Source organism: Carassius gibelio, chromosome B10 (genome assembly GCF_023724105.1).
Source record: "Carassius gibelio isolate Cgi1373 ecotype wild population from Czech Republic chromosome B10, carGib1.2-hapl.c, whole genome shotgun sequence".
NCBI classification, from domain to species: domain Eukaryota; kingdom Metazoa; phylum Chordata; class Actinopteri; order Cypriniformes; family Cyprinidae; genus Carassius; species Carassius gibelio.
Genome location: NC_068405.1, coordinates 20396916 through 20532114, shown reverse-complemented (window position 1 = coordinate 20532114; position 135199 = coordinate 20396916). Strand labels below are relative to the sequence as shown.

Genomic DNA, 135199 nt, shown 5'->3' with positions numbered 1-135199 from the left:
TTATTAAACATAATAAAATAAACAAAGCCGGTAATTTTATTTTATCCAATTTAAACTCAAGTCAAAGTCATGGTTTTTGTATTAGTTTTTGTACTTGACCTTTGAAAATCATTGTGACGAGTGGGGCGGGGCCAAGAGACGTGGGAACAGAGCGAGTTCCACGGAGGAGATGGAAGGATACAAAACTGGAGTGACGACAGTGACAGACGAGAGAGGACCAGGCCTGGGTTTTAGTTGTGTTTGGTTTTTATTTGTGCGCATCAGTCGTCTGTGAGTGGCTGGCGCTATGTTTTGTCTTTTTTTGATTATTAAAGCTTTCATTTTGATTGTCCGCCGGTTCCCACCTCCTTCTACCCGTGATCATGGAGTTTGATCGTTACAGTGGTGCCGAAACCTGGGAGAAGGAGGGACGTGCTGCTGAAGGGAGTGTGCCGCCATGGACGCTCGAGGCGGTGGGCTGGAGTGAGTTGCCGGGGACGGGCGAGCACCGTGGAGGAGATCACCCAGCTGGTGGAGGGCTGAGCAGCAGTGCGTCTGGGACCCACAATTCTTTTTCTCCTCTCTCCCCTCTCTCATCTCTGTCGCTCCTCCTTCCATCTCCTTTTCTCTCGCCTCGTCTGTCCTACCCCCAGGTTCCCGCAGGTCCCCGTGAGCGGTCCCCCCCCGGAGGGACGTGGGAACAGAGTGAGGCCGATGGAGTGATTGGAGATGAGCGACACCTGCTCGACCCACTGGTCTCGAGTCCCATGGAGGAGATGGAAGGATATAAAACTGGAGCGACGACAGTGACGGACGAGAGAGGACCAGGCCTGGGTTTTAGTTGTGTTGTTTTTTATTTGTGCGCGTCAGTCATCCATGAGGGGCTGACGCACTGTTTTGTCTTTATTTTGATTATTAAAGCTTTCATTTTGATTGTCCGCCGGTTCCCACCTCCTTCTTCCCGTGATCATGGAGTTTAATCGTTACAATCATATTTCACGTTACAAAAACATACTACTATACTGTAATGCACTATACAGTAGGTGGTTGTCCTGCATCCTCAATTAACGAGTCAGTCCAATATGCAGCTGCAGGAGTTCGTAGCAGGTCAGAAAATATAATCATATAATTTAAAATTTGTATCTGTACACTGGCTACCTACTAAGCTCTGTACGGATTACAAAATATTGCTGCTTACTTACGAGGCCCTAAATGGTTCAGCTGCTGTGTATTTATTCGATTTTTTATAATGCTAGAACCCACTATGCTCTTTAAAGTTCACAAAACATCACATGATAATGGATTACTCTGAATTGTAACATTAAAAAATCAATTTTCTACAAAGCTGCTTTGAAACAATGTAAAATGCTATATAAATAAATGTTAATTAAGAACAAATCAATCAGATGTGCTTGGAAATAGCCATCGTTACTACAGCAACATACTCTTTTGCTTTAGTAGTCATGTTTTTGCATAAAGTAGTCGTTATAAATGCACTTGGCAAAAGGAGCGACATAATTTTCTCATTATCTTCAGCTGGGTTGTTCCCATGACAACATAGCACATGTCCATCAGCAGATTCACTGATGGACACCGGCATAAAAACAATATACATTAATTTTTTTTTGTTTTTTTATATTTAATTTTTATATATTATATAGCATATTTTAAAGACTTTTTAAAATATAAAATGTATGTTTATTTGCAACAGCTTTATGGTTAGAGAACCATAGGTTAAAATAACACACACACACACACACACACACACAAAATGCTATGGCATTACATGGCATATATAAAAATGTATGTGTGGCAAAATTTTATGCAATTAGGTTAAATTAAGTATTATGCATAAGCTAACATTTTGTCACACCAGGGGCAAAGCCATCATTTCAGAAGTGACAGAAATGTAAAATACTATAATTTTATGTATGTATTATCATAATTATTATTATTATTATTTATTTATTTATTTATTTTACAAGGAATTCTCTTCTTTTTTATTTTAATTTGCTGTAAGAAATCAGATACACTGCTGTACAATAATCAATCATTTGTGATCTATAATTTGTTTCCTAATGGCAAAAACAGCAACATCTGCTAACGGACGCATGCTGCGTTGTCATGGGAAAATCCCAGCTTAAGATAATGAGGAAATTATGTCTAACGAATACATAATAGCATGCACATGCCCTGCTCACTCCAAAGTCCCCACTCCAAGGGGATAGGGATGATCACTTCCATTTGGAATTTGCCCGTGAACCATTCTCTACTGATACACAACATAAAGGTGGTATTTTAAATATGTGTTTAATGGCATCTCTTTACGAAGTAACCTATTATTAACAAAGGCCAGTATTTTTGCTACAGAATACAAAGACCAATACTGCTACGGGTGTGGTTGACTCTTAACTTTTATAAAGAATATCACTTTGAATTTGAGACTTTAGTCTTTGGAACTTTACAGATCTTCTTTATGCACCAAGAGCTTGTAACACTCCAAAGAGAAAAGAAAATTTTTAATTGCATCATATGACCGCATTAAGTACCAATGAGTGTAGCAGGGGCCTTCCATTAGGAATCTTCTGATTTCTGTCTGTCACTGGCTTTACAAGTTATAGTTCCCTTTCGATACTTCACTCATACTGCGTATGGGGAAAAGCTCCTTTTTTCCTCGATACTGAAGCCTTTTTTCAATAACGCAGTGCAACTGCACTGCTATTGGTTTAATCTGTAAACTTTTTTAAACCAATGACAGCGCTGCGTAGCTGCGCGAGCCTGTGGTGATGCAGCGGGATTACTTAACAGAGTAAAGTAATTTTCTTAACCTAACAGAGATTAAGGAGAGCGACAAAGTGGCCTTTCTCGATGCCCCAGTCTCTCCATGCGGCCTCTTCGGACCAGCGGTAGAAGGGTTTACAGAACGCTTCACTGCAGCACAGAAGTCGTCCCAAGCCATGCGACACTTCCTGCCCAAGCGCTCCACCTCTGCCCCGAGTCGCCCCAGGACTGTGCCGACTCAGCACCAGAGCAAACCTGCCCCTTCTACCCCCCAGGCGGCACCCCCTAAGGAGCAGCACCCAGCTCGCCCCACTAGGCGCGCTAAACCGCCTAGACGTCAGGGCCCCCGGCAAAGGATTGTGCTGGACCCGACGCCCTCTAAATCCTCCTGATCGTTGGGGAAGAAAGAGGAAGGGGCAAAGTCCCGCCGCGGCCGGACCACCCCAAAAGCTCTCTCGCCTGTCTGCTGTGTGACCTGGGCCCACTGTTGTTGCGTCCACGCAAAGCGCCGTTGTTATGGCGAACACAATAAATATTTCACATTTTCAAAAAGAGAGCAGTTTTCCTCTTCCACACTCGTCAGTGTTCAGGCCCCTAATCAGCGGTCTGCCATCCGACACTATCCAGCCCCTTGTCACGCGGGCCGAGGCCTGGCAGGCCATCCCCGGAGTGTCCAAGTGGGTGTTGGGGATAATAAAACACGGATACTCACTGCAGTTCGCCCGAAGACCCCCGCGTTTTCGCGGAGTGATTCCCAGCTCGGTAGAGCCGGACGACGCTCAGGTCCTCCGTACCGAAGTGATGACGCTGTTAAGGAAGGGAGCCATAGAGATAGTTCCTCCCTCAGACAGCGGGTCGGGGTTCTACAGCCGTTATTTCCTTGTCCCCAAGAAAGATGGCGGTCTCAGACCCATCTTAGACCTCAGACACCTGAACCTTTCCCTCATGAAACGGAAGTTCAAGATGTTGACACTGAAGCAGATCCTCACGCAGATTTGCCCCGAGGACTGGTTCTTCTCGCTGGACCTGAAAGATGCTTACTTTCACATCCAGATAGCCCCCCATCACAGACGATTCTTGAGATTCGCGTTCGAGGGTGTGGCTTACCAATATACAGTCCTTCCCTTTGGGCTGTCTCTAGCTCCCCGCACTTTCACGAAGTGCATGAACGAGGCGCTCTCCCCTCTGAGACAGATGGGAATTCGCATTCTGAACTATCTTGACGACTGGCTCATTCTAGCCCAGTCACGAACCGAGCTAGACCACAACAGATCCATGCTCCTGAGCCACTTACAGTGCCTAGGACTCAGGGTCAATTTCGCCAAGAGCTCACTGCTCCCCAGCCAACGTAATACGTTCCTGGGAGCAGTTTTCGACTCCGTCAATATGAGGGCGGTCATATCACCAGAGCACGCTCTGGTACTTCAGCAGCTCGTGGCCTCTGTCAAGAACAAAGCCTGTTTCCCTCTGAAGTTCTTTCAGAGGATGCTAGGGCTGATGGCTTCCGCCTCCCCAGTTTTACAGCTCGGCCTCCTACGAATGCGGCCCTTGCAGTACTGGCTGAAACTCCGGGTCCCACCTCATGCTTGGCGGCACGGCCGCTTTCGCATCAGGGTCAACCAGGCCTGTCTAACAGCCCTGGAGCCTTGGATGAACCCTGTTTGGTTCAGTCGTGGAGTACCCCTACAGGCGGTTTCCAGAAGGACGGTGCTCTCAACGGATGCGTCCAACCTGGGTTGGGGTGCTCTGTGCGAGGGCAGACCAGCCTTCGGCTCTTGGTCACACGAAGAAAGCCATCTCCATATCAACTGCCTCGAGATGCTGGCAGTAGAACGAGCCCTTCAATCCTTTCAGGCAATCTTGGAAGGGCGCCACATCCTAGTCCAGTCGGACAGCATGACAGTGGTGTCCTACATAAATCACCAAGGCGGCCTTTCGTCCAGCCGCCTCTGCGCACTGACAAAAAGCCTCTTGGAATGGGCATTACCCAGGTTGCGATCGCTCAAGGCGACACACATACCTGGCAAGACGAATCTGGGAGCAGACATGCTGTCAGGGAGCAATGTCCCCTCGGACGAGTGGATGCTCCATCCACAGACGGTTCTCAAAATCTGGGAGATTTTCGGGAAGGTAGAGGTCGACCTCTTCGCCTCAGAAAGCAACTCTCATTGCCCAACTTATTTTTCAAAGGAAACAGATGCGCTGGCCCACAACTGACCCAGCCTCCTTCTTTATGCTTTTCCCCCGATCGCTCTGATCCCTCAGGTCATCAGACGAGTCAGGGAAGACAGACACAGAGTCCTCCTAGTGGCCCCACTCTGGAGGACCCAAGTTTGGTCCTCTGAGCTTTTTTAGGCTTTCCATGAAAGCCCCATGGCCGATCCCCCTGAGGTGGGACCTCCTCTCTCAGGTGAACAGGACAATCTGGCATCCACAGCCAGAACTCTGGGCTCTGCATGTATGGTCCCTCGATGGGAGCCTCTGAGCCTCCCCGGGGACATACTACACACCATTGCTCAGGCAAGAGCCCCGTCTACAAGACGCCTCTATGCCCAAAAATGGTCAGTCTTTGTTGACTCAGGAGTTTGGGCCCAATGACTCTAAGGTCATTTTAAAACCCAGGCATGGCTACGTACCTAAAGTGCTCTCGACGCCATTCAGAGCACAGGTAATTTCCCTCTCAGCTCTGCCTCCGTTGTCAGGTGAGCGAGAGCTGGATTTACTCTGCCCAGTGAGGGCTTTGAGAATTTACATTGAGCGGTCACAGCCATTCAGGCAATCTGACCAGCTTTTTGTCTGCTTTGGTGACCGCACCAAAGGGTCTTCGGTCTCAAAGCAACGCCTCTCGCGTTGGATAGTTGAAGCTATCGCTCTATGTTACTCCTCTATGGGCCTTGAGTGCCCCATAGGAGTTAGAGCCCACTCTACTAGAGGGATGGCCTCTTCATGGGCCTGGTCTAGTGGTGTCTCTATCAAGGACATCTGTGAGGCAGCCGGCTGGTCCTCGCTGTCCACTTTTGTCAGGTTCTATAACTTGGATATCCCGACCTTGCATGCTCGGGTTCTTTCGGTTTGATACGACGGCCTTTAGCAGACTCTGTCATCATACCACCTCCGGGGAGCTAGCTCCCTCTCAGCAGTGTAGCGTCAAGGGTTCGATGGCTCCGGCCCTCTCACTTATCCTCTGGACCCCAGGGTGTTCAAGTTAAGTCTTGTCGTTCCCTACCGTGGCACGGCGCGGTTGAATTCGTTCCCCATACGCAGTATGAGTGAAGTATCGAAAGGGAACGTACTCGGTTACGAACGTAACCTTGGTTCCCTGAGATACGGTACGAGTACTGCGTTATATGCCGTGCCATGAGGCTGCGGGTTCAGTGTCGTCGCTTCAGTCGTATGACCTGATTTCCTCTGGCGATTGCCTGCTTATATAGCCATTCGCCCCGCCCATTTTGGCGGGCTTTGGCGCGCTGCATCGCCACAGGCTCGCGCAGCTACGCAGCGCTGTCATTGGTTTAAAAAAGTTTACAGATTAAACCAATGGCAGTGCAGTTGCACTGCGTTATTGAAAAAAGGCTTCAGTATCGAGGAAAAAAGGAGCTTTTCCCCATACGCAGTACTCGTTCCGTATCTCAGGGAACCGAGGTTACGTTCGTAACCGAGTACGTTTGCGTGATTACAGAAAACAATACACTTTTTGTTAATAGCTAGCAGTGTGCAGCACTTAATTAGATAGAGCCAGCACTGATGTTGCATTCCTTAATGCAAATTCACAACAAATGCAGACATTTGTTTTCTACATTCTCTGTGAACCAAACTGCTGAAAATACCACATAATGAGTTTCTTGCTTAAACTCAATGCTGTGCTTTGTTTTGGAACTCCAGCATGACAGAATAAATATATTTTTAATTAAACTGCAACGCAGAGTGTTAGTACTTTTTTGGATCATTATGAGATTGGATTTTTTTTTTCATTAGGAAACTGTGATGGAAATGACATCATTATGCAGCATCAGAGTGGGTGGTAGATGGGTTGGTCAGTCTGATTCAGACACTGTATAAATGAAAGGACATTAAGGAGAGCAGAACAAACTCCTAACAGAAGGAGCTTTAATCATGGCCAATGAGACAGAGGGTCATGAGACTCAATACTGCTTTCCTGCCATCAACTCATCATGCATAAAGGGAAAACACTCCAGTCATGAATATTATGTCATATATGTTTTTGCATCATTGCAGTCAGCATGGACTGTTTTTCTGAACCTGCTGGTGATCATCTCCATCTCTCACTTCAAGAAACTTCACAGTCCAACAAACCTGATCATTCTCTCTCTGGCTGTGGCCGACCTTCTTCTTGGACTTTTGATTCCCATAGAGGCCACTAGGCTGATTGAGATGTGTTGGTACTTTGGAGACACTTTCTGTGGACTCTATTCAATATTTATTGCGATGCTTCTCTCAGCATCTCTTAGTAATTTAGTTTTAATTGCTGTCGATCGTTATGTGGCTGTATGTGACCCATTACTGTATCCACAGAAATTAACCATGACTAAAACATTAATAAGCATCTGCCTGAGCTGGATTTGCTCTTCAACTTATAACACTGCCTTTGCAATTAATAATGGATATTTTGACATTTCACTGAGAAAAAACAAGTGTTATGGAGATTGTTCTGTTATGATGGGTTTTGCTTGGAAAATCACTGATCTTATCATGTCTTTTCTTTTTCCTTGTATGCTGATCATATCTTTTTATTTGAGGATTTTCTATGTTGTACATCAGCAAGTGAAAGTTATAAACACCCTGATGAAGGGTGGCAAAAATATAAATGAAGGTTCACTGAGGAGGAAATCTGAGAGCAAAGCTGCTCTGACATTAGGAATCATTGTAACGGTTTATCTGCTTTGCTATATTCCCTACTATATCTGTTCTATTACAGTAATCTCTTCCACAACCATAAATGTTTTGACATGGGTCATGTATAATAATTCAGGTATGAATCCTATGATCTATGCTTTGTTTTACCCATGGTTTAAAAAGTCAGTAAAACACATCTTAACTCTGAAAATATTTCAGCCAGCATCCTCTCTGGTCAACATTTTAACAGAACATCAATTGTAATTAAACTGGTAAAGACATCACTATGAAAACAATTTCACATAAACTCCAATTGTTAATAAGGTCATAAAGGTAGATAATCATAATAGTTATAATTTACACTACATGTATTTGAGTATCATTGCTGTATGATTCCTATACTATGATGTTCAAATGCAGGTTTTGTAGGTTTTCAGAATTAAACAAATAAGTAAATGTATTTTAACACAGTAAGTTTAAGTAACAAAGTGTTTGTCTGTGTTGCATTAGCTTATTAGGAAAACTGAGCAAGAATTACAAATCTTCAATGTACCGAAATAAATGATAAAGATATATATTATGTACTTTATGCTTCACTTTATGCTTCACTTTTATCAGTCATGTTGAATTTGTGTTAACATAGATTTAAAAAAAACACAATGATCAAAAAGAGGACAATTATATAGAACTGTGTAGGTATCAAATGTTTTATCACGGTGGTTTATCACAAAGTAAATGATTAAAATCTCTTACAGGAGACCTCAGAGGGTTAAAACATTTAAAACAAAGTAACTTTAGATTCACCCGCAAGAAATGTAAAGGCTGGAGCTTAACTATTCTATTGTAACTGATGTAATTGTAATTTTGAAGTAATAAGCAATTTTTTTGTCCTGTTTTTATACCCCCCCCCTCATCAGAATGCTCTGTTTGAATAGGCCTGGTGGATTGTAGACTCAAGCAAATGCCCACTGCTGTGATTGATTGATCAGAAGGAAGTAGGGGTGTAACGATACGCGTATTCGTATTGAACCGTTCGGTACGACGCTTTCGGTTCGGTACGCGGTACGCATTATGCATACCGAACGGTTCGTTGGACTAATTAATTATATTTGAAAAAAAAAAAGAGAAATATAATGATATGCGTTCAACAAGGTAGCCCAATAACCCAAACGACGTAACAGGCAACGCCCCTGACACTCCCGAAGAAGAAAAAAACACCAACTTATGTTTATGTTATGTTATGACTCAGTCAGGCGCTCGCTCACTCAGTACGCGCTGAAGGCTCGTTGCAAAATGGCCAATGCGTTTAACAGACTAGAAAAAGAAGATGACTCTCAAACATATTGTTTGAGATGCATGATTCCATCTATGAGCTGCTCGATCAGAGTGACATGAGAGCCCCTCCTTAGAACATTATTTGTAAATCCATGTTATGGTAAGTGTGCACGTGAAGTCTTTGCACACTTTCTGAAATCCACACTGTGGTAAGTTTGCACACTACACTAGTGCTCTGCATTCTTTCTAAAATCCTATATAGTGAGGGCTTCGCGCGGTTGCTTCATTGCTTTAAAAAAAAAAAAAACACCAGCGTGAATACTTGAAACATGTCAACTCATTTACGCCGACATCACCTTATTGTGTCAGTATCTGGGAAAAGACGAAAAAAAGGAGAAACATGCACGCAACAAACTATGCCTGCAGCATTTAGACACCAGTATTATAGCTTACAGGGAATCCAAAGTGCACCCACACCAGACCTGTTGGTTATTTTAGGATCTTATATTTCTGGTCTGTTAAATGCATTAGACATTTTGCAATGAGCCTTCAGCGCGTGCTGAGTGAGCGAGCGCCTTAGGGTCCGTTCACATATCGCTCCTAAAAACGCGTGGAAAACGCTAAGCGCGTCTTTCTCCTCCTTTCCAAAGCGCTCGGGCAGAAGCGCTCATGAGGCGTCTGTCTTTGCTAAGCAACAATGACGTGCTCTCTCCATGAGACGCGGAAATTTCAGCGAAGGATACATGGATTTGCAGCTCTAAAAATCGCTTGCAGTAGCTCTGCTACTAAATTTATTTCAAAATTGCAATCCATATACAACTATGATCAGCTGATCCTTCATCTTGGCTGAGCTCTCAACGTTGTTATGGGAAAGGAAGAAGCTGATTGGTTAGTTCTTGTCACATGACCCGCGGTGCGCTTGCGGCATTCTGAAAAGTTGAGATGTTTTTGCATTTTGCTATATCTAAAACGTACCGAACCGAACCGAACCGTGACATCAGTGTATCGTATCGAACCGAACCGTGAATTTTGTGAACCGTTACACCCCTAGAAGGAAGGTAATGCAAACACTGTTATTCCGCAACTTGGCACTTGTCTTGTCTTCAGAGCATCCTTATAGTTTGGTTTCAATGTAGTCCTGCACATTTGCCTCTATTATAACATGGTGACCATGATTTCACCAAGTAAAACATGTTCCTTTATCAGAATCCTTGTTGATCCTGGAGCAACATTCCAATTAGCCAATCAGAATTGAGGGATAACTTTTCTGGAAATATCTGTTTTAGGCTTATGATTAGGGTTAGGTTCTACCCCCTTGTTAATCAGCTATTATTTCACACTGATTTTAGGAATAAATTATTGGTAGAGTTAGGTTTAGGGGTCGGGATTAAGTTTAGTCCATATTTTGGACATTTACATGTATGTTGTTCCAGAATCAACAAAAGATGTTGAACATGTCTTACTTGGCGACCGTAACACTAAATGCGCAAATCAGTGGGTGGGGCTAAACAGGCAGCAATGCAGAAGCAGGCATTGATCTAAAGCTGCAGGGTTGGTGCTTATCCACACTATTACATCAGAGTAGAAAATTCCACAAACTGTTTTTAATCTAATGACAAGGTTTTGAGTTCTGAAACTTACAGGGTGTTTTATAGTACATTGACCTCTTATATGTCAAAAGATCAAGTGAATTTTGGTTTCTCAGTTCATGACCCCTTTAAGATACTGGAAAAAGCACAAATGTCAGGGCTTGTCAAAACTTCTCCAGGGCCCTGAAACCAGAGTCTCTTTAAGCCAAATCATGTCACTCGGCGGCCATCTTTGAAACGCTTCTCGGGCATGCAAGTGCAATTGAAACATTCAATTATCCCCAACTATTCACTAAGCTTACGATTAAATTTCATATCTGAAATCACCAATGAAATTTGACAACTGTGTCATAAATCTTTTTAAAACTGCATTTTTCCATCTCAAAAATATATCTAAATTATGGCCTATGTTCTCAATGTCAGATGCAGGAATGTTAATCCATGCATTTATAATCTCAAAGTTAGATTATTGTAATGCTTTATTGGGTGGTTGTTCTGCACGCTTAGTAAACAAACTACAGCTAATCCAAAATGCAGCTGCAAGAGTTCTTACTAGAACCAGGAAGCATGACCCTATTAGCCGGTCCTGTCAACACTGCACTGGCTCCCTATCAAACATTGTATAGATTTTAAAATATTGCTTATTACTTATAAAGCCAGTATTTGAATGAGCTCCTTTTACATTATAATCCTCTATGTCCGCTACGTTCTAAAAGCTCAGGCAATTTGATAATACCTAGAATATCAAAATCAACTGCAGGCGGCAGATCCTTTTCCTATTTGGCGCCTAAACTCTGGAATGACCTACCTAACATTGTTCGGGAGGCAGACACATTGTTGTAGTTTAAATCTAGATTAAAGACCCATCTCTTTAACCTGGCTTGCACATAACATACTAATATGCTTTTAATATTCAAATCCGTTAAAGGATTTTTAGGCTGCATTAATTAGGTAAACCGGAACCGGGAACACTTCCCATTCCACCTGATGTACTTGCTACATCATTAGAAGAATGGCATCTACGCTAATATTAGTCTGTTTCTCTCTTATTCCGAGGTCACCGTAACCACCAGATCCAGTCTGTATCAGATCAGAGGATCACTGCACTCACCCGTATCCAGTACACATCCAGACCAGATGGTGGATCAGCACCTAGAAAGGACTTCTACATCCCTGAAAGACAGCAGAGACCAGGACATCTAGAGCCCCAGATACAGATCCCCTGTAAAGACCTTGTCTCAGATGACCACCAGGACAAGACCACAGAAAACAGATGATTCTTCTGCACAATCTGACTTTGCTGCAGCCTGGAATTGAACTACTGGTTTCGTCTGGTCAGAGGAGAACTGGCCCCCAACTGAGCCTGGTTTCTCCCAAGGTTTTTTCTCCATTCTGTCACCGATGGAGTTTCGGTTCCTTGCCGCTGTCGCCTCTGGCTTGCTTAGTTGGGGTCACTTCATCTACAGCGATATCGTTGACTTGATTGCAAATAAATGCACAGACACTATTTAAACTGAACAGAGATGACATCACTGAATTCAGTGATGAACTGCCTTTAACTGTCATTTTGCATTATTGAGACACTGTTTTCCTAATTAATGTTGTCCAGTTGCTTTGACGCAATGTATTTTGTTTAAAGGGCTATATAAATAAAGGTGACTTGACTTGACTTGACCAAGAGCTTGTAACTCCCCAAAGAGAAAGGGAAAATTGCAATTGCATTATATGATCCCTTTAAGTACCAATGAGTGGAGCAGGGGTCTCTCCATTAGGAATTTTCTGATTTCTGTCTGTCACTGGCTTAAAAAGTTACAGTTTTCATGATTATAGAAAACAAAGTTTTAGTTATTTGCTAGCAGTGCGCAGCACTTAATTAGATAGAGCCAGCACTGATAGTTGCATTCCTAAATGCATGTTAAATTCACAACAAATGCAGACATTACGTTTGCTACATTATCTTTGAACCAAACTGCTGAAAACACCACATAATGAGCTTCGTGCTTAAAGGGGGGGGGGGGGGGGGGCTATTTCATGCATATTCATTTTCATGCTATTTCATGCATACTGAGTTTTTTACACTGTTAAAGAGTGGGACTAAACAGTGTAAACAGTTTCTAAAAATAAGTTGTACGTTTTTGTTCCAAAAATACCTCTTCTGGTTTGCAGTGTTGGGCAAGCTACTTGGAAAATGTAGTGAGCTAAGCTACCAGTTACTCTACAGTAAATGAAGCTTCACTACACTGAAGCTACCCCCCTGGGAAATGTAGCAAGCTAAGCTACATCAACAGTAGCTTGCTACATCTAAGCTACTTTTAAAATTACATGTTTTTATGTTGAACACGTTTTATTTTATTTTAGTTAAGTCAATGCTATCTCAGTGCTTAAAACTGTCAGTCAAACAGATGTACAGGTGTGATTGTTTAGTTTAATAGTTTTTTGTGTTCCTTATCAATTTAGCAACAAAAAACTATCAAAATACATGTAATTAACAATGTGCGCACAAGTAAGTGTATGCACCTGTTGCATGGGCATGCTTAATATACTGTAGGACTTTGCAGAACAAAATTCAAGACCTCCAAACAGTACAAAAAAATGGCCAGGCTGGCCCTTATGAAACAAAAATGTATTGCAGTATATTGGAAAATATCATGTACTATATTAGGCATATATTCTTATATATATTTATTTTTTCCAATATATTGCAATATATTGAAAGCGGCAATCATTTGTATATTTTGCAATATATTATATAATATATGTGTCATCAATATATTATTAAATGTATTCAAATATATAAAATATTAGAAATAAAAAGGAAAATAATATATTACAATATATCACAATATATTTTAAGAAATATATTGGTAAATATATTTTCCTTTCATAAGGGGGACCCTGATCATTTTTACAAACAGCATCTGAAAACATATTTTCTCTCTGTTATCTCGGTCAGTGTCATGTACTTGTCGAGGTACGGCCACGGCGACTCACTCCTCGGGATTAACTGTTCTCCGACCTCATCCTATGCCATCATTTCATCAAATAATTTTTTGCGTGACTGGCCAAGGAGTGGTACCATCCGGAGCAGAAGGTGGCGGTAATACATCATAAAGATGGTTGGTTGCTATCCACCGTAAACACGAACAAGATAAAGTAGCACCGTCGCGTCACTACTGATCCAGGATCAGCGATCTTAGCAGTTGTAATTCCCGATTTGAGTTTGAGCTTCAGAAATGCTTGCGAAAATGTAGCTTGTGTTGAAGCTACCACACTACTTGGTAAGAAAAAGAGCTTCGCTACTGAAAAGCTATTTGATTCAGAAAGTAGTGAAGCTACGACCAAGCTACTGAGAAATGTAGTTAAACTAGTAGCTTCGCTGCTTGTAGCGACGCTACTGCCCAACACTGCCGGTTTGTCACAAGTTTCGGAAAGTTTTTTTCGAGTATGGGTCTGTGTGACGTTAGATGGAGCGGAATTTCCTTATATGGGTCCTAAGGGCACTTTTGCCAGAAGAGCGCGCGCTCCCGTATAGCAGAGCAGGGGAGGAGAGATATTCACTGATCAGAGCGAGAGACCGAATTGTCACAAAAGAAGTGTGTTTTTGGTTGCCAGGGCAAGACAACCCTGCACAGATTACCAAAAAAAAAAAAAAAAACAGCATTAAGGGACCAGTGGATGGAGTTTATTTTTACAGAGCATCAAAGGAGTTTTTCAAGTGTTTGTGTTGTTTCGAAGATGCTTGTTTTACAAACAAGGCCCAGTTTGACGCCGGATTTGCACATCGTTTATTTCTTAAGGATAATGCAGTCCCAACGAAAAAGGTAAAACTGCTTCAAATATCTCTGTGTTGTTAACTTAGCTATCGGCGCGTAAGCACATCAAGTAAACAACATGCGATGTTGTCATCAAACTGCACTTTCCACATGTACAGCTTAAAAAAAACAAACAAAAAAAAGACGACATAAAGTGGAACTTAGTCATTTTCCAAAACCGCTAAGCAAATATATACAGGTTCAATACATACCACATAGAGACGTCGTTGCTGATGCTGCTCTTGTTAAATTTCAGCCTCTGGATCTGATTCTGGATCATAAATATAGACGGTTTTATCGGGCGCACGCGCCTGGACCTAACTTCCGGTCTGTTGGCTGCAGTGCCTTGCCTTCTACAAACGCAGTTAAAGTTAAGGTGATGAGTAAACTGAAGTTGGGCTCATGTGGTTGTACTGCAGGGTGTGTTTCCCATACATTTATTTTATTTTTGGAGGCTCGCCACAATTTTAAAACTGATCGATTTTCAAAAAGGCTTCGGGCACGTGCAGTAACGTTTGTTTATATTGTTGCCGTTAAAACTGTCTATACGGCTGAATCTGACTGTTAGCCATGGTTTGTTTTGGATGATGGTTTTTTCCTCACGGTAATGTCACAGCTTCCAAACGCTCTCAACGCAAAAGCCTACTCGCGCTCTTTATTCTTTAGCTCCGCCCACACGGAGGATCATTATGAGATTGGATTTTTGCTTCATTAGGAAACTGTGGTGGAATATATTAAACTAATGAGGGCCACCATACTCTAGATTTCTGTTTTTAACAGAAAAATTATTATCAAAAAATAAAAAATAATTACATAAAATATAGCAGGAATTGTATAGATCTTAAATGAGGTGTCTTTAGATCACATCAGTCAGAACAAGCCTGAAAGTGCTGGAAGGAAATTACATCATTATACAGCATCAGAGTGGGCGGTAGATGGGTTGGTCAGTTTGATCCAGACACTGTATAAATGAAAGGACAGTAAGGAGAGCAGAACAAACTCCTAACAGAAGGAGCTTTAATCATGGCCAATGAGACAGAGGGTCATGAGACTCAATACTGCTTTCCTGCCATCAACTCCTCATGCATCAAGGGAAAACACTCCATTCATGAATATAATATCATATATGTGTTTGTATCATTGCTGTCAGCATGGACAGTGTTTTTGAACCTTCTGGTGATCATCTCCATCTCTCACTTCAAGAAACTTCACACTCCAACCAACCTGATCATTCTCTCTCTGGCTGTGGCCGACCTTCTTCTTGGACTTTTGATTCCCATAGAGGCCACTAGGCTGATTGAGATGTGTTGGTACTTTGGAGACACTTTCTGTGGACTCTATTCAATATTTATTGCGATGCTATTCTCAGCATCTCTTAGTAATTTAGTTTTAATTGCTGTCGATCGTTATGTGGCTGTCTGTCACCCATTAATGTATCCACATAAATTAACCATGACTAAAACATTAATAAGCATCTGCCTGAGCTGGATTTGCTCTTCAACTTATAACACTGTCTTTGTAATTAATAATGGATATTTTGACATTTCACTCAGAAAAAACATGTGTTATGGAGATTGTTCTGTTATGATGGGTTTTGCTTGGAAAATCACTGATCTTATCATGTCTTTTATTTTTCCTTGTATGCTGATCATATCTTTTTATTTGAGGATTTTCTATGTTGTACATCAGCAAGTGAAAGTTATAAACACCCTGATGAAGGGTGGCAAAAATATAAATGAAGGTTCATTAAGGAGGAAATCTGAGAGCAAAGCTGCTCTGACATTAGGAATCATTGTAACGGTTTATTTGTTTTGCTATATTCCCTACTATATCTGTTCTATTACAGTAATTTCTTCCACAACCATAAACGTTTTCACATGGGTCATGTACAATAATTCAGGTATAAATCCTATGATCTATGCTTTGTTTTACCCATGGTTTAAAAAGTCAGTAAAACACATCTTAACTCTGAAAATATTTCAGCCAGCATCCTCTCTGGTCAACATTTTAACAGAACATCAATTGTAATTAAACTGGTAAAGACATCACTATGAAAACAATTTCACATAAACTAATAGTTGTTATAGTTTACACTATATGCATTTAAATATGTAGTTTGTTATACTGAGTATCATTTCTGTATGATTCCTACACACTGATGTTCAAATGCAGGTTTTGAAGGTTTTCAGAATTTAACAATTAAGTAAATGTATTCTAAGACAGTAAGTTTAAGTAAAGTGCTTGGCTGTGTTGGATTAGCTTATAAGGAAAACTGAGCAAGAATTACAAATCTTCAATGTACCAAAATAAATGGTAGATATCATGTACTTTATGCTTCACTTTTATCAGTCATGTTGAATCTGTGTTAACATAGATCAAAACACAATAATCAAAAAGAGGAGGATATAGAACTGTGTAGGGATCAAATGTTTTATCACGGTGGTTCATCACAAAGTAATGATTAAAATGTCTTACAGGAGACCTCAGAGGGTTAAAACATAAAACAAAATGTCACATGTTTTACTTGGCAAAATCATGGCAACCATAACACTATATGCGCAAATCAGTGGGTGGGGCTAAACAGGCAGCAATGCAGAAGCAGGCATTGATCTAAAGCTGCGGGGGTGGTGCTTATCCACACTATTACATCAGAGTAGAAAATTCCACAAACTGGTTTTAATCTAATGACAAAGTTTTGAGTTCTGAAACTTACAGGGTGTTTTATAGTACATTGACCTCTTATATGTCAAAAGATCAAGTGAATTTTGGTTTCTCAGTTCATGATACTGGAAAAAGTGTAACAGGTATGGAAAGTAATGTTCATTTGATATGTAGAATTACACCAAAAAAAAAACTGTTCAAGATGTATTCCTGGATATGTCCGTCCGTGTGTGCAATTTCCACTTTCCACTTTTAATTTCTGACAGCAGTATTGTTGTTAATTTCCTGTCTTTGCGCCTCCTCTTCCCTTTCTGCGCTGTCTGTGCATGGGAGAGGTGGGACATTCATTTAACAGAAAAGACGGGGGTGAAAACACACTTTAAAAGACCGTGTTATGTTTTATCAGTAAATGAAGAACTCATGCTGTCAACTGATGTCCGTCTGGTTACTAAAGAAAAAAAAAACAACGCAGATTACACCGGTCACAAAATCACAAATGTCAGGGCATGTCAAAACCACTCCAGGGCCCTGAAACCAGAGTCTCTTTAAGCCAAGTCATGTTGGGCGGCCATCTTTGAAATGCTTCTCGGCATGCAAGTGCAGTTCAAATACCCAACACTAAGCTGTTACCGCATTCTGTTATTATCATGCTGACACAAATTTCTAATAATTTCCAATGCCCTTTTTGTCGAGTCCAGTGTGGACAGACTTTAACTGTTGTGGTGTGACGTAGCCGGTGTAGAGTCGGTGTTAGATGCCAGAGGGTTAAATCACTGGACCTGCAGTAGAAATTATTAGCTGTTACATCAGTCTGTTGTGTGTGCTTGCCTGTGTTTCTTTTGCACCCTCAATGATTGATACACTTGAGAATCATCTCTACATGTGCACCTTAGGGTGCTGTTAACGCCTGTGCTACATTTCAGAAATAACAAGCCATGATGTCCATAACAGGGCTATTGGAGTTTACTGTAATGTATTTCTTGATAATACATCAAACATTTTTGTTTGAGCATGAGACATCTGTTTATTTATAAATAAATAAAAATGATAAAATCAAAAGCACTCTAGCTGTTCTATATCAATAATCTTTTAAAATGGGTTGTGCACATATTAACTCAGGTCTGAATCATCTTATATATTCTTTATTTAAGTCTTGGTTTAAAAAGACAGTTAAACGCATTTTAAATCAGCCAGCATCCTCTCTGGTAAATATTTTTACCAAACACCAACTGTAATTAAACTGGTACTAAACTAGCTAATCATACTCCACTCCAAACCAAACCAAACTAAACTAAACTAAACTAAACTAAACTAAGCTAGTTACATTGTGTGAACTTAATTTGTCGTTTATGGAACCGCTTTAGCCCCAATTGATTTGTTAGGTTATTTCAGGTCAGGTTTTGGACTTTAATCCCCGCTTTTCCTCAGGTTTCCCTGGTGTTGTTGTGATATGTCATATTGAATCACAGCGTTGATGAGATAACGCACTAAACAGTTTCCATAGGAGAAATCAATCTACATGTAAAATATTGGTCACAGATTATTGGTTACTTTCTAAACAATAAAAGTATAAATCACATCCACTAGTAAACATATATATATATATATATATATATATATATATATATATATATATATATATATCATTTTTACTGATGCATGTTAGAAACAAAGCATCACGATACAAATGCAAACTTGTATCTGATGCACTGCATCAATCGATTAAATCGATGCATTGCATCTTTCAAATTTTTTGCCAATACATTTTATGGAGGACTGTTTTCTGATCCTGGGAGAGTAGACTTCAATGCTGGCCATTCTGACTCACAGACTTTAAGTACCTTTTTAAATCTAAAGGATTTGCCACTGACGATTCAAACGCGAGATTTGAGCAGTGTAGAAAGTAGTGCTTGTCGTTTGTCATTTCTCTGATCACAAATGCAGAAATAGTTTTATGTTATAAAAGACAGTATAAGTCATTATAATAGGTAATTAAAGCTGCAAGCAGCGATGAACGGGCCCTCGCACACGGGCTCACCGGCAGCGAGTGGCTTTAGTAAATAGGTGAACGGTGAGAAACATGCATTTAAACTCATAGACTGACCACAAAAAAATACATGAATCTAAAAAAAATTCTAGGAGTAGTTTGTTGCAGCATAAAACATGTAACTTCCTGTTGCCAGCAGGGGCAAGATCGGACATTTTATTCCTGAGTTATAACATCTTTTATTCCCATGGCGAGACATCGAATTTCATCACGGCGCCATGGACACGCCTTTTAACAAAAACTCAAGATCTTCACAACTAAACATCACACAGGTCTTTAGATTAGAATGACCACAAAAAAGACATGATGTCATAAAATTTCTAGGAGTACTTTGTCGCAGTGTAACATATGTAACTTCCTGTTGCCAATAGGTGGCGCTATGACTATAACTGAATATGGGCATGTAGATCTGTTAAGGGCAGAAGTCTTATCTAACATGTGAAGTTTGGGGCCGATTGGACATTGTATGTCTGAGTTAAAGCAACTTCCTTTTTCATGGCGAAACATCAAAATTTCTCAGGCCGCCATGGACACGCCCTTTAACGAAACCTCAAAATCTTCACAATTTAACATCGCAAAGGCCTTTAGATTTAACTGACCAAGTTTGGTGTTGATCTGAATATATCTCTATGAGTAGTTTGTTCAAGTACAACCCCTGAAAATGGCAAAAACAACGCCAATTTTGCCAAGAAAATTCTAAATAACCGACTTCCTGATGGGATTCGGATTTCGTACCAGGAGACTTTTTTGTAGGTATTGGTGTGTTACATGTGTGTACCGATTTTTGTACATGTACGTGAAAAATAGCTCGAGGCGCACTCCATTGAATGTGTATATGCACTCCGTTGAAAGTTTATAGGTGGCGCTATCGAGCCATTTTGCCACACCCAATGGAATATTGGCCTTCAAATGTGTTCAGGCCAGGACTCTTATCACACATGTGAAGTTTGGGGAAGATCGGACACTTTATGCCTGAGTTATAACATCTTTTTTTCCCATGACGAGACATCGAACTTCGTCACGGCGCCATGGACATGCCTTTTAACAAAAACTCAAGATCTTCACAACTAAACATCACACAGGTCTTTAGATTAGACTGACCACAAAAAAGACATTGATGTAATAAAATTTCTAGGAGTAGTTCGTCGCAGTGTAAAATATGTCACTTCCTGTTGCCAATAGGTGGCGCTATGACTATAAATGAATATGGGCATGTAGATCTGTTCAGGTCAAGATTCACATCCAACATGTGAAGTTTGGGGCAGATTGGACATTATATGTCTGAGTTACAGCAACTTCCTTTTTCATGGCGAAACATCAAAATTTGTGAGGCCGCCATGGACACGCCCTTTAACGAAACCTCAAGTCCTTCGCAATTTAACATCGCAAATGGCTTTAGATTACACTGACCAAGTTTGGTGTTGATCTGAATAAATCTCTAGGAGGAGTTCATTAAAGTACAACCCCTGAAAATGGCAAAAACAACACCAATTTTGAAGGGACAATTCAAAATAACCGACTTCCTGTTGGGATCCGGATTTCGTACCAAGAGACTTTTTTGTAGGTATTGGTGTGTTACATGTGTGTACCAATTTTTGTACATGTACGTGAAACATAACTTGAGGCGCACTCCGTTGAAAGTGTATAGGTGGCGCTATAGAGCCATTCTGCCACACCCGGTGGAATATTGGCCTGCAGATCTGTTCAGGCCAGGCCTCTTATCACATATGTGCAGTTTGGGGAAGATCGGACATTTTTTGCCTGAGTTATAACATCTTTAATTCCCATGGCGAGACATCGAAATTCGTCGCGGCACCATGAACAAGCCTTTTAACGAAAACTCAAGATCTTCACAATTGAACATCGCACAGGCCTTTAGATTAGACTGACCACAAAAAAGACATTGATGTCATAAAATTTCTAGGAGTAGTTCGTCGCAGCGTAAAATATGTCACTTCCTGTTGCCAATAGGTGGCGCTATGACTATAACTGAATATGGGCATGTCAATCTGTTCAGGTTCGGAGTCTCATCAAACATATGAAGTTTGGGGCAGATTGGACATTGTATGTGTGAGTTATAGCAACTTCATTTTTCATGGCGAATCATCGAAATTCGCCAGGCCGCCACGGACACGCCCTTCAACAAAAACTCAAGATCTTCGCAATTTAACATCGCAAAGGCCTTTAGATTAGGCATACCAAATTTGGTGTTGATTTGAAGAAATCTCTAGGAGGAGTTCGTTAAAATACAACACATGGAAATGACCAAAATTACACGAAATATGCTCATAATATTAAAAATAACCGACTTCCTGTTGGGTTTAGAATTTCGCTCCAAGAGTCTTTTTTGTAGGTATTGGTGTGTTACATATGTGTGCCAATTTTCGTGCATGTACGTGAAACATAGCTGGAAGGCTGTTGATTTTCTTGGCATAGGTGGCGCTGTCGAGCCATTTTGCCACACCCTCTTCTGAATCCTATATCAGACGAAAATTTTCACCAGGTTTGACGCGTGTGCAAAGTTTCATGACTTTTTGAGCATGTTAAAGCCCTCAAAAATGCGATTCATTCGGGAGAAGAAGAAGAAGAATAATAATAATAAATATAGCTGCAAGCAGCGATGGCGGGCTCAAGCCGTCAGTGCAACGCCACCCCGGTGGCATCGGGAAAACTGTGCCCAGCGGGCATAAGCATTTACAGTAACCCTCTGGCAATCAAATTTTAAGGGATATGGCAGTTAAAGGGTTAATCCGACCCGTCTAGACTTTGAAATCACATACACAGAACAATATATATAACTTTAGTAACACTTTATTTTAATATATATATAAATGTATAAGGTGTACATTGTAGCTGACACCTAAATTAACACATTAAAATTGTTTTATGACTGCAAGTCTTTCTCCTCAAATGCTATTGAGCTTCAAATTTGCTTTTGAGTCCATGTGAAAAAGTAGCATAATTTACATATGACTTACAGTTTGTTTTAATAAATATCAAACATTCAATTTAATGGTGCATTATAGCTGTCACCTAGATGAACAATTACAGTTGTTTTTATGACTGTAAGTCATTCTCTTCAAATGCTACTGACGTTAGAAAATTGTATAACAATATCACATGTAACTTAAGAGACGGTCCCTAAATTTGAGACTCTCGAATGTCCAATGTCAAGCCAAATTTATGCCTGTTTTTGTTTTGTTTTTTACTTTATTTTTCTTTTCTCTGTGCCGGATTGCTGATGACTTTTACCCGGGCATAGATGTCCATCCATCAATTACGAACATTCATCCGCAAATGTCCGAGCGGTCGCGAGCGCGGATGGGAGAATGGCGCATGTTTTATTTTACTGGGATGGTGCCTCCTCTGGGAGTTGGTGCCCTACGAAGACTGCGTATTCTGCATATAGGGAGCGGCGGTACTATCTGGAAGATATATTCCTCAAACCGTCGTACAAGAGGAGGTGATGCTAGTACTTCAAGCATCTCTCAAAACCTATCTGTTCATAAAGCCTATATATAAAGTCTTAATATAGTATTCCACAATATGTTGTGCTATTCTAATATTATTGTGGTTTTTTATTGACATTGTTATTTGCTGTTATTTTTTGTTTTAATATTGTTACTGTTGTTACTTGTTGTACGGTGACCTTGAGTGGTTTGAAAGGCGCCTTAAATAAAATGCATTATTATTATTATTATTATTATTATTATTATTATTAGCTGTACACTTGATAAAAAAAATTAAATATAAACTTATGCAATTGTATATATATGTATATATAGTGTACAGTTTTCTTTTATTGCATCTTGAAATAAATGTTTCTGAGTTCTGTGTTTGTTTATTTTTTTATTTTTATTTTTTTATTTTTTTTAGGAAGATTACAGCCTTTAATCTCCTCAAAATAAATGTGCATATAAACCATGAACAATTTAATTATAGCTGTATTTATAAAATGCTTACTAATGACTATTAATTTTGGGAGATGGCTATATAAAGCAGCAACAGTTGATGTTGAGGCCTAAGATATTTCTTAAGCTGTAATGATGAAAAAACAACAACAACACAAAATTGCTTTTTTTTTCTGCTGGTGATTAAAGAGATGATTAAGTCTCCCTCCCTCTCCCACACATTCACACAAACTCAGCACACACACTTAACACACAAACACACACACACACACACACATTACCCACAGTGACAGAGGGACAGAGTGACATCAGATGTATGGTAGTTTTTTAATTTTCTATCATCCATATAGTGTTGTATAGTCATGAAACTATGCATATTTCCTCAGCATGACTTCTATGTGTACATTTTGTTGAAGTGTTTAGAAGCTGCACTTTAAAAAAATAAAAGACATTTACTGGTTACTTTTTTACTGTTATTTCAAAAAATCACCACGACAAAACCATTCAAGCTATCCAAAATTAATTTGCATCTGTTCTGTAAGATAAATTCTTTAAACAGTGGTAAAAGAGGATGTGGTGCTGATCCTTCAAGAGTCACTCAAAACGTGTCTGTCCATAAAGCCTATAAAGAATTATTCTTAATATACAGTTCACAATATTTCAGCTTGTTATTCTAATAAAGTGAGGGTCATTTTATCAGTAAATACATAAAATTCATATTATTTTTCTTTGAAAGATTTCTATAAATGATTTAAATCATACTTGTTTCTACAATAATTATTTAAAAGTAATCCTATACCTCCATCTGGTGGCCATTATTGGTACTAAGAATTGCAAGCTTCATTTATAAGTTATGATAGTTTTAATTTTATGCTGGCTCTTGAAAATGATAAAGCTATTAAACTTACTGTGCTTCCTTCAAATGATAACTTCTACGTATATAAAAAAATATGAAGAGTTTGGAATGAAAAAAATTAAAGATATAGTAAAATAACTATTGTATTTTTTTTATGTTACTTTAATAAATCGCTATGACCACACCATTTAAGCTATCCTAAACCCATTCGCAATTTAACATCTCAGTATATTGGCTTCATGTTAAAAAAAGTTTGGTGTGAACTACTTGTGTCTTCTTGGAGGAGTATGAAATCATTTACAGGCTGATTTTATCATAAATCCACAATAGAATTTCTGAGTTCTGTATCAATCAGTGTTGTTGTTTGTTTATTTTTATTTTTTTATTTTTCATAGGAAGATAACTGACCCTTTACTCTCCTTTTTAACAAATGTGCTTATAAACCAAAAACAAGCTATTTATAGCTGTATTTATAAACTGCTTACTACTGACTATTAATATTGGGACAAGGCTTTATAAAGCATGAACTGACTATTTACTTTTTGAGTTTGAAATTATTATTTGCAGCACAAATAAGGTTTTTTAGGATTTTTAAAAATCCCTAAAACTGTCAGAAAAGGATAAGGCCTATTTCTATGTGAGTGGCTACATTTATTTGTTTTTATAACTATAATGCATAAACTATGAAATTATACAAAATGTATAAAAAAAGTACAACAGTTATTGTTTTCCAATGTTTTTTATTAATTTTTTTTTTTTTTTTTTTTTTGGATTTACATTTAAAAAAATTAGCCTACTGCAATCATTCTAAACAGCTTGAATAAAACCTGTCAATATTTATTATAGACCACTGTAACTGTGTATAATCTAACAAACAAGTTTATTATGAAAATAAAAGTGTGTACACCAGAAAAATTGGACGATAAAGAAATTGCTAACAATAGTATAATAGATCATGTTTTATGTTTTTAGGCGTTTAGATGCAGAAATGGACAAATAAAATGTAAAATAAAATGTAATTGATTTAATTAAATATAGATTAATTATTGTTAGAGCAAAATAATAAATACATACGTACACACATTAAAAAAGCAGCCAAGATGAATGAGTTTCATTTTTTTTATAGATTCAAATTGAAGACAGAAGCAGCTGGTGTATGCGGTCACTTAATATTCAAATCCAGTAGATCCACTTCAGATTTATTTCTCAACAGTTTATGTTCAATTGGCTGTTTTCGTTCATATTCGCCAAGCTATTTTGAAATAATCTTGTCCGTTATGTGTTCGTTCGTACGACGAAAGGCAGAATCCTGCAGCTCGAGAGATACATGTTATTCTGCCAGTGGCGGTGTCAAATAGTCTTTCACACTTAAACGAGTCACAAACACCTGCATTTAGCTCTTGCAGTGTTACAATGGGTTTATTGTGTGCATTTGTGGTAATATTTTATTTAAAAAAGCTCTTAAACAAGAATAAATTCGTTTGTTTTGAGCTGGACACTGTAAGCGCTGATCGGAGCGGTGATTTCAGATAGGCAGCCACAAATATTTAATTTTCACACAAACAGTTCAAAAACATCTGAATTTAGCTCTTGGTGTGTTCTAATTGGTTGATTGTGTGATATCGCTGTAATAATTTATTTTTAAAAGCTTTAAAACAGGAATAAATTCGTTTTTTCTGAGCTCTTTACTCCAGACGCTCCTGATCAGAGCGGTGATTCATCTCTCCTATTTCTCACGTATCTCTGGCCAGAAATTATTTATCCATGAGCCCTGAACCGGTAATAATCAGATATGTTGGTTTAGCTTGTCAGTGTGAATTAAATCTAAGTATGTATTTGTATTTTTAACCGATTTAAAAGTGAAAGTAAAAGTCCGGTAATTGCACCTGTAGGGGCGCAATTTCTCTCAGACAATGGAAGTCTGAAGCACATATACTCAAACAGAGGGACAGAGTGAGATGAGATGTCTGACAGTTTTTTAATTTTCTGTTATCCATACAGTGTTGTAAAGTCGTGAAACTATCCATATTTACTCAGAATGACTTTTTTTCTGTATGAAAAAAGGTTTTGAAGTGTTTGGAATTTAAAAATGCAGGACAATTAATAATTCCATTTTTATTGTCATTTAAAAAAATCACCATGACAAAACCGTTCAAGCTATCCAAAATCCATTGGCAATTTAAGTTGTTTAAAATGTTTTGGCATCATGTAGACAAAGTTTGGTGTGTATAGTGTTACTCTCCTCTGAGCAGTATGCATTAATTCACAGCTAAATGTAAAAAAAAAATCCACATTCAAATCAAAATAGCTGACTTCCTGTTGATCGTAGCTGATGACTGTGAATTAGAAAGTTGTCCGTGTTGATAAGAACAATTTTTGTACCGAGTTTGGTGTCTGTAGCTAAAACTAACCCCCCCACTTTTGACAAAAGGTGGCGCTATAGAGTGCCTCTTCCACGCCCTTTTAAAAGCTTTTTCCATTGTCTAGCTATCAAGAATACTGATATGTGTTTTGAGTTTCATGTAAATCTGAGGTTGTTATCTGCCTCAAAATCACCATAACAGAATATTCAAGTTTGACACGTTGCCATGGCAACAATATATAAGATATCAATATCCCCACAACAGATTTACATCGGCCATGTTTTGTCATTATTCTGATGAAGTTTGAAGCAAATCGAGTAAAAATAAGATGCTGAATTCAAAGCATTTTGAAAATGACTCACTTCCTGCTGCCAGTTGGTGGCGCTATAACGTTGACTCTTAATAATCACATATATACGATCGGTATCATACATCGAACAAACCGATGAAGTTTGATCAAACTCAGGCAATGTATGTGGATGTTATTAGGCATTTCCTGTTTCTCACTTTTTGCCCTAATTTCAACGCCTCGCCACGGGCAAACCGTTCGAGATATAAAAAATCCCCTCGCAATTTTTCATCCCCAATGTCTTGAGATCATGTTCACCGAGTTTGGTGGCAATCATGTAAAAAACCTATGACAAGTATATCAAATTCCAGAACATGCTTTTTTTAAACAGCCATGAATAGCTGACTTCCTGTTGGGCGGAGCCTTTGACATAGAGCGCGAAAGTTGTTCAGCTCAATGAGATCTACAAGTGTACTGAGTTTCATATAAATATATGCAAGTGTGTGTGAGCTATGGTTCAAGATTTCTGACTGTGTTCCAGGGGGCGCTGTAGAGCCCCTGTGCCACGCCCGGGTCCCAGTCTCTGTGGCGTCCTGATGGCCGCAGATTCCAATGTGTGTGCCAATTTTCAAGAGTTTTTGAGCATGTTAAGGCCCCCAAAAACCCCCGGAAGGTTTAATAAAAAATAAAAAAAATAATAATAATAATAATAAGAAAAAGAATAATCCTTAGGGGAACAATAGGGCTCTTCGCCCCTTCGGGCTTGAGCCCTAATAATAATAAACAAAGCAGATACAAGAGGGTCCTCGCACCTCGGTGCTCGGGCCCTAATTATGTCCCTACTGGATACAACAAATTCCTCGTTTGTAATGGGTTTTACTGGTTTTGTCTAGTTTGCGGAAATGAATCGGATATTGCATCACTAATAGCTTAATCGCTCAAGAGCTACATTATCTTTCTCAACAAGAGACGGGTAACATCATTGTTTCTAAAGTTATTAAAGCCACAGCTTCACTGTTAATAGAGAAACAAGGCAAAACACTGGTAGCTTCTCTATTAAAGGAACACTCCGACTTTTTGGGACTTTAGCTTATTCACAGTATCCCCCAGAGTTAGATAAGTCCGTACATACCTTTTTCATTTCTGTGTGTTCTGTAAGTGTTATTTGACGCACCCACCGCTAGCCTAGCTTAGCACAAAGACTGGATGTAAATGGATAATGGTAGCATAGTAATCCCAATAAGTGACAAAATAATGCAAACATTTTCCTATGTACATGTTGTGATCTCTATAGTCACAGCGTGTACAAATAGCAACGCTATATGAGACAGAGACCATTTTAATCGTATAAATACTGGGAACTATATTCTCACTAGGCATAGGAGCACAGCTAACCTTACTTGGGTGGAGTGGCTACTTGGGCGGAATGATTAGCGCAGCACCCAAGACGCCCTGTTGATGGTTCAGTAAACAAACAAACGTGACTAACTAGCTAGATGTGACTGGTGATCATGGCTGACTTTGAGGAATTGTCAGATCAAAAAGTCGGAGTGTTCCTTTAATAGAGACACAAGGCAAAACATTGGTAATTCATAGAGTGTAAAGTTGTGTTCAAGATGCGGCAAGATTAAACCTTAGGGCCTTGGTTTGTGCATAATTGTCCCAGTAGTTCAGTACTGTACATTTAGTTATGGAACTAAAATGGTGTGAAAGGCCCTCTTGTTGTAGCCTATATATTATGCTCTATTCATATTTTTTTTAGAAACTTTAGTGCCACAATATCAATATGGAGACAGCTGTGTCAAATCTCTGTGACGATACATCATCGTATTGATGTATTAAAAACAGCACTAGTCCTGACTGTCTGTTGTAGTCTCCTAATGTTATGGATGTACACAGGACAGACTTGATTGCCGAGTAGAACTGTTTCAGGAGCTCCTGTGGCAGCTTGATTCTATGTGAATATCCCACTTCAGTTTCTAAGACATGGTGGTGCCCAGAAACTTGATTGACTCCACTGTTGTTACAGTGCTGTAGATGATGGTAAGTGGGGGAGTGCTGGGGGGTTTCTCCTGAAGTCCACTATCATCTCCAATGTTCTAAACTTGTTTAGCTCCAGGATGATGTGATTGTACCAGTCAGCCAGCTCTTTAACCTCCTGTCTTTAAGCAGACTCATCTCCATCCTTGCCTCCAACTGTGAACCTGAACAGTACTACTAACTTAAAGATTAAGAATACTGCAATTAATGTCTGTTTGATTGTTAATGCCACAACTACATTACCTGAATAAGGGATTTATGTGTATTTTTGTGTGGCTCAATATTTTTAAGTAAACCCTTGCACTTAAATTATTTTAAAGTTTACTGAGTGATGTAAAATGATGTTAAGTCATTGTAAGCATAGGCATAGCTTGACATCTGAGGTTAATTTGATTTTGTCAGTCCAAATTTTAAATGTATTCAAGCATTGCTGTAGTAAATTTTAAAATTCACACTCTATTTACCATTTAATCTGTGCAAACATAGTAAAACTGCTTAAACGGAACACAGATTGTGAAATTGTATGTTTACTACAGAAATGCAAAATGTATTTCATTTCATTTATTTATTTTAGGACAGTGCACATTAGTCAACATTACTGTAAATGTGCCAGTGTTAGCCAGCAGGCTAATTTTCAACTGTAGTCCATTGGCAAGATGTTATACTAGGCACAAGATTTAAAAGTTTGATCGACCAAATCGACTGGCTTAGTTTAATCTCTCCTTTTGGTTATTGTCCTCAAATACAGATTTGAGAGGCAAAAATTTACACATATGAGATTGGGGAAGCCAAGGGGGCACCTGAAGCTGCCACTCAAAGGAAGGGTGCTCTACAGCTGCAGATTACTGATTAAAGTAATAACCACCAGACCTGTGTTAAATTCATTTCCAACTGATAATTCAAAAAAAAAGGGGAGGGGGGGGCAAGATGAAAACAATAAACAAAAATGAAATGACTTTCTTTTTCTTTTAGTCAGTTACATCAGAGTGGGCGGTAGATGGGTTGGTCAGTTTGATCCAAACACTGTATAAATGAAAGGACAATAATGAGAGAAGAACAAACTCCTAACAGGAGGAGACTCACTGATGGCTAACGAGACTGTGTATCATGAGACTCAATACTGCTTTGATACAATCACCTCATCATGTATGAAGGCAAAACGCTCCAGTTTTGAATATAATATCATCTATATGTTTGTATTATTGCTGTCAGCCGGGACTGTGTTTCTGAACCTGCTGGTGATCATCTCCATCTCTCACTTCAAGAAGCTTCACACTCCAACAAACCTGATCATTCTCTCTCTGGCTGTGGCCGACATGCTTATTGGATTTGTGATGCCCATAGAGGCTTCCAGGCTGATTGAGATGTGTTGGTACTTTGGAGGCACTTTCTGTGCACTCTATTTAGTATTTCTGACAGTGCTTTTTTCCGCATCTCTTAGTAATATAGTTTTAATTGCTTTTGATCGTTTTGTGGCTGTGTGTCAACCATTACTGTACCCACAGAAAATAACCATGACTAAAACATTAATGAGCATCTGTCTGTGCTGGTTTTGCTCCTCAGCTTATAACACTGCCTTTGCAATTAATACTGGAAATTTGGATGCTTCAAACAGAAGAGATGTTATGACAGGATTTGTCTGGAGAGTCACAGATTTATTTGTGGCTTTTCTTTTTCCTTGTATTCTGATCATATCTTTATATATGAGGATTTTCTATGTAGTACATCGCCAAGTAAAAGTTATTAACTTACTGATGAAGGGAGGTAAAGGTTTAATAGAAGGTTCAGTGAGGAGGAAATCTGAGAGCAAAGCTGCTCTGACATTAGGGGTCATTGTAGCCGTTTATCTGCTTTGCTATATTCCTTACTATATCGGTTCTATATCAGTAGCCTCTTCCACAACCAAAAACATTCTGACATGGGTCACGTACACTAACTCAAGCCTGAATCCTCTTATCTATGCTTTATTTTACCCTTGGTTTAGAAAGTCAGTTAAACACATATTGACTCTAAAAATATTTCACCCAGCATCCTCTCTGGTAAATATTTTTACAGAACATTAGTTGTAATTAATCTGGTAAAGATGCCACTCAAAGTAGATCTAGATTTATATTTGTAATTCACACTACATGTACTTCAATAATATTTTGCTCAATTTTGAACAGTATGTTTGCTGTTTAAATCTCAAACTGCGACGTTCAACTGGAGATATCACCAGAATTTAATGGTAAATTTCATTTATCATACTGAAATGAAGTGAAATAAATTTCATGAATCATTTTGCATTGACTCCTCAAACTACTGCAATAAGTTAACGATACATTATGTTTAACTTTTTTACATCAATCACGTTTCAACTGTATTATACTGTAGATCAAAAACACAATGACGAAAAGAAGACAGTCATTTAGAGTCATGTAGAATATAAGGGTCAAATGTATTATCATGGTGGTTCATCACAAAGTGAATGATTAAAATGTCTAATAATACACCTAAGAGGGTTACAAATCTGAAACAATGCAACTTTAACTTACAATCTGTTTGTATGAATGGAACTATGCAAAAAAAGAAAGGAGAAGATGAGCAATGAAAGCTAGAAGAAGAAAAATATGAAATATCTTTATGTAACTTTTTTAATAAATTGATGTATTTGTTGTTTCATGGAAATAGATATGTAAATAAACAAACAAAATTTTACACTGCTTTTACTAAGTAACCAGTCAGCTTTGGCAGCTTTCATATGACTTTTAAAATAATTTAGTGAATAGATTAATTGCAGTATCAAAATTGACTTTATTAGCGACACACACACAAAATGTTCTTCAGGGGTTCTTTGGGGTGGTCGAGGTGCTATAAAGCACTGCTACCATATAAAAAGAACCTGTTATGCCACTGTATGGTTCTTTGGGGTGGTTAAGGTTAAACCAGCCATTTTCTTTTTTTTTTTTTTTTTTTTTTTTACTGTGTTTGCACTTGGATGGTGTAATGCAAAACACAAAAGCAGGTGCAGTTTAGCTTTGTCGTGAGAAACTCATGGTTTATACTATAAAAAGCTACATATAATATATATATATATATATATATATATATATATATATATATATATATATATATATATATATATATATATATATATATATATATATATAAAAGACTGAATCCATGAAGGGCTATTAATGACTGTAAGGCATTAATATTATCAAGTTTTGGTTCATATTCAATTATTAATAATTAATTATTATTACAGCAAAAATGTGTTTTTGTTCCATTAATAATTTTTAGGTTTAATTAAGAACCATTTAATTATCTAGCTTGACGTGTTTATGGTTCCAAAATGTTCTATATGTTTCTTAAAAATAAAATGTATTGTGTTAAGTGGATAATTTTTTTTTTTTTTTTACCCAGACATTTAAAAATAACCAATTTTAGAGCTGTAATTACTACACTGTGAAACCGTGATATTATCTAAGGTTATCATAGAGTCAGAATCTCATACCGGCCATGCCTAGTTGGCATTAGTGGAAGTGCATTAGCATGGTTCAAATCATACCTATATGACTGTCATCTGTTCGTAGCAGTAAATTAAGAGGTATCATATCGATCACAAGTGCAGTATGGAGTACTTCAAGGCTCAGTACTAGGGTCGTTAATTTTTACGCTTTACATGTTACTCTTGGGAGACATCTTCAGGAAACATGGTTTTAGCTTTCACTGTTATGCTGATGATACTCAGCTCTATATTTAATTGCAGCCCGGCTAAACATATCAATTTGGAATACAAAGTCGATATTAAAAAAAAAACTGAATGACGAGTCATTTCTTACGGTTAAATAAAAAAAAAAACTGAGTTGTTAATTATCTGACCTAAAACCCTCTGCATGTAATGGCCTAGAACACTGTCTAACACTTGATGACTTCGTCATTAGTTAGGAACCTAGGTGTGCTATTTGACAGCAATCTTTCCTTTGAAAGTCACATTTCTAAAAATTTTAAAACTGCATTTTTTCATTACAAATATATCTAAATTGCAACCTGTGCTCACAATGTCAAATGTAGAAACATGAATTAATGTGTCCAAGACCTCAGGGTTAGATGATTGTAATGCTTTATTGGGTGGTTGCTCTGCACACAAACTAATAAACTAAATAAACAAACTCCAAAATGCAGCAGCTGGAGTTCTTACTAGAACCAGGAAGTATAACCATATTAGATTGGTTCTGTCAACCAGTGTTGTAGTCGAGACCAGCTCATTCGAGTCCGAGTCCAGATCGAGTCCAGAGAGGGTCGAGTCCGAGTCAAGACCGAGTTCAGAGAGTTCAGAAAGGGTCGAGTCCGAGTCAAGACCGAGTTCAGAAAGGGTCGAGTCCGAGTCAAGACCGAGACCAGAGAGATTGGGTCTGAGACAAGACCTAAAGAAATCTTCAAGAGTATGTCAAATGTTTGGTGGAAACAATAAAGGTTAAAATGGCCACATAGTATGTGGTGTAAAGGTAATTTTATTAGTATTATGAAGTGTTACTTTTCAATATTAAGTGCTCATTTTCACATAACATCGTTGTACCACTATACACATCCATATAACCTTTCTAGTACACATAATATTACTGTACGACTCTATATTGTAATTCTACATAACACTTCTAGTACAAGTAACATTACTGTACCACTATACCTGTAAATGTTCAACTGTAACAGCTTTTACATAACTTTTAACCTTGAAGCTTAACTAATGACTGCTAATATCCTTACAATGTTTTGGATTATGTGCACTTTAGATGTTGTGAAGATTACAGATGGGCATAATTACTTTTCAAAAAAAATAAGTGAGGAGACCATCCAGCTACCCAACCAAGCACGATGTGGTCTCATGATCAATCCACCCCAACTAAAAACTCTCTCTACTGGCGCAGAGGAAGCGGGGACTGACAACAGTTACCATTTCATCACTTTCTGTAACAGCAACGGATAATCTAATGCTAATTTCCCTGGATGGTGCGTTTTAATGCAGGGTAAAATACACACTAGTCGAAGTTTTTTTTTAGTTACGGAGGCAGGAGGGTAACTTAAGGCCGGTGACACACTGGCTGCGTAGCGTCTCTACTGCGTGCCAGAAAGGTGGTGGCTGCTTCGCGTTTTCTGTGTCTTTACACACCAGAAGCGTGCCTGCACGCGGCGCTTGGCGCGCTGCAGCGGCTGTAGGTGACATAGAGGGAGGCCGCCAAAAAACCAGGCTCTTTATTTTTTTTATTACAATATCAAATTTATTTTTTTATTTTTTTACACACCTACTGATAAGACACCGTCAACAGTATTGACGGCATAGAGTATGTTTGACAGGTGCAATATTTGAAAATCGATCATTATTAATTTATTTTTAAAATTACATTTATATCTGAATTTATGTCAACCTATAGACTTTCAAATATCAAAATGTCATGAATTAATATGTATTTGTGTACAAAATGACATATAAACATATTTTCCTAGTATATTTTGCCTGGAAACGCTTCCCACATGCACGCGTGTCGCGTGAAAAATAGGCGTCGGTTCTATTTCTATCATGCGCGCGTTTTCCGCGCGGCTCGAGTCGCGCCTGGGACGCGCGTCTCACGCAGACAGTCTGCAAGATCTAACCTGTTAACATGGGTATGGAAGGCCAAGAGGGTCAAATTCACGTGAATTTTAACGCGTCAACAACACGTTAAATACGTGTATTTCACGCGTAAACAACACGTATTTAACGCGTTAAATACGTGTTGTTTACGTGTTAAAAATCAGCGCGTACTTAACGTGTATTTAACGTGTATTTAACGTGTATTTAACGTGTTAAATACACGTGAAGTACACGTGAAGTACGCGTTAAAAATCAGTTTGAACGGGTCAATGTCATTGGCTGCTGAGGACTTGGGTCAAACCACTTCTGTGAGCTTAGAGGGGTGTACCATTCACAGACAGGCAACCATCATTTAACCCTTTCGAGTCGATTAACGCATATATGCGTTTTGAGTCATTTTCACCTGATAACCCTGAAAAGAACTTAAATTACACTCTCAGTTTTAATCGTACAGATAAGAGCAATACATCTATCGAATCTGTAAAGGGTCTAGTTTTTTTGGGATACAGACATAATAACAAAAAACCTTTGTGCACTTATAAAATAAAGATAACAAACAAGGTGCGCTGTCTACAGTCTTTATCTCCGCTGATCGTCATGTACAAACATTTCATTAAAATGAACTGTAACTCCGTGAATACTCAACGAAGAGACATGAGAGATATATCTATAGAAAGCCTGGAATGTCTACTTTTAAACTAAACAAGTGCTGCCGAAAACAGATATTCTGAGATAAAGTAATCCATATGAAAACAACGCGATGTCTATTTTTCATATCTCCGCTCATTATATCTAATGTGACCACGCCCCCGCGCTTAACGCGCTATTCAGATTCAAACTGAAGCGCGCGGCTTGAATACGCCCACACAGAAGAAAAAGCAGCGAGACTATTCTTCAAGTTTTTATTTTATTTTACTGTTTGCTTCGCGATGAGAGGAATAAGACATAATTCACCCCAAAAAGATGTGATGTGGTTGAGGATTTGAGAAATGGATTTCCTCAGAAAAAAGAATGAAGCGCTTTATTCAGCAGAGATCATAAACATGAGTAAGTCTCTTTTTATTTATTTGTACTAGTGTTCACATAACGTGTAAACATTTTACTAGTTAGACTTTTTCCAAATACTTTTTCCAAACTATAATTCCTGACTAAATGTATAATCAAGTGAAACATTATGAAGTTTCAATAACAATATACAATACTATACCATTCAAAAGCTTGATGTAAATAATATAAATGTAACAAATAGAGATAACTCTAACAACTGTAAAAACAATGCAGTTCTTTCGATTTATTCCCCCTAAAAAAAACCTGAAAAATATTATCAGCTCTTTTCAACATTAATAATAATAATAATAATGATAATAAATGGGGTTTATTTGGTAGAAAATAAGATTGTTAAAAGGATTTCTGAAGGATTGTGTGACTAGAGAAAGGATGCCAAAAAATTTGCCCTCAGAGTGGCACAGTTGAATGAGAGGCTCATTATGCAGCTCATTATGCAGGCCTTTGTCTTCTCAGGTGTAAATCACAATGATATTCATGGTAGTTGACGCCTACTCGCATATGACTTTTACCAACAAAAAGTGTTTTAGAAAATTTAAATCAATATATTGTTTTCTGTGAGTGAGTAAACAAGATGATTTTCACATCATTCAGAAAGAAAAATTCTAGGCTACAAGCTCCAGTTCTCAACTTTTCCGGCAACCAATTTTATGTATGTGTTTTATTGCCTTATTCAAGTGATTTAACATTTTTAGTTTTTCACTAACCATGCATAACATTTTTTTTCTCAAAAATACAATCATGTACATGCATGCATTTCACATATTATTATAGCCCAGTTTGTGCTGATTACAGTGATATTAGACTTTACCCATTTAGATATTTATAAGAAACTGAAAAAAGCACAAATATCAGGGCATGACAAAACTTCTCAAGGCCCCAAAAATACCCTTAGACTCCAGAGGGTTAACATGCTATAGATCAGCTTATTCAGCCTTATTATGTTGTCTTTTTTTGTATAGACTATAGAGATAATATAATTTAATTGCAGTTTTATGAAATATTTATTTTTTAATAAATATTAATTAACATTTTTTGGTGATAGTATAATGTTTATAAAAGTTACAGTATTTTGTAATGAAACAGGACTTTTTGTTTAGCTCTTGACTCGCCAAAATATACTATTTAAATACTGTTGCTTTCTGAGTGCCATACACAAAAATACCAACTCATAACTCCACGAATATAGCAAGGAGAGTCAAAAGTTATAGTCTGAATCTACTGTGACGATCCAAGGGGCTGTAGTATTTTATTTTGCCCAGCAGGTGTCATGGGGTAACACTTTTTGTGTCTTTAGGTTAAGTGCTGTGATGCAGGTGTGGAAAATTGATTGTGATTAACCATGCTGCCTATAAGATGCTGGCTTTCTTACCCTCTGGAGGGAAGGAGATTGGGGCTTGGTCTTTGCTGGTCTTGCTGTTTGGTGGTCAGGCGGACTTTCTCACGCTCTCCAGTCCAAGGCTTGATGCTGTGTTTTTGTATTTTTATATTTTTTTTATGTTTTACCTCAATGTGGTTATGGCTATTTTCTGATTAAAACACATATTTGTGCAAATTTGATTATGTTGTATGGACTCTCTATTCATGTTGCTACTCCTTGATCCAAGGGTTTGTAACACTACGTTCTGTCAAATGTTTAATAGAGCTCTCCAACTGATTCATGGGTTTAGGTATTATTTACATATGAAAGATCATCATGGATTGTTTTGATTTTGGACTCATTTCAATCTGGAGAATCGGCTGTAAATAATGATATGCCATTTTTCACAATCAGAGCATGTTTCATGAAGTTATAAATGTAAAACCATGAGAATATTGTAGCATGTGTGTATTTGAAGTTTTTTTTTCTTGTTTTGTTATAATTCGATTACGAATATCTTCAAATCTGAATGACAGATTATTGTATAATTGGGCTCATTTTAATTGAGAGAATGTAACATTTTCCACGAGCTATGCATGTTTCATGAAGTTATGAATGGAAACGTAACCTATGTTATTTTCTCAGTTGAATGATTTCATGTGTGTGATAATATCATAAGTAATATATTTAGATCAAGTGTACAAATTATGATGAATTTGAGCTCCTTTTAATCTGGAGAATTTTCTAAAAAAATGACTTTTTTTGCATGATCTAATGTTTCATGGAGTTATTAATAAAAGCGCAAAGGGAAACTAAAGTTATTTGTTGCGCTGTGCCTGTTGGGTTTTATGTGTTATAGCAATATATTTGGATCTCATCCATGGATTACAGTATCTCTGGGCTCATTTTAATTGGGATAATTTTCTGAAAATAATGATCTATGCATGATTCTTGAAGCTATGAATGAAAACGAAATGTGAAGTATCGAGCTGTTTTTCTTTGCAGCCTCAGTGCGCCAGTCTGCTTTCATGTGTCACAGCTCTATGAACGAAATCTTTGGATCTGATCATAGGATCTATGCATGTTTGGTGAAGTTAAGAGGCACGGGACTGAAACCTCTGATTTTTTTTTCTAAGATATATTACCTAAGTTTTTTTCTATGTGTTATATCTTTATGAAATATATATTTAGATCTAAATTATGTTTTATGGTGAGTTTCGACTGTGTTTAATCTGCAAATAGTGACTTGTCTTTTTTATGATATAGCCTATGCTTTTTCATGAAGTTATCAGTGGAAAGCCTACATGACAGCTACCACAGATTTTTGGCTAAACTACATGCTCTCTGTGCAGTTTTATGTGCATTATAAATTTATGAGGAAAATCTTTAGATATAAATGACAGATAGTTTTGGGCTCTTTTAAAAAGGAGAATATAATCTAAATGCTGGTGCATAATTTTACACTGAAATCTTGTTTTATGAGGTTACAAGTGAAATGGTGACATCCTATTATTATTATTATATGGGTCTGGGGTTGACTTCTTTTACAAAACTCGCTCTAGTTTATTCAAAGCCTCAAACAATTTCTCAATGGTGCGACTAAAAAAAACTCTGAAGTCGCACCGGTGCAACGAGCCATTTAAGGGGAACCCCTCGAGCCGGGCTTCGATTGTTCAGATGTGGGCCGGGCCTCCAGTCTGTTTGACTTCTTCTTACTTTTATATTTTAGAACTGCTGAACAGTTCTGCGTTCAAATAATAGGCTTAAGAAGAAGATATTTTAATTTACTAATAAACTAGTGTTTTCTGAATCTGTATCACAAGAATGAAGTTGCTGTCACGGAACAGAGAGAGAGAGGGAGAGAGAGAGAACCCAGGAAGCTAATGGCAAGTTAATGCTCTTTTAGTAGAAATAAGGCAAAGCCGCAACGGCCAAAAAACAAAGGCAGAGTACAGGGATAATTCCTGGTCAAAACAATGGAGCCTAAAGTGGCTGGTCTGGGAAGCCTGTGATCAGCGAGACAGGTTACAGGTGAGGCAGGGGACCCCTCGTTACTCCTCACGGCAGATAACTGGGGGAGAACGAGACAAACAACAAACAGTCCATACAAAACTCTCCAAACGACCTGACAAGACTAGACAGGACAGGACAGGACTTGACTAGACTAGACTAATGGTCTGTAGAAAAAGCACAAAAACGTCAGAAACATCTAAAGTGGTTAGTAATAATCTAACAGGGAATGGAAAGAGACAGAGCTAGAAATAGAGAGCCTATGATAGGAGATAGAGAGCAGGTGAGCGGAAGAGAACGAGGAACAGCTGAAGATGATGAGAGTAGAGATAAGTGAGCGCAAAGGAAAAGAGGGAACCAGCAGATGGAGACCGAACTGGGATCATGACAATTGCAATCCCGACTCGTCATCTCCTCATTAGAAGCGCTTTTAGAGATAAGTACATCTTTATGGGTTATAATTATAATGAAATAGTTTTTTTTTTTTTGTTAAGTAGTTATTTAAAGCTATATTTATGTATGTATATATATATATGTATATGTTTTCACTGAGTTTCGGTTAATTTTTTTACTCCTATTAAAGACAACATGGCAGAACGAGCAACTGTTTTGTTGATATTGTGTATACAGTTACGAATAATGTATTATTTTTACCTTTTATAAGCAAAAATGATGGCATATCCAAGAAAAAAATTGCAAGTGATCATGCTGCCGTCTCCCTGTTCTGAAGCATCTCCTCACAAATGATTGGATAGCTTACATTTATCTGGGTCTAACAAACACTGTCATATGCTTCAACTGTTTTATATCTATAGATTTTATTTTAGGCAAGTCGTGATGATTTGAGAAGGCTAAATTCATCAAACATATAGGCTCACTGTCTGCCGCTGGCAGCTTGGTCGTTACTTAAAAAAACCTAAAACTTATATTTAACAAACATAAAATGCTCCAAACGCTTTTCTAACTTAACTTAATAAAATATATTATATTAACAAAATATAATCACTTTTCTATTACATATAAAACTGAACTATTTTAATAGCTGATCCAATAAGTGTAAGCTGTTTAGGGACTGTTCACCTGTTCAAATCAGACAGGTTTGTCTGATTTGTCCCATTTTTTTTTTCAGACACAGTGGAAGATCTGATAAGAATCAGTGTAGATGGCCAAGTCTGGAAGATTTTGATGCTAGAGAGAGTGTGGCCAGCTGGATTAGCCAAGGCCAAAGATCAAGAAGGCCAAACTACAGGAGTTGTCCATCTGAGGGGCATGTGACTGCAGTGGAGGATAGTCCATAAGACATTGAGCCATGATATGTTCAGTTTGAAGCCCTTAAAACCTTAATTTAGATTTTCTTTTTATTTCATATATATTGAGATGTTTTAGGTTTAAATTTCACCTCAGTGAAACACTTTAAGCACCAAAACTTTTTCAGTAAGTTACCTTTCTTGTAGAAATGTACTTCAAATACATTATGTTAACCAGATTGTTAGTTAATCTTTTAGGCTACAAGTCAATATTGTTTATATGGACAGCGATTTAAAAAAAAAAAAAAAAAAAAAAAAAAAAAAAGTGGACTTGTAAGAAAAAAGTTAGGCGCACTAGTGTAACAAGTGCAAAAAATTAGCCTAGAGCCCTGTTGTTTTATTCTACTTCATGAGACCTTTCAGATGACATATGTGTATCCAAGTTGTGTGATATTTTTATAAATATTAGAGTACATGGCAAAATGATGATTATTTTTTTTTTTTCTCAGCACTATTTTGGAGTTGATCAACATGCTATATGCATTGTAATGCTCAGACTCTAAGCTTTCAAATGATTTCTATTTTTTATTGATTTTAATTCAGCAGTTTGAAAAATATGATTAGTAATATTGATGCGTTGGGGGGGGGGGGGGGGGGTTGACGGTGGTAGCAGTAGAATACTTGTCCTGACCCTAGTACAAGTTTTCATTCTAATCCTGAAAGTCTTAAATGCTTATGTCTTATAACATCACCTGTGTCCCTAATAACTGATTGTCTGATGAGTGCATCGCTGAACAAAAAGTGCAGAATTGCTGAACAAAAAAAAGAGGTTTCAATAAATGCCACCTGCTTGGCGATAGCTGTAAATGTAAGCACAAAAGCTGTTGATTCCTGAGATAAGATGATTGTTTTCTAAAGACAGATATTGATTTCAATGGTTTGTATATCTTAAACCTGAATTGACTGCTTACCTCAATTGTAACTATTTCCCCCACACAAATGTTAATGCTCGATGCTAACTTAAGTCTTATACTATCACAAAACTTTTGAAACAGATACTTTAACTAAACTTATGTATGTCCTGAGATATTGAATATCAAATAAGATGGATATAAATAATTGATCTTGAACACTATATTTTTTCTTACATTTTGTCAGTTATTTCTCAGCAGGAGAATGTGCAAATATATATTTTTTAGTTACTGAAAGTCAGAGTTGAGCAGGAAGTAGTTACTAGTAATTTAGTTATTTTAATAATATTGGAAAATTTAAAATTCTCTCGATTAAAATGAGCCCAATTTTACAATAATCTGTCATTCAGATTTGAAGATATCAGTCATCGAATTATAACAAAACAAGAAAAAAAACTCCAAATACACACATATGGTTTTACCTTTATAACTTCATGAAACATGCTCTGATTGTGAAAATGGCATATCATTATTTACAGCCGATTCTCCAGATTGAAATGAGTCCAAAATCAAAACAATCCATGATGATCTTTCATATGTAAATAATACTTAAACCCATGAATCAGTTGGAGAGCTCTATTAAACATTTGACAGAACGTAGTGTTACAACCCCTTGGATCAAGGAGTAGCAACATGAATAGAGAGTCCATACAACATAATCAAATTTGCACAAATATGTGTTTTAATCAGAAAACAGCCATAACCACATTGAGGTAAAACATAAAAAAAATATAAAGATACAAAAACACAGCATCAAGCCTTGGACTGGAGAGCGTGAGAAAGTCCGCCTGACCACCAAACAGCAAGACCTGCAAAGACCAAGCCCCAATCTCCTTCCCTCCAGAGGGTAAGAAAGCCAGCATCTTATAGGCAGCATGGTTAATCACAATCAATTTTCCACACCTGCATCACAGCACTTAACCTAAAGACACAAAAAGTGTTACCCCATGACACCTGCTGGGCAAAATAAAATACTACAGCCCCTTGGATCGTCACAGTAGATTCAGACTATAACTTTTGACTCTCCTTGCTATATTCGTGGAGTTATGAGTTGGTATTTTTGTGTATGGCACTCAGAAAGCAACAGTATTTAAATAGTATATTTTGGCGAGTCAAGAGCTAAACAAAAAGTCCTGTTTCATTACAAAATACTGTAACTTTTATAAACATTATACTATCACCAAAAAATGTCAATTAATATTTATTAAAAAATAAATATTTCATAAAACTGCAATTAAATTATATTATTTCTATAGTCTATACAAAAAAAAGACAAAATAATAAGGCTGAATAAGCTGATCTATAGCATGTTAAATGATGGTTGCCTGTCTGTGAATGGTACACCCCTCTAAGCTCACAGAAGTGGTTTGACCCAAGTCCTCAGCAGCCAATGACATTGACCCGTTCAAACTGATTTTTAACGCGTACTTCACGTGTACTTCACGTGTATTTAACACGTGAAATACACGTTAAATACACGTTAAGTACGCGCTGATTTTTAACACGTAAACAACACGTATTTAACGCGTTAAATACGTGTTGTTTACGCGTGAAATACACGTATTTAACGTGTTGTTGACGCGTTAAAATTCACGTGAATTTGACCCTCTTGGCCTTCCATACATGGGAGCCGAATTAAAAACAGACACGCCACGCAGCTGAGGCGCTTGCGCCACGCATCCAGTGTGTTGCTGGCCTAACGTCTCACGTGAAAAGAAAATCACCAGTCATTGGATGTGTCAATCATACATCAATTTAAATAAACATTAACATACAGTAATAATCACGAAATATTTGGATTGGGACTCGAGTGGAATCGGGCATAAGTCCGATTCCTAATATGTTCGAGTCCGAGTCAATACCGAGTCAAAATGCACACGAGTCCATGACAAGACCGAGACCATTAAAATACGGTCTCGAGACCGAGTCCGAGACCGAGTCCGAGTCTCGAGTACTCAACACTGCTGTCAACACTGCACTGCCTCCCTATCAAACACTGTATAGATTTTTAAATCTTGCTAATTACTTATAAAGCCCTGAATGGTTTAGCACCTCAGCAAGCTCTTATTGCCTTATAGTTCTTCACGTCCGCTGTGTTTTCAAAACTCTGGCAATTTGATAATACCACAAAACCACTGAAAATACCATAATTCCTTGCCGCTGTCACCTCTGTCTTGCTTAGTTGGGGACACTTATTTTTCAGCAATATTGTTGACTTAATTGGACCGATACTATTTAAACTGAACTGAGCTGGATGATTAATTCATCACTGAATTACAATGATAGACTGCTTTTAACTGAAAATTTAGTGTTTATTATTGTCCTTTTGCATTATTGCCACCGTTTTCCTATTTAATACTGTAAAACTGCTTTGACAAAATCTGTATTGTTAAAAGCGCTATATAAATAAATGTTATCTGACTTGACTTGACTTGAACTAAAGCCCAAAACACACCCAAAAGCAGCGAAAGAGGAAGGAATAAGAGCTTGAGGTAAGCAGTTTTATGTTTTAGTGCCATGATCGCACTGATTTCACATTTTTATTGGTTGGTCAGTAAACGTGGATCGTAGCAGCAAACACTGTGCAATGATCATTCTGTATAATAGGCTATCTTTGGTCGCAAGACTGTGACAATGGCTGTCATTGAACCTCTCTCTCTGTATTACTTAAGAGCACCGATTAGGAGCCACAATTGTTTCATAATGCCTTCATCTAGGACATCCAAAAATCATGCAGTGTGTTCAGGGTGTGGCTGGACAGTAATTCAAAATCAATATGTATCGCGATAAAAAAAAAAAAAATCAATAAATGGTGATATTAATTTTTTTTACACATTTTTTTCAATATTCTGAAAAACATTACCAGTGTTTCCCATAAAATTATTTGGTAACACTTTAGAATAAGGTTCCATTAGTTAATGTTAGTTAACTACCTTCGTTAACATGAACTAAGCAAGAACAATCCTTCTACAACATTTATAAGTCTTAGTTCATGTTAATTTCAACATTTACTAATGCATTATTTAAACCAAAAGTTGTGCTTGTTAACATTAGTTAATGCACTGTGAATTACCATGAACTAACAATGAATAACTGTATTTTCATTAACTAACATTAACGAAGATGAATAAATACAGTAATAAATGTATTATTCATTGTTTGTTCATGTTAATTAATACATTAACTAACATTAACTAATGGAACCTTATTCTAAAGTGTTACCAATTATTTTATTAGTTAGCTCATTAGTTTTACCACTCTAAAGTGCCTTCTGCTGGCAGAGAATGAATTTGCATTTTCAATAAGTACATCTCCAGCAACATTTCCCGATTTTGTTGTTGCTGAGCACTTTTCATACCTCCCTTTTTTTTTCTGGCCGAAGCACATTTGTTTCAATCTACGAGAATAATCAGCCTACACTACTAGTAAAACGTTTTTGAACAGTACAATTTTTTATGTTTATTTTTAGGAATTTTCTTCTGCTCACCGAGTCTGCATTTATTTGATCCAAATTACAGCAAAAACAGTCAAATTTTGAAAAACATTTACCATTTAAAAAATTGCTTTCTATTTCTATTAATTTTAAAATCTAATTAATTTCTGTGATCAAAGCTGAATTTTCAGCATCATTACTCTATCAGAGTATAGTCTTCAGTGTAACGATCCTTCAGAAATCATTGTAATACAGTTTGCTGATTTGCTGATTATCAGTATTTAAAACAGTTGAGTATTTTATTTTTTCAGGATTTTTGATGAATAGAAAAATCCAAAGATCAGCATTTATCTGAAATAAAAAGCTTTTGTAACATACACTATTCCATTCAAAATCTTGTAGTAAATATATGTTTATTTGTTTGTTTGTTTTTTTGGGGGGGGGGGGTTAATAGAATATAAATTAATGATTTTATTTAACAAGGATGCTTAAAATTTGTCAAAAGTGATGATAGAGCCATTTATAATGTTAGAAAAAAGATTCCATTTCAGATAAATAGTGTTCATATCGATATTGGAATTATATTGTATCGACTGAAATTCAGAAATATATTGTGATATTAATTTTGGACATATCGTCCAGCCCAGGGCTTTGGGTCTTCAGGATTACTATAAAGTTGCAGATAGGTGAGGTGTATTGAAGATTGGAGCTAATCTCTACAGGAAAGTGGATCTTGAGGTTTAGAATTGAGGACTCCTGAATAAGTGTAATAATTATTACACTCAGAAAAACACTACTGGGTTTTTACAGCAAAACATAAACCTTATTTCTTATTTGAAAATAAGAGTTTTTTTTTTTAACAATCTAGATAAAGCATCATTCCTTCATGAAACAGCGCATCCTTATCCACACTAAACACTAGAAAAATCAAAGCTACATTGACAAGGACAAAAGCTCTTAGTCATCACTGAGTCTGTGATATCATATTTTTAAAGACCCTCTTAAACGTCCCATGAAAACAGCGCAGACTTAAAGATTGCTTCAGAAACTGACCTTTTGTTGGATGTTTCAAACTAAGTAGTCCAGTTCAGCATTCATTATGGAATACATTTCATAAATGGCATCTACAGTTGTAGTGAAGTTTATCAAGAACTGACAGATTTTTGCTAAACAGTCCTCCTCTGCAACTTCTTGATCCTTGGATAAAGCTTTGAGGAAATCCGACCGGCATGGTGCAGCGAATAGTGCAGCCTGCAGCAGAACCAAACAAAATGGGTGAGCAATCACGGTCTCAAAAAAAAAAAAAGTTAAATAAAATAAATGCTTATGAATTTATTTAAATGCTTGCAATATAATTTATACAAAGAATAGACAAAATATTAACAACATAACCTACAAAACTATTAAAGGCCTCATAACATGCAAAACAAATCGACATGCCCACAGTGTCATGCCTACAAAATCACAGGAAACACTCACCTTGAAAACCTTCTGGACAATCCAGCCGTGGTACTTCTTGAGGGCTTGGTCATAGGCTTTAGTGATATTCATGCGAATAAGATTGGGATTTTGCTCATCTCTTTCCCCATCTGCTAGACTTTGCAGTAAGATCTGAATGAACCGCAGGCCTCTACGGAAAAAAACAACATTGGTGAAAATCATAAACCATACATAATATAAAAAATATGCACAAATAACAGTTTACAATATCTGGTTCCTTAATGATGACTCATGATTACCCAATGCTTCCCTTTATATATCAATTTTCATTTGCATACTTAGCCTACTATTTGTAGTACTCTTGATTGCATTTTATAAATAAACATAAGCAACATCTAGTCATGATTTTTTTTTTTCATGATCTTTACTAAAAATGTGATTGTGCAGTTCTAGTTTCTATTAACGCCATTTGTTGTAAGCATTTTATACTATTTTAAATATATGGACATGGAGAAACATACCTATACCTAAAAACTGTGATTGTGGCTGTTATATTTTGTACAAAAGACATGTAGAAAGTGTGATTTGGTGAAGAAATTACCTCTTTAACCACATAAGTGCCAATGTGGCTCCAACTTTAGGCCACTCTGAGCCATAGGTGCTTTTCTCGATTAACAGAATCTGTTGAAGAGTCTCATACTTCACTGGATCGGAGTCATAGACAGCTTTAATTTTCTTGTGAGAATTGGGAGGAGTTCAGAAAAGGCTTCAATACATTTTCAAAGGAATTTCTTATAAGTTATATATATATATATATATATATAGCCTAATAAATGACTTAGCTCTCAGACTTACTGTGATGTTTCCATTTATGTCAGCCTTAATCGGTGCAAAAACCTTTGAACCAAGGCAATCTGAAAAAGAAATTCATGAAACATTTTTTTTAAATTAGTTTTAAAGAGTTTTACTTGAAAGAATGTATTGGAAAAGAAAAAAATCAAAACATATTTAGAAATAACTAGATCTTTAAAAAATCTTTCTAAATTATTTAGCAAAAAAATTGAAAAAAAAACTGAGTTTTAGCCATCTGGCAAACTCTTCACCCAGTAATACTAAAATTAAACTAAACTAACATTACTACACTAAAACTATAACTAGACAAGCCTTGAATAAAATACTTTGAAAGACACCAAACGTTAAATAACAATAATTAAGTAAAGCAACATTTTTGTACCCACATTTTAAATACGAACCTGGGATATTTTGCCCAGGTTAACGCACTGTGATGGCAGCGCGATGGTCTTTGGCGCCGCCGTGTGGTTCAAGGACGTATTACAAACCATCCATTAACTCCTGAGAACGGTATCCGTTCTGATCACTCAATATTTAATGACTCATTGTTGTTTATTACACAGGTTTAGATAATTAATTTTTACAGACGTCCAATATAAATGCAAAACTTGAAAGGCATGGAGAGAAACATATGCTGTACTAAACGCTTTCACTGCTGCTTCCTGTCCATTGTTTTCATTTAAAATTATTTTATTCCCAGACAGCACATGTACGTCTGGCCGACGTCGGCCCAATATCGAAACGTCGGCCTCTATACCTAAAACATCTATAAAACATCGGCCTGGCGGAGGCCGATATAATTTGGTCAGTGCTCTGTTCTCCAGCTCATCAATCGTCGGCCCTGAGTTGGTTCACGACCGCGGGCCGATGCCGCGCTTATCTGTGTGCGCGTGCGTGCCCATTATTCGTCTCTTTTAGCCACCCAGAGAGAGAGAAGAGGATAATCCCAGCGACATCTGTGGCTCTGAGGTAACGTTACGATTTCACTTCAGCTCAATTAGACAAAAAATACTACTTTGTTAATTCTGTGACACTGAAAAAGTACTAGTAAGGCACACGGTGTGTTTTATACAGTCTATGGGCAGCTGAAGAGTCTGGCTCATTTTCAAATGTTACCGTTAACTTGTTGAGCCAACGGTCACGGTAGCGATTTTTTTTAACATTAATGTTAACGCCTTAATGCGTTTTCAGAAGTTTCTCGGAGGGAAAATGTAAAAGCGGGTTATTAAAGAGAAGTCCTGACTGCTTTATCACCGTGTTTTTCACTCTTTTACATGCTTCCAGAAATAATCCGGTGAAATAATATGGTGAGCTATTGTTGCTGTTGCTTCTGAACTACAAAATGATTTTTAAATTTATTATTGAATGAGACTGCATAAATGTAATGCTTTAACTCTAGATGTTTGTTTGTGTAAATGCTGTGTGTGTGTTGAGTCCTGCGCGAGCGGGGAGCAGAGTTGCCATGGAAACGGGGCATCAACACAAAAACCGTTACTGGCAAGCAGTAATCTCCGTCTCTCGCTGCAGTTTACACTGTTTTGGGTAAGTTTAGTCGCTAAAACCACACAAATATTACATACAAATGTCCCTGACACGTTTCTTGCTTGTTATTGACATGTTTCAATTAAATTTATTTTATAGAAACGGTTTAGTGTCTTCGGAAAAGTCCGTTATCATTTTAGCAGTTTTCAGATAGGCTAACTATATAGATTGAGCTCTTGTTGATGAAACTCTGGGCTTTTAATCAAATCTTCGATTTGATTAAAACAAAATGATTTTTAAATTAATTATTGAATGAGACTGTACTTTATAAATGTAATGCTTTAACTCTAGATGTTTGTTTGTTTAAATGCTGTGTGTGCGTTGAGTCCTGTGCGAGCGGGGAGCAGAGTTGCCATGGAAACGGGGCGTCAACACAAAAACCGTTACTGGCAAGCAGTAATCTCCGTCTCTCGCTGCAGTTTACACTGTTTTGGGTAAGTTTAGTCGCTAAAATCACACAAATATTACATACAAATGTTCCTGACACGTTTCTTGCTTGTTATTGACATGTTTCAATTAAATTTATTTTATAGAAACGGTTTAGTTTCTTCGAAAAAGTCCGTTAGCATCTTAGCAGTTTTCAGGTAGGCTAACTATATAGATTGAGCTCTTGTTGATGAAACTCTGGGCTTTTAATCAAATCTTCGTGTGTGTATGAGATATTTTGATGGCACTTTGAATGTTCTGCTGGTGATTTGTCAGTATGTTATTGGAAAAGGCTGATTTACTGAATCGATGACGTCACTTACAGTGAGAGTGTAATCGGCTGAAATCAAGTTCACATTAGTTTCGATATTTCATGATAAACAGATATTAATACAAATTGTTCTGTGATTTCAGGAGGACAGAAAGAAACTCTACAGAACAGAAGTGAAGCTCCAAGATTTCAACATTTCTGAAGGGAGATTCTGACTTAGAAATACAGGTGACCTGAAGAAGCTCATGAAAAACATGAATATGCCTTTTTCAGAATACATTTCACCAATTTTAAGAAGTCCCTGACATCATAACGTAAGTCACACTCAACCTAAAACTAAAAATATAGATTGTGTTATTTTAAGATTATATTTTTAGTAGTAGAATATGTATATTACATGTTATTATAATTGTTATATATTATTCTGTCTTTTATCTCCATTTCACCTCTACTCTAGCTTGTTTCCTTCTAATGAACCTGGAACTGCAGAGTAAATATTGTTGACTCTGTGTCAGATGGCTTGTTTTGTTCCTGGATTCTTCAGTGATGATGAGCAGAGTCTGAGTGAACCTGCTGTCAGACAGTAAGTACCGTGGGGTTTCAGTCAGGGCCTTCAGTAAACAACTGTTAGATACCTGTACACATCTTACACATCTCTGTTACAGCTAACTCAGCCGTATGTGTAAAGGTGCGGTCACACTAGCCTTTGAACGTGCAAAATTATTTCGGACGCCGCTGCGAATATGGGCGGGAGCAAGATATAACGGTTTCCCCTTATCACAACATGGGTTAATCTGTGCTTTTACTGTGTCTTTGGCGATGGCGTCGAAAGCGTCTTATTATATTGCACTCTGTTATCTCTCTCTCTCTATAAATATACACACTAAACAATAAAAAAATATAGAACGTGTCCTCATTCAAATGTGCCATCTGTTCCTGTTTCCATTGACACTGCGAACCATGCAGCTTCTTTTTTAATTATCTTTTAAATATGTATTATATAAAATAGGATGCTGCGCTACGGCTAAAATTAGCACTTCATTTTTTAATTTCTGTACAGAGAGGTCACGCAGTGACATATCATTCATCTACTGGTCCCACGACTTCACGTGATGCGAATTCGCAGGTCAAAGTTCACCAAACTTGAACTTTCGAATGCAGCGAAATGCGAAAATTTTCGCATGAGCCTGGGTTTCCGGTCTGACGCATTCGCATGCGTATGAATGGAAGTCAGTGGAACGAAAAGTGCAGTGTGACCGCCCCTTAATGCACATATTATGCCCCACACAGGCTCTCAACAACAATGACGGGGCTGATCAACAACTTCAGCAGTAGGCTAGATTAGTGTGGGTTAAAGGGATAGTTCACCCCAAAATGAAAATTTGCTGTTAATTTACTTTCCCTCAGGTCTTCCAAGGTGTGGGTGACTTTTTGGTAACAATTTATAATAAAGTTCAGTTGTAAGTCACTTTTAAGTGAGTAGTTAATGATGAACTAATCATATACAAAACATTCATAAGTGCCTAATAAGTGATATACTAATAATTTGTGTACTTTTTGTAAATTCATTTTAAAAGTCATTTACAAGTAATTAGATTATGATTAACTAATTATTTACAAAACATGACTGTGTTCATAGAAATAAATGATGTTAATATTTTTATCTATGTTCTGTAGATTAAGTTATAAATAATTTACAAGTGACATGAATATACATTCACTAATGATTAAGTAATATGCTATGATTTAAACATCTTTCATAAGCAATCTTAAAAAAAATAAAATCACGAAAAAAATCAAACAGATCCTTAATTTTTAATATACTTACTAGTTAATATATTATGAATCACTTATAAATCATTGAAATGTCAACATTGTACTATTATCTCAATAAACAGTATAAATCATTTACAAAGCTTTTTGCACCCCCCCAATCTAAGATGTAAACTACTCATCAGTTGTAAATGTTTTACAAACTTTTAGGGCTGCAACTAACGATTATTTTGATAATCGATTAATCTGTCGATTATTTTTACGATTAATCGGTTTATGTACTTATATTTTAGTTTTTTCAATTTTTTCCCCAAGTAAATTATTAATAAAGGGTCTTTATCATTCAGCATAGATTTTTAAGAGATTTTAACCATTTTGCATTGTCATATCCTCATCAAAAATATACCTGGAGTTGTTTTATTATGTTAGTAATCCTTTGTATAACTCTTCTGCAATCAAAACACTGACCCATACTCTAGCAAAATTCACAAGGAGATTTCAAATATTGTTTTCACCATGGCTGTCCTTAGGGCTCCTAAAGTAGTTTAACATCCCAAACAAAGCTTAAGGAATCTTTGAGAACATATTTTCACGAAGTATAAGGATAAAACAGAATAAAATTGCAGTGCATTGTATTTTATTATTTACTGGGAAAAAGCTTTATAGCTTATGCTGTGAAATTGTAAACAGTCCTTCGAAAAAAAGTGCCAATGGCATGAAACCTGAATGGAACTCACAGTTTAAAGTAAAATCCATCAGAAAGTTGTCCAGAAAAAAAAAAATTGGGACACACACAAAAAACCTGCTGTGTGAAAAAGAGCAGAGAATACTTAGAAAATAAGGGCATTTTAAATATACTCAAACATTTACCTCTCTCATTCAGTCATAATTAGGCTGCAAGTCTGAATTATGAACTGGTAAACGACAAACTGATCACATAACATGTTTGTAAAGCTTTAAATGTTAACTGTTAAAAAGCAATGTTATCAGCTTTTACGACTAAACATTTGCAAACAACCTTGTACTGGAGAATCTGCACAAATAAAATTCTTAGGGGCCGTTCACATATCGCACCTAAAAACGCGTGGAAAACGCTAGTCGCCCCGGTTTCTCCTTCTTTCCAAAGCGCTCGGGCAGAAGCGCCCCTGTGGCGTCTGCCTTTGCTAAGCAACCATGACGTGCTCTCTCCATGACGTGCCCTCTCCATGAAGACCCAGACCGCGTGCGTGTCGCGACTGCGTCGCTTCCATTATGAGAGTGCATACTGCGCGCCTACATAGGAAATAACGAACTTGAGCACGCAAAAGACACGATATGTGACTTCAACAGTTCAGTAGTGCAGAGTTTACAGGTTACTCTTCATTTTAAAGGCTCAAAGTAAAGTACTCCCACTTTCCGCTGAATGCTCCAGAGACGCTGTTCGGGTAGCACGTGACATAAAACGAGGCCAGCTATTGGCTATTCGCTACTTCACCTGCTGTACTGGCTGAGTAAAACCTCCGGTGGCTCATTACTGCCACACTTTGGTCACCGCAGATTTGAAATATGCACGAAATGAGCCGCTTATGGCAAATAAAATTTATTTAGCGACGAATCGATTACTAAATTAGTTGACAACTATTTTAATAATCGATTTTAATCGATTAAATCGATTCGTTGTTTCAGCTCTACAAACTTTGTGGTTTTCAGTTGTGTGTGCGTATGTATATATACATATATATATATATATATATATATATATATATATATATATATATATATATATACATATACACACACACACACACACAATCAACCAACCTGTAACCGGAAAGTTTACATTTACAACTGATGAGTAGTTTACACTTTAGATTGTGAGAAAGCTTTGTAAGTTATTTATAACTTAATCTACAGAACATAGATAAAAATATTAACATCACTTATTAATCATCTATGAACACATAGTCATGTTTTGTAAATGATTAGTTTATCATTAGCTAATTACTTTTACTACATGGCTCTGTGGGTACTTGATTCTGATTGGTCAGTTGCGACATTCCGATGCATGTTATCCCTGGATAAAAACCTGTAAAATGTAATAACACATGCTCATCCGGGTAACAGTAGTTGGTGCTGTACTCTTGCTTTAACTATTTTTTTTTATTGGTGGAAGCTGTGCATTTGTTTCGCTAATAAATTATAAAAACTGTGTACAACAGTTGTGTACAATTGTTTAATTATGTCATCCTGGTTAGGGTTGGCCTGATTGATGATGCCATCGTCCATCGCCGATGGCTGATAGACATCACGATGCTGCGCCGGAAACAGCGTCATCAGCTCCAGTATCTCGCCCGTGCATCTGTTGTCATGCGACAGAGAAGACACTTTCTATAGACAGTTGTGAACGTGCTGACAGCTGGTTGCCCAGGCTATGGATTAAAGGTAATACTGTTGTAAGTAGTGTTCATTTTCTCCTAAATACCGATCATTTCGCTTCATTAGACCTCAATGTATCACCAGTAGCCACCGGTATTGATTTGGTCTTTTTTTTTCTGGACATCCACACAGCACCACAGTATTATCCACTAGAGATCAACCGATAGTGGAGCTAGTTTGGACCACACTGGCCGATACCGATTTATAAACCAATAGTTTTTAAAATGAATACTGAACAAAATGGATACTGAATGAGAGCAGCGGTCTGCGGTCGCGCTGCGGGTTCCCGGGTTTGTGTCCGTTCTCGAACCATTCCATGTATTTCAACTGTAGAAAAGGTTGTTCCGAGCCGAAACTGACTTCTTTCATATTTGTCGACCAATATACAGAAAACTACATCAGTATATCATCATAAACACAAACGTTTTTGTCTTACATGAATGTAAACAGATGAGAAAGAAAACACACACGTACAGTATTTTTGTTTAAAGAGACAACAGCCTAATAAACACGCTGTCTGTCATTAATGTTAATCAAAGAACAAAAGAAACAAAAGAAAATCATTCACTGATCTCGACTGAATATGTTTAATAACTTTAATTGATTAATCTTTATTTTATTTATAAAAAGAAAACTATGCAGTGTTTTTAAACTTTTAATTACAGTTTCTGTACCTGAAATGTTGTTTAGTTGTATTTAGGATATTGCTAATTGATTTGTTTGTTCATATCTTACTACTGACTGGTTACTTGTCTTTAACACTTTAATATTTTTATTAATTAATTGTTTTTGCTATGGCATTTTTTTTTTTTAAGCACAAGCAAAATTCCTCTTGCAGTGTTTTGTAAGCTGCTGATTTTTGCTCATGTTATTCAGCTGTAACAGAATGCTTTGTAAAAAGACAGAAACATGTTTGACATCTAAATGTTTGACTTAATTTTTTTATATTGGATTTTTTACATTATTGGAATCGAAACTAGGAATCGATAAGCAGAATCGGAATTGGAATCGATAAAATTCAAACGATACCCAAGCCTACACACCGAACGCATCACATTTTATTTGCTGCTATTTTAGAACAGTGCATGATTATCTAATCATGTGCAGCGTCTTTGAGAAGTCACAGTTATCACACACACCGGATGCGTCACATTCAATTCAAGCAGCGTTCTAAAAATGTTTATTTAATCACCAAACGGACATAAGTTTGCTTCAGGAATGAACTATGTGGCATATGTGTAGGATATTCCAGGTCAACCTCAACTAAACTAATCACAAGCAATTTGTGAACATTACACAAATGTAAATGATAACTAAATAGTCTTTAAAAGCTTTTTTCACACAATTTTGTTTTTTATAGGGCCAGCAGAGCCCTGCTCACCCTGACGGCCCACCGCTGCTGTCAGACAACATCTCCAAGATGCTATAAACTGCAGGACTAGTAAGTACAAACTTGAACATGCACAACTGTATCATAAGTTTGGGAAGGTATGTTTTTTTTTGTGTTTTTGAAAGTCTTTTATGGCAACCACAGTTTAATATATGAAATGAAAACAGTTCACTACAATTTAAAATAATAGTTTTCTATTTGAATATATTTAGAGAAGTCATTTATTCCTGTGATGGTAAAGCTGTATTTTCAGCATCATTACTCCTGTCTTCAGTGTCACATGATCTTCAGAAATCATTCTTATATTCTGATTTGCTTCTGAAGAAACATTTCTGACTATTATCAGTGTTGAAAACCGCTGTGTTCCTTCATTTTTTTCAGGATTCTTTGATGAATAAAGTTTTAAAACAGTACAGTGTTTGAAACAGAAATGTCTGTTTTAACTTTTGATAATTGATAAGACAGTGATAATAATTGAAAATGTTTATTGAGCAGCAAATCAGAATGATTTCTGAAGGATCATGTGACACTGAAGACTGGAGTAATAAAAATTAGCTTAGATCACAGAAATAAATTACATTTCACAATATATTCACGTAGAAAACTGTTGTTAAATTGTAATATTTCACAATATTACAGTTTTTTTACTTGCTTTTGATCAAATAAAGGCAGCCTTGGTGAGCAGAAGAGACTTTTCTCAAAGACGTAAAAAGAAAATCGTACTGACCCCAAACTTTCAACGGTAGTATAAATTACAAATATAATGTTCCACCTACTGAAATGTATATTCCATTCTAAAGAGATGCCTGTTCCACAAATATTACATTTACAGTGATCACGTGAAACACTTCATCAATAAACTGATTTTTGAGAGCATTAGTGGCAGTGTGTCGATTTTTGTTTATTGATTGGTGACTTGGAAGTGGATGTGCGTTTATTAAACCTACTTGTGATTAAATCAGATATATATATATATATATATATATATATGTATACAGCAAAATAAGCTCAAATTGAGGCAGCAGCATCTATGGTGCATGGCCTGTAGTGAGGTCACTTAATTCTAACACCAAGAATTTATCAAAGTCCACTAAAGGAAGCAAAACCTATTGGTATTTTACTTTGAAAATAGCCTTCCAAATAATATTTGGGGCTCGGACACACTTTTTTTTTGTTGTTTAAATTAAATTAAAATACATAGTTTAGTATTCACACAACACATCTAATAACCATGCACTCCAGTTATATGTGATTAAATAAATAATATTTTGTCTGAAATAATATGAACAGCAGCAGCTATTCTAAACTTTCTCCTTTTTATTTCCTGTTTCTATCTCAGGATGGCCATCCCAAGGTTTCTAGAGATTACAGCAGCTCCAGACTGAATCCAAACTCACTCGTGAAGACTTCAGATGACACCAACGCTCACAAAGACTACAGACGACAACTGTGCATGAACACACAAAACATTGGACACACAAAACAAATATTATCCTTATTTTGCCTATAAGGGTAAATTTGATGATTTTCAAACTGCTTTATTGTAACGTCTCTTCTATCTGTAAATGAACAATATTTACTCTCTGAGTTGTGGACCTACATGTCCCCTTTTATTTGTAAGCATCACTTTAAAAATGTTGAAAGATAATGTTAATGTTAACTGAATACAAAACTAGAGACTTGTTTAGTAAGATTTTATCAGAAAATATTTTTGAACTTTTATCATGCAATTTAAAACATTTTAATTGCTTAATTAGTATTGTTTGCCTGGTTTTATTTTGTGTTTATGTAACTCTTTTTAAAAAGTTCTTGGCATAAAGTTCGCATGCGATGCTGACAGCACTGAACACATGACTTTTTATTATGAACTAGATGGTCTTCCCAGTGAGTCTCAGTCATCTCTGGCTTTTTAAACTGTAACCTTGAAACATGCATTTCCTGTAAACCTACTTTGAAATAAGTATTGTCAAAAGGTGCTATACTCATACAACATTTAACCATGCAAGTACTGTAGTAATGGTTATTTTTGTTTTTACTATGGGTTTACTGCAAAAGCTGTAGTAAAATCATGGTGATTGTAGTAAAACTATGGTTGATTTTGTTTTTTCTATGGTTTTACTGCAAAAGCTGTAGTATAATCATGGTTAATGTTCAAAAGACTACAAATAATCCCGAATTATCCACTTTTGATCAAAGCATCTGGTAAATGTTAATGTATTTGTACATGTAATAGGAAATAAATGAAAATATTAATAAAGTTGCATCGGTTCTTGAGAGTGGTGTGTATTGTTTTATTATAAACCAGCGGCGGTAGCCGCGGGTGGTCCGTAACGATGAGCAAAACGCCGGTGAACCGCGTCCACGCAGAGCGGCCGGGATGTATCGTCTCAGCATCGGCCGGAGAGCATTTCCGATCAGAGGCCGACGTCGCCGAGACATCTTGCCTATTAGCAAACGCTCCCTGAGCGATATCGTCCCGATGGAATTTTGTACATCGGCTCGACATCGGCACAACGTATGTGTGCTGTCTGGGTTTAATCTATAGACCTTAATCAGGTCTTATGAGTTAAACCAAGCATACTTTTTGAAATCACACATAAAAGTGAACTACGACTTACCGAAAAAAGGTGGCAGATGAGAAACAGACTCTAGAAATGTTTTCGTAGCGATCTCGTTGGTGTCGGGCAGCGGCGCAAACTGCTGATCCAGCAAAAGTGCCATCATCTAAAATGCAAATGTTTGAAAACACTATGTTTTGTTTTTAATTGCACGACGCTTTGTTGGTAATTTGTCCGTAGTATCGTGAAAAACATTCAGCAGGTGTGAAGCCACTGACAAAGTGACCGACTGAAGAAAATAAGACCGAATGAGTTCATTGAGGCCACGTTAATAAATCATGCCAGCATTTTAAATAGGCTACCCTTCCTGGAAAGCTTTAGACTTTTAAACAATTACAGTTACTTACATATAACACTTGTGACAAACAGACAGCAGTTTAAGTTTGGATGTCATACCACAGTATGGAATTCGGGAAAGTTGAATTATTTAACACCAATAACAATGGACATGCATTAAACCATGACACGTTTTAACTTGAGTACAGTTAAAATTTATTATAATTAGTAACAAGACTGACATTGAAGCAGCATCAGCTGCATGATGCATATCCCACATGAAGGCCAACATGACCCTCTGAACTGAGCAGGTTAGTGTATGTGTACATATCCAGCAGATATTAGAGCAGGAAATCTGACAAACTCACACCAGATTAGTGGCATACATGACTGACAACTAGCAGCTTATATATATATATATATATAACTTGTATATAAATATAATACATGTACTGAATAATACCAGCGATACCACATTGGTGGCAGTTGAGTTATTTCTATTATTTCAGAGAAGGCAACAGATAAACATCCTTTAGACAAGCAAATTAACACAAGAGCATCTCTAAAACATCAGGTGGAGTGACTTCATAGATACAGTATTTCATTTTGCAGTTGTCTATGAATATACTCTCATTCTCTGATGAACTGGATGAATGAATACCTTCTCACACATGCCTAGGATTAAACTGCAAGGGGCACAGAAACTAAGGAGTAGTACATTTTGGACTGGATCGTGTTAGGAAACAAGTAAAACACACACACACACACACACACACACGCGTGAGGTATAACAGCTCATATACTAAAGCACTCAATAATAAAAGAGTATACACTCTGAATACTTAATACAATGGCAACACCAGGACAGGCAAGTTAGGATTTTGCAGCGAGGCTTAAGTTATTTATTGCACAAGAAATGAGGCATTGTGTGTCCTGACATCTACATCCTGGTCACATGTTGAGTGAGCTGGTTTTCAAGACAAAGAAACACTTACTGTAGCACACCAGCTGAATTTCAGCAATAACAGCGATATATGATTTACGGTTTTGTCTCACGTCAACTTTGTAAGTGGTATATTTGAAATGTGCAGGAATTAAATGAGGAAAGGCCTTGTTCTGTTTATCCACAAACAGGAGCAATACAGACGTGACATAAATCTGTGAATTAGCACCATGGGAAGCGAAACAAATATTAGTTTACATTTAAAAATGGCACCATAAAGCTAGGACAAAAAACAAGGCATTGATTATCAAGGCTTAGTGCCCCGAACGGTATGTTCGTGTATGTATGTATAAAGTAAAAAAAAAACAATTCATTATTTTAGTAATACAAAGCAAACTGTGCTGTGTTTATCATCTTTGTTAATAATACTGGACAGTATAATAGCAAATAAAAATACATGGTGAAACATCGAACAGGAAAGGCGCTCACTTGTCCTGTAACTCAGTTACTGTCTTTGGTAGTCACAGTAACTAGCTGTTTAGCCGCCTTGGCAATGTCATAAGCACACTGAATAACCTGCTGGGAGTTGTGTGGGGTGGCCTTTTGACATTCGCCCTGCAGACGGCTGGCACTGGAGGTCAACAGGCGCAAAGACCCGCGGACGGACTCAGAGGATGGCCTCTGGAATGGGAGAAAATTTCAGAACCTTATTAAGCATTTATTGCTTGCAGTGGATGCTGGAAATATTAGACATAAGCTATAAATGGAGATATTCTTCATTAAAAAAATTCTAGGTTTGACTGTGTTTATGGGGTGCAGTCTAACATGTGTTAATGCTTTCTTTAATAAAAAAAAAAACAGCCCATGGATGGAGCTGACAAGCAGGTGAGAGCAGAGCGCGTGCAGAGCATGGGGACGCGAGGAACAGCATTAAGAGCTGATGCTTTAGGACACTGGTTTGAAAACTTGTGAATCCATTAGAACCATTAGAAGACAGAATTGTGATTCATATGGATTTCTGTGAACCCCTAGTTTTAACAGCATGGCACCAACTCTTCCTCTTCTCTAAAGCAGCACAGCACAGCCTTGCACCCCTTGCTGCATGTTCCCGGGGGCGGAGTTTATGTAAATTTCAGAGTTTGTGATGTCACCAACACGGGTGTAACTGTATGGCATTAAACTGCCATAATTTTAAAAGACAATATCTCTGTTTGCATTGAACGTTCAGCATCGTAACGTTGCAGATATTGTTTATGCTCAAACAGCAACATTACACACTAACTTAAGCTTAAAAAGTGAAATCACAATCAACCAGCCCTTTAAGGCAAAGTTTCCTTGTTGGCTCAAGGCTTACCTTAGGGAATAACGTAGCCATCTCTGTTACTGCTACAAGAATTCTCTCTGAACACGGGACAAAGCTTTGACAAAGAAACACAAGGAAAAATTTTATTTTTTCTTATTAAATTGGTAAAAAAAATAAATAAAATTATTTAAATTATAATTAAACCGTGATTTAAAAAAATGTGAAGTAGAACCAAACATGAATCTAATCATTCAAACAAACTTGATTCACACTCAAGTATACATATTTAGAAATGCAAATTTAAAACAAGGGTGAGAAAAGCTTTTTTTTTTTCTTTTTTTAAATGAGTGGTTATTGGTGGTAAAAACCATTCAGAAGACCACAGCAACCTCGCAGTGACTTTTTTTACATTGCGAAAGGAGAACTGGAGTGATGAAAGAGATCTGGGTGAGTGAAATGCTAACCTATGGTATCGTTCTCCCATGAATGCATAATGATCGGCAGTGACCGGAGACTCAATACCAGCACAAGTCAAGCAACAAAGGCTCCGTGTTCAGAGTAATACATCCAAATAACAGTTTCTGATACTTATGTGAATACTGAACACTGAATGGTGTAAACTCATGTTGAAGCATGAGCCATTTTTGAGTCTACATGTGTGTCCTTCCATCTTGGTCATGTGTTGCTATATCGCAGCTGCGTTGACACAGTTCTATCCCTTGCTTAACAGACAAAGGAGACACTGTGTCCCCAGGGCTGAATGCCATTGGAGTTTCCAACTAGAGACTGGAAGACCATTTTACACCACTAAATCTACCCATGCTGTTGCCGCACAAAGGCCAGACTAGTTTTCTTACCTCTCGTGTTTATTCACTTGTGCAGCTCGGAGTAATTCCTGGATGTTCTTCGTGATCAGCTCCGTTTTGCTGATGACGTCCTCTGTGCATGGTAGAGACGAGTCGCACTCACCCTCAGATGGGTTTTCTGATTGTGGTGCTGTACCATCGCTCGGCCAGCCGCTCGTCCTGGAAAAGTTATTCTGTATTGACCTGTGGTTTGAGAGATTCAGTATCAACAAAAAAGAAACCTTTGAATATAAGATTAAAAAAAAAACAAAAAAACATGAGGTGCAAAGACAAACCCAGATTCGTTCATCTCATTGTGGTTCAGTGCATTGTCATAGTCACTTTCTGGCATGCCGCTCTGGGCGTCTAATGTAGAGCCCTGTAACAGGAATAGAATCATAGTGAGCTTTCTGCAGAAGCAAGGGATGCTACCTGTTACTGCCAGCTGGTGCTCACTCAGCTAAAAGCTTGAAGACAGAGCAAACCATCATGCTTTTGGTGTAGAATCACAACTTCAGCACAATAGAGCTGTAAAGTAAAGCCAGACACATACTCCATGCAAACAGTCACACGCAGACACTTGGCTGTAAAGGCTGTAAAACATGTTCTCGCCTTAACAAAAACTTAAAACTCAAGGGGGTGTTAGAGTTACCTTCAAACATCTCCCTTATTTATCAGCCCTGTGTTATTATTCATATAGTTAGCTATAAACGTTACCAGTTTAACTTGAACTCTTCTTTTCAAACCTTTGCATGGCACTAGCAGAACCAAGGCCATGGGTTCAACGGAGTATGAAGGAACTGATAAAATGTATACTTTCAATGAGCCTCATTCATGAAACACTCTCCTCCGGTTTCACAACTGTTTCATAAACTTCCAATTTGATAGTTAAGCATGTTAATGAATTCCAATTATTCATAAATAGGATGCTCATGCACGTTCCTTCACAATTAGCATAATCCCTGCCTAGGAATTGCAGATATGCCAATTGTGTGTCCAGGAATGCAAGGGAATATTCTGGTCTACTTTCTCAGGACTGGTTCCAGTTTATTGCATAAATGCAAAAAAAAGAATAATATGCCATATGCCTAACAATAAATATTCAATAACGTGTGACCACCAAAGAGTTTTTAAAAGTTAAAAAAAATTGCAGGCGCTCTTCTTAAAAGGACCAGCTGGCGGCGCTTTGGTTTGTAGGATTGTTGGTTTGTATTTGTCCCGCCATGCCACCATTGATTGGAAGGCTGGGTAAACAGTGATGAACGCTGCATTTTACAGTCATCAACTCAACTACAAAAAAAAAAGAGGGCAAGGGCAAATGCACTTCTAATTATTATGACATTTCATTAAAATTCATTTTCATCAGTTTGCCAAAAAGTACAAAAAGGAAGTCTTACGCACCGTTTACTAATGTTAATGAGCAGGTGTACATTTCTTTCGTACTGACTAACATTTTGAAAATACAACATTTTCATGAATTCAAAAGTTTACGTCAGAAAAGCTTTACACAAAAATGTGTTCTGCTGGTGTTTCATGAATAAAGCCCAATGTAACCCAAGTTGATTAAGATAAAAGCATCTGTCAAAATGTAAAAAGTAAACGCATGGTTTACATTCTGATACATTTCAAAACGATGGACGACATCATACTTGTGCAGCTACAGGTATTGCATAGGGTATGTTTTGGGTTTGAGATATCAGAGAGCCAGTGACTGCTTTACACATCAAGCAGAGTTGTGAGTAATGTTAATGGCTGGTGTCTCTCGCTGTGCATACGGTTTAACGTTAGTAGTCCAGCTAAAGAACATACTGTCCATTGGTTGGACAGATCTGTGGTTCATGCACTGAGTAAATGGGGGACAGATAGAAGAGAAGCCCTTTCAACAGCCTGTTCACTGAGCAGGTACTTCACCCTTTGGGTTATCTCATCCCAGGACCAGGACAGAGTTGAGGGGAACGTGGGAAGGGAGGAGAAGGCAGTCGCTGAGGGACCCTTCCCAATCTAGAAAGGGTTCAGATTATGTTTTGAGTGGGCAAAGGGATTTTTATTGATTTTTTTAAAATATGAATGATTAAAAAGATAATAGGGACTTACAATGCATACCTCAATTGATGATTCACTGAATTACCAAATGAGTTAAAACCAAAGAAATAATGAAACAGGAGGGCTACAGCCAATTCCGGATTTGGTTTGGCTTGTACTTACATTTGACGGCAGTGGTTGAAGAGTTAGGTTTGTGTCAGGGAAGACTGTTTCTCCTCTAGGGTGGTACTGCCTCAGACCCGAGCCGGTCTCATACATCGACATGGCCCTACAGCCATGCGGAGATGGCCTGTGCGGGAGGTCCTGCGGCCTTGCCAAACTGTTAGGAGTCTGCCATTTCAGAGTGCTGTTCTCATTCTGGAGGGAGTTCAACTGAAAAAAGGCACCAAGCAGAGTCAGATATTTGTTGAGCAGTAGCGTTGTCTGACTTCGGTACTTAAATGTAAAAACAAAAGGGACGATACCAGCATTTCCTGCTAATATTTTGAGCAATATTGAGCGGATTCAGACCAAATACGATGTTGATTTGGAACCTTTTTTTGATTGGACTCAATCTTGGGCTTCACCTTTTTGCAAGTGAACGCGAAATTGTAAACAAAACTACACGTGTAGTTTTTCCGTACCCCAGTTCGCTTGGAACCAGAGCGAGACCACCTCTTCAGCTAGGTCTTGGTATGGTTGTTTGGTCTGAACCTGAGTGCGATTGCTATATTCACACCTGCCCAAAAGATCCACACCAAGGGGGGAAAAGAACTTGAGTTTGATTAATTCGAACCAAACAAGACAGGTGTGACTACACCCTAAAATTTCAATACTGCCTGGTCCTGAAATCAGTACATTTGATAACACAATTGAGCAATCCTTTTGAGGTGCGATCCCACTGCTTACCTTGCTCTGCATGAATCTCAACTCCTCACTAAGATGGCAGTTGACCTTAAGGAGCTGTTGGATCTTTGCTTCGGAGGCTGTGAGGGCACTTTTCACTTCCATGAACTCCTGCACAGTGATGGGGCAGTCCGACAAGTCTGAAGACTCTGAGCTCTTAGAGGAGAGATCATAGTTAAATTTGATCCCACACACTACACCCAAAGTAACGCCTAATTCATTTTTTTTGCAATACACAATGCGGCACATTATTGGCGGTACTGTGAACTCAATTCTGAAATAAATAATCTAACAGCTGAGGCATTTATTCCTCTGTGGAGTTCATTAGACCACTACTGGAAACTCTCACAGAAGTGAGGAGGAGGAGGAGATGCTGCGAGTGGAAACAGAAGAGAGGAAAGCGAGTGGGTGTGTGGCCAAGTTCCCGCTTCCTACCATCTTCCTCTCTAATGCACGGTCGACATGAAACAATATGGATGAATTACATGCAAGGCTGGCAACACAGAGGAAAATATTAAACTGTTGTGGCCTAGTGGTTAGAGAGTAAGACTCCTAACCCTAGGGTTGTGGGTTCGAGTCTCAGGCTGGCAAGGCACCGAACCCCCAACTGCTCCCTGAGGGCCGCAGCATAAATGGCTGCCCACTGCCCTTGGTGTGTGTGTGTTCACTGCTGTGTGTGTGCACTTTGGATGGGTTAAATGCAGAGCACGAATTCTAAATATGTGTACCCATACATGCCTGTATGCCACGTCACTTCAACGGTTGCAGCATGAACAGCAAGCATTCGAGAGGGATGTGAGGACAGCAGGGGAAAAAAATCACTGGAACGAACCTTCTGAAGATCAGCACTGTCTATACCTGCCCTCAGAGAGGCTCGCACCCTCTCTGTTAGTACAGTGAGACTGTTGAACGAAGGTTTTACTAATGTACATCTAGCCCAGGGATGGCAAACCGCAGCCCTGCAGAGTTTGGTCCCAACCCTCCTCCAACACACATACCAAGTAGTTTTCAAGTAAGTGTAAATGACTTGATTAGCTGGATCAGGTGTTTTTAATTAGGTTTGAATCTAAACTGTGCAGGGCTGTGGCCCTCCAGGAACTGAGTTTGACACCCCTGATCTACCCCATCACATACTCCACATGTTTTTTCCTACACTACTGCAATAGCTGAGAACTAGACTATGCATTATTGCAGTATTTACATCATGCATCAAAATCTGCAATATATTTGCATATGGACAATAATTTTTATGTCTCTGCTGTCTGTCTGTCACGATGTTGTGAAAAATTTGTATAAGGTATATTGGATTACACTTTATGAATACTTGCTGCATTTTAACATTGTAGGTTGCTCAGATGTTACCTCGTTGTTAATTAAGGAAATGACAATAAAGAAAGTAAAGAATGTACCTTGGTCCGCTCTTCTTTTCCAGATGTTGGTTCTTGCTCCGTATCTTCATCAGATGCCACACTGTCATAATCAGGCTGATCCATCTCTGGACTTTCACTGCCATGACGGTTCCCAATGTCCTTCAGAATTAACTCCACATTATCTGGGCAGAAACAAAGAGTTGAAGTTAGTTGAACTTTATGCATTATACAGTCCATGATAAAACCCAACCCAACACCCCCTTTAATCACCATTGAAATTATCAGGAGAATTTCCTTGCTGACGTCGCTTGGCATCAATTAAAATATCAATAACCAGAGTCGCAAACTCATGTGCATTGAACCTTGCAAGCTTCTGACGTCCCTGCAACATAAACACCACAAACTCAAACATGATAAACAAACTGAATCGTTTTAGAAGGTGAGTTTGCATCTTTGTCAATATACCTGATTCCTAGTGGAGGAATATTCCGGGTTGACAGGGAGGAATGGTACTACTGTGGTGTCCGTTACCAAGGTGCTGTGGTTCTGAGTCGCAAGCCAGACTATAACCGCAATATAAATACACCATTCAAAATGTTAGGATAAAATCAGGGTTTATACTTTGAGAGAAAATTGGACTGAGATCAGAATACCACTTTTCTAACCTGCATCCGTTTCTCTTCTGTCAACTTCATCGTAAACATCCATGGCTAGTTCTTCAAACTGATGATTACTGAGCTGAGAGCAGCACAAGGTTATTATACAGACAGTGAATCTCAGTGTCAAATAGCTGTAATCAAAATGTAATAAACAACCTTAATGTGTGGAGACAAATTAAGGTTGAACTCCAAAAACAGCAGACTCCTGTACGACTTACCGATTGAAGCTTTTTCTTTGCTGCTTTGGCCAGTTCTGACAAGTCAAGACTGCTGCATGTAAATAAATGAATAAATAAATAAATAAATAAAATATATATACATATACATTTATATAATAATAAATTGAAAAATAAATACAAATTATAAAGAGGGTAATAACGTGTCAAATCAAACAAATTTCAGAAACTTCCCCAGCTCAAATTTTTTATTTTGCTTATATGTTTTTCTGAAGAAAGATATTTACCCACCAATCTCTTTGTAAAGGTAACATTATGACGTCATAAGTCATTTTTACCCCCCTGCAATTTGGCTTTCAATCTCAGGTGAAAATTGCAATTTTGACTCTCGTCAACTAAAAAAGCGGATTACTCAGTAAATATTCATCCATGGCATTTAATATTTTGGCTTTCATCACTAAACACGTTTATCTTTCCTCAGAAAAAAATATTAGCACTATCAAAAATTTGAGCCGGGGACCACTGGTTGAGTTGACATGGAATGACCCAAGAGCTGTTATCAGCAGCACTTACTAGAAATTCCTATTTCCATACTTACACATTTCTTATCCAAATGGAGCCAGCAAAGAAAACAAATTATGCAATTAAGTGCAATTAATCAAAAACAGATTAAAGAGAGGTGTGATGCAAAAGGGAACCTGTTCCTACCTGTCTGCTATCTGAGGAATTATAAAGTGTTGACTATTTTTATGATCTGAAAAAAAAAAAAAATAATAATTTCAGGCTCTCATGTTTTTGAGGGACCTCTGTTATTACACAGATACTTCTGACTGACCTGGCTTTCTTCCACACAGATAGAACGCTAGTCTGTCAGTCAGCTCAAACTGGATCTCCACCAGTCTGTCTGCAAGTTCCTGGTGTCCTGCCTGCCTATAGTAGGAAATAACAGATAACAGACATAACGGAAAATGCTGAATCTTTCTATTGTTGATCCCTCAGATCTGCTTCTCTCTCACCTGGCGTAGTCAACAGGAGTCTTCCCAGAACTGTCCAGTGCTCCGGGATCTGCTCCATACACAGTGAGCAGCTCCGCCTGGAGCAGCTGGCCTGCTTTGGCAGCCACATGTAATGGAGTATTTCCTTTCTCCTGAAGAAAACAAGTGACGTAGCATTCAATGGAGTAATTCAGTTAAGGACAATACAACTTAAAACCTACTATGGAGCACTTCGATTAAATAGCATACAGTATTGTTCAAAATAATAGCAGTACAATGTGACTAACCAGAATAATGAAGGTTTTTAGTATATTTTTTATTGCTACGTGGCAAACAAGTTACCAGTAGGTTCAGTAGATTGTCAGAAAACAAACAAGACCCAGCATTCATGATATGCACGCTCTTAAGGCTGTGCAATTGGGCAATTAGTTGAAAGGGGTGTGTTCAAAAAAATAGCAGTGTCTACCTTTGACTGTACAAACTCAAAACTATTTTGTACAAACATTTTTTTTTTCTGGGATTTAGCAATCCTGTGAATCACTAAACTAATATTTAGTTGTATGACCACAGTTTTTTAAAACTGCTTGACATCTGTGTGGCATGAAGTCAACCAACTTGTGGCACCTCTCAGCTGTTATTCCACTCCATGATTCTTTAACAACATTCCACAATTCATTCACATTTCTTGGTTTTGCTTCAGAAACAGCATTTTCGATATCACCCCACAAGTTCTCAATTGGATTAAGGTCTGGAGATTGGGCTGGCCACTCCATAACATTAATTTTGTTGGTTTGGAACCAAGACTTTGCCCGTTTACTAGTGTGTTTTGGGTCATTGTCTTGTTGAAACAACCATTTCAAGGGCATGTCCTCTTCAGCATAGGGCAACATGACCTCTTCAAGTATTTTAACATATGCAAACTGATCCATGATCCCTGGTATGCGATAAATAGGCCCAACACCATAGTAGGAGAAACATGCCCATATCATGATGCTTGCACCTCCATGCTTCACTGTCTTCACTGTGTACTGTGGCTTGAATTCAGAGTTTGGGGGTCGTCTCACAAACTGCCTGTGGCCCTTGGACCCAAAAAGAACAATTTTACTCTCATCAGTCCACAAAATGTTCCTCCATTTCTCTTTAGGCCAGTTGATGTGTTCTTTGGCAAATTGTAACCTCTTCTGCACATGCCTTTTTTTTAACAGAGGGACTTTGCGGGGGATTCTTGAAAATAGATTAGCTTCACACAGACGTCTTCTAACTGTCACAGTACTTACAGGTAACTCCAGACTGTCTTTGATCATCCTGGAGGTGATCATTGGCTGAGCCTTTGCCATTCTGGTTATTCTCCTATCCATTTTGATGGTTGTCTTCCGTTTTCTTCCACATCTCTCTGGTTTTGCTCTCCATTTTAAGGCATTGGAGATCATTTTAGCTGAACAGCCTATCATTTTTTGCACCTCTTTATAGGTTTTCCCCTCTCTAATCAACTTTTTAATCAAAGTACGCTGTTCTTCTGAACAATGTCTTGAACGACCCATTTTCCTCAGCTTTCAAATGCATGTTCAACAAGTGTTGGCTTCATCCTTTAATAGGGGCCACCTGATTCACACCTGTTTCTTCACAAAATTGATGACCTCAGTGATTGAATGCCACACTGCTATTTTTTTGAACACACCCCTTTCAACTAATTGCCCAATTGCACAGCCTTAAGAGCGTACATATCATGAATGCTGGGTCTTGTTTGTTTTCTGAGAATCTACTGAACCTACTGGTAACTTGTTTGCCACGTAGCAATAAAAAATATACGAAAAACCTTGATTATTCTGGTTAGTCACATTGTACTGCTATTATTTTGAACAATACTGTATGCTGCCAAACAATGAAACCTTATTCCACTTTAACAGTGGATTGATATCTATATATGCAGTCATGTAGAATACAGTATTAAATATTTGTTCAAAACTGATCAGGTATCTTAAACTACGATCTGTCCTTTACCTGAACTATGCTAGATTCAGTGTCTGTACTTGCTTGTAATATGTTGTTACCTAGAACAGAAAATTAAGCAATAACATTGAAACTTACAGGATGGAAAAAGTTAGCCTGCGCTCCCAGCGACAACAGCCTCAGACAAGTTTCCAAATTGCCGGTTCGAACGCTAGAGTGAAGTTGCTGAATACAAGGGTTCATTTGATAGTTTTAGTCCCAAGAACTTAAAGATCACATCAGACATAGATCTTTGATAGTCTTTGTTTAAATCTCAGTTTCATCTTGGGGGTTCTTGTCCACTCATATGACATTCTTACCTTGCTGAGGTCTTCGGCGGTAACACTGTCATCTTCACGGCACGGCATTCGATGAACAAATGCCAGCATTTGATATTTAGCCTTTATGAAATCGGTTTTATTGGGGCTGAGAGAGAAGATAAACAATAAAGTGAGCATGTTTATGCTGAGAGACTCGAATGGTTCTATACATGATATATATACTGTATGTATGCATGCATGTATATATGGGACTCACTGGACTCTGTCTTGAGGATTGGCTTTGCGCTTTCCACTCATGATAGAAGATGGATCCAGAAGGCTGTGTTCCCAGATTGAATTTGCTCCATTATTATACAGGGACTTCACCATCTGTGGATAAATGCCAATAACTTCACCTTAACTTTCACTTTGGGAAAGAAAATTACCACATAAAAAGCTGCAGTATCATTTCTATGAAAAGTGCATATATTATTTTGCCTTGTTTATCTAAAAGTGCACTTTTTCTTGTTTTAAGGGGTGTCAAACTCAGACTTTAGTTCAAACCCGCTCCACCACACATACCTGTAGTTTTTGAATTAAGTGTTAGTGTTAAGTGTCCATTTTTAATTAAGGTTGAAGCTAAATTCTGCATAGCTGTGGCCCTCCAGATACTAATGCTGCCTCCATGAGCTATATTAACTATTTTAAAGTGTCCTAGCCAGAAATTGAACACGAATGGCCTCTCGGGTCGTATTTACAACTGTAAAACTCTAAGATAGCATGTGAAGGTGGCATGACATGCTCTAGGCTGATTCCGTGGAAGCTTTTGCAATTAACCACAGGTCTGAATTTAGCTTAATATGACTTGTTTGGTTCTACTGATAATTCAAGGATCTGAATGTGATATGTCTAATGATCTTGCAGTGTGGTGCAAAAAAAACAAAAAGAATAGACGAAGAGGCTGATGAAGGAAGCTGTGCAGACCGCTGCGTTCTATTCCTGTCTGAGGAACTGAGATACAATGCCCCATTTCCTTTTAATGAACCTCAGGAAATGCAAAGCTAAGCAGCTCCCCATCAGAGCATGCAGCATGGCTGTTCACCTGGAGCTGTGAGGAGGGCCATGGAGTGTGGGTCAGGTGTCGGACCTGAGAACTGTGGCGGCCCAGGCCTCGGTGAATACTGCAGCATTCGTCACAGATCAGAACTCCACGATTGATCGAGGCCCAATGAGAATCTGAGGGAGAAAGGAAAGCTTTGTGAGTCAGCAAAGTATTACACAACACAGCTACAAATTCCCCTTAAAAGGCAGATCCTGACATTATTTTCTAGACATTCTTCCTCCTTGGCCGCATAGTGACCCTTACAAAACCTGTCTGAGTCAAACGCATGAAAATGTGTACTGTATAAGTCTTCAGTGACAGTAAGCATGTGACTTCTTTGTACAAATGGCCAGATGTGCTTGTTTCCACTGAAGCGCAAGGTACTTTTTAGATCCTCCTCTACTAATACTGAAGAACATGATCACCAGGATTCAGAGCTTTTGTCCTTAAAGCAAAGGAGATACAATAACTAATTTAATGCATTTTTCATTTTTATGTAAGCAACAAATAGCATAAACTGAACAGTCAAACTGGCCCAGAATAAAGATGGAAGTATAATATTTAAACCTGCTGTATCACAAAACAATGAATTATAAATGTGTGTCATTGCTGTAGATTAATTTTTCTTGTGTATATCTGTGTCTATATACAAGTGTGTGTGTGTGTGTGTGTGTGTGTGTATATATATATATATATATATATATATATATATATATATATATATATATATATAAACATAGTTATGCATATCGATTTTCGGAAAAATAAAACAAACATAATTGGTGTAGTGTGTAATAATAAAGTGATTTAATGACGAATAAATACAGATTTTATTTTTGGCTTAAATTGGTTTATCACTATATTTATTTTATATATACATTTATTTATTTATTTAACGACAGATTTGGCTAAAATAAAGTTATTTATGTTTCATTTTATTTAATTATATATTTTATATATAATAACAATAACTGTTATGATAATAGCAACTACATTTTCTGATTGAAACTGGTCTCCACATATTATCTGGTCTTTCCTTTGTCTTGTTAAAATTAAGATGGGGTTTTGCTTGGCAAAGAAGTTATTTAAAACAATAAATTAGTTAATAAATAAATAATCCGAGGGCCTGAACATCATCAGTTAGCGCTATTTTCTATTGGAAATATCAGGATTGTCATTTAACCTCAATCTGTTTTATTCAGGCACCAATATCCATGTAATCCGTAAGCATTACTACTTTGTTTGCCTGAGAATAATCTAAAAGAAATAATTTTTTTCAACATCTGTCTAAATAAAGCCCTACACTGCAGGATCTGATCAACACATTTGTTTGTTTCATGTGTGTTTTGTTTGTCTTACCGGGCGCGCTGCAGTCCGCGCAGATCTCTCTGTTTCGCGCTCTAGTGGACATCATACAGCTGCGTTCCACGACAGTCTAAAACATTAATTTGATTAACGCATTAATGAGGGAAAGGGACAGATGTGAGGAGGACGTGTTTCCCTTGTTCCTCCTTACTTGTTGACGCCTTTTTTTTCACTTCCTGGAAGAGGAGGAGTTCAGCAGTCATGGGCGGGAGTTCTTCAACATGACGCTTACTGCAGGCGAGCGACGCTTTTGGTTTACATTCAGAAATTCATTCTAGGGGTGGGGGGAAGAACTCATTATGTAAATACAGGGCTCTCAAGTCTCACGCATTGGGCGTGAGACTCACGCATTTCAACCCGTTCACACGCTCACACGCCACACCTTGTATTTCTCACGCACAGAGACATAACGAGGATAACGCCCACCAAGTTGCGGCGCTATTTTTGTAAACAGTGAAACAGGTAACGTAGAGGAATCAAGTGAGTTCCCCGAAGGCCCTGACACGCACCAGCTAAACGAATAAAAAAATATAGCTACCGATCAACCAATCAGAAAATAGCATTGCTGTATCCGGGTAAGATTTTTACAGGCTCGTGTGCAACACAGATCCAGACGCTCGCTGAAGTAGGTAACGTTACGGTTACAGACTTGTCAAGACAATGACACAGATTTTCACTATATGTTTTTTTTTATCAATATATTAATTTAACATTTTTTAAAAACAGTCTAAGATATGTTTTGGTCTGATGGTTATTATGACCCCGACACGCACGCAATTTTGGCCATTATACGTGGTCGGCCGTAGCTTTTGTGCCTATTATTAGCCCACTATTATTTTTTTATTGCCAAATTAACACGTTGAAGAGGATGCGGGGCTACTCTGATAGTTTTATATAAGAGACTTCTATAATAGGCCTATTCAAAATACTTGTATGGCAGTATCCATAATAGTTTGAATTATTTTTTGTTTTTTCTTTCCTTTTATTTTTACTGCACCTCATCCTGGTCCCCATTTTGAAAACGTTTTGCCTAGGCTATTTCATTATATTTTATCCAATGTATAATATTGATTATTGCATTCGTCTATTTCAAAGATGTCAGGGAAGAGGCAAAGGATCAATCTTTCATGCTTTGTTCTAAAAGATCTGGGCCCATATTCATAAAGAATCTTAATGCAAAAAGTAGTTCCTAGTGACAAAATTCTAAGAAAATTCTTAGAAATATGGGCGTTTACTTTTAAAATTAAAGAAAAAAATCCTAGTTAAGAAAAAAGTAATTCAGAAAGCATCTTATCCCTTAAAAGAGGTCTTAAGGTAAAATTTGTTATGAGCACAGACGAGGACTTTTAAGAGGCTTAAGAGTTTCTTTAGCAGAGGAGAAAATGGCAGAAAGATGAAGAGGCAGAAGAAATGTGTTGCAGACAATGGATGACAATGAGTTAATAAGACGGTATAGATTATATATAATTTAATATAATATAATTTAATATATAAATTAAAGTAATCACTACATTACGATATTTGGCAACTGGGAACATGCAACAATGCAATAGTGATGATTTGAGTCTGTCACAACCTTCTGTAAGCAGAGTGATCACACAAACAATTACAGCACTTTCAGAACATCTTATTGTGTCGCAGTTCATTTCGTTTCCACTGGACATTCCCACCTTACAGGCTCAAAAAACTGCATTTATGAATATAGCAGGCTTATAGGTGCGCACAAGCAGGGAATGAACCGTTAATAGTTTGTGCTATACGCTCCCATGTCTGCTTCTTGCCCTTGCTGTGTCTGAATTTTCCTTTAAGAATGTCCTGGTGTTCATCCACTAACTGGGGTAACAGTAAACACTGTTCCTCTGTCCAGTTTGGCTTTCTCGCCCTTCTTGGCTTTGATTCCATGTTTGATACATTAGAACCAACATTCAAACCGCCACTTAAATTGGACAGCAATCACTGTAATTGGGAAGAGTGGAACAATTTTTATCATTCTAACCAATCAAATATCTTATAGGAAATTAAAAGCATGGTAAATAAAAAAATAGAATTCATATACACACATATAATGTGTGTGTGTGTGTGTGTGTGTGTGTGTGTGTGTGTGTGTGTGTGTGTGTGTGAGAGAGAGAGAGAGAGAGAACGGTCAAATAGGAAAAATTACGCATGTAAATTCAAAGTGAGAATTAGAATAGACCCTATACTTAAAATCACTCTTTTTTTCCTTCTTGGACTACCAACCAATCACAGTCTTCAAAAGATTGTGTCATACATAGCAACGGGGTCAACCCCGCCTCCTCACTAAGATGAACGTTTTTGTCTTTTCCTTAGTCAGAGTTGCTCTCAGATCGGTCCCGAATTGCTTTAAAGCTAAGACTCCTATGTAAAAGTTTTTAAGCTAAATTAAGAGTTTTCTGAGAGGACTTTCTTAAAATCATTATGAATGCGGGCCCAGCTCCCTAAAAAGGTGGCTAGGTCAGAGGAGGAGGCTGTGGAGAATACAGTAGGGGAGGGAGTGCCAGTAGAGGATGGGTGCATGGAAGAGACTGTGGAGGACCATAGAGGAAACAGTGGAGAAGCCACTGGAAACAGGGAAAAAGAGAGGGTTATGTAGAGCAGCCACCTGTAGGTGTTCCTTTAAGAAGGAGTGGTCAACACGATGGCCATTCATCACAATGGGAACCACCAGCTCTTTTTACTGGTGCTTAGTCTGCAGACAAGAGAACTCCTGTGTCCATCAAGGTGTGAGGGACATAAGCAGGGAGGCTTTCTAAAATAGCTGCATTAGTGTTAGTGCTCGCTCATTCAAATACCTATGCTGAGAGGGTTTTCTCCATGGTGGGATTAAACAAGACCAAAACCAGGAACAGCTTAGCACTTGATGGAACTGTGAAAAATGGCTGGCCTGGAACCACAGTGCTTCAAATGGGAGCCACCAACCCCTGGCCTCAAAACCAGCTACCAACACCTACTATAAACAACACTGACCATTTTCTCTCTCTCTCTCACACACACACACACACACACACACACACACACAAATAAATGCTGAATTAAATAAATATTATTTTATTTGTAAGAATATGTGTCATTTATGAGATCAGACACCCGTCCCCATCAAACCCCTGCCGCCATCGCGACCGCGGGCAAAATCTCACTCTGAACTCAGTTCAAAACTTGAGAGCCCTGTTTTAAATATGAGGAATTTTTGTAACTTTCTGTGGGATTTTTTACGTGGTTAAAACTCTCCACTACATATTTAGTTTTTTATGAAAAACAGAAAGTAGGCTACTGTGTTTTCTGACAAGAAGGCTTGCTTAAATGTCACTCATAAATAGTTATTGGCTAAAATATTTGGATAAAATAAGAAGAACTTAAACCTTATGGCAACTTGATTTGCCTTCAAATCTCTGTTCATAAACTACAATTAGACATTTACTTTCTGTTGTTTTACACAGAAATCTTTTTAACATCTGTAGCGACCTTTCTCTGATCTGTTCATTCGTTCTGTGGGTCATTCTGGTGAGTCTGGGAGATATTCTTCTCCCTGAAAAACTGAGATTAATTGGGGCATTTAGAAAAAAGGGCCCTGGAGATCTCAAAGTAGAGCATGTCTGTAAATGAGCAATTACTGCTTCTGCTATACCTTCTAAAATAGATAATAATAGATAAAGCCTTTTTTATACATTACAGTCAAATAATTATTCATTAAAACATTAAAGGAGTACCAATTTCAGACTGTTATGATGACATCTAAAATGTAGAGTTAATAAATGTCAAAAATAGCACAGTTTACTGTACATGGGTTAAAGGTAATAAAATTAATAGTAATAATAATAAATACAGTATGTGATATCAGCCACAAAGGTGGAGACAAACACTATCAGGATTGAAGCAATAAAATTACAAACTAGAGTTATATGTTCTGGATTGATTTTTAGGAACATGATCACTTTTAATTTTTTTCACATGTTGAAATATTGTTAAGAGGAAATAAATAATAATAAAAAAAGTTAAAATGCAGAAAATGTAGCAAGTAATAAGGCGCAAAAAAAATCTCTTTTAAATACTTTTATTCATTCCGCCTATTTCTTTACAACACAAACGGTATAGTTTTTTTTTTATTATTATTATTATTTTCCTTTTTTTCAGGGATCCCACAGTGCAACCAGCGCATGTAGGATGTGCATTGACTGTACACAACATATACATACATTGCGGTATACTTGTGTGTATATACATTTTGTAAAGAAAACTTTAAATAATTAAAAAAGCTTCAATGTTGTAATTACAATACATGTTCATTTTTCTTTTTCTTTTTTTCAATGTATTGGAGAAAGAAAAAAAAATAACCCAGTGTATTTTCATCTCAGTATTTTGCTCCTGAAAAAAACAAACAAACAAACAAAAAAACATGATTTTTCACACCATCCGGACCATAACAGTCATGGCCATAGAAAAGCAACCACCCTGTCCGTGCACATAGGCTACTGTAAAAAATAATACTGTTAGCAGAACTTGAAAAATAATACTTTTAGGGCCTGACAGTGAGCAATGTGGCACCATTGCTGTGGCCTCTCAGTGCTTGACATCAAAAGTGCCTTCTAAATCACCCGTGCTTCCAAAACCCAGCAGGTTATGTCCAAATAAAAGATCGTCTTTTAGCTAGAAAATACATTCACACAGATGGTTCATGTGGAGTTTCAGCAGTACTTACACACTCTACCTGAACACGCATTGCACATTAAATACTGCATATTGGTTTAATGAAAATGAGGATGAATACAAACAAGAATGAACTGTAGTCCCTGTTCTGGATTGATTTTTAGGAACATAACAATCATGAAAAATAAATTTTTCATAAAAAAATTTACATAAACAGTGCAAGTTGATCACTACGGCCCGCAGATGCTATTTTTATATCTCCTTATTGGCCTTGTATAGCACAAGAGGTCTGCCACTAAAGCCAACATGGGATAGCAGAGGCTCCAAAAGTCATGCACAAGACCTCACAGGACAAAACGATCATCTAAGATTCAGTTACTTTGAACAAAGTGGACTCGTTCATATCTAAGAAGTTTCACATCTATCACGTTCTTGACTAAGACAACCATCAGCTCTAGTTCTTTACATCAGTTCTAGGGGTGTAACGGTTCACAAAATTCACGGTTCGGTTCGATACGATACACTGATGTCACGGTTCGGTTCGGTTCGGTTCGATACGTTTTAGATACAGCAAAATGTAAAAACATCTCAACTTTTCAGAATGCCGCAAGCGCACCGCGGGTCATGTGACAAGAACCAACCAATCAGCTTCATCCTTTCCCGTAACAACGTTGAGAGCTCAGCCAAGATGAAGGATCAGCTGATCATAGTTGTATATGGATTGCAATTTTGAAATAAATTTAGTAGCAGAGCTACTGCAAGCGATTTTTAGAGCTGCAAATCCATTTATCCTTTGCTGAAATTTCCGCGTCTCATGGAGAGAGCACGTCATTGTTGCTTAGCAAAGACAGACGCCTCATGAGCGCTTCTGCCCGAGCGCTTTGGAAAGGAAACCACTCTCTTGCCATCACCATTATAGCTTAAAGTGAATCCAAAGTGCACCCAAACACCAGACCTGTTGGTTATTGGGGGATCTTCTCATTTCTAGTCTGTTAAACGCATTGGCTATTTTGCAACGAGCCTTCAGCGCGTACTGAGTGAGCGAGCGCCTGCTGAGTAGCCTAACATAAACATATAAGATGGTGTTTTTTTCTTCTTCGGGAGTGTCAGGGGCGTTGCCTGTTACGTTGTTTGGGTTATTGGGCTACCTTGTTGAACGCATATCATTATATTTCTCTCTCTCTCTTTTTTTTTTTTTTTTTCAAATATAATTAAATACTCCAACGAACCGTTCGGTATACATAATGCGTACCGCGTACCGAACCGAAAGCGTCGTACCGAACGGTTCAATACGAATACGCGTATCGTTACACCCCTAATCAGTTCATTCATTGGTTTAAACAATGTCTAAGACAACTGGACTTATTAATGAACTAAAAACAAGTTGATTCCATGGCAAAATCGACATTACCGCTTGATGTTTAAAATATTCAAACCAGAACTTTAGATTGTGGAACTGCTGCTTAGAAATAGTTCCACTCCGGTAAATACATTTCTAATTGGATTTTTGGTCTTTTAAAATTAGGAATTAAAATTATTCATGATGAGGAGTAAAGTGGGGAACAGAATCAGGACTCGAACCCATGATGCCTACATGAGCACCATTGTTGGAGTTGTGTATGAGAAAACACAAGTTTTTGCGTATGACACCCCAAGAGGTTTTAGTCAATTTGACCATTTTCATGAGGTTGATTTTTTATTATATTGCCAAAGTTTCTAGACAGTTTCTCTTTGTAAATTCAAGCATAACCTGGATTTTTCACAGTTCCATCTTAACACACCCACTGCAGGTCTCTCTGTAAGAACGCATCAAGATACATGTCTTTCCAGCTCCACAACGCTAATAAACACAATGTTAAATACATTCTGACATCACATGACCAATGTGCATCTCTCATCTGTCCAGCAGCTGGTCAGGCGTCAAAACACAAAAACATCATACAACATGAAACAAACAAAAACAAAAAAAATCATGGAATGGCTTTAAAATCAAAGCTTGGCAATATGAAGTTGTTAACAGCTGCCCGCAGGATTTAAATGAACCCCGAGGGAGAACAGAAACACATTCATGTAACAATAACTCATTCACAAATGAATGGATGCTATTGGCTGGGGTTAACCACTGCATGAGAGGTTTGGTTGATTTGATGGCTGCATCCCAGTTCCCATACTCTTCCTCATAATTGAGCGCTGAAGTCATGGCATATCACCCTGGTTCCCTCGATAAAAACCCGAAAGGATTTTTCCATCTGCTTTTTTGTTTATTGTGGAAAGTAAGCTCTGTGACCAACAATGGTTTATGATTCTTGCACTGTTTGTTCATCATAATATCTTCACCAATGAACAACACTTTTACGACTTTTGAAACCTAAATGCCAGAAGCAAGAATCTAAATGTGAGATAGAAACTGAAAACACCACGGTTGCTTGACTTCACAGTCAACTCTTTTGATACAACTCTTTATTTTTTTAATTAGTTTTCCTTTTTGGTTTGATGTTAACACATGTGCACAGTGTTTTTTTATAGTTTACTCTGCACATTAAACTGACAAAGTCATCTGACAGTGAATGTGCAAGTGATTTGGTTATTCATAAAAACTGAAGTATACTCAGCTGTGCGCTCGATGGATCAGAACATGGAAAACGTACACTTGTGGCTTAACTGTGTCCTAACTACCGTATTTTCCGGACTATAAGTCTCACTTTTTTTTCATAGTTTGGCTGGTCCTGCGACTTATAGTCAGGTGTGACTTATTTATCAAAATTAATTTGACATGAACCAAGAGAAATTAACTAACAGAAAACATTACCATCTACAGCCACGAGAGCCACTGCTCCTGTAGTCTACACTGAGCAGCATAGAGCGCCCTCTGGCGGCTGTAGACGGTAATGTTTTCTCTTGGTTCTTGAGTCTAAATAAATGCGACTTAAAGTCCGGTGCGACTTATATATGTTTTTTTCCTCGTCATGACGTATTTTTGGACTGATGCGACTTATACTCAGGTGCGACTTATAGTCCGTAAGTATGTACTTTTACTGTGCAGTAGCATGGAAACTGGAATGCAGCCGATGGCGCTTAGTAGATGGAATGTTAGAGACCGTGGCTCTTTTGCCATTGCAAATCAACCAATCAGAGGAAGTCATTCCTCCAGACAGGGGAGGATATACCAGTTGCATATAGTTGATGCACCATGGCGCAAGCTATCAAGGAACCAGCCTTGATTCTCCATGGAAGCCAAATGTTACTAATGAACTCTGGCAACAAATATAGCTCTACATAGAAATGATATATTTTCATGTTTATCATAATATCGTTCAATTCCATATTTTGTTTTTATAAATAAATGTGTACATGTCGTCGTAACATTTGCTGATAGTAACTCCATATTTTCTTTATCTGGTCCCAGACTCCAAAAGGTTTAAAAAAAAAAAGGGATGCTGCCGAGATCCAACATCCGCTCAAGTTTTCCGAGTGTTTAAACCAGAGTCTGTGTCTGTTTTGAAGTGACAGTTCAATCGTTTTGGTGTGTTTGTTTTAGCCCTGGCTGAACGGACCGAATCCATGATCACGGGACTGCATTCCTTCCAATTTTTTCAGCTCTTTCATCGCAGAGAAGACAGAGAAATTACAGTACTAGGTTTGCATCAGTGTCTGTTGTCAGAAAGGCCTCGCAGCGGTGCAGCCGAACCGTGAGAGCCGTCCCTTACCATGCCCCGGCCCAGCTCATCTGGTGGCTTACATGTGGAGGTGTTCATTACATCGGCTGAGCCGGGCCTCTGTTCGTCAGTGATGGCGACTTCTGCTTTCTTCACTGTCTGAATCGTAGTCTCTCAGCCCCATACCTTTCAGTAGCTTCATTAGAGACTCTCTCATCTGTAAACACCCAAATACATCTTTGAAATCCTTTTCCAGGTTTCACATTTTGTATTCTACTGAAGAAAGCAAGGCTATAGATTTAGAATGACGTCCAATCATAACTATTCCTTATTGTTGATACTCTATTAACAGGATGCAGTTATAAAAGTTCCCCATTTTTTCAAACTTGAACTTACCTCATCTAATAACAGCACAGATGACTTTATTATTTCCCTCCATTTTTCCAGCTCGTTTTCATGGTAACGCTGCTGAGACTCCAAAAGTTGAGCCCATTCGATCTGTGTCTGTGGAAGTTTACTGCAACACACACAGAGCCAAAAACATTCCAAAATGTAGGAGTTTTGAAAAAACCTCTTATTCCATCTGTTAAAAAGAACAAATAAACACATTCAAAGGTCTAGTCACTGTACCTTTCATGAGACCTGAGACCCTGCCAGGAGGTCAAACTCTGAGCCGTGTATTCCAGCATCCATAGCTTATAAAACAGCATCATGTTCAAAAATACCAGTAGCACCAGACTGAAGAGCAGAAGAGGACAAACTCAGATTAGCTCATGAACGGCAACGGAGAAATCCTAAAGCAGCTAAACAAGTGTCACGTTCATACAAATGAAAACATTGAATACCTTACACAAATCCTGCAGGATGCAATGAAAACAGGAGAGAGAAAATATATGAAGCCACAGAACAACAAAATGCAATGAATTCCAGCTGATCAACAGTGTGTTACTTAAACACTCACTAAAAAATGTGAAATAAACAAAGAAACCTTTTAGACTTCTAAAAATATAACAGAGGGTGCAATATGAAGACTATTAGACCAAAGTAGACACTGAATGAAACATGCAATGAAGACTTTAAAGAGACCTATTTTATACTTTTATAGCATGCTATATTATGTATAGGTCATATTCTTATATTTAATAACAGGAAACTTCCTTCACATGAAACCTTTAAATAAGATGCATGTAAAGGTATCAGTTTTATATTGCAGTTAGACGTTATTTGCTAAAATGAGCAATTTAGGAGAAAAGGAATGGAAAAAAGAAGTCCTGTGATTTGTTTTTTCACTGTGAATACTCACACAGAGCTGATTATAAGCAGAAGTTTGGAGATGCTGTAGAGAGCCAGGCCTTCCGATCCGTGGTCAGGGATATGTCTGGTCTGTGTGGATCCTGCGGCAGCACATACATTATAATCAATAACACAAAAACAGCAGTCAGGCATGTGATTAGCTAGAGACAAAAAAGAAAGAAAACCTGACTACACCCCAAATCACATCCACAAGCCACGCCCCCAGCACTTATTATTTAAAATATATATTTTAGCACAAGATTAATCCAATATTGTAATAATTTTGTTCTGTAAAAAATAAAAAGCAGCATTTAATAATCATGATAACAGTATAATATAATATATTACAATAAAGTACTATAATATATTATAGTAAACTACATAGAATTGATATTATTATTAAAACACTAAAAGTTTGGAAACATTACAAATATTAATGATTTTGAAATAAATATCTTCTGCTCATCAAGGCTGAATTTATTTGATCAAAATAAAGTAAAAAAAAAAAGCAATATTGTGAAATATTATTAAAAATAAAATAAATATATAATTTTAATATAATAATATATATTAATATAATAATAATGTTATTTCTGTGATGCAAAGCTGATTTTTTTCTCATCATTTAATCCAGTTTTCAGTGTCACATGAAATCATTACAAATTATTTGACTCTCAAAAAACATTTCTGATTATTATTAACAATTTTGCTGCTTCATATTTTGCGTGGAAATTGTGATACACTTTATTTTTGATAAATAGAAAGTTTAATGAACAGCATTTATTTGCATTTATCGAATATATTAATACAATTGTTTAATGCATTTATTAGATAGTCATATTTTTTAATGTCTTCAATCACTTTTTATCACTTTCATGCAAGATGAATATAATTATAATTTTCTCTCTTTTTTTGATCTTAAACCAATGTTTGAGTAGTATCACTGTTTCCTCAAAAGAATGTAAACAACAAAACTGTTTTTAACATTGATAATAATGAGAAATGTTTCTTGAGCAGCAAATCAGCATATAAGAATGATTTCTGGAGGATCATGTGACACTGAAATTTCTCTTTGTAAACAACAACAGATTTATATAAACATTTCTAATGACGAATGTTGTGCTCCCAAATGCACAGTGAATCACAGTGAGTCAAACTACAACCTATTATATAACTTCATCACAATCACAAGAGATTGCAAATTTTATGACAGCACTAGCAATCTCAAATTCTCACTGCCATTCATTAAAAGTTACCAGGTCGAGTAACACATTTCAGCACTGATTCTGCTCACATTTGGCGCTTGGAATCGTTTGAACGCTTTTAACTGTCCTGCAGATGGCGCCGTGAGCTAGTACAGCACTTTCAGGACCATTTCTTCCCTGATGCTTAAGAAAACAATCTTTTTGCAGTTTATGTAATAGCTTAAGGCCATTTGCGTGATTTCAATAATCATGCAGTAACGGAAATCCATATTTATACGGAAACATCGTATCTCTGAACCATAATGCACAAGTACACTAGCAGAGATCTGGCTAATGTCGCACCTGCCACGTGTTTGATGCGATGGATGACACTCTTCTCATCCTCAGGTGTGGTGACGGGACTGAGCGCCTCGTCCAGGTGCTGATGTCTCGTGTGCGTCAGTGGGTGTTTCCTCCGCCTCACTGTAGCTGTGCGTAGGCCTTTGGATTTGGGAGACTGTCCGTGAGGTTCAGATAGCACCAGCTGTACCTTACTCAACTCCAGCTCTATACACACACACAGAGAGAGAGAAAATAGAGAGAGAAACAGTTATTATTTCCATCTTTATTCTTTTTATCATGTTCTATGTGTTTTAATTTAATTTTGTTATTTTATTATTGATTACACTATAAGTAAAATATGGTAAGTGAAAATATTTACATCAATTATGTGCCTTTTTATATGAGGTAATATTGTTCTTGGGGGTTCCCAGAATGTGTCTGTGAAGTCTCAGCTAAAAATATCTCACAAATCATTTATCATTAACTTTTATTTAATTTATTAAACATCTGGAAAATATCATTTTCGGGGCATGTCTTAAAAAAAAGATGTTTTGGTTCACTCAAAAAAAAAAAATCCCATTAGAAATGGGAAAAATTAGGGATTAGGGAAAACTAAAAAAAATTTAAATTACAGTAAAATATCTTAATTGAAAAAAGGAAAGATCTGTAAAAGAACAGTTTTTTTTTTCAGTAAAACCTTTCTGTAAAATTATAGTTTTTGCACTTTATTCAATTAAGATATTTTACTGTAATTTTAAGGTTTTTTGTGTGCCAGTCATTTGACAGATTTTTTTATTTATTTTTTTATCACTTTTATCACAATGTGATGTTAATGTAGCCCCTTTCACACTGCACGTCGGACCCGGCATATTGCCGGAACATTGTCGGGTCGCCTTCTGTGTGAAACCAACCACGTCCCGGGATTGATTCCCACATTGAACCCGGGTCGGGGACCTAGTAACATTGCCGGATTGAACCCGGGACGAGCGCTGTGTGAAAAAAAGCCAGATCTAATTCCATTTCGAAGTGATGACGCACGTTATCGCGCGACTCTTTTACCGGCTGTTTTGAAGGAAGATCAACGTTCACGACAAAAAATATTTGCAAACTGTAATGAAGCAGAGATCGGTTAGTTCCTCACTTTCTGCGCTGACGCAGAGATCGTTTGCTTGCTTCAGTGAAAGTATAACGTGCCTAGCGTTGTCGACCCGTACATTACACGTCACGCGCTGATGTCACGTGTCGTTACGGGACCTTTACGGGTTGTGTGTGAAAGCACGCACATATCCCGGGTCATCACTGGCAGTGTGAAAGGGCAAAATCTAGCGACCCGGGAACAATTGCCGGAACACTTTACCCCTGTATTTGCCAGAATGGCAGTGTGAAAGGGGCTTGTGATATCAAAACTGCAGGCCTAGTGAAACTAATTTGGTTTAATGGGGATTAAAAAGAAAGAGTGAGTGGATTTTTATCATTGTAGGGTGGTTGTGCTCACACACTATCAACACACCTTTATGTCCAAACACCATGTAAAAACGCATAATAGGTGCCCTTTAATGATTCAAAATTAGATTTTATTTCCAATAGTCCATTATTGGCATAAATATTATTTATCTTTATCATTTTAATACTAGTTAAATTTTTAAGTCCCCACTCTACCAAAACATACCTAAATATCTAAAATATTCATCCAAGCCACTCCAGAAGTTTCTCTCAATGAAGCCCTTGACCAGTCCCCAAGGCTGCTTCCTGTAGCGTAGTTCAGCTGACACCCTTTAAGATTCATACGAAAAAAAACTGAGCATTACACATTGTATATATTGGGTTAAAAAGAGAGTTAATAAATATAGAGCACACGCTTTACCTCAGGCGGCACTTGTTCTTGGCGACTCTAGTGAGCATGTAGCGGTTGAGCGTGTAAAAGTAATCGTGATACGGGACATCGTGAGCAATCACCTCAGCGTCAATGATGTAGCACTCGCTCACTTGACTTGCCTTAAGCAGAGTCTAGAAGGGAAAAAAAAGAAGCGATAGCTTTTCATATCATCATCAAGACAAAACTACATTAAATATGTCTCATGTGCTGGATGTGGCTTGTTTGTCTCCTCTGGTGAGCTCACCTGCGTCTCTGTGACTGTGGCCGTCTTTGGAGCCAGTGGGTTGGAGAGGGAGATGGTGTACATGATCTCTCTGGACTTATTGCCAGTGTTTTCTTTCCTCCATGGGTTATAGACCACATCTAAAAGAGAAAAATAATAATCAATAATAGTCAGATATAGGCAGACAGACAGCCAGACAGACGGATAGCTGGATAAAGACTATTACATAGAGTTGGTCAACCTGAGAAGCGTCTCTGCTCCAGAAACTCTCTCATGAACTGCGATTCAGTGAAGAGGATGTCATGCAGTTTATCCACACTGAACTTATACACTTCATTAATGTACAGTTTCCCATGCAGATCTTCCTGGAAGGCTTGCACTTCCCCTTCTGCGAACACAGAAACAGGAAGAGGCCGTGTGTCAGGCCAGACGTGGTACAGTATATAGAAACTGTTTGATATAAAAATCAGTTATGGGAGAGCGCACACACCCTCATCGTGTGTTTCTGAGGAGTCGCTGAGTTCAGTGGGGAGGTCCTCGTTGTCATTGAAGTCAAGGGAAGGTGAGGGGACGGGGACATGTGCGGAGCCGCTACTCTCTGACAGCTTGTTGTCAGGTAACGGCAGGGGTAGGAGGTCTTCTGGGACGCAGCCACTGAAGTCCTCCACTGGGGGCAAGTCAAACTACATAGATAAAGAGATTGATTGTGAATATTTTTCAAAAATAAAATATCAAACACCCAAAACATGAGTTTGCCATCCTAACGGTGTGCCCGCAATGGTAAAGCATTACTGTCATACAAACTGTTATTCCCACATAATGCAGTGATGTGTTGTGTGAAGAGATCTGGTGCTTACGTTGACCGGAGCATCTGTGCTGTCCGTGGAGTTCAGACTGCTGTTGGGGAACACCTTCCTGTGGAGCTGGGGGCTGATGTCCATTTTGGCATCTGGGGTTTTGGGGCAGGTGTCATTGGTCTCGTTGTCTTCGGCGGGAATCTCCTCACAGTACCTGCACCAGGGAGAGGGGCAACAGCTGCAGGTCAAGATTACCAGCTCGGGCAGCAGAATAGACCCTCTCACACAGATAGCAATGGGATGGACTGGTGGATAGTGGAGGAGAAATGAAGATGTCTACAGCAAATTAATGAATTCATTTGCGGCATATATATATATATATATATATATATATATATATATATATATATATATATATATATATATATATATATATATATATACATACACAGTACAGACCAAAAGTTTGGAAGCATTACTATTTTTTAATGTTTTTGAAAGAAGTTTCTTCTGCTCATCAAGGCTGCATTTGTTTGATCAAAAATACAGAAAAAACTGTAATATTGTGAAATATTATTACAACTTAAAATAATAGTTTTCTATTTGAATATACGTTTAAAAAAATCATTTATTCCTGTGATGCAAAGCTGAATTTTCAGCATCATTACTCCAGCCTTCAGTGTCACATGTAACATCAGTCTATCACATGATCATTTAGAAATCATTCTAATATTCTGATTTATTATGAGTGTTGGAAACAGTTCTGCTGTCTAATATATTTGATCAATAAAAGGTTAAAAAGAACTGCATTTATTCAAAATAAAAAAACATTTCTAATAATATATATTCTAATAATATATTTTCTTTACTATCACAATTTACAATTTAACACATCCTTGCTGAATAAAAGTATTGATTTTATAAAAAAAAAGAAAAAACAATTACTGACCCCAAATTACTGACCAGTAGTGTATATTGTTATTACAAAATATTTATATTTTAAAAACATAAGCTTCTTTTTTTTTTTTTTTTTTTTTTTACTTTTTATTCATCAAAGCATCCTAAAAAAGTATCACATGTTAATAATAAAAAATATTAAGTAGCAGAACTGTTCCCAACTTTGATAATGAATCATCATATTAGAATGATTTCTAAAGGATAATGTGATAATGATCCTAAAAATTCAGCTTTGCATCACAGAAATAAATGATAATTTAAAGTATAATAAATTTAAAAACAATTATTTTAAATTGCAAAAATATATCACAATATTACATTTTTTTCTGTATTTTTGATCAAATAAATGCAGGCTTGATGAGCAGAAGAAACTTCTTTCAAAAACATTCAAAATAGTAATGTTTCCAAACTTTTGGTCTGTACTATATATATATATATATATATATATATATAAACAAGGCTCTTATCCTCATCAAATTTCTTTGATTTGATAAAAAAAAGACAGTAAAACAGTAGTAAAACAGCTATTTTGTAAAATATTTTTACAATGTAGAATAACTGTTTCCTATTTGAATACATTTAAAATACAAATACACTTTTGTTCCTCTGGTGTAAAGCAGAACAGCCATTACTCCAGTCTTCTACTCCAGTGTTGATAATTCATACATGATCATTTAGGAATCCCTAAAATTACAAGCTGTCTGTTTTCTGGATCTCTGGATCTTAAAGCTGTGAGTAAATTATGAATCACCTAAATGACTGAACATTCATGATGGGGGAAAACTCACCCCATGATGTTGAAGTCGTCATCAGGAGGTACGTAGTCCTCATCATCACTGGTTAGACCCAGTTCATTCCCATAACACTGATGGACAAAGTGCCACAGCTCTTTAGGACACAATGGCTAGGTAAAAACGAGACACGCACTGGGTGAACATGGCCACCAAACATTTGCTTTCAACAGATCATAGGATATAATTCCATTTCTTGTCTAACCTTGTCCAGAAGAGCATTTTGCCAGAGTCTGAACATCATCATGTATGTCCGATCTCTTGCCCCGAATGAGGTAAAAAAGTGCTGGAGGAGAATATGTAAATGTTTAGTGTTGGTACACTACTGGTGATATGTAGAAGTCAGAGGCCTGTGTTCACCTTTTCACTGTCTGTGCACAGCTGGATGGCATTGGGGATGAGTCTAGCCGTCTTCTCTTTCGTCATGGAACAAACATCTTTCAACTTCACAGTCAGCTACACACAGAAGACAACAAACTCTATCATTCTATTGGCAGAGCTAAAAAGACATATCAAAAACATGCAGAAATGTGATCTTTGTTGTCCCTCACACAGCTTTGCTAATCAAGCTGTGAGAGACTGATGCCCTCTGAGACGAGGGCAATTCATCAACTCACCAGCGTTTCCCAGCGGAATATGTTGCTATAGAAACAGATCCAGTTTTCGGAGAGGTAGAGGCGACCCTGCAGGAGGATATCTCTCTGCAGGGCACAGGAGTAGTCTGTCAGGATGAGGCCACAGGTCAGAGGTTAAGACATACCAGCCTGTTTCATACATAAAACTTTTCCCTTGTTTCCAATCACACACCAAAAATATAACAGGCTACTGCTAGTTAGAAAAAAATAATGGATCCTTATATGAATGTTGTAAAAAATTTAATTCCTATTAAATATCAAATAAGACTCACCCACAATGAGGCGCTCTGAGTCGGGCAGCTGCTTAAAGAGCTTCCTGAAGTCTTCATTTCGCTGTTTGTATGTGGGGCTCAAAACCTGAGAGACAAGAGGAAAGAGAGAATGAGACCAGCTATATACAACACACATAAACACACAGCCACAAACATCCAAAAGAAAAAACAGGCAATACATTCAGGGTACAAGTCCTCATTTGATAGAGACAAACTGTAAAGGGTCATTCTACAATACAGGTGACATTTAATCATAATGAATAACATTTTTTAAAAAATCCATAATTATATACAGTAAATTACATTAAAAACATAAAAGTTAAAAGTTAATGAAAATTAAATTAGATGTTACATATAGATTTGTATTTTATTTGTATAAAATATATACTATTTATTTATTTTAAAAATGTTGTGCTGTGAACTGACAGCCTGGTTCACTCAACCACCCCCCAAAAATATGAATAAATATATTTATGCTGGACTTCATCATCTACACCTAGATACTGATCAGACCCTCTGCAGTTCTGTCCTGAAAGTTTGTGAGATGTTCATTATCGAACATAACCAAAGACAAAAAAAAGGACGCTTCTCTTCTCTTCTGCTGTCTGATTAGTTCTCGAAATCGAAGTCCCAGTTCGTCCAATCACATGGGGGCACTTTGAGCTGTTGGACTGCCTCCCAATCATAGAGCCAATCAGTCTCCGCCTCAAAACTGAGGACTTCCATTACACTTGTCCAGCTGTGGAGATTTTGCCACTTATTATTGTCTCAGCTCCTGACAGTGGTGAAAAGCTTCGCAGCTTATGTGCTGACCTCCAGTCCAGCTTCACCAGGCCACGCTCTGAAATGACCCGGAGTAACCTCAGCAACTTATTAGCATTACTTATTCTGTTGTTTAATGAGTCTCACCACCTCAACACCAGCCAAACAATCTTCCTCAGACAGCAGCAGAACTCGACACATTGAGAGACACGCATCGCACTTGACAATGAAAATGGAGTATGTTTTCCTCAGGAAAATGAGTCAAATTTTTAACAAGACACAGAGAAGAGTTAGTGGTAAGGTAGCAATGTTCAATCCTTGGAATTGATCACCTGACGCTCTCAAAATGCAAATGTTTCTTTTTGGAGGAACATCTATTTAAACAAATACAAAAACTGGAAAGTGCTTGAGGATCCCAAAAAAACAACCACCTGTTAAAAAAACTCTTCTCTTGAGAAAAAAAAAATTCTTTCAAAACTTTGTATAGACAAAATTATATCCTTGAAAGCCAAGATGCATTCATCAATCCATTTTGATAAAATTTCTTTCCAGAGGATGTGAATTTTCTCTCAGTTTCACAGAATAACCGACTTAAGCTGAAGCAACCCTTAACAATGGCAGAAAAGAGTTCTCACTGAGAATTTCTACAAAACAATTCTGCCAAGAGGAGTGGGAGGGGGCTGAGGGAACGTTCGTGTGTGAGAAACAGGGAGGGGGAGGAGCTAAGAAAGCCAGCTGGCCAATAGAATGCCAGAGATTGGAGCTGTGTCAGATGTAGAAAGCTCATTGCTTCAGGCTGTCCATTTTTCTCACTCATGATCGAAGAGATGTGAGATTTATATGCTTCTCCTAGGACTATTGAGAGAGAATCACAGAAGCCTCCATTGTGCACAAGTCATTTCATGGTGTTAGAGTAGAGGCACGGCCAAGGACAATGCCTCAGTCTTCCTTCTCTCCCTCATACTCGCACTAACACGGGGTGAACAAACTGTAGTTAACTTCCTGCGCTGGAGGAAGGGGGACGTTTAGAGGGGATGCCAAATGGGTCAATCATCTCTTTTTCTGGCCTCTCCTTCAGTCCAGACTCAAGTTAAGCATCTAGAACCTCTAAGAAAGTCCCTTATTGAACTATTTTGGTACTATGTTGGATTGTCACTTGATGCCCAATATCAAGTCTGGGTCAATATCAGTAAATATGAGCAAAGTAATGGAAATTAACCAAGTGTGGTCATTGAAGATGAGTCCGGTTATTCCCAAGGTCTTCCTTCTGCTGGCTTAACATGGGTTTTTTCTACTGCCACAGTTTTTCTTTGTGGTTTTTAGGACTAATGCATTTTCTGTAAAGCTGCTTTGATGCATTACACAAATAAAAATGACTTGACCCTCCTTGCAACCACACAGGATGTGAATATTTACCGTCCTGTGGTGAAAATGCATTTGAAATGGACATCTGAAAAGTTTTTACAGCAGACATCTTACAGCTTGTGGTTGTCTGTCCACCCAGGAAAAACAAAAATGAGCACAAAAAAAAAAAGTTCACACTTGGAGAGAAGCCCAGCATCTTTGTTTCCTGCTGATCTTTATAAACAGGCACAGTTATCTTCACACAGATGCTGGTGTCCACGCATCCTGTTTTCTTCAGTTTACAGAGACATGCAGAAGCATCATGCCCATTCAGACTGGTCTTGTAACCAAAGGGCATAAATTTGATCCATCATCCATGCACTTGTCAAAATGCGGTCAGTTCAACTGAATCAAGTGCAGATCATGGGGTTCGAGATGGCCCAGAGGTTATGACCGACCACAACACATTGACAAAACATCATAAAGGCACTTATAAAATTATGTCAGGTCAAACATCCATCCCTACAGAAGAAAGAGGTAATCATTTCCAACAAGAGATGTCCGTGAAAGCAGTTTAACTCAGACAACACTGTGAGCCGACAAGCTCCCAGATTCACATGATTCTCATCATCCTACAACATATAAAGCCTTGTGGACGAGCAACAGAATAGTATTCAAATAAAGAAAAACAGCATCCATTACCCCAGTATCATACACATCACAACATTCATCAAAAATCACTGATTTAAGCAAAACATAATGAAGAATAAAAAACAGACTTACGTTATACCAGCTTTGACTCTTCTGTGAGTTTGAAGAATCAGATTTTGATGTTGAAAGAAACGAGAGAGGAACATACAAACATTAGAGTGAGTTTTTAAGGGAATATACAACCATTTATATTAGACTATGTACTTAGTCTATCTATCTATCAAAAATGATTGATCAGCACAGGTATACAAGCAATTGATTTGAGTATACCATAAAACAAGGGATTATGGGACAGCTCTGTCGTGTATGGGATTGATTTCATCAGTGCATGTATCACATTTCTCATACACAAAGCTACCACAAGAGGACAGTCTTTACACTAATCCAAAGCTTTTCTTTCAAATGGTGCAAAACGTATAAAGGACTTCTCTACAAAACCACATCTATGTCAAATGTGTCTTAGCAGGGCAGTTTTATGATACAGTTTTATGTTACATATACACAAATATAAAGACCTAAGAGAAGTCTCTGCAAAACTCTCTTTCTCTGACTCCAAACAACAGCAGAATGGAGACAGAAGAGCTTTGGGACTCTACAGTTCTCTACTGCGGATTCTTCTCACAGGACAGGGCAGGACTCAAAGGCACAGATATTGATTTCTTACTTTAATCAGGTTTAGTCTGTCATACTGGAGAGAAAGTTCATCAAGAGTTAGAGGTCAGGTGTGAGATGTTTTACTAATATATTTGTTTTTCTGCCTCTGTGACATGAGTAATGCATCTCTATATGGGATCGGAAACTGAAAACTGCTTTGGTGTGATGCTGCATCAGTACAGATTGTTGTCAAGGTTACATTTTTTTTACAGTTTATCAGACACAATTCATAACATTCAACTTGGCATTACTACAGTAGCTAGTTTCGCACAGGGTTTGCTTAGCATGTCCTAGGGTAACTTAGCACAGACAGGTGAAGCAGAGCATAATGGGATGGCTCACAGGCAGAAGAGCAGAAAAGAGTGATGCTTACTTTAGACAGTCTCTTGTGTGACTAGCATGCATGAGAGGAAGAACAGATATCAGAAAACAAACAAAAATAAAACAATGAATAAGTGCAGAGAAAAAAAAAAAAAAAACACTGTTGGGTAGCGAAGCTTCTCCACATAGCAAAGAGATGTTCTGTGATTAACTCCTGTACATGAGGAGCTGCTGATGAATATGAAATGATTATGCAACGATTGTGACTTCAGACAGGAAGGAAATGTCCCTAATTTTTTTGACAGGTATTTCTTTTGTGAAACATTTTTTTGTAAAATATTTTCTTCTTCTTGAAAAGGAGAACTCAACCTTTTGAGTTCAAAAATATATTTGGGATGCATGATATTGGAAATCTGATGTGCCGATAATTTTAAAATCATTTTGGCGGACAGCTGATGCCGATACATTTTCTTTTGTTTGGCAACAACACCAAGTCTCTCCTGTGCAGAGATTATGAATACATTTTTTTGTGTTAATTTTGAGGAAAAACTGACTTGTTAGAACTAAATAAACAGTATTTATTTAGCTAAAAATAATAATAATAGCTAAAAAAAAAAGAACTGCATTTTTTTTCTTACAGACATATGCAGCAACCATAGCATTTTAATTGTAGATTTTACATTTGTAGATGGTCTAAAATCTTTAGAAGACTTTCTTGTATTTAGGTTTTCATAATGATACATCTGAAAAAAAAAATACACAGAATGAGAATAAATTAATAGATTCCTACTAAATATTGTAGAAACTGAATTTTCTGTAAAGTTGCTTTGCAACGATTTGTATCATCAAAACACTATACAAATAAACTTATCAGGAAATATGGTTTAATTTAATATAATTTTATTTAATATTCATAATTTTAGTAAAAAAAAAAAAGTATAATATATATATTATAAACATATATGTGGCACATGTGCCTTATCCACAGTGAATATGCTGCTAAAATATGACACCTACATTTTTTTCTAGGTTGGCAGCTCACTGGGTTTTGAAGTCAGTTTACTGGAAAGCTAAACTGGCAACATTGTTATCATATAAGAACACATGGAAAATCATCTTTATGAGTATAAATCATCTGCAATTTTATAATGTGACTCAGAATTGAGTTTAAAAACTGATACAGAATTTAATCCCACAGTAGCAATTACTGTGCAAGGCATGCAGTATATGAAAACGGAGAGAGTGGAAGTACAGGAAGTACAATCACACGTTTACCTTGGAGTTTTTCCCTCCGGGGCGGGTGGTGTGAAGCGACTGGCTGTAGGTGCGCTGGACGGCTTGTTCTGGGGTGGATGGGGATTTATCAGAGGAATGATCGGAGCTCTTTTCCACCATGTTCTCTCCCTCTGGACTCTGGGGCGTTGGGGAGCGCGAGCGTTTACGCAGGACGGGTGAGCAGGCCGGCGAGCTGCGGTTCGAGTTACTGGCAGTGCTACAGAAACAAGAACAATATCCAGTAAAAAACTGATTCTGTATTTCCAAAGGAATACAAATGTCTGTTTGATGATGGCCGGACACTTTAAGCTCACAGGTTCCAGACACACTGATTTGCAGTGCTCATGTGTCAAAGGAAGTTTTCTTTAAACCAGCAAAACGCTTAATAAACTAAATGTCTTTATGAAAATGTGAAAATGCAAAAGGTTTCTAAAAAAAAGTTAGGTTCAGGTTAATCCAAAGCCACTTGCTCACTTTAAAAACAACAGAAGTCAACCACTAAAACAAACATTTTCCCATGAGGCCACTCACTGGCCTCTCACCTCTGCCCTGTCAGCTTCTAGGAATGCATTCAGACTGACATCTCACAACTCTGACCAAAAACACAGCACGCAGTTCTGCTAGGAACGTACACATCACTGATAATATCACATTATCTGTTGAAGAAATTATGAATGCACATTCATAAGGTGTTTTTTAGATCAGAAAAAACAATATTGGTCAAAATACACAGAACTAAACATCTGATAATCTTTCTGAAGCACAAAACTGAGAAGAAAGGAAGAACTGAGTCTTCATGAACAGAGTCATACTGCGCATGTTCATTTTGTTATTGCCTCTTTTATTTCCTTAAAGGGGTTTTCGGAGAAACATTTCATGCAAAATTGATACTTAAAATAAAGCATAACTGAGAACTCCATTAATTCTTAGGCTAATGAAGAGCAACCTCCAGACAATAAAGTTATATTCTGGGAAAAACCATCACTCACTAGCTGACCTCAAACACACAGAATCTCAGAATTTGCTTACAAAGGTCAAGATGATGTGGAAATGAAAAGCTTTTTTCAGTCAAATGGAGAAGCACTCCATCTGTGCAGCAATCCTCCATCTTCCTGCTGTCAGCCCTTCATCTGTCCATCAGAAAGGGGTAGGGTTGCCCCTATAATGGTCCCGTATTTGAGAATAAAATAGCGCGTCCCGTTTTGAATCAATATGGGACGGGGTTTGTCCCGTATTTTCAGAGTTGTCTTCAATGCAGCATCTCATGCAGATCATCCAACCGGCATTCTGTGAAGACTCATCCTATTCTGCACCTGATTGGGTAATATTCGCTGCTATCGTTAGATTGATTGGTTTGTTTCAGGTTCACGGCCAATCAGAGTCAGAGGGGGGGCGGGTCCCTTGGCAGAGAGTCGATTTGAAAGAATGGCGGAGGCTCTCCAGATACCCTCCACATCCACCCACCCCCCGCATCAAGCGCTGGAAAGAAAGCGGATGCAAAAGTATCGACGAGTGCGGGAGGAATCAAATGCTTGGCTGGAAAGTGTCAGCGGAAATGAGTATCAAGATCAACAATTTGTCGGCGAGTGTTCTCTGTTCCGCGCGGTGGCTTGTCAGATGTGCGACAGCATGCCTCGGGAGAACAATATTCATACACTTTACAGTAAGGTTTATTTATTCAACATTAGTTTATTAACTAACATGAACTAACAATGAGTAAATATATTTGTTACAGTATTTATTAATCTTTGTTAATGGTAGTTAATAGAAATAAAGCTGTTCATTGTTTGTTCATGTTAGTTCAGTGCATTAACTAGTATTAACAAGATTTTAATAAAGTATTATTAAATGTGGAAATTAACATGAACAAAGATGAACAATTGCTGTATAAGTGCAGATCATTATTAGTTAATGTTAATTTATGTAGTTAACTAATTAACCTTATTTTAAAGTATTACCGATTTGTTTATTACGGTTAAGGTGTACAGTGAGACACATAAGCATTATTTTAATAAGCGATCAGATAGATATATTTAATAATAAAAATATAGTGCCTAAGTGAAGCAAATAAACAACGTAACTAATTTAAACGATTGCATTCTCCAATAGGCTACTGTAGAATTAACAATAGATTATATAAAATAGAGTAAATTACCAATAATAATAATAATAATAAACAATTGTGTGTTTCACATGAATTTAGAAATGTTTATAGATCGGTTATTTATTATGTGGTTTCACTGTTTGGATGGTGTTACTGTCTGCAAACAATGACAAATATTTTATCAAAAATCTGTGTTTTTTGCCACGCCACCTTATACAGTTACTAAAGTTCATTAGCAATTCCTATTTTTATGAAAACATGTTTTAAGTTGTGATTAACCACCACTGGCACGTCATCGGACCTGTGGTCATCGTGGCCCCGAGGGGTGTCCACCCCCCAGGCGTCCCTTATTTCTCTGTATTGAAGGTAGCAACCCTTGAAAGGGCACCAAGCTCTTTCTTAATTACTAATGTTCTGTACCTGAGCTAAGAGCTGCCCGTCTGGAAAAACAAACAGTGTGACAAAAGACAGATAAAGAGAGAGAGAGAGCGAGTAGATAAACACCTCACAACCTCTCTGGGTTCATGATATCCACCTAATGCACTTGTGATTTTGCCCATGCAGCAACACTCAAGCACTCTAGGAGCCATTACCTCCCAGAACACAAGTCCACGTTTAGAAGGTTCTAACAGTGAATAAATCACTGCAGATGAAACCTTCACAGAAACATTGGGTTTAAATGACCGTTGAATAGATCTACCTCTGTCATGCTGTCAGGAATCTGTTAGATCAGCTGCTTAAATGTTTTCTTTTACATCATTGCATTCAATTTACAAAGTGAGGATGGGAAGCACAGCTCTGGAAAATGAACTGCTATGTTGCAGTTTTAAATTCCATAATAAAAATCTAAATAAGTAGTCTAAATACTAAAATAAATCACTTCAGGGTGCCATAAATGAAAAAGAGCATCCAAACCTTATAATGTACAGTCTTAAAACTGTGATATTTAGATAAAAGCAAAACATGTCAAATGTAAAAACATGCTAAACAAGCATGCATAATTAAATATTAAATATCTACTGATAACTTACTGATAAATTCAAAAATACTACACACCAGAATTACTATACTTACCTAAAACTAAAACCATAAAAAAAATATTTCCTAAAAGAAAAGAAAAATTAACTATAATACTAAAAAAAAAAAAAAAAAAACATATTTCATCTAGATGAAAAGGCCACTTCTCATTTCCATTTAGTTGAACTAAACTAAAATAATTAAAATAAAAATGAATACACACAGCATAATGAAAACACACCACATAATTAATAGGAATATCATAATTTTATAATCGCCTTTACATTGAACTTTCTTGGTACTCATCTTCATCTCTTTTTTTGTAATTGTATTATTATGTATTAAGTATTATTATATTCCTCTCACAAATCTGAGCTATGTGTGTACCTTTTTTTGGGGGGGACGGTTCCTTGTTATGCTATAATTACAGTTCAATAAATCATAATAAAAAAATATGTAAATAAAAACTCAAAATATTCCAAATATTAATAAAAAATATATAATAGTATCTCGATGATACTAAAATAAAGCGTGTGAATAAAAAAAAAAGCTAGTAATTCATTCAAAACATGTCTTTTACAAAAGCCTCATCCATCATGTCCAGCATCTGATGTTAGTGAGAGCTCTTTTAACGCCTATAAAAGTGAGAAAAGGTCTTTGGCAAACACTCTATAGAAAAAAGCTGTTGTGGGCGGCTGTATGGCTCTCTTTACCTCCCACCTGTCACAACGACAGGCCACAGAGGCGTATTCACACGTGTATGTACAGTATGTGTGAAGGGTGCAGTTTTCACCCTTCTGCTTAAATGTTGAGACCAAAAAAAAAAATCAACACACAAGGTCTAAGACAATTTCTCAAACCACCAGTCAGAGGATCCGGCTCTCTCACGGTAGCAGCCAAAAGGAAGTGATAAACATCTTTCTCACACTCGTTGAAGGGGAGAAAACACTCCTATGTGATGCAAAAAAGCTTGTTACATGCAGCAAATGCAATGCAATGCCCTGATTAAATGGCGCATGTCAGCTACTCTTTTAAAAGCATCCAGCTCACGGATGCTTTTGCCACTTTGCAATATTTAATAGTGTAATTGATAAAAATAACTGCTTGGAATTGGATGAAAAATGGCTTTATTTGCTATTAAAATTTTAAAAATTATTCTATTATATATTGCAAGGTGGCAAAAGCATCTGTGAGAACTAAAATACAGGAAACTGTTGCTCATGGACATGTCAAGTGCAACTACCCATCATGCAAATGCAAAAACAACGACTTTTCATGATTTTCATGCAAAAATCACACACAGACAAACCTGGTGGCCATGGGGAGCTACGCGAAAGCATTGGGCTCGGCTTCATTCATTCAGTGCGGCTGCGGTGTGAGGATGGAGTGATGTGACGAGAGAGGAGGAAAAGAGGAGGCGGAGCTTATCACCTCTGAATCCAGCATCCCTGTTTTTTCGAGCAATCGTTCTAATTTTTTCACTCTTCTGCATGGCTGTCTCCTCTAAGGTCCCATTAGTCGTTTGCTATTATTAAGTCAGGGTCAGCGGGGGCAGGAGGACGGTGAGCTGGTGTGAAAAACGGCTGCTGTGGTGCATTGTGGTGGTTGAGGTTGATTTAATATTCATGAGTTTCTTGAATGAAGCCACTTGCGTCAGCAGCCTGAACGTCAACAAGCCAGTCTCTGGCTCTCTACCCCTCCCCCTGTCCAATCACACCACTCCGTCTCTCACTCTTACTCGCTCGCTCTCTGTCTGCTCCTGATGCATATGCCAGCAGATTCTGCACGAACATATATTCTGGACTGTATAACTTGTATTGTTACCAGTATTACTATTGCATATTGCATGGTGCCTCAAATCCTTGTTGTTGAACAATGTGCTCTTATTTTTCTTAATGAGACTCTTGAAGTATTTTTTGGTGGTTGATAAAAGAGGTAAAAATATTGATTCCTGTGATGACAAAGCTGAATTTTTTAGCAGTCATACACTACTCACATGATCCTTCAAGAAATCATTATAATATGCTGATTTGGTGTTCAGTAATTACCAAATACAACCAGTGCTCAGTTACTTAATTGAAACAGTTTTCACTACTTATTATTTTTGGGAAAACTATCATATTTTTTTTTTTAGGATTCTTTGATGAATAGAAACAGCATTTATTTAAAAATTATATTTCTGAAAAATCACGTGACACTGAAGACTGGAGTAATGATGCTGAAAAATCAGCTTTGCACCACTTTCACACTAATTCACAATATGCATATTTTAACTGTATTTTTGATCAGAGAAATGCCGTCTTGGTGAGACTTTAAAAAACATTAAAAAAAATCTGAATTAGACCAGAGGCAAGATCAGGTTATGATTGATTATAGATGAGATCAGCAAGGTCTAAGGTGATAATATTGCATCAGATCATGATTCAATTAGATCACTTTAAATCGGATCAGTGTCAGATGAGATCAGAATTAAATCAGATGAGAATTAGATACAAGTTTGAGTAAAATCAGCGCAAAAACAAATCAGGTGTAAACAACTACATGAAATTAGAGTCTAATATCACAGATCTTAAATATGAGTCAAATCAGACTGTAATCGTAATTCATGAATAATCAGATGGTCCGCAATCACAAGATAGTGGAAACAGAAAGAAATTAAAAATATCAAAGATCAAATCAAACCAAACCAAACCATTAATGTGAATTGTGAATCAAATCAAACTAGTCTGATCTACACTGAATCAGAGATAGACAGCACATCTCTTCTTAAAATAGACCTGTAATCTGCTCAGTCAGGGCAGTGTAATACATGGCAATGCTTGTCAGCTGAGCTACTGCAACAAATCACCGCAGAGAATAAAACACAAACATAACTGGAACAAACAGCCCATCTTTACTGTAAAAAAAAAATAATAATAAAAGCACAAAAAATCCCCGGTTGCCAGTTGGTGGAAAACACAGTGTATTGCATCCATGGAAGCTTTCAATCAAACTTTGTAAGGGGTTGCAGATTCTATCCAGATTTAAAAAAAAAAAGTACGAAATGCTTAATTGCCATCTAAAAAATCCATCTAAAAAGCTCTGGGACTAGAGGAGTATTAAAATATGGATAAATCAACTTCTCTCCTTCAATTGTCAATTACGCTCATTCTTTCCTGTAGCTTGTCATCAATCCGGCAACCCACGTGAAAATACACTTTTTACAAGAGTCAACAAATATTAGACACCATACAGTTTGATCATCTGTCAACACATAATGTAGCACACCACCATCAGATATATTTTTCATTCCATAATAAAAACACACACACACACACACACACACACACACACAGTATTTTTAACAGTATGCAGTCTATACTGTGCAGTATAGCCGAAACTCAAAAGCATTCTTCAGCTGTGACAGACTACACTAGAGAGGGAGCTGGTCATATGTCCACATCTGGTTTAGGATGTAAATTATCTTTATACTGTATTCTACTAAACAGAAACTATAAGTCTGGATTATCAAACAGGATTATTCTTACAGTATCTTTTAATCATATAAAAGTAAACAAAAAAGCAAGAAGAGTAGTAAATCTCGATGAGTTTTCATGAGGGACTCATAATTGTATATCAACACGTCTCTTGGATTTGACTGCAGTAAACACCCACAGATGGGCACAGAGTGAGCCCCGATCCAAGGACATACTCTGCAGTGCTCAAGGGTCCCACCGGAGGACACAGCAGCACACAGATGCTGAGACTGTCCACACTGTTACCGCAGAGCTGCTTATGAGCAGAAATCTGTACAGGGTAAAATTAAAATAAACCATCTACAAAAAGTACACAGTTATTCCATGTTTTTTATAACACATATTATGGTAATATCTTGTCTCTTTTGTCGTACTATGGTAATTGTTTTTGCATATATTTAACGAAAGAGCAAGCATAGCTATTGTAACTCACACGTGTGTGGCTGTTGGCTTTTGCTACCAGTTATTTTAGCGGTAAAAACAGCTTGTTATCCTGCTTTATATTGCAAACTATATTTCTTATCATATTGTTTTAATGCATTGTCAAAATAAATTGTCATAAACACACTGGTTTTTAGCACAACTAGTTAAACTGCTTACTGCACTTGTTATTCTTTATGTTATTTAAGCCCGAAACAAACTGCACGATTTTAGCAGTCCTATAAGATCATTGCATATCACACTGTCCGACATCTATCAAATAAACTTGGCTGCGATTTATGTGCAGACTGTATGATGTTGATACCTATTGACCCGTACAGTCATGCTGTATATCTGACAATCTCAGAAAATTACCTTAGGTTTACTTTAGTCTCAAGACCGTGACAACGGCTGCCTTTGAACCTCTCTCACTGTACGACACAGGAGCACCGATTAGGAAGCACGATCACAGAAATCACCACAATTGTTTCACAATGCCAAAATTTTTCGCCTGGGTCAGCCGAAAATCATGCAGTGTGTTTCAGGCTTTACAGTGGCAAATGAATCAGAAGTTTCAAACATTCACAGGTGTACTATTTGATAGCAATCTTTCCTTAGAAAGCCACGTTTCTAGCATTTGTAAAACTGCATTTTTCAATCTCAAAAATATATCTAAATTATGGCCTATGCTCTCTACAAAAACAAAACAAAGATTTTTTTTTCTTATGTGATAATTTCTTATGAGACACAAGCTCAGATAAGACTCAAGATCTCAACACAAGTTATTTTTAAACAAGTTTTATCAACTTCTGATCTGATATGGAATAAATCTGCACCATAACATCATTGTCAAACATTTCCATTTAGCATGTTTGTGACTTTAAACACACAGTACTGCATTACAAATGACAAAAATGTGTCCAAGACAGTTCAATGATAAAAAAAAAAACAGTTCAAATTAAAACTCTTTAATCATGCGACTGCTTCATAATAAAAACATTAAATAAATATATTTTATGGATGACCGTTTCGTGAATGAGAGGAGGTAATTCTTTCTTTGCCATGACAATCTGGCACTTCTAAATCAGCTACTGGAAGTATGTTTTGTTCTTAGTTTAAGTACTGAATGTTCCAATGTGGAGTTTTGCACACTTGTGTGTGTGTGTGTGTGTGTGTGAGAGGGAGCGAGAGAGAGAGAGAGAGAGACAGGGTCACACAGTGGAGCCAGCTGTCTTAACCGTCAGTTGCTTGTGTACTGCAAACACATACGAGCTTCATCACTGTGTCTGTCACATGACTCTGTTCCCCTTTCAGGATTTAACTGATGGTAAAACTAAGAAAATTATTAACTGTCTTTACATTTATTTTAAATTAAATTAAATTAAGTTAAATTAAATTAGCAGACGCTTTTATCCAAAGCGACTTACATTGCATTCAGGCTAACAATTTTCTACTATCATGTGTTCCCTGTTATTCAAACCCCCAATCTTGCGCTTGCTAATGCAATGCTCTACCAGTTGAGCTACAGGAACACATTTTATTTAAAAGAAGAAGCTCATGATTATGGAAAAGGGCATTATATTTCCGACGATCTTTGGCCTATAACAATGCATTGGGTCAGTTGGCAAATCTGTGACTGCATTTGTCAGAAGGAGGGACTTTGTAGAAAACAACACGTTTGCGAGAGCTGGAGCATAGAGATCCTACAATAATGTACAGTATTTGAAAAATAATGTGTTTTTTGAACATTAAAGCATGTCAACATATTTTGTTACACCAAATAAAGCATCATATGACTCCTTTAACATCAAAGTCAATCATCTCAGCCTCAGCCTCAGCTGTGAGACTGCCAATCGCTCGGAGCTATGGAGAATGAATTCAGTTATCAGACCAAGTCAATGCTGTACTTGGTTGATGTAAACAAGTGGACACTAATACGTCATTGCAGATTTCTGACAGCAACAGATTCAGACCGCATACAGCACAATGCAGGTGTTTAGAATGAGCATGGCGAGCCAAAATCTCTTTCCTGCAACACTAAAAAACGACGTACACACAAACAAGCACTGCACAGAGAGGAGAAGCCCTTGACAGACCAATTGGCATCTGCCCGTCTATCTTACCAGGCAAGCTTGAAGCCTTTCATTAGTGAATTACAGGCTGTCCAGATCCCACTGTGTCATCTTTCCATTTTACGGGCCGCCTTTCCCAAGGCATCCCGAGCAGGATGTTAATCCGGGTGGGTTTGGGTGATCCCAAGCACAGGCGATCAGCCCGACTCAGAATGCTTCATTCTGTATGAAAGTGCGGTGCCAGCCATGCTTCCACATACTGTGTGTGAAACACTCGTGTGCACCTCTCTGTAATGCAGCTCAGCCTCTCTCACTCTCTCTCTCTCTCTCTCTCTCTCTCTCTTCCTGCAGATGAGGGCATGAGCAGATCTCTTCTAAATCCGGCGCTCACTGAGCATGCTCAGATCCTTCAGGCCACTCCCCCTTGCTTCCTTCCTGACTCAAAAAGATTCCTGTCCAGTCGCACTGCTGCTCTGTGTGAGGGACTATGAGGCAGTTGACAGCTGGTCCTCTAATCCCTTAATACAGATGGACGGTAAACCTGCGAAAAGAGTGTGTGTTGATGTGTGTGTGTGTGTGTGTGTGTGTGTGAGGATGACAGAAATGTATTGTTTGTTCTCTTGTTCTATTCCAGTTTGAGCTGCTATATGCCACACACACACACACATACACTGCTGATATTATGGCAAATATCTAGTCACATGTTCAGGCCAGCAGCGCTTCCCTGATCCCATCGACACAGAGGTCACCAAAACATTCACAAGCTGTCTGAACACGTAAACCTCTGTTAAATTTTGATGTGCATTTAGGCCATATTTGCAAGTAATTAGCAATGGAAGTTTTCACTGCACAAGGATGTGGCTTTCAGATTTGACTGAGTATAAAAGACAAGACACTGCTGAGTCACTGTCTCCAAATACTCTTAAATACAGTGACAATGATTTTGCAAAGTATGACATGTTCCTGAATAAACATCCTTTTTTTGTCCTAGAACAGCATTTAAACCAACCAAAAAAATTTTGGGGCATGAATAGTATTCAAAATGATAATTTCTGTATTATTTTAGTGGTTAGGAAAGTTGTTTCTGTACAAACAAAATGTGTTGCTTCAAGTCTTACTTGACACAATCGCAGTCAAATATGAACAAAAATACAAAAGGAGTACTAGGGATGTAATGCTCCTCGCAGCTTCCAATGCAATAGATTTCAGGATACTGATTACCCAATACGATTTTCTCAACATTTTTTACAAATTATAAATGAAAGATTTATGGCAAATTATAACTGGAAAGGTGTCCTATTATTTTTGTTTGGACAAAATTTCTTTGTGAAATTAAAATGTATCTAATGACAAAACTAATTAGACATTTTTAAACAAACCCCAAATCAAATAAATAACACACATTAAAGAAATCTCTTCATATAAACAAACTAAGGCTTTGCCTGTGCTCTTTCCCTTTAAAAGGGAACCACTGTATTTTAATCACAATCCAAACAATGTTTTTAATAACTGAATTGTATAATTTCAAAACTGGGTTTTGTTATTTGTTTAACTATACTACATAAAACATCTGCATGTGGCGCTTATAGAACAGCGGCAATATAATGTTTTCTTGATTACCGCTGTAAACAAAGCACCACTGCACTTTAATATGTAAATTTACTTTAATATGTATTATAAAGAAAATACCATCTAAAACTCTCATGTACATTCACATAAATTCCATACCCAACTGTATCGCAATTTGTTTAAAATTTCAACTGACTTAATTTGTCACATAATTGTATTGATTTTGAACCGGCTAAGGGTGCATTGTTGCATCCCTAGGAGTGTTTAAACTGACAGGCAGTATCAGCATAATCAGAAGTGAATTTCAATGAGAGTTAGTGATTTTGGGCAAGACTAGGGAGATTGTTGGCATTGTAACAAAATGCATGCAGATACACAGTGATACACCACAGAAGCTACCATTGGAAGTGCAGAGAGTAAAGCGTTCGATTCTCACCCAGTAACAAACAATAGGACTCTGACTTAATCACTGTCAGTGTGAACACACCTACACTGAAAAGTAAGGTGTAGAAACAATTTTCATTCAGAAATTGCTAGTACATTTCACAAACTGCAAAGAACTTCAAGTAACACATTTAATTAAATGTGAAATTCTTAAGCAGAAAGACACACAAGAAAGACAAAAAGAAAGAGGACACCTCTTACTACTACTTCCAAATACTGTGATACTTCTCAAATGACCAGCACACATGCCCATTTACAGAGATTGCTAAACACATCCATCAAATCTCAAAAATAGCCATATAATTCTCATTTTCCAATTATCCAGAAAATGATTCCCTATAACAGTATTAGCCAATCGGAGTGCATGTCACTGTGGTGCTGAATGGACAGCTCCATCACAGGCCCTAAATGTGAACACATTGCATGCTGTCTAAAACACAATTTTATCTGGAAATAAAATGCACAATATAGGTTTGTGAAGACAAAATAAAAAATGGCCAATGTTTCGCTCCACCTTGGGATTTAATCACATAATGTGGCACAACCTATATCCTTTCATACATCCATATTCTGATTCTTATACAACCTGGACATGATATTACTTGTCCCAAAAGCGGTGATGTCCAAATAAGGAATATGTTCAAATATAGAAAAATTGTTTCATTGGCAGTGCTTCTAGAATTTCCCAGCATTCAGTGGAGGTCAGTGCTGATGTGAAATATCAGCATTGCACATGTAATCGGCTGTGTCATCGGTTGCACATGCTCCTTTGCCCTTGCTGGGTCTCTGGGGGTCTGAGTGGGGAAGCGCAGAGCAGACGAGGATCTCTGGCTCCAATGGCCTGCGGAACCAGGCATGGGTTTATTTCTGCGGGTCCAGTCCTGCTATGTTTAGCATCACAGCCTAACAGCCTCCAAAAGCTGGTACATAGCCCCGCCCCCACAGCATCACCATCCACTGCCACATGGAGGCTGTCAGGAGCCAGCCAATGAGAAGAGAGTGTGAGGAGTCAGGTGATGAGGTGACTGTCAAGCTTGGTTAGTGAGTGTACTGGAGACATGAAGTGAGGCAGCTAATCCCTGCATGAACGCACACACAGACACACACACACACACACACACACACACACACACAGAGAGAGAGAGAGAGAGAGAAACAAACCCAAGCACTGCACACAACCCTGACTAGCAAAAACAACACAGATTATTATACCACTCAAAAGATTTCAGATGGTTAGAAGATATTACTTATTTCCAATATGAGGGCAAACTTATTAAAATGAACACTTATTTTATTAATATTTTTACTGAAAATGTACACAATTTTTTTTACATTTTTATTATTATTTTGAATTGACAAGGCTGTGGATAGAGTTTTATGCTGAAGGGGGAAAAACAATCGACCAAACTGAAACAGTTATTAGCTGATGCTAAGTAAAAATATTGGCCTAAAAATTAGCCTGGAATACCAGTTTGTGACTCAAACGTATAATTAAAAAAATAATAATTTTGGACTGATTGTTGAGAAGAAATAAGAGGAAAAGATAACTATGGCAAACTAACTGAAAATACACTATTACTTTCAGTTATAACTAATTTATTAAAAAATGCATTAAAATATTGAATGTGTACAATTATGATTATATATGCAGAAAGCTCCAGAGACTCACAATACTACATTTTTATTCAGAAATTGTATCTATAAATATGATCAGATTAACAGATGTGTACAACGATGTTTATTAAAGAATTGTTGAATTGTGCTCAAAATCTATGAAATAGATGACTTGTGATGCAAACACTGAGGTCTCTGGTGTTTCACTGAGATTTATACAGCAAGCACTGGTGAATCCCACATAGGAAGGAGAACTCAATCAGTTGCTCATGACCTACTTTCACTGGCTCTATGCGGCCCACTCTTCCTCACAAAGAACCCAAAGGACTCTGAGGGTTAACTCATTGTCCACAGACAGACAGACAGACAGATGTCCAGACAGGACTCAGCTTGCATATGGCTGAGGAAAGAGTCCATTTAACGGAAAGTCCGAAGTGCACATGAGCTTACTATGAGAGCTGGGACTCTGTTTACAGCTCAGTGGAAAAGAAAGAGTGAGACAGAGAGAGCAAGAGAGCAGAATTTGATTGGGGTGTTAGATAACATCAGTCTGCAGTTCTCGGATGAATCATCAGCTCTGGTAACAGGACACTGCTGCTGCAGGTTTCTGTCTAATCTTAGATGAAAGATGGACTGCACATCCTTCACAGGGATCTGGCTAATTAAATAAGAACACAAGAACACATGAGGCAACCAGAACATGTTGAGCACATTGACACATTATTACAGGAACAAAGTCAAGCAATAATGTGCTTTCACATCCTACAACAATTTTGACAGAAACTATGTTGGTGGCACTGAGAAAACAGTCTAAACACAGAATAAAACCAGAATCACTTGATCTACTATAAGCTTTGATATACAGTGTGTATAGTGCCCCCATCAACCAATGACCATAGGTTAACAATTCAACATATGAACTATGAACATGTTCATCTAACATGTAAACCAGAATTTGTCCAAATACTGTGTTTGCTTCAAACTATTTACCAAAGTGTTAAAACATTTCGGACCAACAAACCTAAAACCTCATAAAATATATTTTTTTCTGTAAAAGTGTGCTTGTGCAATCACTTTTTAAAATAATGCCAGCTGGCTTATTACCTAGAGCCACATTTACACTACAGATGTGGAACAGAAGCGGTTCTGAAGTGGCATTTAGGTGCATTTACACATACAACACTTTTTAATGTTGCTCAGAGGTGGCATAAATGCATTTACACAGCAATTACAACTGTATAACTTACTAGGAGCTGACGTGGGTTTGAGCAGGCATAATTTTGCCTGGCTTTGATGCGGCATAGCACCATTACAATGAATTTTGAGCAGGCACAGAGCAGCTTTAACTCGGCTGCGTAAAGATGCCAATTGCCACACTGGCACAAAAGTGTTTCTGTATTGGCATTCAGGTGTTTCTACACAGATTGTTTAATGCTGCTTAGAAGTGGCATACATGCATTTACATGTATATTTTGATACTAGAGTCTGAGGTGTGACAGAACAGGCATAATTCAGTCTTTAATTTAATTCACCTTTACACTGAATTTTGAGCAGGCACTGATCAGTCCTAACTCAGCTGTATAAAAATGCCAATACATTTTAAAGCCTAGGATGCAAACACCTTTTGTGGCCATGGTATCTGTAAACAACTACATGACAGTTGTTAGGAAATGAAATATTAAATATAGAAAGAAGTTTTTTAGGGAGAGAAAGCAATGAATAATGTATTCTTCCGATTATAGGCTCGCTGCACTTTTCTTTTGCAGCATAAGCATTTCCTAACAAACTATAGCAGAAAGGGCAACTCAGAATGTTGCTGATCATGTCAAAGCAAAAACCCTGTCCAATGTACAATGTCTGATCTCACCTTAAATACACAGAGGAATAGGGAGTAAGGCAGGCAGAGCGATTTCCTTGTTAAAAAGCCTGCCTTGAACAACTGCTAATTAAAGAACAGGCACACTAGTGCACGCACACACACACACACACACACACACACACACAAACATCTGTGTTCATCAAAGCTTTTTGACTGAAGAGAAACAGATCTAGTTAGTCTAGTTACTGTGACAGGGACACAGTGACCCTGAGCTCATGTCGACCAGAAGAACATGACATGACTCTTTCACTCTCTCATCCTCTAACACAACTGTCTATGTGTGTGTGTGTGTGTGTGTGTGTGTGTGTGTGTGTGAGTCTGTGTGATGTTCATTCTGTATAGCATCACTTTGTTAAAGGGCTACTTCAACCAAAAATTAATTCTCTGCGTACACTGACTCAATCTCATGTCATTTCAAACATGTATGGGTTTCTTTCTGTAGAACACAAAAGCAGAGTTTCTGAAGAATATCCTGGCTGCTCTTTTCAATTTAATGAAAATAAAGAAGCTCCAAAAATGCAAAAAAAAAAAAAAAAATGCACCGTAAAACTTACATGCAGTCCATATGAATTGTCCACTGAATAGCAAATGTTTGGACTAATTTTAAGTCTGTATTCTCTGAAAAGCATATTTACCCATGCTTTCCTTGGAATAAAAATTTACGAGAGAAGCAGTAATGCTCTATTCATTAATGGATAATGAATTTGAATCAGATTCTTGTCAATAAAACCGGTTCATAAAATTGTCAGCATAATTTGTTCATAAAATCGACTAATTTCAACTCACTGATTCAATGATTCATTCACAAAGATCAATCATTTACATTGGTACACTCTTAAAAATAAAGGTTCTTTATTGCCATCAATGGTTCCATGAAGAACCTTGAACACCCATGGAATCTTTCAAATGCAGGAAAGGTTCTTTGTAGTGGAAAAAGATTCTTTAGATTTTTAAAATGCTCTTCAAAATGGTTCATTTAAGAACTGTTAACTGAAAGGTTCTTAGGGGAACCAAAACTGGTTCTTTTATGGCATCACTGCAAAAACACCCTATTGGAGGCTTTACTTTTAAGAACATATTATAAGACTTATATACGATTATATTCAGAAATACTAAAGGCACAGTGCTGAGAGAATACTTCATGCATTTTTGGGTGAACCATCAAAACCTCATGCGTAAGTCTAACCACATACATTATAACATATTCAACTTTTAAACTGATCACATACGTTTAATGCATTTTACATTTAAAAGGCATAGCAAGAATTAGAATGTATTATAATAATTTGCAATGCATTTTTCATTTGAGAACTTAAAACATTACAAAACTTTATAAAACAATGTGTATTAAAAGGCATTATAAATGCAAATAATTCACAAATACGTGACTTTCGGTTCAAAACGGCTGAAAAACAAATTATTACCACACAATCATGGCTTATATATCCATGAATAATAGGGAGTTCTGTTCAACTTCTCTACGTAAAGCGTAATTCAATAGATCACAGGAAACCATATCTACTACAGTAATTCAGGCTGGATCAACTGACCATGAATTTCTGCCTGCCAATTACAGTCTGTACACAACACCTTTCAAGAGCCGTTTTAGAGACAAAAACACAAAAAGTACTCACGGATCCCGGCGAAAGTGCAGTCTCTTCCTGAGCGTGGACACCCGTGGGTGACAGCCCATCTTGACGGGTGAGGTGCATGTTAAAGTCCTGCTCTGAACCATGATGCTCTACACTCATGTAGAACTGCACACGGTTCACCCACCCTAGCGGGATGAGGACTCCTCATTACTGAACTCACTTCACCCCCTCCTCTCCTCTCCCTCGCTCTCTCTCTCTTTCTCTGCGCGGGCCATGTCTTGTCCTGCGGTGACCTAGATCCTGCGTTTTCTCAGTGTGTGTGCTGTGGATCAGTACAGCTTGTTTCCTCACCTGAGGTGTGACAGTGGTGAGACCACCAGCAGAGATGCTAATATAACCATCAGAGGCTCAGAGGCACACAAGAGATTGCATGCTTCTGGCCAAAAATGCATATTAATATGTAAAAACCAGAGAAACACAGATGTGATAAGCTGAGTACATTTGGCTGTTGATTTGGATGAAGTAGAATTCAAACAATATGACATGCAAGTACTTTATAGGGTTTGGTTTATTAGGTTTTGAATATCTTTGGAATTTTTTTAACTAAATTTTCCTTGTCTTTTCCGATTTATTGGCGGGGGGGGGGGGGGGCATATTGTATAGAGACTGCACAGGCAATTAAATATTAGACTAATAAACTAGCAGCAGCAACAACAAAAAGTACATTGTACATTCACTACATAAATTTCCAAGACTTAATAATAATTGTTTTTCATAACTATGTGGGGAAATTCCCCACAAATTCCCTGATATTTCTGATACACATACTTGGGCATTTCCAGAAAAAAATTATAAAATTTCTATACATAATTAGCATTTTAAATGGGAAGTCGTGGCCTAATGGTTAGAGGGTTGGACTCCCAATCAAAGGGTTGTGAGTTCTAGTCTCAGGCCGGACGGAATTGTGGGTGGGGGGAGTGCATAAACAGCTCTCTCTCCACCCTCAATACCACGACTTAGGTGCCCTTGAGCAAGGCATCGAACCCCCAACTGCTCCCCGGGCGCCGCAGCATAAATGGCTGCCCACTGCTCCGGGTGTGTGTTCACAGTGTGTGTGTGTGTTCACTGCTCTGTGTGTGTGCATTTCGGATGGGTTAAATGCAGAGCACAAATTCTGAGTATGGGTCACCATACTTGGCTGAATGTCACTTCACTTAAATGCAATAACTATGGACATTTGTTTTTAATTCACATATACTGAATTGCATTACATTATTTCTAATTTTATAAATATTACTTTTTTACTTAATTTTTTAAAATTAAATTAATAATATTAACACACTAATTTACAACAAATATTGTCAACATTTATTTCTATAGGCAGTGAAAACCATGTGACAAAACTTAAATTCTGTTAATTACTGATGTACTTTAAAGGTCCCGTTTTTCGTGCTTTTTTTAAGCTTTGATTGTGTTTACAGTGTGCAATATAACATGTGTTCATGTTTCGCATGTAAAAAAAAACAAATTAATTCACCTATCTGTAAACCGCTGTTTTCACTGTCATAAAAACGGGCTAATGACTTCCTTGTTCTATGAAGTTCCTCCTTCAGAAATACGTAACGAGTTCTGATTGCGCCAGCGGTTCCTGTGTTGTGATTCGACAGCAGCTGAGCGCACGCGGCCCTCCAGGAAACGTGATTGGGCTAGTTTTGGACTAGTTTTGAGAAGCAAGTGGGCAGGATTTGTTTTGAAAACCAGGCAATCCTGATCTGAACTACAGACAGTAAAAGAACGCACATGCTGGAGATGTACTTATACTCACAGGAGCGTTTTTACTGACGAGATGCGCATGAAAATCGCATTCGATTTTTTTGCACAGCTCTACCATCTAGTTAACACAGTGTTGCCCTTTGTGTAAAAAGTTACAGAAACTGTTAAACGCACCAACTTAAATAATAAAATACACTTACCGGTTGTGGTCCATAAACAACGCCTTCTCCAGACAAAGAGGGAACTGCTCTATCTTTCAAGAATAATCTTTGTGTGAATCCGACATTAAACTGATTGAAATTGAGGAAGCTGTCTTAAGCAAAATATGCTGCACATAGTTTTACATGTGGATTATAATTTTCGGGAACCGAGTTAAACATAAATTGTAACCACTAATCTCCAAGTACAGCGTCCCTGGGAAGGCCAAATTGAGATGATTGGACCCCGAGATGAAAATAACAGCGTTTCGACGACATGGTGACAAACACAAACGCAGCTCTTCCTCCTTCTCCGTTGGAGCACAACAAGGCCACGCCTCCTTTTTTGTGTATTTATGTGGACGGTGGTTAGTCCAAAAACTGTTTTAGTGACGTCATTACTGCAGGAACTAGAGGGCTGTAGTCCAAATGGGTCGTTTTATGTAGGCAAATTATGTTAAATAAAATATCTCGCTTGGCATTGAACTTTGAGCTTTAGAATTTTACAGATATTATTTATACGCTAACAACATTACACACTAACTAAAGTTTGAAACATGGAATCACGAAGAACGGGACCTTTAAGCAGTATTTACAGTTTTATAGTTCAGATCAGAAATAATGTATATTCCATGAAAAAAAAGCAATGACATAATTCACATAATTCAAACACTTCCTATTTTAATTTAATTTTTCAGGCCAATTTGATTTAAATTCCCACTGGCAAACTAAAACGGGACCTGTAATGTATGCATGTGTGTAAATGAGAGTTAAGGGACTAAGCTGTGATCACTTCAGCCTAACGGGACACAAACAGGCTGAACATTCATCACCTTTAATGAGCATTAGCTGCTTTTACGTCACAACACAAAACTGATTTAAAAATAAGCTCATGGAATCAGCTAAAATCAGGTTGCTGAGTGCACAAAAATGAGCTGCTGGCGATTGCGTGCATACTGACTTTAACAAACTGACTTTAGCAGGTGTGGAGATGCACACACACACAAATGACCTCTTTTCTGACAAAAACATGGTAATAATGCTCATAAATGTTAATAGCAACAATACACAAACTCAATTAATGTACAAGCAGTGATGTTCACAAGACGCATTTCATAAATACAGAAGAAAGAACACAGTGTTCCAAGAAGTCCAACAAAAGCACCAACGAACAAGCGCCCGAAGCTTGGAGATGAAAAAACGCTCATATGATATTCCAGCCGAGGACCGGCGTGTTCTCTGACCAGCTGGGCTCAACAAGAACATTAGAGCGCAGCTAAAAATCTGAACTTTCACTACAAAACTTGCTTAGATGATTCAAAATATGTCGCACCTGGTTTAGTTCATGGTATTTCTGAGATAGCGACACAAATATATGGCCTCAGAAGAAGCCATGGGAAGTTCTGTAGTTCTAGTGTCATATGAAAGTGAAACACGCAAGAGTTGTTTTTCAGATGGCACGATATAGACAGTGAGATCTGTGGTCAGACTCAAAACCAGACAACAGATGCAGAACTTGACACGGAAAGAAGAACAACTTCATAAGCAAAACTTGAACCACCAAAAACAGATACTTCTCAATCACACTGAGACTAAACCAGCTGCCAGAAGGATGTTCACATCATGTCAACATTTTCAGCAACTGCTGAAATTGCAAAGATGAAAAAGAGAAAACAAAAGCTATTAAAAATAAAAGATATTTTGTCAAATGCGAGATATAAAGTGTTTGATTTTATTTTTATTTTATTTTTAGCATTTTATGTAGAATTATAGGGAGGCAGTCATGGCAAATGTGACATCTTTCTCTGCTCTAACCACAGCAATCATCTTTTAAAAAAAAATAAAATAAATGCTTTTTTTATATATATTTTTTTTTCCTATTGCAGCAAATGGGAATGCAAAAACAAATAAAAATTAAATAAAACATCTGTGGTAGTTTCCATTAACCACTATAGAAGTTCACCCAACTGTGACAACTTCCATTTCTGAGAATTGTGGAAATGTGAAAAAGATCCATAATGAGGAATAAGGTAGCAATTATAAGAAGTAAAATCATACAAAGTACATTTACAGTATACTGAAAGCAGTATGTCAAGAGAATTAAGGAAATATCACATACAATACATATTTTCCCATCACAAGTAAATAGCTGAATAGTGAATTATATACAATTTCAGCCAGATTTTGAGCTGACCAACCACTGACCTCTGTTGGACTCATAAGGAAACTACAGTGAGAGCAGTACTGTATAATGCATAAATATCAGACAAGTGAGATAAATGCCTCAGCTTCCAGGTACTTTAACATGTAAAAGCCACTGCCAATGCCAATGAGATCTAAAGCAGCTCAGAGTGTGTACCTGTCGTCACGGGTGTTGGGGCTCAGGTAGCGTGTGGACTCTTCCTCATGGCTGCTCTGCAGGCTGCTCTGCTGACTGCTGTAACACAGAGCGTCACATTACAATCACTACACACATACACACCACATGTCCACTCATACTGAGATTGAGACAACAGAAGGTGAGTTTGGACACACAGTGATGTTTTTAATTACAGTAACAAAAAAAAAAAATGCTCAAACATAACATACAAGATCAACACACAATGTGCATATAGTTTAACAGTTCACTGTTTCTCAGTTTACAGACTTCAATCAAGTGTCTTATACAAGATATTTTAAGGAGACCATTTACACTTTTCCACTAGAGGACAGTAGAGAGTGTTCTATTTGACAAGTGTTATACAACAACACAACAATACATGCATTTAACCAGTTAACCTTGACATGATGATCAAGTACAGTGTGCAATGTAGACTTAAGAAAAGAAACGACAGAAAAACATCCTGTGCATTCAACCACAGAAGTGGTTCCCCCGAGTTCTTTCATATTGCATGAAAAGGAAGCGGGTGACAAATGACCCAACAGATCAACATACCAGAGCCCTACATTGATAAACACTGGTGTATTTAAAAGTGGTTTCTACCAGCAAACACTTGACAGCTTACAGACTACAGTACACAGCTGATTCATGCCAAACATCTAACCTCAAAATCCCTGTACACTACCAGTTAAAAGTTTACACTTACTCATCCTTTATTAGAGGTATTTTCCACATTTTAGAATGACAGTAAAGTCAGACAATTTCTGAAATGACAAACATAAGTATGAGAATTATAAAGTGACCAAACAATCTTTTTTTTAAAGAAATGAATACTTTTATTCAAGGATGCATTAAATGGATCAAAAGTGAAAGTAGAGACTTTTACAGTTACAAAATTTTTCAAACAAATGTTTTTTCTTTCTTTCACCTTCATCAAAGAATTCTTAAAAATGCAAAATGAATTCTAGAAAAACATTAAGCAGCACAACTGTTTTCAACATTGCTAATCATAAAACATGTTTCATGAGCACCAAAAAAAAAAGCATATTAGAATGATTTCTGAAGGATGACGTGACACGGAAGACTGTAGTAATGATGCTGAAAATTAAACTTTTTCAAATAATCATAGAATGGAAAACAGTTATTTTATGTAAATTGAAATAATATTTCAAAGTAATACATTTTACTGCATTTTTGATAAATTAATGCAGCCTTGGAGAGCAAAAGGGACCTCTTTCAAAAACAATGGGGATGCAATGGATGCAAAAAAATAATAAATCTTACACGTGATTGAGGAGGATAATTTTTTTTGCTGTAAGAATAAAATGCCTTGTTCCAGCTATTTTCTATTTGATCAATTAATAATTTATGAACAATCAAGATCATAAATTCAGTCAAGTGTGTCCATACTTTTGACTGGTAGTGTACTTCAGGTCTAATTTCAGCTATAAGGCTGCTTGAAGTAAATGTTTAGGTCAAAGCAGAAACATATATACTCCATGTTGTGTTTTTTGACTATTAAAAGCCAGCGAGAGTTATGAATATTTAAGACGTCCCTAGACAAACTCCTGTCAGCGTTCTTGGCAGCAGCAGGCGGCTGCTTGTTCTTCCCTCCAGCCTATGAATGTCACAGCAGAGACTTCAGTCCCTTCAGAGAGAACAGGGAAAAAGACACTCATGCACACACACGAAACACAAAGGTCTGCTATGGCTAATTTACCAGAGCAAGAAGACTTAAATGAAGTGGTGCACATTAATCATGATGGACAGCGGGAATGAAGGATGGATGTGTTTGTGTGCTGAGATCAGGCAGTGCAGGAGGGTTCGGTCTCGTGCTCATACAGACCTGCTCTCACTGCCGTGCTCTTTTTTCTCGCCTCCTCGCAGCCACTTGCGCAGGAGGAAGCGTCTGCGTTGGGGTGAGGCACTAGGGGTGGAACAACTCGACCACGCTGCGTCCTCATCGCTGGATGGCGTGATCTCAATAGACGGAAGCTGCAGGTACTCCTTACTCCCGGAACGCTGAAGTTGTTCCTTCTCCAGCTGCTCCTTCTCGCTCATGACGTTCTTCATACGGTGCATTTTAAAGCGCTTGCGCCGCAGAGACGGGCTGGACGAGCTGGACAGGGCCAGATCCACCTCGCATACATTGCACTCACCGTCTACCGGGCCCTGGATCTGCAGCGCGGGCAGCTGGAGGGTTTCTGACATGGTTCTGCTTCTGCTCGGTCTTACATGAGTCCAGAAGCAAGTACAGATGAAGATCAAAGAGCTCAGCGAGTCCACACCTGGCCTGAGCTAAGTTCAGCACTTCCTGTGAGATGGCTCACTGTTGACATGTTGGGACTTACAGAAGATTTCTTTTAAAAACCTTCTGTCCAGAAATTCAGCATAGCTCCCTAGAGGTCAGACCAAGGTCAAAGGATCTACTAGATTAGCAGTTCCCAAACACTGGAAAATTTTGATTGTTTTATTTAAATAAATTTTTTCTATAAAGATGTGTGCATTTAAAAGTTTTTTAACACACATTATTACTTTTTGATTGGCAGAAGTGCATCAATAATGTATTTATTTGTTTGAAAATTGTTAGTTTTGATTTAATCAGGTGTGTTTGAGAACCACTGTTCTAGGTGGAAAGATTCTATGCATGCACATAATCATCTACACAAAACATTAGGACTTTACAGAAAAGACTACACAGAAATGACAACATGCAAAGCAAATCAATCACTATTAGTTAGCAAAAATGACATATTTTGTTTTCTCACACACATGCTTTTTCCTGCTCTGCTCTGGAGTATTACTGAAAAACTCAACATTAATAATAAGAACCACTAGTAATAATTGGGAAACAATAGTAACTGATAATAAATGCCCACCAAGTAAGAATATAAGAAAGATTTCTGAAAGATCATTTGACAGCAAAGACTATAATGATGCTGAAAATGTTGGCTTTTATCACAGGAATAAATTACATCTTTAATTTTAATAGAAATGTGTTATTTAAATTGTAATAATATTTTTCAGTATTATTATTTTTGATCAAATAAATAAACCACTGGTGGGCATAAGGGACTTCTTTCAAAAATGTTTTTTAAGAAATCCTAATTATTCCAAACCGGTAGTGTATATTTATGCATTTATGTTTCTTCCCCTGAAACCACTAAGTTCCACTAAATTACAAAAAAAGAAAAAAAAGAACAATTTTTAATACTGGGGAGGAAGTTTTGAGTTCTGACAGTTACAGTATGTTTTCATAGTACAACAACTCTTATCGAAAAAAAAAATCGAAGAAGCTTGATTCCTCAGGATATGACCCAAAAAAAATAAAAAAATACATTTAGAGCCAGTCATGCGTGTCAGTGTTAATATAACAGGCATCATGTAGCGCTGCACTTCAGGCGTGTATAAGGAAGTGAGGCATAAACATGCAAGACGAGTTCATCTTACAGCAGGAAGTGCAGTAAGCCGCCACCCACTGAGAGCAGACACACACTCACGGGCTGCCCATCTGCCTGCTCATCACAACACACAATCTGCTGACTGAACCCTACCTGCCACACACTGTTAGATCACTGCTGTTACTGCTCCACTGGAGATGGTCAGTGAGCTTTTTTTTATTAGTGTTATTATTTTTTTTTTTAAATAATAATATGTCCCTGTTGTCTTGTCCTCAGCAGTAAATGCCAAATACATGAGTTACGCATTCTTAGACTTCTTCAATTATATGCAAAACAAATCCTACCATGTTCCCCATGTGAGGGGCTCTGGAAGGTGCACACCGTGCCACACTGCATAACCTGTACAGCAAATATCTGACTTTAAAGTCCTGTAAAAATGTAAGGCTCTAAAATGAGGCTTAACTTTTCCCCACAATCCATTAAACATGCATATACATCACAGTTTGGTGTGAACTGTATTATAATTTATGACTCTATCTATACCTGTTTTCACTTATAAAATGTTCTATGGCACAAGGGGTTTTGAACCTGGTCCAATAGTAATACCTTGGGCATTTCATGCAAAAAATGTGGTACACTAATTTCAGTGTCATAACTTATGAATTATGAATGTAACATGTAACTAAATCTGTTACCATTGTACATTAGTACTGCCATGTACTTTTTGTAAGACTTGTTATGCGTTATTATTTATTATTATAAGTTTGATAGGCTACCCAAGAAACCATATCATAAGCACTATAGAGAAAGGTACCAGAAAGCAAAGTTTAAAATTTATTCTGCAAAACCGAAGAGCACAACAATATTTCCTGTGAAGAAATGCTATCTATTATTGTTTTAAGTGGAAACAATACTCTATAAAATAGTATATTGATCTGTAAACAATCCTTAACAGTACAAATAAAAAGTTGAAAACATGCACTAAACAGAAATGAGGAAAATCTTACCTTTTACATTTCAAGTAACCAAAACCTTCGTTTTTAATATGCCGTCTGTCTTTCAGTTTTAAATAGCAGGAATGAATGAGAAACTTAAGCGTTTATTCCCACACTGTTCCGTTATGATCTTCACGTTTCCTTTTCACCGGACAATTCCACTCCGATTGAAGGGGAGAGTTGTCGCGCAGAAACAAATTAAATGTCGTTTTACAGGATAACGTAAACTGGGTTTATTATAAGCGAAATAAAACACATTTAAAATATTTGTGTGGAAATAAAAACAAAAAAACGATCGGATGTGTCATATACGTAGACTGAGCTCTGGAAATCACCCCTCTTACTGAGATTGAGACGCCCCGGATCTCTCAGCATAAAAGCAGGCTCATAGTTCAAAAGAGGTTTCCTTACTGCAGCAGTCAAGTAAAACATACTAGCCTAACGCTGAATATACGACAATATAAACTGTCGTGATTTACTAAAGAAACGAGCTTCTTTCTCAAAACGAACTACTTTTCAAAACGTCGTTCATTGTTAGGCAGAATTTTCAACATACTGAGGTAACATCAGTAAAAACGAATGAAAAATGTACAAAACCATCTTAATTAATGACGAAAATTATGACAAACACATTTTTTGTCGGAAATCCTCGTCAAAAACGTACTACAACCTTTTAAAGCTGAGGTAAAAATATTAGAAGCACATCTTGACAGCCAGTAATACTTACAAAAATGTAGCCTAGCTTATCACCCAAAAACGCGGTTAGCACATATCTTGCCTGAAGGAAATTCTAATCAAAATGTACAACCACCTTCATTACTGACGTGAAATCATAAAAGCACATTCTCACCGCAGGAGATACTGTAAATCTGTAAAGGTAAAAAAAACTTTTGCAAATTTGGCATGACAGAAATTACTAACAGCACTAATAGGTAATCCATCTTGTAATTGTAACCTAATCTTCATTAAGTAACATTATTTAATCTTCTACCCTATTTAATTTTATGCAAATGAAGACTAAAGTACAGTTCATTAAAGAAATTACACATAAGGTCTTTTAATCAAGATAGCTCAATGTTGTTTGATTCAGACATATGAGGAACTTCACAGTAGCCTTCATAAAAAGATGACAAATCTTCCTACCATCAGTTATGAGTTTTTACATTTTTCATACTGTCATGATTGATGAGCTACACAAAATCGTAAAAAAATACACCAGCAAATCTAACATCATACCCAAGAGCGTCAATAGATCCTGCTTCTTTTCATTATATTGTTTACTTTGTTGCACTATGAGTCTTTGACTTATTTATAGTATGCCAATATTTTCTAACAAATTTGCTTTAAAGCATTATTATGGTGCAATAGAGTTTGAGAAAAAGTCAAAACAAAATTATCCAGTGGCTTTTAAGATTAATACCAGTGAAGGTAAAAAGGTGAACCATCTGACAAAAAAGAAGAGGAGTTCCCAACTGAAGCATTGCGACTTCAAACTGATGACGATCCCTCCACGTCAACAGGGATATCCACAAAGAAAGGATTAATTGCAAAAACCAAAGGCCTTTGTCCATCAAAGCGACGGAAGTGTGACCAACAGTACATAAAATACAAATTCATTTGCACCACAATTAATAATGAACAATGGCCACGATGTGTTGTATGTTCAGAGTTTGAAACCTGCATGTGAAACTGATAAGTCACTTACAAATCAAACATTCAAAGTTAAAGGATAAACCAGTTTTCACTTTTTTCGCCATAAAGAATCAGCATTAACAGGTAAAAAAAAACAACAACAAAAAAAAAAACCTTACCACCCAAACCACTCTACCAGTAAAAGCATTTAATGCTTCATATGAGACGACGCATTTACTGTAGTGGCCAAGGCCAAAAAGCCTCATACAATTGCAGAGAGCCTCATTCATCCAGCAGCAATGGCCATCTGTAAAACTATGTTTGGAGATAAGTATGCAAGTGGTGTTGAACAAATTCCACAATCATACAACACCACAAGGCGGCGTATTACCAAAATGGCAACCAACGTCAAATGTCAGCTAATTGACAGAATAAAGAATGGAATTTACAGACATCACAAACTCCTCCCAACTACTTGTATTTGTCTGCTACCGTCATAGAGAAAGTTGCTTGAGGATCTTCCATTTTACTCAGCACCGGAAAAAACATGCACAGGAAGAGATATTTTCAAAAAACTCAGTGGTAAACTGAATGAACCTGGTCTTTGTTGGGACAACTGTGTCTGTATGTGCACAGACAGAGCGGGATCAGTGTTAGGGAAAAATAAAGGACTCACTGCTTTGGTTTGAGAAATAGCTCCGCACATTCATTTCACCCACTGTATGATTCACGGACAGGCCCTTGGAGCAAAAACTCTTCTGGCGGGGCTGAACGCAGTGTTTCAAACAGCAACACAAATTGTACATTTTATAAAGACTCATCCCACAAAATCAAGACTGTTTGACCTGTTGTGCAAAGAAATGGGGTTTAGAATATGAACTGTTACTTTTCCAAACGGAGGTAAGATGGCTCTCAAGAGGAAAAGTACTGCAGGTAAGCTCCTTATGGCCAACTCCTAACCCTAGGGTTGTGGGTTTGAGTCTTGGGCCAGCAATACCACGACTGAGGTGCCCTTGAGCAAGGCACTGAACCCCAAACTGTTCCCTGGGTGCCGCAGCATAAATGGCTGCCCACTGCTCCGGGTGTGTGTTCACAGTGTGTGTGTGTGCTTTGGATGGGTTAAATGCAGAGCACGAATTCTGAGTATGGGTCACCATACTTGGCTGAATGTCACGTCACTTTGTATAAACTGTATTTGTGTCTTTTCTATACAATGAAAGTTAATTGGGTCCAATGTTGTTCAGACTCACATTCGTCACATTCACACTTGCAATAAAGCTGTTTCTGATTCTGATTCTGCAAAAAGTCTTCTAAGAGCATACACATTTTTTAGTTACAGAGTTCAATAGGTACTGGCAGGAATAGCCCACACATTCATCTTCAACGTCAAACTGTGCTTTTTTTGCAGCTCTCACTCACTCGGTTTTTAAAGGTTATGTAAGGTCTTACATAAAAACTACTTCCAAGTGCAGTGCATGTGGGTGTTCGAGTTCATTCAACCCAGTGGCTTTTACAGTTTTGTTCATTATAGAAACATCCTCCACCACTACAAATAATTACAAAAAACTGGAATACATGTTTGGTGTAATGATGCAGAAAGGAATCTTTTTAAATAAAGATTTATTCAGGGTTTAAAAGAAAAATTGTATACTGTATAATCATCAACAGAGCTTTTTTAACCTTAATTATCTGTATCCTATGTGAACTCAAACCTGATTTCAGAGTTGTTTAATAAAAGTAATGAATTTTACAACAAAATATTATTAACTCCAGAGTATCAGCATTTAATTGAAATAAAACCAATGTTAAATGAAAAACACGGACATCGAGAAGTAGTTCCTCATAACTCTGACTTCATCTTTCACTTCTCAGTGACAATTCACATCACACATATAAGAAAATGTAAGACATTTTCACACGGACAATAAAATGATCACATCAACCCCAAACTATACTATGCCATTTTAAACAGTCGTTCATAATAAACGATTCCTGCACAGAACCCACACACAATGTCAGGTTCCCTCTGAAACTCAACCTGAACGGTTAAAAAGAGGGAAATCATGCCCAGAGAGCCTTCCTGAATAATCAAATTAGGTTTGTTTGAATAATTTAGCAGTAACAACCTCAAAAAGGCCCCAAGGCACCGCACCCGGAAGACTGGACAAGAACTGAAACTCTGTTTAATCTAAACAGATAAATAGAAAACAAAAATCACAATGTTTGAGGCAGATGATAATGAAATGTGCATTGCATTTTGTACGATAGTATGAGCTGATGCACTGGACAGAGAAAAGACAAATAGGAATCATCTAATAAGGTAAATGCTCCTGACAGCATGTGCACTGAGTGGGAAGTCACTGCCAGTTCACGTGTCATATCCTGTCATAGACTTGCCAGTCACAGTGTAATTGAGTTAGACATGTTTCCAGGGGTTTCTAACTGCTCCATCATTAGCTTACTTTTACTCTTACTTACACACCCTGAGAACTACAAGCAACTTATTATATTGTCCTTTATTTAAAACTATTTTGTGGTACATTCTTTTTTTACATTACAAAAAGAAAAACAAAATCACCAGCATTGTTTTTGTTGTTGTTGTTGTTCTGTTTTTTCCCCCAATATTTATTTTATATATACTCTTTCATTTTAATATTTTTTGGTTTCAGTCATCTTAGTTTTAGTAATTTTGTTCTTTTTCATTAGCTTTAAGTTACTTATTTCAGTTTCAGTAATTTTAGTACTTTAAATTAAATTAGTTGCCAAAGTAACTAATTTTGGTTTCTATTTTTTTATGGTTTAGTTTTTCATCTAATATGCTTATTTTATTTGATTTGATTTAAGCTTTATTTAAAATAACACCATCTATTTTTATTCATTTTAAATTTAGTTAACATTCATTTCATTTTTTTATTTAAAAAACTTAATATAATGAATTCAGTTTGGTTTTATATGTAGTAATACAGAACTAATAATTCAAAATTAGTAATTCTGAGAGAGTTACACATCTGTAGTGGTCAATTAAACAGCCATTTTCTACATTAAGTTTTAAAACATTTAAAATGAATTTTACACTGCAAGACTGCAAAACTGAGAAAATGAAGCAAATGAAGATTATCTAAAATAATGTCGATTTTCTATAATATATTCATATAAGCTTCAATTAAAAAAAAAAAAAAAAAACTTCCACAGCTGCAAATACATGCATGCACATCCTGATCCTGATTCCTGATGACAAGTTCAACAAACTTACACAGGACTTGAATGAAGCAAGGGGATGGATTGAGTTTTTGCCTCTTTGCAACCAAGCTCTGTCCAATCATCTTATTAAAAAACATAATACTCAATGCAATGTTACCATGACAACCATTCCCAAAGTCTAAAGTGATGTTTTGGGAACTTAAAAAGGGAAGCTTTGGGAGTCTCCAACCATACTGAATGTGTGAGCATGAACCTAAAAATGTCCCGGCATGAGCTGCAAAAGAGCAATAGTCTGCAATGCAATGCTTTGTTTAGTATTTGACAAGCCAACAGTGCATTTATAAAACAAAGCAGCCGCTCTCTGGATACATGATTGCTGGGAGCTGAAGTACATTTGACTGACAGTGCTTTTCAAACGTTTGTCAATTCTGAGTCATGCTTGAAAAGACCAGGCTCACTTCAGAAAGCTGCTAGTTGGTAAAATGCTGCTGCATTTATTCATTAACTTTTAATGAAAATATCACCTATACAATCGAAAAAATTATCAGAAATGCCTTTTGTTTGATGTCATTTTATAAATGAGCTAACCTGAAGCATTTAACAGCTCCAGAATTTTACTAAATCTGTGTAAATTTAACACAAAGCACATCACATCACAAGAAGGCAAGGTAAAAATATTGTCAGCATGAGTAGCGAAATAAAATTCAACCATTACAGTTGTGTGATGTCTAAATGTTATGAAACGGTCCCCCTTGTAGAGAAATCAAGGTCTATTCAGCACCAGGCGAAATATGAGCAAATCATTGACTGCACGATAGCACCATTTGTCCATAAAATGAAATGCAGTGGGGGTCAAAACAACACTAGACAAAATGGGGAGGTTTACAGTTTGGTATGATGACAGGTTTCAGTAAATGATGACAGAATTAGCAATTTTTTTTGCATTTTTTTTTAAATAAATGTCTTTAAATAAATAAATATAAATCAATAAATTGAGCCCCTATAGACATTTAAATAAATGTGTTGGGTTCAATACAAGCTAAGGTCCTCTGAACACTCGATCCTGGGCTGCTTAATATTTTGTGGGGCCTGTGATACCTTTTCAGGATTTAATAAATAAAATAAAAAGTTAAAAAGAACAGAGTTTATCCAAAATATAAATTGTGTTACAATATACTCTACTATTCAAAAGTTTGGGGTCAGTAAATTGTTTTTTTTTTTTTTAAAGAAATGAATACTTCTGTTCAGCAAGGATGTGTTAAATTGACAAAAAGTGTTAGAAAAGACTTATATTGATAGAAAATATATTTTTTTTAAATAAATGCTATTCTCTTTTACTTTTTATTGATAAAAAGAATATAAAGAATCGAAGAAAAATGTATCCAAAATGAAAATGGTTCCAAAAAATATTAAGCAGCACAACAGTTTTAACACTGATAATAGATCAGCATATTAGAATGATTTTTGAAGGATCATGTGACACTAAAGCCTGATGAATATTCAGCAATGCATCACTTAAATAAAATATATTTCACTGTATATTAAAATAGGAAACCAATATTAGAAATAATACACAATTATACAGTTGGTGAGCATAAGAGACTCCATTAAAAAAGGCAAATATACTATACTGTACTGCTTGAACGCTTGTATCTTTGTAAAATGTTAACTACTGTATAATATGTGCCACATCTTATCTGCGAAGACATGAAAATATTAAGATATTTAAAACATGATTTTTTTGTAAAGCTGATTTAAAATCATGTAAACTGTAAAAAGCACAGTATAAATACATTTTGATGTTACTTGGACAATTTCTTTTGCACATTTAAAGTCCTCCAGAAGGCCCTTCTGTTAAATGTCACATCATCAGACTTCCATTATCGAAAACGTCTTTAAAGTAAGCAATATGATAACGATATGAAAAGGCATCATCAAAATGATAAGCAATGTCAGACGTGCAGTGACATCTATCTCAAGTAAACTCATCTGCATGGACGCAGGACCGTCCCTGTCTCCAACAGCTGGGCAGCCGAGACGTGGACACAATGACCTCAGCGGGAGGCCACAGACATTAGCCTGCATTCAGGGACATAAAACACGTCATCTCATGAATATGGAAGAAGAATCTGCCAGAGGGTTCGAAATGTGTTTGCCCAGCATGATGCAGAATAACACAGAGTCTCAAAATGCTGAAGAGAGGCGGGGAGAGAGGTAACGAGCCGAACAATAAAGTCCATCAGAACAATGCGCTGTTTTTTTATCGATACAAGACCTCACAGGGCATCGGACGGATTCCTGACAGTCTAAAAAAAAAAGAAAATATGATCTTCCTCCTCAGGCAGTTGAGCTAACATGTTCCATTGCTGTGCCAGCAGAGGACGGTTCAAAACATGACCTTCATTAAAGATGTGCATGAATTTTTAAATGTTACAGACTGATTGCACTCTAGAGCAGTGGAGGAATGCACTCTAGAGTCAAGCTCCATCAACACACACACATAGAAGTGAAAGTGAACTGGAGCCCCAAAGCAACATGCATGTAAACCCCAACCCAATAAGATCAATTTCCATGCAAACAGTAATCTGGACATGCACAGCATTTGGATAAAAAGGCTTTACCGTTACCTGACCCCAACCGTGTTAAACAACACGTCAACGTGTGTGCAACAGCCTCCACTTTTCTCTCCGCACAACTGAGAGGTCGCCGTCAAACTGTATTAAGCCCACACGGAAAGAAACGGTGCAGCACTTATTCACGAGACACTGAGCACATGTCACACTGCTGCCCAGTCAGCGCAGCGATCTCTCCCTCTCTCTCTTTGTCTCCAGGTGTTCTGTTCTCCTTCCGTTACTTCTCTCATAAACACACTTAAACCTGCCGGGCTCTGTCTCTCTTTTACAGTTGTACAGCTGCACTCGGGAAATTCACAGACATTTAGAACATGAACAACATTTTATTTTATTTTATTTAAGATACACTGAACAAGGTCAACTGATTTTATGACATGTTTGTTGTAATAGTGATTCATTTTAAAAATGATTAATACAAATAATTAGATTTTTAACATTCATTTTGCTCTTAACTACCTGCCAACTGATTTTGTTTTTGTTTTAGAATAAACCGGTGAGCTTTACGTTTTTAAACAATTAAAAACCAATAAATAAACATTTAATTAACAAATATATTAAATAAATACATTATTTAAAATGTTAAAACTAAGATATAAAATATATATGATCTGAAAATAACTATTGCTTTAAGTATTCTTACTATTCTACTAGGATTTTTTGTTTATTCTTTTGCTACCAGTCTCTTGTATGAATGTGGGATTTATACTGATTTATTATGTTTAAATCTTGAACTTTTAATTAATTTTAATTCTGGAATTAAAAAAAAAAGTGCAATCTTAGGTACCATATTTTTCGGACTATAAGTCACACCTAAGTATAAGTCGCATCAGTCCAAAAATACGTCATGACGAGGAAAATAACATATATAAGTCGCACCGGACTATAAGTCACATTTATTTATAACCAAGAGAAAACATTCCCGTCTCCAGCCACGAGATGGCGCTCTATGCTGCTCAGTCATAGACAGTAAAAGAAATGGACACAGCGACCCCATTGGAACTCAATTGAGACGAATGAAGCCCAGTTTTAGCGTTTTTTAGCACTTCCGTTTCTGACGCGCAGACTCAAACGAAGCTTGACGACGTCAGCAATCTGTCTGCCAGATGTAAATCTTCTAAGTGGCTGTGCGTGAAAACTGCCATCGTTAATCTTGCAGAGACGGCGAGCTTGAGCGGGGAGTTCTTTGTCGTGAGTGAGCAGGAGTAAGTATTCTGATTAATTATTTTGTATAGTATTTTAAAATGTAACGCCAGTACGCCATATTAAATTAATTGCCTGCGAGCTTCTCCTCCTGTCTGTACGGTAATGCAACAGAGAGTCGAGTGTTTATGACGCAATCGTTAGCCTATTTTTTACATAAACTGTTTATACGGGGCCATAATGTAACATAGAAGGTAATGGAGCCCTTTATATATTGTCGTGTATCTTTAGAAATAAATAATGGACAAACAGAGTCTTTAAACGCCTCAGATGTAAAGTTATTCACTGTCAAAGTGACGCCAAAATGAATGGGAGTCAATGGGAGTGCTAACGCAAGTGAAGTTCTGCTAAAAGATGGCAGCCCCCACCCGACTTCAACTTCCGGTCGAGTTCCTTGCCCCTTGTGCTCAGTGTGGACTACAGGAGCACTGAGCACAGCACAGAGCGCCCTCTCGCGGCTGTAGACGGTAATGTTTTCTCTTGGTTCATTTCTCTCGGTTCATGTCAAATCAATTTTGATAAATAAGTTGCACCTGACTACAAGTCGCAGTACCAGCCAAACTATGAAGAAGAGTGTGCCTTAAAGTCCGGAAAATACGGTACATATTTTAAAATGACGTTTGTAGTGTGCTGTTTTTTGAGAGATCATCAAGATCTAAACCACCAAAGACAGAAATCTCTCATAAATGAATTCACCTAACCGAGGCATTGACTCCAGAATCCCAAACTGACTCCAAAATTCTTCACGCAGCTCTAAATCGTCCTCACAGGTTTGGTTGGAATTGGTTCATTTCTGTGATGTGGGTAAACTGACTCTTCAGGGTGAGACAGAAATAAGTTGGCACCATTTAAAAGAGTTTCAAGTATCTAGGGATCGAACTGTCATAGTATGTCAAGCCCTTTTAAAATGTATTGAGCAGAAACACGTGCACACACACAGAGAATACATCTAGTCTGAAGTAATATTAGTATGCAGATCACAACATGAGTGTTGAAAATAAAGACGTGAGCATCCCTGAGAAATTCCTTAAGAATCTCCCAGCTCCCAACGGGACTAAAGATCCAAAGAGAATCTCAAACACACAGCAAGCCCTTTTAAGATTTAGTTCACCCTTCCATGGAATACAAAAAGATATGTCTAGTAGATTGTTCTGCATATTTTTTCTATACAATGCACTGGAATGTGGATTAGAACCATCAAGCTCCAAAAATGGCTGACGGACCGATTCATGGACAGAGGAACGGACAGATTTCCTTTTAGTCAACACTGAATCCCTATACATGGCACAGTATATTACGGCTTCCCATACAACTACAGATGGTGAGTTAGATGTTTACAGTGAGCTTGGCTTTATATTGAGACCCACCAAGAAGGGATTGTGAGCGCGCTAAAAATAGCAGTCTGTCATTGTAGGGTGTTACAGATTTTGTGCAGAGCTGTCTCTTATTGGTTGACAGTAAACTCAAGAGATCCTGGAGCAAAGCTTTAACTGAAACCCTCTATTGCTTTTTTAAAAAGCATTTCTCTATCAAAAGGAACATGTCCTGATATAAAGAAGAAGCTCTGATGTTCACAGGTTGACTCTGAAGGCCAGGATCTCCTCGGTGAACTTAAAACTGAAAGTGAAAGAAACAAAACTGGTGTCACAGTCGCAAGAGTCACATTTACTGTAGAAACCACTCAGTTAAGGATTAGGTTTATTTTTGCCTCCAACCAAGAGTTTCTCTTCAGATATTGCTGAAGCTTGTTGATATTTCCAATGTGTAATTAAGGGAAGTGTAACTGACTTCAGGTTCTACGGTTCGACCTTATTTCCACCATTAGCATATTATGATAAACAGAATCCCACACAATGTTCCTTCTCCAGATCAGAGGAGGACAAACTTGCCTCTACCTTCACTTCTGCCCGAAAAAAAAAACAACAACAAAAAAAAAAAACTACTGTTGGCAGGTAATTAAAGTAGCATTTATTATTCACAGAAGAAGAGCAGCCCATTAAATGGAGTTTCACTAAGGGTTGATATTTCTCTCTGTGTCTCTCTGATTGAGAGAAAATAAGAGTTTTTTTCTCATCTTGTGCCTGGTGGCTTTTACCTACTTGTACAAAATCCCACAGTGGCCCAATCAAAAAAGAAACCACAGTGTAGGGACAATGCAATCTCAATCTCTTTTTCTGTCAAAATTAAGAAGGTTTCTCTAACTGTCTAAAGGTCATGAATATTTAAAGAGGCAAGTACTCAAGCACTGCACTGTGTCATAAAGAATACCTTTGGTGCCAGGATTTGAGGTTTATAACAGCACCAGCAATCCTAAAAACTAAAATGTCTTGTGTGAAGCACTTACGTGTTGTGTTAAAAGGACATATAAATCATGATACTAAAAACAAAAAAGAGAAATAAAAACACTACTGTTCAAAAGTTTGTAAAGATGTCTCTACTGTCCACCCAAGCAACATTTATTTGATCAAAAATACAGTACAAAAATACATCCTATTTTTTTTCTATATTTTAGAATTTAATTTATTCCTTTTTTATTTTAAAAATGTATAAATGTACACTACTGTATATGAACACAATATTTAGCATGACAAGTTGCAAAAAATTTTTTTTTAATGAACATAAATTTCAAATAGACATCTTTTGTAACATTATCAAAAAGTTGTTTACTATCACGTTTGATCAATCCCTTTCTTAATAAAACTATTAATTTGTTTTTAAAAATCTGGTTGACCCCAAACTTTCAAACATCAGTGTAATTATTGTGGTACATTATTCTGTGCTCAATGGTTCCACGGTCAAGTTAAAAGCTTCCCAGCTCCGAGCAGCTACAGGAACTCACTCGACATCTTAAACGATATTGGATCAGACAGCATAATCTTATACAGTATCCCTCATGGGGTGATGTTTTTAAGCTTCCGCCACCTTAAAATGCTGTGAAATTGAAATGTGAAATTCATAGTCAGCCACCGCCGGCATTAAGCTTAATGTGTGAGATAGTGTTTGCTTTTGGGGCCATTGGCACATTCATGAACTGAAACAGGGAAAATGACACATAACAGCGTGACCACTTTCAGCCCAACTTAGAAATGACACCATTGATGAAGCTAAAAAAGGATCGGTTATAACTTTGGGCAATGATTATAAACATTACATTGTTTTATATATTTTCAAAAACCACCAGAAGTGGAATCAGAGGAAGCTTCAGTGCATCTCTGCCCTAGTCTCAGTCTCAAGGGCCGTTCACAATGACAGCGGTTAAATCGATAAAGGTCGTACAGTCACTGTACTGTGGGCTGCTAGCAGGCGTTTGCACTTGACTGGGCTTCACTCCACATTGCTGTGCATTTGCGTTGCACATTAGATCAGATTGACAGCTGTCACTAAAAAAATACCTTTTTTCAGAAAATTCTGTTAAATAGCTTAAGTATGTTTATGCAACTTATTTATTTACTTATTATGACCTCATTCAGTTCAATTATTTCTGAGTCACTGACTAGATTCACCATGATGAAAATGCCACATGCATGCTTGTCTCTGGCCCTCCTTTTATTTCTTTTACACTTAGATGGACATATTTATCCAGTAAATTAAAAGTTCAGTGTTATAATGGAATAAATTGAATTCTTGCATAGTAAAATACCTTTAAAGGTCTTGGTATGACAGTCAATCAAGTGCTGCCCTCTGGTGTTCAATAATGTAATCTACTGCATATATTTAAACAAGAGACAGATTTTTTTATATATAGTTTATGTAGCCTACTGTAGGCAGACATTCAATTCACAAAACCCTAAACGCATGCATTTTGACATGAACACATTAATAATAAAATGAAAACTGGTGTTGTATAAATGGGGTCCAAAAAAAATTTAAAAGACACTGTATACTTTATTTATTATACATCCTGACATCATTTTTCAATTCAAATCTCAAAATATATATGTGACCCTGGACCACAAAACCAGTCTAAAGTCCCTGTCATATATTTTTAGCAATAGCCAAAAAAACATATGGATCAAAATGATCGATTTTTCTTTTATGCCTAAAATCATTATGGTATTAATTAAAGATCATGTTCCATGAAGATATTTTGTAAATGTCCTACCATAAATATATAAAAACTTAGTTGCTGATTAGTAATATGCATTTCTAAGAACTTCATTTTGACATCTTTAAAGGTGAGTTTCTCGATATTTAGATTTTTTTTGCACCCTCAGATTCCAGATCTCAGCCAAATAGTGCCATATCTTAACAAACCATACATCAATGGAAAGCTTTATCCAGCTGTCATATGATGCATATATTCTCAATTAACTATTGACCCTTATGACTGGTTTTGTTGTCCAGGGTCACATATGTACGTGGGTGTGTGTGGGTGGGTTAGGGTAAAATATTTAGATTACCTCATTTTAAGTTAATATTTACAAACAATAATGATTTATACAATAATAATGTTATGGTCATGGTCTGTTTTGGTTTAGTTTTCTGTGATTCCCTTTCTCCTTCCTTGTTTGTTTCTGTGGTTTTTGATTAATTTGCTCATTAGTCATTATTAGTTAACTCCATTATTTAAAGTTTTCTTTAAATTCGTTGATCTAATGTGGATTTATTTACCTGTCTCCTGAATATTCTAATTAAAATAACTTTTTGTTTATCTCCTTAGTCCTCGTGCATTTATACCTCACCAGCCCATAACAAACCATTTGTCATCTTTACAAAATCTCAAAATAAATAATCTTTCGCTTTGTTGTAATGTTACAATTATCAGTATCCATTCATTAAAAATGTTTAGCTCAATTTTAATATTATAATATTAAAATTAAGCTAAATATATTTTGACATAGTACAGTATGAATGGATATTTATTTTGAAATTTGCCAAAGATTATAATTAACAGTGCTAGTAATTTTTTTCTTAGTGATTTAAAAGATTAACTTCATATGAGGTAATGTCTTCTCTGTGTTAAAAGACGGCAAATGAGCATGTACAACTAAATATCACAAAAAATTATAATAATAATAACAAAAACCCTACATCCCTAAATAAAATATCTGCATTTCTTGATCACTAATCAAGTAATCATAAGCAAGTGCTACAAGTTCATCAGTGAAGCATTCATGACTAATGTGAGGCTGCTGTCCATGGTGCTGATCTCCCTGTTATTATCTATGTGTTATCTGGAATGCTGAAGGTCCATGGGAGAGGTGGGTTTCTCAAGGCTCTCTGCTGAATCTGACTCACAAAAAATCACCAAGGACACATTTCTGTGAGTCTGAGCAGCTCTTCAGGACAACCAGCATGACTTGCAAAACAGTGACTTCATTTCATATTCATCATTTTTGCCATGAAAGAGATCAGTCAGCCCTTTGCAGAAAGGAAGCCACTAAATTATGACAAACACAGAGAGGAACAGAGTTCTAGAAAAAGCAGCACAAATCTTTTCCTGGTCTTGTCTGATGTTTCTACTAAAAAGAACTTACAGATTGCAGAGAGACTCATCTCTTTAATGTCTAATGCACAGCAAAATATGATATCGCTCCAAACCACACCCAGAGTATGTCATCACCCATGTCTAATTTGGGCAGGACTGTGTTGGTTGTCTTATAGAGGTCGCAGGTAATGGACTAAGAATCAATAACATGCATTAAACTGTAATGGGCCACAATGCACAATGGGTAAAGTGAGCCTTAATGGGCCTGGGGAAATAATGATTCAAACGATTTGATTTCAATGTATGTATGGCATCTTTTTACAGTTATAATGTATTAAAATACTCAAAATAATCTGTAAATAGATTTTGCTGAGCAGGTTCTGCTAAGGAGAATGTGTACTATGGTACTCTAGGTGGTTACTAAGTGGATTCGTAATTGCAAAGGCAAGAGAGAACAAAAAACACAAGTCTAATCAAATAAAAATGATTATCTGCAATTATGAAAAACTATCTCACAATTAAATATATCTTTTGGTCATTTAATTTTTCCTGAAATTGCTAGTTTAATGTTATTGCATAGGGCTAAAACCTACTGAATTTCAACACAGAGGGTATAACATCCAAACAAACTTCATTTTAGTACTTTAGGGGGATTTTTTTTCCACCTTGTTACACTTGTGGTACTCCAAGCCTACAAAAAAAAATTGCTTATGAATTGTTATCTTGTTATGTTATACTATTACCAAATACTGGTTTCAATCTTTTCATCAACTTTTTTTATTTTGTTTTATTTAAATTTCTTTCAATTCTTTAAAAATATTGAAGTGAATAGGCTCAGATCAATGAGGTCAATTAATCCTATGAATCTTTAGATTAATCTTTTCCAAAAAGAAAGACAAAAGCATGTGTCAAGTAAAAAAAAAAAAAAAACAGTTGACAAAAAGACTGAAACCAAGATTTGCCGATAATACAACATAATATGAGATGTACTAGCAATGTTTAAAAGGCTGGTGATTTTTGACCAGGAATGCCAAAGTAAGTAAAAGATTTTAAGCACAACACAAAAGTAATATATTTTTATTCTCAGCGGGAAACATCCCTTCCATAAGTAACTCTTTTCTTTAATATGCCACACAAAGTGAGCCATCTTTAAGCTCATACTGTAACAACATGCTCACCGATCAAGACCAAAATGGATGGATCAAGTGTCTTAAATGTATCTGTACTAGTCAAGTTCCATCCTTTAGAAAGCCCTGTCATGACGCATCAGCATGGAGAGAAGCCAAGGAAACGTCTTCAACAGGAGCAGATATAACGTCATGCTTTAACCAAAGCATCCTGTCCTTGAGTTCCTAGCAATCTGAATGAGAAGGTTACAAGAACAAATGAGCTGGATAAAACTACAGGTTTTATCCCAGTATATTAATCATTTGATTTAGCAATGTCTGACTGATGATGACATCAATTATTTGGTATACTGTCCGGTTTTGTTCTGTATTTAAAGTGGGAAATCAAGCTAATAAAAGAGTTGATGTCTGCTGCCTAGCTCTTTCACCACAGTGTATAAGATTTGTAGGCCACAATATTACAGTACAAGGACAAAAATGTGTTACCAAGCCATCTGACTTCCACTCACGCTCTGATAACAAATCCAAACACTCTCAAGATATAGTGAAAACCAGCACAATTCTTAAACATATAGAGTACAGTAATGAAAAGGCTCTTTTGCAATGGATTTGTCAAAAAGTCGGCAAGGAGCTTTGAAAAACACTGCATAAAATAACTGATGCCCAATTATTTGGAAGCATGCATTTAAATGAAATCTAAATATAACAATCTAAACATAGTAATTTACATATCAAAATACATAAACAAGTGTTGTATATTTTTGTTCATATATGTATATTAAATGCATGTAAAGTGTCCGATGTCCACAGCGCCCATCATGCAAACCCACCAACTCACAGTGAAGGTCAGATGGACTGATTTCAGACAAATCTGATACAGTATCTACATCTGCCACTGAAAACACTGCAGCTCTCATTCCCTCTGCAGTGTCCTCTAAATACACCGGCCGGCTCAATGGTTAATCAATCCCTACATGCTGCCTGTCTCTGTGCTTGGAGTCGAGACCAGCACACAGTTTCACATGTTCCCTTTGGCTGTAAACCTCCTAATCTGTTCCATTGACAGCGGAGAGGTCACTGAGACACTGAGAGGTCATCACCGATCCCAAACTAGGCTGACAAATATGTGCTCATCCACATGTTTATTTACAGATCTCCTAAAAGCATTTAATTAAATATTCCGCTAACAAGGTTTTGGAAGTCCTCTTGAGCATTTGCTGTAATTGCTTGCAATCTAATTTCAGCAGATTGCCTCTGCACTTCTGCAAGCACAGAATGTTTGGACACCCCGCAGATTTAATAAAGCTGAAGAGATTGAAATGACTTCAAAGATGACAGAAAAAAAAAACAAAATCAATTTAGAAGCTATTTACTCTTATTCTGTGTTTCTATTTTTTGAGGGTTCAAAACTGTAATGTGATGCTTGAAAGGGAAATAAATGGAGGATAAGTGAAATGGATGGCTCGTTTGAAGGGTTTAGGCGAAAGTCATTGAACTTTGTAATTTAGTAGATAAACGTCCAGATGCCAGTATGACTGGTGACACTTGTCAAAATGACTGACGTTTGTCTAAACCAAGACCTGTGGCAACTTCACCACAGCTGTTTAACTGTTCATGTATCACCACAATCATCCTTAATGCGACAGAACTCATTAGATACTGAATATCTGGAACACTGCACTGAATTAGAGACAGAGTCTCACCTCTGATGTTTCCTTGAGCTGAACGGGGAGAAGGAGGGTTTGCTCCGCCGGGTGGAGATGCTCCTGGACGGGCTGCTGTCCTCCGTCGCCTCCTCTACGTTTAACTGCGGTATGATCTGACCACCGAAAGTACAAGCCATTTTCCTCGACTGCTCGTGTAAAGCGCATCTAACCTCACGTGAGATGGAAAGTTCGCCTCAGGACGAAATGAGGACGGGAGGTGCTGTTTTCGGATCTGGACTGCAGGGGTTGGGAAACTGGCGAACTGAATCGAATGATTTGTGATTTCACGAAGTGACACTTTGTGTAATCCTGTGAAATCAGCGCGTCTTAATTAAAGAGCTCTGAGCTCCTAAATGTATTACTTCATCACAAAACTCACAAAAAATAAAATTAAAGATTCTCAGCGCTTTAAAGCGTTGTCCGATTCGTGAGAGAATCATCCACGTGATT

General features: G+C 37.4%; 3 protein-coding genes, 1 long non-coding RNA gene and 2 pseudogenes across 16 annotated transcripts; 3 read left to right on the top strand and 3 right to left on the bottom strand.

Moving 5' to 3' along the window:
- The first annotated feature begins 6819 nt into the window (after positions 1–6819).
- LOC127965853 (trace amine-associated receptor 13c-like) lies at positions 6820–7878 on the top strand (annotated as a pseudogene).
- A 7381-nt stretch (positions 7879–15259) lies between these two features.
- Positions 15260–16318, top strand: LOC127966882 (trace amine-associated receptor 13c-like; annotated as a pseudogene).
- A 27621-nt stretch (positions 16319–43939) lies between these two features.
- Positions 43940–57272, bottom strand: gltpb (glycolipid transfer protein b). The gene is made up of 5 exons (XM_052566623.1): positions 56885–57272; positions 46453–46511; positions 46199–46332; positions 45637–45787; positions 43940–45408 (listed from the first exon to the last, which is right to left on the bottom strand). The coding sequence occupies exons 1-5, from the start codon at positions 56988–56990 to the stop codon at positions 45226–45228; spliced, it is 633 nt and encodes a 210-aa protein (XP_052422583.1). The 5' UTR covers positions 56991–57272; the 3' UTR covers positions 43940–45225.
- On the top strand, positions 47758–56523 carry LOC127965909 (uncharacterized). 5 transcript variants are annotated; one of them, XR_008155506.1, is made up of 8 exons: positions 47758–47991; positions 48318–48425; positions 48525–48575; positions 48832–49002; positions 49146–49271; positions 52696–52893; positions 54237–54317; positions 55606–56523. It is a non-coding gene; the product is annotated as an uncharacterized LOC127965909 (long non-coding RNA). The 5 variants fall into 5 exon arrangements; XR_008155507.1 differs by lacking the exon at positions 48318–48425 and having other exon boundaries at positions 47763–47991; XR_008155503.1 differs by lacking the exon at positions 48525–48575 and having other exon boundaries at positions 47818–47991.
- An 80-nt stretch (positions 57273–57352) lies between the features above and the next one.
- On the bottom strand, positions 57353–71279 carry LOC127965906 (ARF GTPase-activating protein GIT2). 2 transcript variants are annotated; one of them, XM_052566621.1, is made up of 20 exons: positions 71090–71279; positions 69731–69864; positions 68906–69018; positions 68689–68794; positions 68468–68554; positions 66401–66531; positions 66220–66314; positions 66093–66138; positions 65427–65478; positions 65215–65287; positions 65015–65112; positions 64820–64931; positions 64589–64731; positions 63183–63335; positions 62457–62666; positions 62163–62252; positions 60548–60630; positions 60264–60455; positions 59458–59521; positions 57353–58784 (listed from the first exon to the last, which is right to left on the bottom strand). In XM_052566621.1, exons 1-20 carry the CDS (start codon positions 71142–71144, stop codon positions 58605–58607), a joined length of 2217 nt encoding a protein of 738 aa, XP_052422581.1. In that variant the 5' UTR covers positions 71145–71279; the 3' UTR covers positions 57353–58604. The 2 variants fall into 2 exon arrangements, with proteins under 2 accessions (XP_052422581.1, XP_052422582.1); XM_052566622.1 differs by lacking the exon at positions 62163–62252 and having other exon boundaries at positions 71090–71278.
- A 3869-nt stretch (positions 71280–75148) lies between these two features.
- On the bottom strand, positions 75149–118109 carry gramd1ba (GRAM domain containing 1Ba). 8 transcript variants are annotated; one of them, XM_052566614.1, is made up of 21 exons: positions 117835–118109; positions 115273–115825; positions 113406–113483; positions 92851–93067; positions 90673–90693; positions 87784–87868; positions 87494–87597; positions 87237–87332; positions 87082–87162; positions 86874–86989; positions 85189–85366; positions 84822–85014; positions 84573–84719; positions 84353–84471; positions 84097–84239; positions 83902–84005; positions 82254–82457; positions 80717–80807; positions 80044–80151; positions 79810–79930; positions 75149–79630 (listed from the first exon to the last, which is right to left on the bottom strand). In XM_052566614.1, exons 2-21 carry the CDS (start codon positions 115635–115637, stop codon positions 79541–79543), a joined length of 2661 nt encoding a protein of 886 aa, XP_052422574.1. In that variant the 5' UTR covers positions 115638–115825; positions 117835–118109; the 3' UTR covers positions 75149–79540. The 8 variants fall into 8 exon arrangements, with proteins under 8 accessions (XP_052422574.1, XP_052422579.1, XP_052422580.1 ...); XM_052566619.1 differs by lacking the exon at positions 115273–115825 and having other exon boundaries at positions 117835–118090; XM_052566620.1 differs by lacking the exon at positions 115273–115825 and having other exon boundaries at positions 113406–113480; positions 117835–118090.
- Positions 118110–135199: the final 17090 nt, after the last annotated feature.

What these genes read in the sequence shown, in the direction of transcription:
- LOC127965906 (XM_052566621.1), bottom strand. Translation starts at nt 71,144, where the DNA reads ATGATGTCCACTAGAGCGCGAAACAGAGAGATCTGCGCGGACTGCAGC. An exon ending in TCTGTGTGGAAGAAAGCCAG is followed by an intron (nt 66,139 to 66,219) that starts GTCAGTCAGAAG and finishes TTTTTTTTTCAG; the next exon opens with ATCATAAAAATAGTCAACAC. An exon ending in TTCTCCTGATAATTTCAATG is followed by an intron (nt 64,732 to 64,819) that starts GTGATTAAAGGG and finishes GTTTCTGCCCAG; the next exon opens with ATAATGTGGAGTTAATTCTG.
- gltpb (XM_052566623.1), bottom strand. Translation starts at nt 56,990, where the DNA reads ATGATGGCACTTTTGCTGGATCAGCAGTTTGCGCCGCTGCCCGACACC. An exon ending in ACATAAATGGAAACATCACA is followed by an intron (nt 46,333 to 46,452) that starts GTAAGTCTGAGA and finishes AATTCTCACAAG; the next exon opens with AAAATTAAAGCTGTCTATGA. An exon ending in GCACTTATGTGGTTAAAGAG is followed by an intron (nt 45,788 to 46,198) that starts GTAATTTCTTCA and finishes TTTTTTCCGTAG; the next exon opens with AGGCCTGCGGTTCATTCAGA.
- gramd1ba (XM_052566614.1), bottom strand. Translation starts at nt 115,637, where the DNA reads ATGTCAGAAACCCTCCAGCTGCCCGCGCTGCAGATCCAGGGCCCGGTA. An exon ending in AGAGTCAAAGCTGGTATAAC is followed by an intron (nt 87,869 to 90,672) that starts GTAAGTCTGTTT and finishes CTTGTCTCTCAG; the next exon opens with GTTTTGAGCCCCACATACAA. An exon ending in CTCAGAAACACACGATGAGG is followed by an intron (nt 84,720 to 84,821) that starts GTGTGTGCGCTC and finishes CTGTGTTCGCAG; the next exon opens with AAGGGGAAGTGCAAGCCTTC.